This window comes from Vipera berus (genome assembly GCF_964194415.1).
Source record: "Vipera berus genome assembly, chromosome: 1".
NCBI classification, from domain to species: domain Eukaryota; kingdom Metazoa; phylum Chordata; class Lepidosauria; order Squamata; family Viperidae; genus Vipera; species Vipera berus.
Window position 1 is genome coordinate 254,152,538 of NC_138202.1, and position 144,179 is coordinate 254,296,716.

At 38.2% G+C, this 144,179-nt stretch overlaps 3 protein-coding genes across 10 annotated transcripts; 2 read left to right on the forward strand and 1 right to left on the reverse strand.

Moving 5' to 3' along the window:
- The first annotated feature begins 8,500 nt into the window (after positions 1 to 8,500).
- ARMC2 (armadillo repeat containing 2) lies at positions 8,501 to 54,371 on the forward strand. 2 transcript variants are annotated; one of them, XM_081343599.1, is made up of 18 exons: positions 8,501 to 8,530; positions 18,677 to 18,898; positions 19,513 to 19,585; positions 20,736 to 20,907; positions 22,252 to 22,447; positions 25,562 to 25,638; positions 34,411 to 34,503; positions 35,529 to 35,704; positions 37,450 to 37,552; positions 39,099 to 39,319; positions 42,151 to 42,296; positions 44,477 to 44,576; positions 47,155 to 47,464; positions 48,508 to 48,630; positions 50,278 to 50,391; positions 51,583 to 51,715; positions 51,899 to 52,059; positions 54,135 to 54,371. In XM_081343599.1, the coding sequence occupies exons 2-18, from the start codon at positions 18,681 to 18,683 to the stop codon at positions 54,251 to 54,253; spliced, it is 2,535 nt and encodes an 844-aa protein (XP_081199725.1). In that variant the 5' UTR covers positions 8,501 to 8,530; positions 18,677 to 18,680; the 3' UTR covers positions 54,254 to 54,371. The 2 variants fall into 2 exon arrangements, with proteins under 2 accessions (XP_081199725.1, XP_081199726.1); XM_081343600.1 differs by lacking the exons at positions 8,501 to 8,530; positions 18,677 to 18,898; positions 19,513 to 19,585 and adding an exon at positions 19,610 to 19,759.
- Positions 54,173 to 108,343, reverse strand: SESN1 (sestrin 1). 3 transcript variants are annotated; one of them, XM_081343629.1, is made up of 10 exons: positions 107,044 to 108,343; positions 70,263 to 70,328; positions 68,750 to 68,950; positions 65,547 to 65,729; positions 64,414 to 64,653; positions 62,569 to 62,716; positions 59,124 to 59,236; positions 58,191 to 58,381; positions 57,385 to 57,529; positions 54,173 to 55,137 (listed from the first exon to the last, which is right to left on the reverse strand). In XM_081343629.1, exons 1-10 carry the CDS (start codon positions 107,329 to 107,331, stop codon positions 55,099 to 55,101), a joined length of 1,614 nt encoding a protein of 537 aa, XP_081199755.1. In that variant the 5' UTR covers positions 107,332 to 108,343; the 3' UTR covers positions 54,173 to 55,098. The 3 variants fall into 3 exon arrangements, with proteins under 3 accessions (XP_081199755.1, XP_081199754.1, XP_081199756.1); XM_081343628.1 differs by having other exon boundaries at positions 54,173 to 56,169; positions 107,044 to 108,340; XM_081343630.1 differs by lacking the exon at positions 107,044 to 108,343 and adding an exon at positions 75,831 to 76,041 and having other exon boundaries at positions 54,173 to 56,169.
- A 12,820-nt stretch (positions 108,344 to 121,163) lies between these two features.
- CEP57L1 (centrosomal protein 57 like 1) lies at positions 121,164 to 135,910 on the forward strand. 5 transcript variants are annotated; one of them, XM_081326405.1, is made up of 12 exons: positions 121,164 to 121,261; positions 121,755 to 121,786; positions 123,497 to 123,623; positions 124,895 to 125,074; positions 125,374 to 125,495; positions 129,638 to 129,754; positions 130,055 to 130,132; positions 131,206 to 131,298; positions 132,922 to 132,990; positions 133,079 to 133,305; positions 134,907 to 135,051; positions 135,533 to 135,910. In XM_081326405.1, exons 1-12 carry the CDS (start codon positions 121,228 to 121,230, stop codon positions 135,740 to 135,742), a joined length of 1,434 nt encoding a protein of 477 aa, XP_081182531.1. In that variant the 5' UTR covers positions 121,164 to 121,227; the 3' UTR covers positions 135,743 to 135,910. The 5 variants fall into 5 exon arrangements, with proteins under 5 accessions (XP_081182531.1, XP_081182532.1, XP_081182533.1 ...); XM_081326406.1 differs by having other exon boundaries at positions 121,165 to 121,261; positions 121,760 to 121,786; positions 123,500 to 123,623; XM_081326407.1 differs by lacking the exon at positions 121,164 to 121,261 and adding an exon at positions 121,277 to 121,320 and having other exon boundaries at positions 123,500 to 123,623.
- The last annotated feature ends 8,269 nt before the right edge of the window (positions 135,911 to 144,179 follow it).

Genomic DNA, 144,179 nt, shown 5'->3' on the forward strand with positions numbered 1-144,179 from the left:
CTGAGTGGACCTCTCTCCTGATATTTTTGTCATGTCTTACAGGGAAAAGCTTTTATTTCTTCAGCTGTTTTCAAGACAAAAACATAATTCAAATAATAACCTCTGCATCTCATTTTGAACTAAAAGCATTTTTATAGCACCATATAAATATGGTTTGGTTAAGAAGTGGCATAACAGGCAAGGATAAAAAAATTGAGATACACCTTTGACTTCAGCATTAAAAACTATTTTTATTGTTTGCAAATTAAGCTGCATTTAGAAATTACGTTTTTAACATTTAATTAGAAAAATACTTTATTTTTCACAGACACTAGTTTTTCATGTTAAATGAAATATGGCATTTAGGTTACTTTTCCATGAAAGAAGATACCATTTTTAGAAATGATGCAAACTGTAGAGGCATAATGCGCAAGCTTTAAATTTTTTGCTTCTTTCGTTACTACATTGTAATAGCAGTGGCACTTCTAACTGCTTTGCAACTATGTCATAAGGCAAAGAGTGTGCAATCATGCTTTTATTGTAACTGTTTTTAAATGGCATGTAATTAAGACTACCATTTGAACTTGTGGTAGCTAGCACAATTGGCAAGCACCAGGAGATAAAAGTCCCTTTGGGTGCCCTTTGGCAGTGTTGGATTATAGTTTGATCAACCTCAGCAAGCAAATCTAACAATAAATAAAAGGGAAGATGCCATTTAAGATGACAGAAAGAACATCCGGGGGCACAGAATCTGATTCTTATGTTTATTATGAACATTTTCTCATGCAGTATTAGCTTAGTTTAATGTGCCATGTTGCATGCTGCAGAGAAAAGGACATTTGCTGCTGACACTGGTTTGCAGATACTTCCCGTCCTTTGGATTGTTGCCTTTTGAGATGATTGGCTGTTACTTGTGGGGTCCTTGGCGCTCTCCAAGCTTGATGGTTTTCTTGCCGACATTTCATTACCAAATTTGGTAATATCATAAGTGCATCATAACATCATGAGCACTGATGAAGTTAATCTAGTTTGATAATGAAAGATCTACAAGAAAACCACCAAGTTCAGAGAACACAAGGATCCCTCATTTCAACCCTGAGCTACAAATATTCTCTTCCATTGATAACTGTTACTTCCTGCTTGTCTTCAACTGGAGCTTGATGTAGATCATTCTGAATAGGTTGGGGCTGGGTTTAGCTTCTCCCAGTCTCTTTTTGAAACAAACAACCTTCACATCTTTGCAGGAAATGAAAACGATCTTCAGTAAAGAAGACTGTCATAGGGGTATTTCCAGTTATGTGATGACAATGCTATGCTCTTCTGTTCTGGATTCTCCTCCTGGCACCCTCCTGTCTCAACTTTCAAGCATAGTTAACAGCCCTGGAATTTTCTGGTGGTCTCCCATCCAAGTACTAAAGTGGTCCCCTTTTCAACATTAGTCAAAGCTGAATTACTGTGGAGAACACATGCAACAATGAGCAAACCTGATAAATACCACATCGTATGGCAGGGTTGGTTTGGGTGGTTTTTCCCCCAACTGTATTTATTTTCTTTGAACAAGTTGAGAGGGGCCATTTCCCAAAATGGAAGTCATAGCTCTGCACACATCTCAAGGCACAATTTGGGGGAGATTGCCTAAACTATTGCCTGGAAATCTATGCTACATATCAGCAATTTGGTTCTTAGCAAGCAAGAGCAAGATTTTGAAATCAAACTTCTTTCTTCATCTTCATTTTTTTTAGCTTATTTAGTACTCCTGATGTTTTCCTTCCTCGTATGTCCTTAAAATTTCTCATTTAGATTTCTGGAGCTTAATTAAGGTTATCCTTGCTGGTGATGTATGCTCTTCCTCTAAATTGGTGGCAACCAGAAGATCTTGTTTAGAAGATTCATTTTCTTCATATGTGCATAGGCACACCCAAACCTTACCTAAGGGTTAGATTCAGACCCACTTCAGTGGCTGACTATTTTCTAATTATGACTAAGATTGTATTTTAATAAGTAAGTGAAAAAGTTCTAGAAATAGAGGTTTCTACCTAACCAGTTCTTGACTTTTTTTTAATTCACCATAAATCTCAGGGCCAAACTGCATGTGAAATAATTATACTTTTTCAACCAAAGAGCTGAACCAGATAAGTAGATTTAATTTTCTCTTACTATGGCTTCAGGTTTGGTGGTATTTGCATTCTATCCGTGCTGTTTATTTTGGAAGGAAATGTCTTTTCATTGTCAATTTTTGAACTGGAACTAACCAGGACAGAGGGATGGCTCAAATTCATATCAGGTAGCCTTTGATTGCTATCTTATATGACTATCTTGTTGCCTGCATAGAAGGCTATGTCTGAATCTATGGAGTTCCATCTGTGTTTCATCAATATACTGCATGTATTGCACATATATTGCATCAATTGCATGTCTTTTCTACCTTTCCTACTATGATATAGTTACTTTCTTTGTCTGTGTAATCCGGATGGAGGAATATACAAGTCATTATCCAGGCTATGGGCTATTCACATAAACATAGTTCCTTAGAAGAGAACCGGATTGTGTGGTGAAATTTATGCAACATGACTAGGTGTGACACAAAACTGTGGGAAGAGACCATTTCTATTACGGGCTTGGGATAAAAATAGGGAGTGTATATTGTGAACAAACTATAAAATTAGCATAACCATAGTCTTTCAAGTGTTGCTAAAAATCACTAGTGACAAAAAAACCAAATCTCAATTTTTACATTATTTTATAGCTATTCCATATTATTTTCTGTAGATTGTCATGAAAATATTTACAGGTAGTCCTCAATTTACAACTCTTTGTTTGGTGACCGTTCAAAGTTACAACGGCACTAAAAAGTGACTTATGGCTATTTTTCACAGTTACGACCTTTGTAGCATTCCCCATGGTCACATGATCAAAATTCAGATGCTTGGCAACTGGTTCATATTTTTGACCGTTGCTGTGTCCCGGGTCCTTTTGCAACCTTCTGACAAGCAAAGTCAATAGGGAAGCCAGATTTGCTTAATAATTGGGTTATTAACTTATGACCTGCAATAATTCACTTAACAACTGTGACAAGAAAGGTCATAACAAATGTCTCACTTAATATAAATTTTGGGGTCAACTGTGATCGTAAGTCAAGGACTACTGGGTTTATCTATTTAAGAGGCTGTCCAACTCCATGAGACTCTGGGCAATTTACAATTTATTGAAAACAATGAAACAGTGGTATCATAAAAACAAATCATGAGAGTCTGAAAAAAAACAATTAAAACAAAAATCCTACAGGGTCCGGGCATCAGTCCTAACCCAAAGCTTTAGGAAACAGCCACTTTTCAAGATTACTGGAACACTGTCAGAGAGAAAGCATACAAATCACTCTAGGAGTGCTGTTCCAGAGAGCAGGCACCATGAGAGAGACCTATTTCCTTGGTCCCACTATATGACAGTAGGAGGGACTAGCATATACTCAGTCTGCCTGGTTGTACGGGATAGGCTGAAACTATTGGAGATAGGTGGTCCCTCAAAAAGTCAGGCCTTAGGCCAGGGGTGTCAAACTGCCAGCCTGCAGGCCAGATGCATCATAGTGAAACCGCGCCCACCCCATTGGCGGCAATGGCAAAAAAGTCGAGATACGTCGCGACACATCATGTGACGTTGTGAGTTTGACACCCCTGCCTTAAGCCATGAAGGGCTTTATAGTTAGTAACCAAAACTTTAAATTCCACTAGACAGCCAACTGGCAACATCATGGAGCAGTGGTGTCACATGAGCAAACTGAATCATGCCCATTATTACCTGCACATTCTGGAGCAGCTGTAGCTTCTGCATGGTCTTCAAGAGCAACCTCAGGTAACCTCTATTGCGTGTTGCAATAATCCATGAATGACGTAGGTCTCTCAATCTTGGAATGAGTGTAATGGGTGCATAAGGGGAATCTCTGCAAAACCTTTCTTGGCCATAACTGCCACTCGCTCTTTAAGCAGGAACTGCAGGTTCAAGAAAGGCCCAGATCAAGCACTAATCTCAAATGGGGAAGTGTGATGCCACCCACAGTTAAAGTCCAACAATTCCCAAGATTAGGGAGAAAAAGCACCCTATCTGGTTTTGTCAGGATTGAGCTGAAGACTGGGAGATTGTTCCAGACTCTCAACTTCCAGATACTGGAACACGTTACTGTGCTCAGGTTGCACAGGATAAAGTACCAGATTCTGAGTTGACAGTTGACTTCAGTCTGTGGTTTGAGGTTATTTTAAGCAGGAGGGGTGAGAGCACTGGGTAATCCCACAAATGAGGGCTCAATCCTGATTTAATTTTCATCATTACTTAATTTGCATAAGTTGGCATCACTTGTGTAAGCGTATAAGTTTGAAATTTTGCAAATGATATAAACACAAATGAAGTAAATTATGTCAATTAAGTATTCAGGCAAATGATGTAAATTGATGCAAGTGATCTAAATATGTTAATTATGACAATTTGGATTTAACAGGCATACTGTTTTTGTGGACATCCCTTGCCCAGAGTTGGTCTGTAAAATTGAGCTAAATATTCTTTTATCATCTGCCTTCCGTTTCTTTAAGCTTATTACTTCCTATTCTTTTTCTGTGCTCTGCATAGTGTTGCTTATTCTTGACAGCGAATAGTGTGGTGACTTAATATTAATAATAGAAAAAGCTGAATAATAGAAAAGATAAAAGGCTTCCCTACCTGTAATTTAAACTGCTGGAGCAAAGAAAGCTGAAGAGAAATCCAGTAGTGAAGCTTTTGCAGAAAGCATTGGGCATTCAACATTAAATATATACTGCACCACGGGGTGCTGCAGGCCATGTCCCTGCCCTTCCTGCTGTTTATGAAGCTGCTAAGAGAAGTCAGTTTTGGGTGAGGTCACAGCAGAATGCTGATGATCCCCACATCCTCCTCAGACCATGCTGAAAATACTGTGGGAGTTCTAAGCTGGTGTCTTCAAGGCTGGAGGCTGTGAAGTCTAGATCAGGGGGCTCCAAACTTGGCAACTAAGATTTGTGGACTTCAACCCCCAGAATTCCCCAGCCTGGTTTACAATTTTAGGTTTACCTGGACCATGCATCATTGGTGACTGTGATTCACATTCTTGTTACTATAAGGTGAATGGGACTGCTTTTGAAAACAGCCCAGAAACTTCAAACTAGTTCAAACTGCAGTAAAGATGCTTGTGGGTACTAACCACTATTTGTGGTCCTTGTTTAACAATCAGCCATTCAGGAGCCATTTGAATTTATGATGATGCTGAACAAGTTGTAGGTACAACCGGTCCTTATATTTACAGCCTCGCAGCATCCCATAGTCATGCGATTGTGAGTCACTACTTTCCTTGCTGGCTTCTGACAAGCAGTCAATGGGGAAGTCAGCAGGAAGTCAAAAGCTTAATGACCTGTGTAGTCCTCAATAATGGCAACTGCTGGAACTGCTATGTGTTCGCAACTGCAGTGTGTTGACATGGTTCTTGTTTTTTACTAAGAAGTGGATTGGAGTTTCCAGTCTAATTAGTGAAGACTACCTATACTGCAATATAAGACCTACAGATAGTCCTTGTTTAATAACCACTCTTTCAGTGACCACTTCAAGTTACAATGTCCTTGAATGAGTGGTACTTATGGATGACCTTCAAAGTTCCAGTAGCCCTTGCACCTTCCCCCACCCACCATGCCTCTTCCCCATCTGGCAGCAGCCACATACCTGCCTGCTGCTTTCCCTTTTGAGCCACCTAGGTCTTCTTTAACAATACACAATCCTTGTTTAATGATGGCAACAGGGAATGCCAGGATTGCTATCCCTAAGCAGTGTGGTTATTAATATCATGCTTTATGACTTGCTCAGTTAATGATGGAAATTCTGCTCCTAGTTACTGTCGTTAAGTGAGGACTACTTTGCTGATTACTTCATTTGCTCGTTACACAGCATCAGGGGTAGAGAAACAAATGTCATTGCTCATTAGGGTGAGAATCCTTAGTGAAATTCTCATGGATTAGTTCCCAAAGTTCTCATTTGCTTTGTTCAAAGACTTGAGAATATTGAACTGCAATCAGTTTCTGAATCCAAAGAACTGTTTTTGTCTACAAAATTCTATACAACTTGGCTTTAAAATACAGTACATGAAGGATCAAATATCCTGGAAGAAAACAATGGAAAATCAGTTCTGTATCATTGCCAGGAAAACTATGTAGATGTGTCTATGAAGCCATCAGGATACTCAAAAGGAGTTACCTATTTATTTGCAGATGAGGGGTGGAAAGGATTGGAACTTCCTTTTAATTAAACAGTATATGTAAGGAATTGTGACTGCTAAGTGAGAAAATTATAAAGGAAAGCTAAGCACAAAAGTTAAAATTAACTCTTGAGTTTGACAGTTTAGAGAATGGGGAAAAGAGAAATAATGTGCCTATGAAATAGGTTAGAGAAACAGCCAAGAAAGCTTGGTGACTCTTACACAAAAGTGGCTCAATTAAATGTTACATTATTATAATCACAGGGAAAAGGTTCATGTTCATTATTTTGGCAGCATCATGGCATTAGATCCTAAGGTTTTGTCTGCGGACCTGATAAGTAAGGGAATGATTCTGGGGAGGATGCCAGAGAAAATAATGAATTGTTCATTCATGTTTAAAATGACTTTTGGGAAAAAAAATCCTTTTGGTTCCTAATCCAGTTATTAAAAAGGAAAGAAAATAATCTTCACTTTGTGACATTAGGCTTGGCTTGATTCCAGATTTTAATGCTTTGTGTTGACTGGTGAAATCCAGTGAGATAAGTTAGTCATGAATAATTTATACTTTGCTGATTTTAGTGTGTCTGTTGTCCAGGTAGATGAATAAACCTGAATCCAGCCTATGTAATTTGCATTTACTCTTGATTTCAATACTAATATTGTATAACTGATATCCGATATGAAATACTAATGGTGTATAAAAGGGACTTAACAGTGTATATCAACTTTAAATTCTACTATTTTTTTGGAAAACAATCCTAACGTAAATAATGTTTATTTACAAGCCAATAAACTTGTTTTAGGGTAAAGCATTTTCACTTAGAACACAGCCAACTGAATTATTTTGCAAACTAGTGGTTAGCATGAACCAGTCAGGCTTTAGATGTGATTAATATTAAAAGGGAAAGCTGCAGATTCATATTTAGGATAAATGAATTTGCAGAGGTTTGGGCTGTGAAATACTGGCTACAATATTCTATGATCGCAGTTATAGCAATGTCCCGTTGCCTGGAAGCGGTACAGATTTGGATGGGAAAGAACAGGCTTCGGCTCAACCCGGCCAAGACTGAGTGGCTTTACGTACCGTCATCTCGTTTAGTCCAAGAGGTTCCATCTTTGATTATAGGAGGAGAGATGTTACCTCCCATTGATAGAGCACACAATCTGGGCGTCCTCCTAGATTCACAACTAAGTTTTGAAGATCATATTGGAGTCGTAGCTAGGGGGGCATTTGCCCAGATTCGCCTAGTATACCAATTGCGCCCCTTTCTGGACCGAGATGCCCTACGTACAGTCACCCACGCACTCGTTACCTCCCGTATAGACTACTGCAATGCTCTCTACATGGGGCTGCCCTTGAAAACCACTTGGAGGCTTCAGCTGGTGCAGAATGCGGCTGCACGGGTAGTGATGGGAGCACCCCGATACTCCCATATAACACCTCTGCTCCATGAGCTGCATTGGTTACCGGTCGCCCTCCGGGTGAGATTTAAGGTGCTGGTACTTACCTTTAAAGCCCTACATGGCTTAGGCCCGGGATACTTGCAGGACCATCTGCTACCGGGAACGAATTCCCATCGCCCAGTACGCTCACACAGAGAAGGCCTCCTCAGGGTACCATCGGCTAGACAATGTCGGCTGGCGAACCCCAGGGGAAGGGCCTTCTCTGTGGGAGCGCCAGTCCTATGGAATCAGCTTCCCCCTGAGCTTCGGATGGCCCAAGATCTCCAGTCCTTTCGCCGCGGCCTCAAAACACTCCTTTTCCACCTGGCTGACCTGGACTGACAGGCATTTTAATTATGTTTACAATTTTTAATTTATTTTTAATTTAAATTTATTGCACAGATGACTTTAATTTTAATTTTATCTTAATTTCTGTACTTATTATATGTTATTGTTGTTAGCCGCCCTGAGTCCTTCGGGAGATAGGGCGGGATATAAGTCCCATTAATAAATAAATAAATAAATAAATTAAAAGAGAAACCTTTATGGAAAAAAACAGAGACCAGATGATGCTACTAAAGTAACGATACAGAGTTATATAAGGGATATACAGTAGTCGCCCTTATTTCGGGGGCGCACCACAAAACGAAGAGGACAAACTCCGGGTACAATAGATTTCACTTAATGCCATTGAGCGTGCTCAGTCTCGGCTCGCTAGTTACCAATAGGCGAAGGGCAAAGGCGTCAATCGACGCTATTGGGCATGCTCAGCTTTTCTGAGCTTGCGCAGTATTTAATGAAGGAAAAGGCCAATTTTTGTGCTGCACCGGCTACGGCGGGAGAAGGAAAGCCGCTCTGGTTTGTGTACGTGATGACCGCTCGTTTCTCGTAGCTTTCTCGATCAAAATTCCTCCCACCCCGCAGTAACTAAGCTAAGCAGCGAAGAATCGAGGGAAGGCTTGTAATGAAGGAAGGCCCGTGCGTGTACGGTTGCTATGGTAACGGGTCGCAGGGCTACTGTGCCGGGAGCTTGCCGGGCGGAAGCCTGACGATTTGCATTCGGTTTGCCGCGTGTGGGTTGAGCGTGCCCGGGCATAAGTTGTGTCACTTGCCATGGCCAGCGCGCCTTAGGAATCTGCCCGATATACTATGGCAGGTGCCTGTTCGCGCTCTCTCGCCTGTGAAACTTTGATGGGAATTACTGCTGTTGGTGAGATGCCGTAATTGTATACAGTAACTATTGGCTACCAGGAGGCGTCGTTTCCTAGAAGATAACGAAAATCAAACAGATAGTTTAAGGGGCAGTCTCTGAAAAGTAGGAAAGGAAGGTCCCTGTTTATTTCACCTTTCTTCTCTTTTAGAGAAATGCTGGAATCAACTTGCACTTCATCGTAATGCTTGTCAATAACAGCTAATAGCGAGGGGTGAATGTGCAAATGGTGAATGTGCTTTCTTATATCAGAAGTTAATCAAGTATGTACAAGAGATGTGCTGCCAGGTTAGCATGACAATGTTCACATAACATGCAGAAACACATTTAACCAACCACATTTTAGTCTCGCGTCTTGCATGATTCAGTCCATGAGGTTGTTTATGTTGCAGTTTACTGTCTTACGTAAGTTCAGAAAACAGAGTAAATATTGATTTAGTTAATCATGGGCTGATATGTTGTGGAAACGATGGCCAAGATAGAGTAATTTTGGAATAATTCTGAGCCCATCTATTGGACTTTATGATATTTCCTTATCAAAACTGCACTGAAGTCCCAAGCTGTTTAGGAAGTATATATGAGACAGTTGCTTCAGGAGTAAGAATTTAATAGGCTGAGAGGAACATATATGTAAGAAAAAGGCTTAAATAGAAAATTAATTTAGAACTATGAGCTGAATCTCATATTGATTCTTTTAACCACATGTGTCTCATTCAACCTGTTCTCCATATGCGCCAGTGTCTTACAGATGTGTGCAGAATCAGAATTCTCAGTTCCCATGGCTATTGTTCAGATGTTTGCAGATTCTGAAGGTGTAAGATGGGGAACTGCCATATGATCTGAGTGTTTGCCGTCTTCCTAAATCACGAAGTATGATTTATAAAACACAAAAGCCAGAGTCAAACCAAATAATCCACATTGTCTTTTGATGAAAACAGTTCACCATAACAGCATATAATCCCTCCCCAAAACCACACCCACAAACTCTAAGACAGCACAGCAAGCATCTGTCTGCTTGTAAGTATCAATTGAGGGACAAGAGGAAATTGAACTTGAGAGAATAGAAGGACTGCTGACCTTTTGGTGCTGAACTTACATATTAAATTTCTTGCAAGGAAGGATAAGAATTTGTGTGATGTATGTCATCAGTTTTAAAATCCTCTCACAAGATGAATGAAAGGTATGAACACAATTCTTCTCCTTACAGTATACTCAAGATGCTTTTGTTCCTTACTGTATAACCTGTGTCAATTGAAGGGCATGAGAGGTAACTTACTATGCTATTTAACAAAGAGAGACTAAAGAGGATGGGACAGGAAAAAGGTAATCTACCATTTTGTTTCTGTAATTCTTGCATTACAAAAAAATGGTTATGGCTCAGAAATAAATTTCACCACTTCCTTGGCTTATCTGAATTTGAAAACTAAACAAGGCTGGTAGCGTTTAAATGAAACCAACAAGGAATTTGGGGCTATAAGTCAAATTGGGAATTTGAAAAACTTTGCAAAGAAAGGGATGCTTCTGTAACTGTTGCCAATGAAACTGTATTTAAGTATCCTATAGTTAATAAGTATGGAGTTTGGCTCAAAGACATCTTTACTGTTGGCACCACTTATTTCTACCTAACATAGAAATGTCTTTATTTGCTGAATTATATATCTGATGAGGAAAGCAACACTTTATATATCTTAGTTTACTAAGAATCTTTTACCATAATTTTGAACTGTATACAAGGAAAATATTTAGAGCAAGGACTGTGTTCTAATTTCTGTTAGATCGTTGATCTTTAAATGGGGCTTAGATGGTCAGTAGTTAGGGATGGCTTAGTTAATGTGAGCATGGGATTGGACTAAATAGTCTATGAGGAGTTCTCCATTATATTCTTTCTGTGTTTTGTGTTAACATGTATGATAGTGAAAAACATACAGTAGTACAATATAACTTTAGAAGATGGGCTTAAAATCCAGAAGGATCTTGACAGAACTGAACTTGGTGAGAAAAGTAAGGTTTTACACTTAGGCCAGAAAAACTAAATGCACAGGTATAGAATAGGTGGTACCCGGCTCAACAGCAGTAATTGTGAGAGGAAGCTAGGAATCCTAGTGGACAACCACTTAAATATGAGCTAGCAGTATGCTGCAGTATACAGATTTATACTGCTTTGGGAAGACCACACTTGGAATACTATATTCAGTTTTGGTCACCATGATACAAAAACAAACGTTGAGACTCTAGAAGGAGTGCAGAGAAGAGCAACAATGATGATTAGGGGCCTGGGGGCAAAAACATGATGAATGGTTGCAGGAAGTGTCTATGTCTAGTCTAACAAAGAGAAGGACTAGGTGACATTAAAGCAGTCTTCCAATATTTGAGGGGCTGCCACAAAGGAAAGAGCCCAAACAACAATAGGAATCAGAAGTATTTTGATTTAATCTTCCAGATAGAAAAATTGGTTTAGTTATAAATCTTACCAAAGGCTTAAATAAATTTTCTACTAATTTAAATGTCAGGACTTTTTAAAAGAATTCTGGGAATTAATGATCTTTGATAGAAACTATGGATAGTTGCTCATGGGAGAATAAATACTTCCACGTATCTTTTGGAAAATGTGCTCCAAGAAATTAATGTATGTGTTTGAGGTGATTGTGCAATTTCTGTAGAATGTGCCATTTCTGTTTCACTATTACTGAAGAACAGTTAGAATTATTTTTATCATGGGCCTTTTAAATTCTGGATATAGAATTAAGTGAATTCTTAGTACATGAGACTGCTCTCGAAGAACATCCAGAAATTCCAAGTGGTGCACATTGTAATTGTCTGTCTAATGCAGGATGGATAATGATGATTTTTTTAAAAAAATAATCAGATTTTTAAAATTTAAATTGGATTTTTTTTCATTTTTATCAAATTTATTTCAATAAAATGCTTTTGGAGTAAAAATCTATCTAAATATAGTTTTCTATTTAAGATACATTAATAATTTAGTTTATTCAGCATGAAATGGAGCTGGCTCCAAAATGACGGAGAGGGACCAGGCCTATCCCACCCATTCTCCGTAGCATGGTAGTCCAGCTCGGGAGGGGAGTGAAAGGGAAGGTTGCCGAGCAAGAAATGGCCTGGATGGGGGTGTGTGTGAGGCTGAAGTAAGCAGCTGCGGGGTATATATGGCAGCTCCATCCCCTCCCCCACCTGCCTTACCTCGTAGTGGCAGTGGCACAACACGTGCTCTCCTGCCCCATTGCAGCAGCGAGGTGGAACAGAGTGGCAGGGTCCTAACTAGGGCTTATTTTGGGGGTAGGGCTTATATTAGGCCCACCCCAAAAAATCAGGGTAAGTCTAATTTTTGGGGAAACACGGTGTGTGCGATTAACCTATTAACCTAAAATCCGTTCTGATGTCGCTGTTTTACTAACCCGACAGCTTATTATTCTAAATAGGAAACCTTCATTTTGTTTTCAAATAATAGTATTAAAGATTCTAACCACCAGCAAGAATGAGTCCTTACATTTAAAGAGCACCTGTCATTTCAGATCCATCATGGCAGTGCCTGTTAGCGGGCATCCCCTCACCTGCTGCCAGCCATGTTCCTCACCTTGTGTCGCTGCCGTATCACCAGCCATCCCATTAAAGTGGATGGGACTGTCGGTGAGTCAACAGCCGGTCAGAAGGAGCCGCTGTGGGATAGAGATGACAGTTGCTCTTTAAAAATTATGATTTAAATTGAGTTGATTTAAATCAAGCCTTTTTTACTAGTGATTAAAATCATGATTTAAATCGTGATTTAAATAATGTGTGATAAGGGCCAGACCAATCAATGTAGTATATACACTTAATATGGGAGCTGCAGTGACTATCACTATCTTTCTGAGTGCAGTTTAAGATGCTGATTATCACTTTCATAGCTTTGTATGGTTTTGAAAACACCTATCCTAAATAGAATTTGCTCATTCGGTATGTGCAAGCAGAGTGTGTCTCTTGAGGGCGGTCTTCTTCTAAGATATTTGGAAGAAGAAGGCACCATTCCTATTGGAGTTCCCCTCCTTGGAACAGTTTGGCTCCAGAGAGAGGAGCGAGTGGTCTCTTCTATCAAGATCTTTCAGAAACTTATCAAATGCACCTGTTCCTATGACAAACGATGTGAATCAGTTATTTTTTTTAAAAAAAAAACCCTCTATGTTGTAGCTTTTGTACTGATGTGTCTTTAAAAGCAATAAAGAAATAATAGGTGCATGGTGCGACTTAAGAACTTTAATTTTTCTTATGTTTAGTTTCATACATTATGATTATATCAGTGGTTATAACTTGTCCTATGATCCTTATTAAAAATTTAGTAGGAAGTCACTTTGTGCACAATGGAGCTTCTACCCAGTTGTTCTTTGGTATATAGTATCGAATGTGGCAAAGCTGTCTCAGAATGGCTGAGGAGGATGGGGAATGGTGACAAAACATTCTGGTTTCTTATCTGTGCAGAGGAGAACACACAGAGATGCATAGTAGGACAAAGTGGAAGTTCTTGCCAATTTTCCCCTGCTCCACAGCTCTAGAGGAAACACTCCAAAGTTACCATCATTCTTTATGATATTCATCCAAGACAGCTACATTAATATAAATTGCAGGCAACAATTATTTATTGATAATATTTTATCATTCTTCCCTTTTTATTCAGAAATTCAAAGCAACACACTTGTTTATAGTGTTTCCTCTTCTCATAATTCCCAATCTTGTGAGGTAAGATGAGAAAAAGAGAGACAGTGCAGGAGTGAGCTTCCGTAGCTGAGGGTGGACTTAAATCTGGATTTCTGGGTGTCAGTCCAGTATTTTAATCAATATACCACACTGGCTTTCTAACATTCTGTGGGCATGGTGTGTGTGTTGCCAATTTGACCTGGGTGTAGCCTTTGTATATGGACAAGATCAGAGTTAAACTCTTCCATTTTTCTAGCTAGATATTCTTTAGGGATATCAAATGCCTAATAAGATCTAGTCAGAATTCTGTTTAAATGAAATATATACTGCTTTCGATGCCAATTTATAAGGTGCTTCTAAAAATCTGTTGAGCATAAAATATAGTCTTCTGTGATGAATGAAGAATTACTATTTAAAATTCCTAGCTAAAGCCCTCTTGGGTTTCTGACTACTGAATGCAGCTGGACAAGTTTTTCCAGGGCGGCTTGCTTTAATTCTGTGTTTCTTATTCATTATTTAAATGGTTGCCTTATTAAGGTGCAAGTTAATTAATTTAGAAGCTAAAAACAGGCGTAATGGGCAAAATCAAAGTAAATGGAATAGCTATGTGAGTGGAGCTAAAAAGAAGGAAAGAAATAGAGCTGTGTGAATAGGATGATCTGCTTTATTCTAGGAAAGTTATCTGAATCCTCAACAAAAACCATAGAATAAGATTTTTCATAAATTAATTAGCAAGTAAACATAGGAATGGATACAATATTACAATTAGATTTTAATATTTCTTTGTTACTGAAACATAATGCATCCCAGTGGAACCAATTCACACACACTTAGCTCAGGTGTAATCAAGTATGGATGTAAAACAAGCTAGTTACTCTATGATGAGACTATATATTTCTGCTCTCTGATTTGAAATGAAAGCTGCAGAAATTACACTGAAAATGAAATTGATGTGTTTTTTATGCCTTGCAAGTAACAAATCAAATATTCCAACCATTTGCTGACTAACACAGAAAGTAACTGATTTGGTGTGCTTTTTAAAAATTATAAATGCATTTAAACAGGTTTCATTGATATGCGTGTGTGTGTGTGTGTGTGTGTGTGTGTCTCGAGTATTTTCTGATGCACCCTGTCGACCCAAATATGGGGAGAAGAAATCTTTTGCCTTTATCAGCCCAAACTAGGGCCATCCACAGGCAGCAGTCGCTTATTGTGACAATCATTTTATATTAAATTTGGATTGCTAACAAAGAATTAAAGGGAGACTGGTATAGCTATTTCAAGCTGCTTTGCTCTCATCAGCCAGCCACATGCTTCTGAGATTTAAACCTGGGCTGCTTGCACATTAGGCAGCTGTGTTGACCTCTAGGCTACGGCTTTTCAACCTTTTCACCCATTGTACCACTTTTAGGATATGGCAACATCCGAGTACCACCAGTCGCCTAGCAAGGTGTCAAAAACTTGATGACCAAAAAAGGAAAAAGGAAAAAAGTGATGAAGTACAGGTAGTCCTCGACTTACAACAGTTCGCTTAGTGACTGTTCGAAGTTACAGTGGCACTGAAAAAGTGCCCCCCAAGCCACAGCCGAGCAAGACACCTGCCTGTGCGCCCGGCGGCGCTCTTCCTCCTGTCCGAGGTTTTCATTGTGAGCATTTCTGTTGAGGATTGGCAGCGGGGGTGGAGTGGGGGGGGTGTTTGGTTTTTATTCCCCCCGTCTGCTGGGTGGTTGCAGCAGGTTTTGGTCACTTCACATGACCCTGGGACACTGTGACCGTCATAAATATGAATCAGTTGCCAAGCATCTGAATGTAAATCACAAGACCCTGGAGATGCGGCAACATTCCAGCTGATCGGCGCTTCTGGGCTCAGCAGAAGCACCAGGATCAGCTCTGAGCTCCAGCTGGAGCCTGGTGCTGGTCCTGGCACTTCCACTGAGCCCTGACAGCCCTGCAGCTCCAGCCATCTCTCGCTCAGGCTTGTGCGGTGCTGCCACCGGTTCAGCTCATTCCCCTCCCCCGTTACTTCTCTAGGATAGCCGCGTACCACCTGCCAGGTGCCAATGTACCACAGGTGGTACCCGTACTACTGGTTGAAAAGGCCTGCTCTAGGCCACAGGCTGTTTCTCACTTTGTCAGCTGTATGGGGAGGGAAGAGACCAGGGCAGGAGATAAGTCTTGAGTTTCTTCTCCCAATATTTGAGTCGACAGGGTGCATCAGAAAATACTTGAGACGTATCTCTTCCCCTGGTCTCTTCCCTCCCTGTACAGCTGACATAGTGAGAAAGAGCCTGTGGCCTAGAGGTCAACACAGCTGCCTAATGTGCAAGCAGCCCAGGTTCGAATGTGAGAAGGGTGTGGCTGGCTGATGAGAGCAAAGCAGCTTGAATGAACTATACCAGTCTCCTTTTAATTCTTTGTTAGCAATCCAAATTTTATATATAACAGAAAATAAGCATTGCTGATTAGTATTTAAATACGGTATATATATATTGAAAGGGAACATAGTTATTTTTTAAATTGATTGTTTTTTCTAATATATTAGAATATTAATATTTAAATACTAATCAGCAATGCTTATTTTCTGTTTAATAGCACATATAGGGCTGCCTTCTTTCTTCTGAAACTAGGTTGTTCTCTATCGTTCAAATCCTGCTAAAATAGCATTATTGCATCACTCACTAAAATATAAACTTAATAGGTGAGTGCTTTCATAAAGGATATCAGTGCGGTTTTCTTTCAGCTTGGAGAATTATCACGTTTGGCTGTGAGAGCATGTGACAGAGATGCTTTCAGTGAGTGGCTTTTGTGTATCTTTCATCTTTGTAAAAAGATTTTCGGTGCTTCTTATACTTCTGCGTGGGGTTTTTTTGTCATTAAGTAGGGCAAGAATAATTGTAGCTCCAGTAACAGAAGAAGCTTTGTGTTAGCTGGAACAATTTCTGTACTTTATGCAGGTTGAAAAACTGTGTCTTTGAACAGTTCAGATAGTCTGTAAACTTTGGATAATAACATGGAGAGAAAGTGGACATGCTGGTTTGATTGCACCTTCTGGTACTGTAGGTTTGTGATCTATAGCATTTATTTTGGGGGTATTACGTATTCAGAAGATTTAAGACAGCGTTTCCCAACCTTAGGAACTTGAAGATGCGTGGACTTCAACTCCCAGAATTCCCCAGCCAGCTATGCTGGCTGGGGAATTCTGGGAGTTGAAGTCCACGCATCTTCAAGTTCCTAAGGTTGGAAAACGCTGATTTAAGATGACATTCTGCTTTGCTATTCGTAAAACATTTATCAAACTTTAGATGTACAGTCATTATTTCTTACTTCGACTTCTAAGGCATATCTTTCTGTTGTGTTTCTGTCTTATTAACTCTGTCCTGCTTGGCCCAGTTCTTCCACTGATAAGTGCAAAACAGCAAAAATCAAGATATTTTTTCCCCCCGCGTAAAGCATTAATATAAGAGAACAAAAATGAAAGCCTAGAATTTTTCAGAAACAAGACCCGAAGTTAGGCAACATAAAGATATTTAAATGAGACCTTAAAAATCCTTAATGCTGTAATTAGCATTAGTGGGGAGCCTTGGAATCTGATCTGACAAGTTTTCCATATTTCGACTAGATCATATTTAAGACTATTTAAATTAGCTCTACTATTTTTTTTAATTAAAAAGTTTTACGATACATTTTATCTTTAACAAAAGAAACCCCTCCCAACCCCCTCCCCTCCCACCCTCTTCCCCCTCCCCAACCCTCCCCAACCCCTCCCTCCCTTTCCCCTCCCCCCCACTTCCCAGAGCTGAATACAGGGTATAAAAATACAAACAATCATAATCTAACTTACGCAAACAATCCTAAACTATTTAAACTATCGCACTTTAACTCATATAGATAAACTCCAAACATATATATATCATATCAATAATTATTCAAATACAAAATAATACTTTTTAATCTAATATCCAATAAAAACAATCACAGATAAAACAATTTATATCAATTTTCTAAAACTATTCTTCTTTCCAACTGGGCTTTAAATTCATACTAAAACCAAGTTTATACAACCTTTCCTTCTCCTAATATATTATACAACTTAAAATACCATACATTACTTTCCAAACTTAAAATTTTTTATATAATCACATCATTCTTATATTTTCTATTACCTATTTCATTATTACCCATAAAAATATTACAAGTTAACTTCAATCACAGATAAAACAATTTATATCAATTTTTTAAAACTATTCTTCTATCCAACTAGGCTTTAAATTCATACTAAAACCAAGTTTATACAACCTTTCCTTCTCCTAATATATTATACAACTTAAAATACCATACATTACTTTCCAAACTTAAAATTTTTTATATAATCACATCATTCTTATATTTTCTATTACCTGTTTCATTATTACCCATAAAAATATTACAAGTTAACTTTCATCTATAATTTTTCCCAAAGTTGCACCAAAGCATATAGCTCTACTATTGAATAGGTTCCAGAGATTGGAACAAAATTCCATAGGTTGCTGCAAAATGCAAGTTATGCTTGTTAATTAATAAATATTATGATGTTTTCAATTCCAGTATGGAATCTTCACTGATTCCATTTGCTTGTTGTTTTCCAGACTTAATTCTAAATGCTGGTCTTAAGCTTTAAAGCTTTGAATAGCTTAGGGCTCTAGTTAACTAATAGGCTGACTGTCTTGATGTTCAGCTGTGAACCTGCCATGGTCCATTTTTGTTTTATAAGCTCTACGTGCTTAGAATTTGTCAGAAATGACTATGTGTTTATTGTGGTGTATATGTCTTATGTGTGCTTGTTAATTTCTTGCTGAAGGATATTCATTACAGTTGGAAGCTATGTTATATATCATAAAAGTATATAGATCAGACTACTGTACTGGAGAATCCTGTCGTGCTATGGTTTTTGCTTATGTGTAGACTAGACTGATTATGCTAATCTGCAGCACAGACAGATGGCTAAGCAGCATGGACGAATGTCCAGTATATTGGGAACTGCAAGGATTAGATGTACATTACCATGTAATCTGAATTCTAAAAACTTACATAGGATATAATCCTGTCTTAAATATTTTATTTCTTTTTCTGTACAGCAATATGCAGTCTTCAAGGAACAAAAATCTAGACTATTCAGAAGCATCCTATAAATCTTTATTACCTGTCCAGAAGACTAGTGCTGAGATCATAAATGAAGCACGAAGTACACTAAGGACTTTAAGAACTCAAAGGCCATTTACACCAAGAGATGAGCGAAGGAAACTTTTTGGTTCCACCTCTTCAAGGACACCTGAAAATAGACCACCTTCTGCTTTTAGGTATGAAAAAAAAAGGGGCAGGGGACGCCTTTGTTCATACTGAATATGTAGGCTTGAAACCTACTTGAATACTTCTCGTCATTCTCAATTCAAGAAATAAAAAAAACAGTTATGCAGTTGTCCATATCTTATTATGACATAGGTCCTCCAGAAATATTTAAAGTTACTCACTTCTAAAATGAAAAACCGTTACTAGGTTTTGTGTATAGGAAGCTAAAGCTGCTGAAATATACTGGCTAAAACTCTCTTTTTTCTGTTGGTTTTGTGATTCCAGAAACAATTGCTTATATAGGAGAAGCTTTGTCACTGAATGGCTAACCACTGTAATTTATTTATCACCACATACTGGAGGGCACAAAACAATAACAGCGTTAATTCTTCCACTGAATTTACTAACTAGGAGTCTATGAGATAAAACAAAAAACTTTTGTTTTTCTTTATAACAAAGCATTTTTATCCTTTACATATTATTCCAAGAAAGAAGTTTGAGGTAAATTAAGCAACTTGGCAGTAAAAATATTTTCATTGCATTAGTGACACACAGAAGGAAATCTTGTGGTGAAAAACAAACAGCTGTGTACACATTGATTATTATGATTTGTTTTTCTTTCTAGTCTCCACTCTTCTAGCTTTGAGTCAGTTGAGTCAAGACCTGCCTCTTGTGCACGCCTCAGCCCACTGGACCATGTGCGTATTTATTTTTGGCAATACTTGTATACTCTGTGCCCAATTAAATCTTGACACTAAGAAAACCTGCAATTTGTAGGGATTATGCAGCTTAAACCTACTTCCATTTTCCACTGGGGATTTTGTCATCTGCTCAAAATTGTGACCTGGCTGGGGGTATGCATCAAGAGGAAGGTACTCAGGTCACAGGAGGGGCAAAGATACATTGCAACTTCAGAACAGGAGAGTGAATTTGCAATTTGAGAGCCGAAAAATGTATTCTAGCATTAGCCTATAGCAGGGGTGTCAAACTGCTGGCCTGCGGGCCGGATGCGTCATGAAGAAACCGCACCCACCCCATTGCCAGCAATGGCGAAAAAGCTCTGATATGTCGCGCAATGTCACGTGACGTCACGAGTCTGACATGTCTGGCCCATAGCAACCAGATAGTTCATATCTAGGACAAAATAGAGCCCTTAGCTGTCACTCACTATAAAAGATGTAGCATACTTTTTCTGTGGCCATTGGCTTCCCCAGTGATGATAGGCTAAAGAATGCTCTTGTTCAGGATAAAAAAACATGAGCTCTATTCTTTTGATTCAAAGAGCGACTGCACCTTTTGTTAATTATATGATTCAGGCATGAGGGTCAAAAAGATAGCTCCAGCTCAGAAGGACTAAATGTTGGTTCTTGCATTTTTGTAGGTTGCAATCAGTAGAAGGCTTAGTTATAGAGCACTTAAGTCTTGAGTTGTGATCCCACCTTCTGCTGGAAATCAGTTGCTATTTTTCTGGTTTTGAGATTTTTTTTTTACAAGCATTTCCCCTATCATTTGCATTCATAAACGCTAGGATTTTGTTTTACAAACTGAAATGCTTGAAAAAGTGAATTAATTTTACCCAATGTAATGGGGCTGCGGCATATATCATGCAGGTGATTTAAGAAATGCTTGCAAAAAATCTCAAAACTGGAGAAATAGCTCTGCCTGTTGGGAATTAATAACGTGACTAACGTTTTTACAAAATTTACGCAATACAATCTTTTTTAGTTTTGTTTCAAATTCTGTCATATTCAGTGTAAACCTTTGGGAGAATATCTTCTAAGGAATTAGGAATTTGTACTCTTGTGGTTGAATTGTTTGTATGCTAAATTAAATTTTGTTTTATAACAGAAGCCAAAATTATTGTCATCAGCCTCTAATTATGAAGACTATTGCGTTTCCTCACCTTTACCACTAGTGGATTCAGCGGAGATCAGAAAAGTCAGCAATGCTCGCGCAAGGTTGTCTAAAACTGTTTCCTGTGGAAATCTACTTCCAGATAAACTATTTCTTCCCAATGACTGTAAGAATACTAATCCATAGTTTTTTCTATAACAGTATTTTAACCCTTTTTTAAAATAATGAAGGTAGCCTTTGAATATGAATCTAAATGTCATCCTTCCATCAATAAACCTATTGCAGATTTAATCAATGCAACCCTATATGTATTTCCACCTTAGAAGTAAGAACGGGAGCACCTACTGCCAGCGTCAACATCCCTCCGTCCTGTGCGCTCCCACAGAGAGGGCCTCCTCAGGGTGCCACCGGTCAGAGAATGTCGGCTGGTGACCCCCAGGGGGAGAGCATTTTCGGTGGGTGCGCCAATCCTTTGGAACCGCTTACCAGCTGAAATCTGGATGGCCCCCGACCTTCGCTCCTTCCGGCGTGATCTAAAAACTTATCTATTCCAACAAGCCGGCCTGGCCTGATGGATTTGGGTTTTAAAATTTTCTCACTTTATTGCTTTATTGTATTCTTACTTTATTGCTCTGTACACCGCCCTGAGTCCTCCAGGAGAAGGGCGGTATATAAAACAAACAAACAAATAAATAAATAAATAAACCTTTCAGTTTAGTGAGATTCACTCTTAGGTAATGCTGTATGTATGATATTACAACCTCTATATATCAGTTTGAGCTTTAAATTAGCCATCAGTCCATTATGCTTTCAGTCTAGTAAATGATCTTGCTGGAAAGGGATAAAGACAAGCTTCTTCAAGAGGTTTTTGCACAGTTGAAATTTTGTTAAAGAACTTTTACAAACATTTTAAACATTTATATTTCTTTAGAAAAATATTTGATGCAGGGCAAACCAATCACCTGTATTTTTTATAATGGTACAGTATACAGGTAGTCCTGGACGTATGACTGTTCAAAGTTATGACAGACTTTCCTGGAGGTTTTTACAACCCAGTTTCAATGTTCTGATGGCATCTCTTTCCCCCCCCCCCGGTCATATGACCACATTTTGGGTTCCCTGTCCACGTTTACAGCCATTTGGAGCTTGCCATGGTCATGTGACTGTGTTTTATAATGTACTTTTGCTGAGAACAAGGATTTTTCTTGTTTTTTTGTCAAAAGCAGCCTATGGTGAATCATTGGTTTGCTTAACAATGGCAGCGTACATTTAATGACCACCACCAAAAGGTCTTAAAATTGGGTCAGTCACGTGGATTTCATGATTTATGAACATGACGGGCCGACTCCATTATGGTTGTCAGGTTGAAGACTACCAGTAGTTATTCAGCTGCAGTTAGCAAAAATACAAAAAATTGTATTTCTGAATAGATGTTTTTTGTTTCAATCTTAAAAGCTATCTTTCTGCATGTTTACCTAGTGAGAATGTTTCCTGTTTTGTTTAATTACAGGTAAGAGGCTGTATTTTGAACAGCAATTTATCCCAAGGAGTGATCATGAAAGTTTTTCACAAAAGCCGCCTATCCAGTTGAGCGCCAGGGATGTCTGTCTTCCACTAACTTATATAGATCATCATAATAAGATAGTAGAAGAATTTTTTCCACAAATGAGAAACATATCATTTCCAGCACAGTTCAGCAGGCAAGGGTCAGTATTGTTTTTCACTTTACCATTTTCTCCAGCTATATTGTCCTGGAACCGCATTTCTCCAAAGATTTGCATGACTCCCAACTTGCCAGCTTTAAAAGTGCATTAAAAACATATTTCCATAGGACTTAGGTTAGGGTAAAGCAGGATTGGGGTGGGGTGTTACCTATTTTTATCTTTGTGAGTGGGGTTGAGAGTTACTCCTGGATAACATGTACTTTGGAGTTTTATTTGAAATTTTAATGTTTTTCTGTATTAAGTGGTCCAGAGTTGAAGTTGGCCTAGAATTTGAAATATAAACAAATAACAAATAGATAGATAAATAATTTTATATACAGCTTCCTATGCAAAAACATCTCTAAGTTACTCTCAAAATATACAATAAGAATTAAAAGCAATAAATTAACAATAAGAATTAAAAGCAATAAATAAATAAATTAACAATAAGAATTAAAAGCAATAAATTAAGAACAGTATTTTTTAAAAAAATAAAAATAAACCCAACATACAGAAAAAACCAAACAGGAAGAAAACTTCCTCCATATGGAAGAGGCCAAGATCAAGGGAAGATGTAATTATAGGCAGGTCAGGAATATAAACAAACAATTAGAAGTTAGTTTCTAGACCAGAGTTCCCCAAACTTTTGGGCACCAGGGATCGGTTCTGTGGAGAGAGGTTTTTCCGCGGTTATCCATTGTAGCTGCAGCTTTAGCTTTTGCCCCAATTACAAGACTAACCATATACGGAACAGGTTATAGCTGTTTAAATTTGAAATTATCAGAACATGGACATCATTAGTAGCTTTGTGTCCAGGAAAGGACAAATTAGTTGATATACCAACTAATAGCTGCTGCTGCTGCCTCCTGCTCCCCAGCCTACACTGAGGTTATTTCAGAGTGTACAATTATAGTGTTGATTCTAGGACCACTCTTATCTCTGTTCTTTCTGAGTGAATGCATAGTATTGAGGCCTGAGTTGGATCTGTATCATTTCATTATATGTGTTAAAAATTTTTTGAATGCCATAGTGTGCAAAAAAGTCTAGAATATTCCAAAATTTGTTTTTATTCTTTGTATATAGAACCTTAACTGAGAATTAGTTTAACTACTCAAGTGAATATTTGATTGCAAGAGGATTGGTATATATTCTTCTTTATAATTGCTAAGACTAAACCTCCTGCAGACTGATAAGTTAAATTTACTCATTTGTTCTATACTTTTGTATTTTACATTGTAGAATTATTAATGTCAGTTTGTTGCAGTTACCTATAACTAACTTAATCTCTGACAATGTATTTTCACCTTTCCTTATTCTTTTTAAGCTGCTTGTTTAAATGCCACAATTGGTTTAGTTTAATTCACAGACAATATTAATTGTACCACTAATGCACGAAATGTTAGGTGTGTGTCCTTTTAAATGTAGAATTTACACTGGTAGGTAGACTAGGTTAAATGATACAAGACATCTCTAATTTTAAATGCGTCTATTTCAGATAATATACTTAGGATATAGCTAAAATAATTCATATAATGTTAGTGCCTTCTCCACACATGTTAGTTTTCTCCCCTATTGCTCCATTCTCTAGAATACAATAATATTTGAGGCATTAATATTTAACTGACTTTAAGAACCATTTTATAATTTCATAGGTGTGTAGGTGGTGAATGTTGCTTATTTAAGCAGTTCCCATGAAATAGTAACATAGTTCCTAATGAATAGTTTTAAATAGATTTAGAAATAAAAATTTTAAAATTAAGAATTTTTTTTCTATAACAGGTATAAATTATTCTAATTTCCAAGCTTCCTGAGATAAATCAGATGCCTTTTTAATGAAAATGTTAAGCTTAAGACTGAAAAGTAGAATTGGAACCCCGTATAGTTTTTTCACTTTTCTATACATTTCAAAGTAAAACTGGAACATATCTTATTTGTGGGGAAAAACAAAAAAACAAAGTTTAAAACTTAAAGGTTAATGTTAATGCCTAAATGTTGCATTAATATCGACTGTTGAGCAATTATTGTTTATGGAATTTAAGGTTTCCATGCTTTGTTCCTTATCCCGTGGCTTACATTTTGTCTTTACATGATTCTATCTGTTCAGGCTCAGAAGCTCATCGTTTTTTAATCTTCAGTAACGATGACCTCTTGTGGTGTGATTCTTTTACTGCAACACGCAGAGATTAAATTTAAAACGCTGTATAAAATTGTGTTAAATTAAATACATTACGTAAATAAATGAAACCAATACATTTCATACTAAATCATTTATTAAAAAAGAAGCATTCATTTCTGATATAAGGAAAGAAGTAGAAGTCTAAGAGAAGGTAAAATACTTTGTCTTTTATCCCATTTATATTCCTTGTTAATTAAAAAAAATTACATGTGGCATATAGGATTGGGTATTGCTTTCAAGACTTGGACCAGAGGATATAAATAGGTGCTCAATTTCCTTTCCTCAGCTTATCCAGGGAGAGAGCAAACAGATCTGCTCCTTCCCAGTTGATGAAATCCCCAAACTGGTTGTGGTGAGACAATTTAGCTTGAGAAACAGGTGGTTTGCCGCCCACTCATTCTCAGTGCTGTATCAACTCTTGGTAGAGTGTGCTAAAAACAAACCTCTTGGGAGCACTGATCATCTAATTGTGAGTTGCAGTTAGCTGTAATGAGTGTTGCCATCCTCTGACCAAATTAGATTACAGGAGATTTCTTTGGTTTGCAAGAGAAGTGTGAACTCCTGAATCTATCGGAAAGTTAGTGAGTTACTTGCGGCAGTTGGTCACAACAGTCGATTAAAAGTTATGATAAATAATTGGCGCAAATGGAATAAGAGATATTGATGAATATCCCTGCTCAGTTTGTTTAGCAATTGGTATATGAGAGAGAAGAAGAGAGAGCTCCTGTGTAATTTCGGTTCCTGAGGAAATCCAAAGTGTTTGGATGCAGACAGAACTGGTAGCATAGTTTGGCAAGGTGTTAAAAAGTGCTCTCTACTTACTAAAATGCATTCCCAGTTTAGTGGGTGGAAGGTCAGAGTAAATATTATATATGTATTCATAATTTTGATGACTTTTTGGCATTTTTAAAAATTACTGCTAATTTTACCCTCCTTTTTAGTGACCAGTTTAATACACAAGAGTCTCCTTTGTCATATCCAGACTATACTGAAATGATTAAATCTGCAACTAAATCAGGTACATGTTACAGACTTAGCCCATATATAATTTTTAATTGTAATTTAATGATAAATGAATGAGCCTTGGCAAGCCGGATTAAAGCTTCAGCCTTAAGTACTCTTCCCATGAGTCCAAAAGGAAGAATAAACTTTGACTTAACCTAATCGTCCACAAGACCTTGTTTGTCATAACATATAAAGCAGGAATTATGTTGTCAAAACATTTGATAAAATAAAACTAAATGATAATTTATATCTTCTCCTGATCTTTGGCTTGCTCAAGCTCATTTGTACAGTTGTTGGATATCATTGAGTTAGGCCTGACTCCTGGAGATTCTATGGACAATTACACTCCATCTTGATTTGTTCCTGTGATGCTCCACAGTTTTTCTATGGACATTCCAGGGTCTATCCATTTTGCCTTCCTATCCATTTTGCCTTCCTATCTTCTACATTTCTCAACTTTACCAATCTAGTTAATTTATCTAGTTTCATCCTCATTTCATCCTCACCTCTCATAGATTGAGTTTCTACCTGGTAATTATTGCCTCAATGGAATAGTCTATCAGTCTTTCTTCCAGCATGGATTAATTGGGGTTTTTTGTAGTCTGTGGTATTCTTCATATCTTTGATTCAGATGTCTACTTTTTCATTCTTTTTTCAGTTCCTAGATGACTATTGCTTTAATTATTCTGCTATGTATTGGCATAAAAATAGACCTAGTCTTCATGATATTTTATAAAAGTGTCATTGCCTTTTCCTAGAAATAGTCTCTTCTTTATTTCTTTAGCATATTGTTCAGCTCAGGAAAACAATTATATACTATGTTCAATATTTATGCTCAGTTATGATAGCTAAGCATACTGGTTAATATTGCTTTTGTTAATATCTCACATTAATACGGATTTTTAACTATCAGTGTATACTTTCCTAGTTAACTTTTGAAAATCTTTATTTTTAGCTTTGTGGGTGTCATTCAGAAAAATCAAACGGCTAGTGTTTTAACGTCCAGTTTGAATTTAGTGGTTAAGAAGCTGGCCTAGAAACAAGAGACTGTAAGTTCTAGTTCAGGGGTCTTCAAACTTGGCCCTTTTCTGACTTGTGGACTTCAACTCCCAGAATTCCTCAGCCAGGCATGCTGGCTGAGGAATTCTGGGAGTTGAAGTCCACAAGTCAGAAAAGGGCCAAGTTTGAAGACCCCTGTTATAGTTCTACCTTAGGCATGAAAGCCAGCTGGGTTACTTTGGGCTAGTCATTCTTTATTAACCCAATCTACTTCTCAGGTTTGTTGTTGTGGGAAAAATAAGAGGAGAAAGGAGTATTACAGTTGCAAGAAAAAGTATGTGAACCCTTTGGGATTACGTGGAGTTTTGCATGAATTGGCCATAAAATGCGCTCTAAACGTCATGTAAGTCACAACAATAGAAAAACACAGTCTGCTTAAAATAATACTACACAAACATTAGCTGTTGTCATGTTTTAATTGAACATAAGATGGAAACATTCACAGTGCAGGGTGGAAAAAGTATGTGAACCTTTGGACTTAATAACTGGTTGGCCCTCCTTTGGCAGCAATAACCTCAACCAAACGTTTCCTGTAGTTGCAGATCAGTCCTGCACAACGATCTGGAGTAATTTTGGACCACTCCTCTGCACAAAACTGTTTCAGTGTAGCAATATTCTTGGGATGTCTGGTGTGAATCGCTCTCTTAAGGTCATGCCACAGCATTTCAATCGGGTTGAGGTCAGGACTCTGACTGGGCCACTCCAGAAGGTGTATTCTGTTCTGTTGAAGCCATTGTTTTGTTGAATTACCTGTATGCTTTGGGTCATTGTCCTGTTGCATCACCCATCCTCTGCGGAGCTTCAGTTGGCAGACAGATGGTCGTACGTTTTCCTGCAAAATGTCCTGATAAACTCTGGAATTCATTTTCCCATCAATGACAACAATCCGTCCAGGCCCTGAGGCAGCAAAGCAGCCCCAAACCATGATGCTCCCTCCGCCATGTTTTACAGTGGGGATGAGGTTTTGATGTTGGTGTGCTGTGCCTTTTTTTCTCCACACATAGTGTTGTGTGTTTTTCCCAAACAACTCAATTTTGGTTTCATCTGTCCACAGTATATTTTGCCAGTAGTGCTGTGGAACATCCAGGTGCTCTTTTGCAAACTTCAAACGTGCTGCATTATTTTTTTTTGGACAGCAATGGCTTCCTCCTTGGTGTCCTCCCATGTACTCCATTCTTGTTTAATGTTTTCCTTATTGTAGATGTGTCAACAAAAATGTTAGCATGTGCCAGAGATTTCTGTAGGTCTTTAGCTGACACTCTAGGATTCTTCTTTACCTCATTAAGCATTATGCGCTGTGCTCTTGCAGTCATTTTTACAGGACGACCACGCCTAGGGAGAGTAGTAACAGTGCTAAACTTTCTCCATTTGTAGACAGTCTGTCTTACCGTGGACACATGAACATCAAGGCTTTTGGAGATACTTTTCTAACCCTTTCCAGCTTCATGCAAGTCAACAATTCTTGATCGTAGGTCTTCTGAGAGCTCTTTTCTGCAAGGCATGGTTCACATCAGACAGTGCTTCTTGAGACCAGTAAACCCAAAACAGGTGTGTGTTTTTAAAGGGCAGGACAGCTGTCAGCAACACATCCAATATCATCACACTGGTTGGAGTCAAGGTTGGCTCACTCTTGGCTCCAATTAGCTCTTGGAGAAGTCATTAGGCTAGGGGTTCACATACTTTTTCCACCCTGCACTGTGAATGTTTCCATCTTATGTTCAATTAAAACATGACAACAGCTAATGTTTGTGTAGTATTATTTTAAGCAGACTGTGTTTTTCTATTGTTGTGACTTACATGACGTTTAGAGCGCATTTTATGGCCAATTCATGCAAAACTCCACGTAATCCCAAAGGGTTCACATATTTTTCTTGCAACTGTAGGTATGTTTGCAGGTGTGAATTACTTATAATAACAATTTAATAAAAAAACATCCCAAACATTTTTCCCAGTCATAGAATGATGTTGGCTCTTTGATATTTTGGACTGTTGAAAATGCTGGATGAATGCTCCACATGTAATAAAGACTAACACATGTAATAAAGACTAAGATTTTCTCTTTGATCATACTTTTTCAAGTGAAGTTTTTTTCATGCAGTTAAAAGCTTATGGTTGACTAGACATTTTTTGTATAAGGTTTATATTTAATTTTAATTTAATTTTTAATTTAATAATATTTCTATACCGCCCTTCTCCCTGAGGACTCAGGGCGGTTCACAGGGCAAGAATAAAATACAAAGTTACAAATATTAAAAGGAAATTAAATAATTGCCCGATTTTAAAACAGTTGATATGTTACAATTATAAAACCCCAAAGATACAATATTAAGAATACAAGAATAAAAAACTCCACCAATCCCCCATCAGGCTAGGCCGGCTTGTACAAACAAAAACGTCTTCAGATCGCGACGAAAGGAGCGAAGATCGGGCGCCATCCGGAGCTCTACCGGTAACTGATTCCATAGTTCCGGAGCGCCCACAGAGAAGGATCTCCCCCTGGAGAGATCCTTCTCTGAGAGATCTGCTGGTTTTGATAACTTTGTTTTGTAAGAGTCCAAGATAAGCAAAAATTTAATATATGATGGTAAGTCATGTATAAATTATTGGAAGGTTGATCCTTAGATTTTTATTTGCTTCATGAAATTGGCAGAGATGAGATGAAAGACAATGAGATCCTTGAGACTTGGAGACAGCGACAGAATGTTTAATTAAAAAGATGATTTAATTCTGCTAATTGATTGCATAATTTTGGGGCAAAGTGTTGGAATTAATCTAACTGCTAGATTATATTGATTAGAATGAATAATCTTGTTTTAAATTTATTACAGAATAGAATCAATCTTGTTACATTGTAATATGATGAGAATTATAGAACAGGAATATCTGTGGACGACTTAGAAACCGTAGTATTATAAAAATCCTAGTCATTAGCTGAGAAATTATATCAAAGTGATATTGGGGACTTGTATTCCATTCCACATCATTAAACAATATAATATCATGAAGTTCCATTGTATCCTTCATGTTTGTTAACATTTATCTGAAATTCTTGAGATTAGTCACCCAGAAATTTGGATGTACAAAGTATCATTAGTTATCGTCCCTAGTGTCTAGAGATTTTAAGGTGGAGAAGGTGGCTAGAATGAGACTTAATCTGGCTCCAGATGCGGCTATATACAGAATCTGAGATCCCAATGCTAGTATCGTCAAGGAAATTTTTGAGTATGGCTTATATGTCACTTCTAAGAAATGCTACCGATTATAATGTTAATATGACTTAAGGAAAAAATTATTAAATGCACAAAGACTGCTATACATCAGCCTGCTTTTATAGTTCATAAATTTCACTTGGTCAGATGAGATGATCAAGTGTAGAAAATTAAGCTATCAGTGCTGACTACTGATGCCTTTCTAAACCCCATTAAAACCAATAGTTCAAATTTGAAGCAATAAACGATTTAGACCAAGTAGCTTATTCTACTGCTTTCCAAGTTCCTGTTATTCCATGAGGAGCTTGTATATTTGTACATGGCAATTTTTGTCCTTAGGGGATGTATTAGGGTGAGAAAACCCAACAGTTTAAAAAGTCACGAAGTGTTTCCATGGCAGAAGTAGACTTGAAGTGTTTCCATGGCGGAAGTAGATTTGAACCATAGTCCATTGGTTCTGCTCCAAAATTGAAATCATTGCTCTGGAGTTTTTCAAAAGTTTTTCAGGACATACACCCCGTTAGTTAAAAAAACGGAATTCCCAGAAGCCCTCCTGCCTACCTCTTAAACAGACACAAAGGAATAAGACATCTTGAGCACAAACGTGCGGGAGGGAGGGGCTTTTTAATATAGCTGGTCCTTTCTGTTATATCAGAAAAAGGACACCCTTTTTTATTTGTCTTTAGTCTTTTGTGGAACCCTAAGGTTTGAAGAAACATGCATTACACCATCATGATTCTGTTCTTTTATTAGCAACAATTAAATTTATCCTGTAGAATCTGCAGGGTTGTACTTTATTATTAATTTCATTAATTTTTGTTTTTCACTGAATTGGATTTAAGTACCTAAGAGTGTTCCCCTGTCCCCATGAGCTTTTACTCTTAAATTGTTTACTTCTGGGTTATGGGCAACCCACAGTATTTACACGAGCATTTTAGTACCTTCCCTCTTATGTTCCTCATCAGTTAGCATTCATTGATTTTTAGTAAACTCTTTCCCATCTGTACATGGTGTGATCACATTGTATTATCAAATTTGGACTGTCTTCTAACTCTAAAAACACTGGTTGGAAGAAGCCGGGTAGGAGCCATTTATTTTTTCCGTCTTGGACTGAAACGTCTTATAGGTCAAGGAAGAGAAGCAATAAAGCACCTCCTCCAGCAGAGCCTGCTTGTCTTTCCAAAAAATCATGCTGAACCCCACTTGACAGAATTCTCATTGGGCTGGCCGTGGGGGCTGAGATAATGGCTTTGCCCATAGTTGTAGATGGCCCAGTTGGTAGAACGAAGCATTCATAGAGAACAGCACGAGCACCAACAATAAGGAGGAAAGAAAGGGGAAAGACACAGTACTTATGGGTGAAGTGTAGGTCATATTGTTTTTCTTTGTCTCAAGGTAGACATCCATGGTTTGTTTCCCTCCTCAGTTTGTCTGTTATCTCCCCAGCTTGACTTACAAGGGCATCCGTGAAATCTCTCCTGCCCGGTGATTTCAGAGTGTATTGCTATTTCTCTAAAGCAGAGCTCCTCTACTCTTTTAAAGGTTATTTATTTATTTATTTCTATGGCACTCCTTGGCATAATTGGAGGTGGTGAGGATCTTGCTTATGTAACCTTCCCTAGATTCAACCCATTTAAGCTGAGAGAGAGAGCGGGGAGGGAGGGAGAGAGAGAGAGAGAGAGAGAGAGAGCACTTGAGGGAGTTGGGAATGGAAGACATCTCTGTTACTTTTCTATATTCTTTCAGAAGGTGGAAACTCTTTGAAAGTGAAAGTTGGTATTGTTTTCCATATTATCTGATATCCATTTTGTGGAGTACCGGATCAAGTGGGAAATGTGCTATCAGTTGATATTTTAGTTAGACTGTTATCAGGGGAATCACAATCTGGCTCTAACCAATGGCATTGTGTTTTCCCATTTTCACTCTCCCTGGAACATGCCCAGAACTTACTGTGCATATTCTGAGGATGTCTCTGGACTAAACTTGTGTGGAACGGACGAGTTGGTACAGCCTATTCCATGCACAGGAATGCGCAGGGAATATTTTGCACATCCATATCGTTTTGTTTCCTGTGTAATTTTTATTATTTATTATATGTGACTTTCAAGAAGATTGATACTGGCATTCTGCTGTATTTCTTACCAACTTGGAAAGAAGGAGAGGAAAAGATTTTAAGCCATACAGAGCCACATACAGGTGAAACTTGAAAAATTAGAATATCGTGCAAAAGTTCATTTATTTCAGTAATGCAACTTAAAAGGGGAAACTAATATATGAGATAGACTCATTACATGCAAAGCAAGATAGTTCAAGCTGTGATTTGTCATAATTGTGATGATTATGGCTTACAGCTCATGAAAACCCCAAATCCACAATCTCAGAAAATTAGAATATTACATGCAATCAATAAAACAAGGAGTGTACATACAACAATATCGGACCTCTGAAAAGTATAAGCATGCATATGTACTCAGTACTTGGTTTGGGCCCCTTTTGCAGCAATTACTGCCTCAATGCGGCATGGCATGGAAGCTATCAGCCTGTGGCACTGCTGAGGTGTTATGGAAGTCCAGGATGCTTCAATAGCGGCCTTCAGCTCTTCTGCATTGTTCGGTCTCATGTGTCTCATCTTTCTCTTGGCAATGCCCCATAGATTATGGGGTTCAGGTCAGGCGAGTTTGCTGGCCAATCAAGCACAGTAATCCCAAGGTCATTGAACCAGGTTTTGGTGCTTTTGGCAGTGTGGGCAGGTGCCAAGTCCTGCTGGAAAATGAAGTCAGCATCCCCATAAAGCTCGTCTGCGGAAGGAAGCATGAAGTGCTCCAAAATCTCCTGGTAGACGGCTGCGTTGACCCTGAACTTAATGAAGCACAGTGGACCAACACCAGCAGATGACGTGGCTCCCCAAATCAACACAGACTGTGGAAACTTCACACTGGACTTCAAGCATCTTGCAGTGTGTGCCCCTCCATTCTTCCTCCAGACTCTGGGTCCTTGGTTTCCAAATGAGATGCAAAAGTTGCTCTCATCAGAAAAGAGGACTTTGGACCACTGAGCAACAGACCAGGTCTGTTTTTCTTTAGCCCAGGTAAGACGCTTCTGACGTTGTTTGTTGTTCAGGAGCGGCTTGACAAGAGGAATACGACATTTGAAGCACATGTCCAGGATCCGTCTGTGTGTGGTGGCTCTTGATGCACTGACTCCAGCCTCAGTCCACTGCTTGTGAAAGTCCCCAACACTTTTGAATGGCCTTTTCCTGACAATCCTCTCCAGGCTGCGGTCATCCCTGCTGCTTGTGCACCTTTTTCTTCCACACTTCTCCCTTCCACATAACTTTCTATTAATGTGCTTTGATACAGCACTTTGGGAACATCCAACTTCTTTTGCAATTACCTTTTGAGGCTTTCCCTCCTTATGGAAGGTGTCAATGATGGTTTTCTGCACAACTGTCAGGTCAGCAGTCTTCCCCATGATTGTGATTCCCACTGAACCAGACTGAGAGACCATTTAAAGGCTCAGGAACGCTTTGCAGGTGTTATGGCTTAATTAGCTGATTAGAGTGGGACACTTTGAGCCTAGAATATTGCACCTTTTCACAATATTCTAATTTTCTGAGATTGTTGATTTGGAGTTTTCATGAGCTGTAAGCCATAATCATCACAATTATGACAAATCACGGCTTGAACTATCTTGCTTTGCATGTAATGAGTCTATCTCATATATTAGTTTCCCCTTTTAAGTTGCATTACTGAAATAAATGAACTTTTGCACGATATTCTAATTTTTCGAGTTTCACCTATAGCACATGATTTTGTAAATAAAAATGAGTGCCATTTGTGTGTTTGTGTACGTGCACACATGCATACCTGTGTAATTTTATTACAGGAAAGAAAATAGGTATTGGTTTTGTGACATGAGAGCCCAGATCATGTTTGGCAAAGCTAAACTCTCCAGATTGATGTATTGTGTATTCACAGGCAAGTTGCAGTGCCTCAGCTTTTTTATGCTTTTATTAAAGAAAGATTTCTGTGAACCAAAAGAAAATGTTAATTTATTCAAGTGAAAAACTAGCAAGTTACTACTTATTAGAATTGTAATAATTCTCTTCTGTAACAGTAGGTAGATTTTTAAGATAACTTAACATTCACTTCTCTGAAGCTCAGTGTTGCTAAGGCTCTTGGATTTTACATGCTAAAAACAGCAGCCAATAAATGTAGACCAGTGTCATTTTTGTGACCAGCATACAAAGCTGTGGTTATATACCAATAAACCACCGAGAGAAGGAACTTCTGAACTTGTCTGCCTTTGCTTAAGTTTCCTGTTTTTCTTCTTTTTATTACAGAGACTGTTGAAGTTAGATTACTAAGAAATTTCTCTTGAAATATTTATTTTTTTACCTGATTGGTACATACTGTTATAGAACAAATTATAGTCTATTAAATGTTTTGCCATACGTTTTGTTGTGTGATTATTTGAAAATCATTGTTAATATATCTCTTTAAAAATATATGTTTCAGAAAATAATTTGGAAACAAGTGAAATGGAAGAAGAAGAAGAAGAAAGCTATTGGAAAACAAAAGTTTTACCAATTTTACATATATTAGAGATTGGTAAATAATATAGTTCTGCAATATTTGTTTGGGTTTCATAAACTAGACACTTCAAGTCTTCATTCTGTTCATTATTTTTAATAATATTTTTCCTAATACCAATTTTAAACAGTCCCGTTGCTGGCAAGATAGCCTATATTCTTGGTGGCAAAGCGGGATGGAGATATACTGTATATACATATATAGATGTATTTCCAAGGTTTAAAAGTCCTTTGAGAATGCATACAACAAGCTTTCAAAGAATCTGTAAATATTAATAACATGTACTAAAAGAGGGCTGCCTGGTACATTTTAGATGTTTTGAATGACAAATCCCATATTAGAAGTTAAAAGACGAAAACATTGAGACCACCATATTTGTGGGCATTTTTTCCTAATCATAACAAATACAAGCCATTGCTAAATACAACACTAATTCTGTGTTCCAGTTTTTATGTCTTGGCATTGTACAGGGTGCTTGCTTAGATTAGTGTTTTAAGAATCAGGGAGGGGAGCCCAAGATCTGCAGTAGGCTTTCAGTGGCATATTTGAGGCCACGTTTCAAAAATAAGTGGAGCCATGACATGTTTTGGAAATGGTTTTAGGAATTTTAAGGGGTGAAATGAATGCCCTAAGCATCTGTCAGGTGTAATATATTCATTTCATTCCTTCAGTTCCCTCAGCTTAACATCAGTCCAAAGAACTCCCATATTTTTGATCCCATATTTCTGGGAAAACATTATTGGCTATGAAAAGGATGTTAGCAGGGTACACATGACCCTAGTCTGGTGCCTAGTTACCTCTAGTTGAAGACAAATGCATGCTATTTCTGGGAAAGGTAGGGATGGTCACATAAACATCTGTTAGAATGACACTGACCAAAAACTATTTGTTTAGTTTTTAGCTCCTTCAGTTGAGTCCATAAAATTTACAATAGCTGTGTTTGTTGATAGTGCAGGTTTTGTGGTATTTGTTAAAAAAAATCCTTTCTCTTTAAAATATTGGATCATTAATTTTACCTTCTGCTTTTTTTCCCAATCAAACAGAAAACAATGTAGAAAGACTTTGTGATGCCTGTGCTATTCTTTATCAAACATTGAAAGAAGGAAATATGCTTGGCAAGCGATTCAAGAGGCGAAATTTACTATTGAAAGTGTTATATAAATTAGTTGATGTTACTTCAGATCCTCTTGGCTTGAAATTGGCAAAAATCATTCTGGGTGTAAGTTAAATATGTCATACCTGTTACAGAATGTGATTATATTATACTTGTGTGAAAGTGCTAGTTATATCCTGAGAAATGCGACTTATCTCCTGGTTTTACACTCTTTAAAATTACATTAAATTTTCATTTGTTCTGTTGTTAGATTTACTGGAAATCTAGGAGATTAACAGTGCAGCTCTTCCTTTGGCTACTTAGAACTGAGTTTTCTTCCAAGTAAATAAATATAAAATTTCAGCCTAAGTGATAGCACACAATAGTAGATAAAAATAGCATGTGCTTAATTTAGTCAATTTTTTTGAATTAAATTGTATGTCAAAAACCAGCTGCACTTTGTGAGAACTTTTGCTTTCAAGGTATAACAACAAATGCATTCATTTGAATACATTTACTTGAATCCTAGAATAAGTCATAAACCACGTTCTCTGGCTTCTTACTTGATTGATTGAATACCAAGATAGCAGAAGAAGTTCAAGAGGAAAACAAATATTCATTATAATAGTGTATGTTATCTCTCCTAAACCATTCAAAAATTTATATAACATTTTTACAAAGTGGTGGCAACAGTTACTATCATATCATGGTCATGTAATTGGTGATACACTATTTAATTTATTTGAACATATGTTTGTTATAATGGTAATTGAGACATTTGTCAGGATCCTCTAATCATTACCTAGTAGCTATGCAATAATTTATAAGAACTTGTTGCTAGGTTTTTAACAATTTCCTACTTTCAACAACTTCCCCATTCATATATTCAGAATGGTATGCTGGATTCAAGTGAATGGAAAATCTATTCATCAAGGAAATTCAGATTCTCTATATGTATATGGATGTACAATATATCTGTCTGGATAATGATAATAATTACATTTTTCTTCCTGTAATGTAGTGTCTAAAGCAGGACTATTTCAGTTAGAATTACCCAAAGGCATATAACATGGAAAACTGGTTTAATGTCATTATATTAACCAGCACCTTGCAGATAGTTTTAAAATCACATTCCATTATGTTGGATGTTACAGGAAGCTTTATTTTATATGATTTAGTATTGAATGCTGGTTTATAAATGGAGGACCCTAAAATAATATTTAATGTTTTTTGACTTTCTTTCATGTAGATTTTTCTGTCTCCAGTAATCTTGGATCAGATAAATGGCTGTCACATGTTGATAATTTGATATAGGAGCTCTTATTTGAGTACTTGTTTTGGAATGTGTAAGAAAGCTATGATAAAGCGGCCAATGTTTCTAGTTTCAGTTAAGTACAGCATGTACATACAGGTAGTCCTTGACTTACAACCACAATTGAGGCCACAATTTCTGTTGCTGAGCAAGACAGTGAAGTGAATTTTGCTCCATTTTACGACCTTTCTTACCACAGTTATTAAGTGAATCACTGCAGTTATTAAGTTAGTAACATGGTTGTTAAGCGAATCTGGCTTCCCCATTGTCTTTGCTTGTGAAAAGATCACAAAAGACCTTGGGACACTATAGAAATAGGAAGCAGTTGCCAAGCATCCACATTTTTATCACATGACCATGGGGGCATTGCAGTGGTAAATGTGAAAAAGGGTACTAAGTCACTTTCTCCAGTGCAGTTGTAACTGGTCACGAAACGAATGGTGGTTAAGTCAAGGGCTAACTGTAATGCGAGAGCTGTGTTGCATGCTTTTAAAAGAACAGCTAAAACATAAGGTACAGCTATTTCATGTATATTCTCTTTTTCCATTCTTCCTTATAGCTGAAAGTGAGTGGGAAGAATCTGCTTAATGTTTGCAAATTAGTATTTAAAATCAGCAGAAGTGAAAAAAATGATTCCCTTATGGAGAATGACCAAATCCTGGGTAGGTAAATATGCTATTCTATGACTCAGTAGAATGTCTTTTATAATGTGGAAAAGATAATATACTGCTATTATGCGTGGGTAAATATGAAACTGCCAAATATTCAGTATAAATATGATTTCAATCTGCATTTTGGTGTTAATTTTTTTCCTGTTTCTGATTTTGCCTATCCTAAACATTTTAATGTTTTTGAAGCTAATGAAGATAATATTAGCTAATCAGAAATACAAATATTATTACTGGGTAGGAACTAGACATAAAAATTGCAGCTGGAATTCAAGAAAAATATGTATACATATAGAAATGAAAACTAAGCACCAGGCTTATTCTTTGATCTCTGTTTCATCATGGAATCTAAGTAACGTATTCCAAAAACCAATTAGAAAGATATTGCTTGACTCCTTCTCCCTTCCCACCTGATTTGACTAAATCATATTATTCTTCCTGCATCAAAGGATAAAAGACATATTTAAATGGTGAATGGGAGGGAACTTGAGTTTTTATCCTAATTTCCATGACGAATTAATACTTTGCTTACATATTGCTCACAATTCTTTCATCTGGAATTTTGGGACAAGAAAATGGTAACACTTTGGATCAGATTATTGTTAATCAGACATTTAAATGATCTTTTAGTTAAGATTTTTTACTTGTCTTTATTTCTATTTATGTGCCTTTTATTTTTCATGTACTATATTATGTTACATCTTCTGTTTGTTTTTAAATTAAAGTAAGGCAGTTAAATCAAAAAGTAAAACTGTGTAGCTGGTTATTACTATCAGAAAGACAAGATACTTTTTAGCTGAAATAAGACACATATGATTAGTACATACTAATAATCAAAAATAATTAGCCTCCAATCATTTTCGTTATTGTGACCAAGACTTTTCATTATATGCAACTTCCATTTAAACAAAACAAATTGTGTGCTGATTTCTTGCAATCACAGGGCTATATTTGGAAAAGAAAAACTTCCATTGCTTTGTCCTCATCAAAAACTTTCCTGGACCTGGGAAAGCTTTCAATGGAGGCCTTGGATTTTGGATATGTTCACGTAGTTGCAGGAGAAAAAAATAGCCAGAGATAGTTTGTATAAATGGAAGTTCCACTGTTGTAACTTCCTTCCCTTCAATAAATTTCCTCAGCTATTTCTCATCCATTATCTGAATTATTGGGATGGCAGCTAGTAAATTAATCTTGAGCAACTGTCTTTGCAGTCACACTGAATGCCTTTATAGCAAAGTACTGCAAATAAATAACAATGCAGAATTACTTATTTATTTGATCAGCTTTATATTGATTACTATATCACAAATGCTAAGAGTAATTTTGTGTGCAATAATCAGTAGATTATTAATTAATTAATTTGGAAAATGTATATGGCTGCCCAACTCATTCATGATGACTCTGGGGCAGCTTAGTTAGAGAAGTTATTATTACTTTATTTGACAGTTCCTTTAAAAAAAAAGCCCTGAAGTAAATCTCATTCTGCAAAAAAAAAAAAATGCGCCAGAGAGAAAATTCACATGTTAATTTTTTTCCATAGACTCTCTGCTTGAGATTCTGAGAAGTGAAGACTTGCAAACAAACACTGAAGCTTTTCTTTATTGCACTGGTGCTATAAAATTTATTTCTGGCAATGCAAGGCTCATTAATGAAATGGTCAGTAAGGGAGCTATTGAAATCCTGCTGCAAGTAATGAGAATGATTAATGAAATTAATGAAGATAATACTCGATTTTCCAGCTCAGGACATCTCTTGGTCCAGGTCAGAATGACATTTTTTATTTCAATTATTCAATTATTTCGATTTATTTCAACAAAAAAGTTTCAAACTTCCTAATGGTGTTCTCTTGCTAGGTTTGACTCTTGGTGGACCGTCCAAGTTTTTTTTTCCTTAACAGTATTGTGCAAGTGGTTTGTTAACTACTTTTATTCTGAGATGTCTTCCAAGTTTTCAGTCTACTCAACTATATTATTCCAGTTCTAACCTTGTGCTACCCTGGTGAGCTTTTCTGAATTAGCTAAAGCAATCTTAGATGCAGCAGGCAAGCTGTAACTTAATAGTTCCAGAATGATCCATAGCAGGGGTGTCAGACTGCCGGCCTGTGGGGCCGTTTGCATCCTGCGGAGGCCGTGCCCACCCCAGCTCCGGCAATGCAAAAAAATTTGCGATACGTCGCATCACGTAAGGCGGCGAGTTTGACACCTGTGATTTATAGTGACCGTTATTGGAGACTGATAAATTATCACTAGAAGTTATTGGAGAATTCTTTACTGCATACCAAAGGAATAGTGAATAAGGCAATCGTATCTTCCTGTGGCTTCCTCCGAGTTTCTGTCCTGTGCCGTAGCTCTAGGTGTTTACTTGCTGAATGTGGGCCTTGTATTCGTCTGTTTTATTTTACTTTAGATGTAAAATATTTGTATAGTGCCTCTTGTCTAAGATTAAGACGGCATGGTTACTTCTTGCTGATAAAAGTTGCAACAACCCCAGTAGCTCATGGCATTGTGTCAGTGTAACATTCCTTGGAACAAAAGATAGGACATAAAATTAAGAAAGAAATAGTTGAAGGAGAGAGATGCAAGGTGTATGTTCCATTTATGACTAATGGGGGGTGGGAATGCTCTTATTCTAATAAGGCTGATCATAAAATATTGAAATTGATTCCCGATTCCTGTAAATGCTTGTTTATTTAATACTATTTTTAGAAACTGCCCATCCCCTTCGTGTAAGACAATATCACCTTTTAAAGCTCTTTAGCTTTACATGAGACTTGAAAAGAGTCCCAAGTTCTGATCTGTTTTGTGAAAAGTTCCATATTGTTTGAAATATATATTTTTTCTAAATAAAAGGTTAATGTTACAATTATTGCTATTCAGGAGTGGATGTAACGCCAAAACAGCAAAATTTGTAATTAATATCTTGTAGTGGTGGAGAAGGAGAATTCCCTTGCAGTTATTGGAAAGATTTACTGAATTTTAATAACAGTTAAATGTAAGTTTAAAATAATTTAAAAAAACCTCTCATTTGAGCGATCTTGAATGTTATTATTCAGGTTCTCATATTAGAAGGGCCAGTTCAAACAAAAGGATTTATGCTTTAAGAAATAAGCAGGGCCTTCAGTGATTTACAATAAGTACCTCATGTAACCTGAAACCTCAAGTTTAAAATCACGTTGAAAGATTTGTTACTATCTTTACTAATTAAATGGTAATTGTTTGTAAACGTATATAAAGAAATAACTATGTCTTGCCATCTGTCAATAGCTCTGACTTAAAAATTGTGCATCAAAATACATGTGACAGCACATGCAAAATAAATAATTGAAATTCCAATGTTATGTTTTTAGAGAAAAATATATCTGCTCGCTTTTCAATAAATTCATAATACAAAGAAGTTCTAGGTTCATTAAAAATGGCTCAGTATTTATTTTATTTTTTTTATTTTAATCCCATTTATATCCCGCCCTTCTCCGAAGACTCAGGGTGTCTTACAATCTAAGAAGCACAAATCAATGTGCTTAGCAATAGCCTTCATTCTATGTATGTGCCTGCTTATTAGGGCTTTTGCCCCCCCCCCCAAGCGGCATTATTACAAAGTCAGCTTATTGCCCCCAACAATCTGGGTCCTCATTTTACCTACCTCGGAAGGATGGAAGGTTGAGTCAACCTTGAGCCTGGTGGGACACGAACCTGCACTAATTGCAGGCAGCTGGTGTTACTTAAGGAGGCATTAGCCCACTGCTCCACCATGGCTCCAGTATGAACAGACAACCAATTTATCCTGGTGATTTCACCTCAAGAGATATGGAAACTGATGGGATTTACAGGAACATTTTGATTTGTTTGGGGTCAGTTGGCTCAAAGAAAGATGAACTGAAGCCTAGTCGGTCTCTGTTCAGTTGTGAAGCAAGAGTAAAACATAAGTCAAAGATAGAGGGCATGGTGTGGGATCCGTCATTTAGGGAGCTACATTTGATGGGTCCTAGGCAGTGGGCCTTCTTGGCAAAGGCAGCTGCATTGTGAAATGTCCCTTCTTCTGAGTTAGGTTGATCCCATCACTCTTGACTTTTAAAGGCCTCTCAAGAAGTGGTTTGCGTCATCTGGCTGGGAACTAGTAAACTAGTCAGATGGCTTTCTCCTTGTAATCCCTTCACCCGTGATTTGTTTTAGCTGTGTTTTATCATTGTTAATGTTATCAATACTAATCATAATTGTTGCTGTTATTTGTGAACTATTGTTTTTTAAATTTCTTCTACTCCACCAAGAGTCCCTTGTACTGCAAGGTGGACAACTATATAAATTGGATAAAATAGAGTAAGCGTCTCCAAACAATGAATTATCTGAACACTTTCAGATAAAAAGTGACTTACAAGTAGGTCTGTTTTTAATAATCAAGCCTGTATCATTGTTTCACATTTTGGAGTTTAAATAATCTATATTATTTTAAATTTTCCATACCACTGAGTTTCATCCTACTGCCATCAGAGAAAGGCTATGCAACATTTTGTTATATTTTCTCAAACTGTCCGGTACTCCTAATAAAATTATGCTTACCGTGTTCGTTTAATTCATATTTAAATGTATTTTCTCCAGCTCACTGCCACTTTACGAAACTTGGTAGACTTACTTCAGTCAAGGTGCAAATTCCTTGAGTATGGAGCAATTCCAGAGCTCTGCCTCACATTGGAGAAACGCATGAGTGACAAGGATGTATGTACCAATGTGGCCAGAATATTCAGGTAACCCCACTATTTTTTTCTTTAAATACGATGTAGAATCTTTTTTTCCTCTTCAGCAACCACCTCGTTATGTATTAAAGTTGTTGCTTCCATGGAGATACTGTTATGTTTCTGTTGAAATACTTTGGATCAGTATATTGTTTAATTCCTAAACGATTGTATTGGCTTACTTTTTGAATAAGAAAACACAAATCTTCTGCAATCTAAACACAAGTAGGCCACCCACAATCTGCTGGGTGTCCTTGGGTATGTTTTCTTTTTTGACTTGTGGTTTCTGTAAGAGTGTAAGTACTTCTGCCCCTCACCCAGCCAGCAGATAGTGTGGTGGGGAAAGGATTGCTTGTTCCTTGCTTCTAATGCTGTAACCTGCCTTAGGTTTGCTATAAGATGGGAGGAAGAAACTTCATTGCTTCCTCCTCCTTTATAGCAACCGTGCTCAAGATTGCAGATTTCTTTATGACTTTAGCATAAGAAAAGCAGAAATTTGGCCTCAACATCATTAGGCATGAAGAGCATGAGATCTCTTCTAGTGTCTTTTTTAAAGATTGTTTTGCCTTTCACTATTAGATATGGGGTAGTATTAATTTTGAGTTGATTTATTGGGAAGGGACGAAGGGATTAAGTTCCGCCTATTCCCCAAAAGATCTTATGCTGAATACTAGTGTCTGTACGTGAGGATGCATTTGAATGGATGTATATGTATGTACATATACATGGGTTGCCAACTTATTCACCCCTGCTCTAAGGCAGAGGTCATCAAAAACATCCCCATAGGAATGAAATAGGGGCATTGCTTGTTTAACACAGAGAACTTCTTACACTACATCCTTTGTGTGATTCCTTTAGAAAAAGAATGCCAGTATATTAAAAGAAGAAGGGACGCGGTGGCTCAGTGGGTTAGGATGCTGAGCTTGTCGATCAGAAGGTTGGCAGTTTGGCGGGTCGAATCCCGAGTGCCGCGTAACAGAGTGAGCACCTGTTACTCGTCCCAGCTTCTGCCAACCTAGCAGTTCGAAAGCACGTAAAAATGCAAGTAGAAAAATAGGGACCACTACGGTGGGAAGGTAACAGCGTTCCGTGCGCCTTCGGCGTCTAGTCATGCCAGCCACATGACCACGGAGACATCCTCGGACAAGCGCTGGCTCTTCGGCTTTGAAACGGAGATGAGCACCGGCCCCTAGAGTTGGAAACGACTAGCATGCATGTGCGGGGTAACCTTTATCTTTACCTTTAGAGATACTATTGATTTTCACTTTCTGACTGTTCCAAGTGTGCGTTAAGATCTGTTTCTGCCCCTAGAGTCGGAAATGACTAGCACGCATGTGCGGGGGAACCTTTACCTTTACCTATATTAAAAGAGGAAATCTGTAAATCTGTAGCAGTGGCCAATGGCAACAGGCAGCATCTAAGACTGGATACAATCATAGGTTGACTTTTTCTCCCTTCTGTTCAGTAGACCATAGTTAAATGGTCTAATCAGACTCCGGGTTTTTTTTTGCCATCAGCTGAGGGCCTCAGGGCTTGCCATCTTTGTTTCTCCCTCCACTGCTGCTGCTATCTCTTTTCTTCCTTCCCATAAAAATACCACTTTGCTTCTACAGCAGCCACTTCCTCAGGTGGAGTCCTTGATGCAACCTGAACTTGATTGTTTTCTTGCAGAGATTTCATTACCCAAACTAGGTAACATCACCAGTGCACTGATGCTGTTGCCTAGTTTTGGTAATGACACGTCTGCAAAAGAACAACCAAATTAAGGTTGCACGAAGGACCTTTATTTCAACCCTGAGCTGTAAATATTCTCTTTTATTGGTGCTGCCTCATGTTTTTTTGCTGCTGCATTATCCTTGGTCTTTCTTGTTGAAATGCTTGAAGATGTTTGCGTTGTCTGCAAGAAATCATAGTGGGACTCAAAGAAGCAGTAGAGAGGTTGGGGGTCATTTTCTACTAATAACTGAAATTAAGCTTTGGGTTATCATTATTCCTTGTGATGGAATTGATTTTATTTTTAGTCATTAAAGTCACTGCCGCTTGTTCCTCCTATTGAACTGCATAAAAATAGAGAATGCTGGCCTTTTTTATTTTGTACTATGACTAATGTTTAAAAACAGAACAAAATACTTGGATTTTAGTTGGAAATAGTAAAAGAAAACCTCATCTATATTATTGCTTCAAACATGCAGCAAACTTTCTTCCTTCAACGACTGCTGTACAGCTTTGGCGGATTGCTCCAGATGTTATGCCTTATTTTTAGCCCTGCTAAACAAATACCCAACAAAGCAGGTCAGTTTTTTAATCTCCTGGGTTTTTTTATATTTTAATCCTTTGATTCGCCTACGTTGTATGTATGTTAGTCCATTTTTAGAGATAAATTTCATGTGTAATTTTACCATATAGAAATGAATGCCTTCAGCCATTTAGGCACTTAAAACTAGCTCCCTGGTTCAATACAGTCCTTTACTTGTAACCACAGTGAGGACCAGAATTTCTGTTGCTAAGCGAGATGGTTATTAAGTGAGTTGCACTTTATTTTATGACCTATTTTGTCATGCTTGTTAAGTGATCGCCGCAGTTGTTAAATGAATCACACAGTCATTAAGTGAATCTAGCTTCCTCCATTGACTTTGCTTGTTGGAAGCCAGTTGGGAAAGTCACAGATGGCGATCACATGAACCCAGGATGCAGTGACCTTTGTAAATACATGCCAGTTGCCAAGCACCTGAACGTGTCACCATGGGGATACTGTGGCTGTTTCACGTGCGAGAACTGGTTGCAAGTCCCTTTTTTTTAGTGTCGTAACTTTGAACGGTTACTAAACTAAGCTATTGGTTGTAAGTCAAAGACTGCCTGTAGATGTAGATCAGGGGTCTACAAACTTGGCCCTTTTATGACTTGTGGACTTCAACTCCCAGAATTCCTCAGTGCCTGGCTGAAGTATTCTGGGAGTTGAAGTCCACAAGTCATAAAAAGGCCACTTTTGAAGACCCCTGATGTTGATAGTACAAGGCTTCTACTTACTGAGATGTAATAATAGAGGGGAATCTATGGATTTAAGGGGTTGGGAGTTTCTTGGTCCTGAAACATCTATTTAACCTTTTAGCCAAAAAATGGAATGAAAGAACAACCAATAAAAGGAAGAAAAAATATTTTTAGAATAGTAAGATTGCATTAAAGCAAATTTTCTAAAATAATAAGAGCAGACCAAACGTTTCCGTTGACTGCGTTGCTGTGTGAAAATCCCAATTCATTAAGAAATTCACATAGCTATATATTTTTTAACCGTGTCCATTTTTAAGGTGCTAATTTATATTGAAAGAGCCAGTTTGGTGCAATGGTTAATGCATCAGGTTAGAAACAAGGAGGACATGAGTTCTAGTCCCGCTTTAGGCATGAAGCAGTGGGTGACTTTAGACCAGTCATGCTCTCTCAGCCCCTGGGAAGGAGGCAATGTCAAAACACTTCTGGAAAACCTTGCCAAGAAATCTGCAGGGACCAAGGCAGGAAGCAAACTGATGCAAAAATACACACACTTCTCTCTTAATGCTAAATCCTTTATTTTTTATTATTATTATTATTATTATTAATAATAATAATAATAATAATAATAATAATAATAATAATAATAATTTATTATTGTTGTTGTTATTGTTATTGTTGTTGTTTTGGATGCCCATGCCGTAACAGTGCAATCTTTCCCCCTCTTTTACTATGAATTACTGCAGAGGAGTATTGATGCACACAAGGCAGAGTATGGATTATTCCAGGGTATATCAGTACACTTTATTAAATGGTCATGTGACAGTATGTGCTCAATTCAACTGAGTAGTGATATTTATTCAGGTATATGGAGTCCTATTCCAATTCTATGGTTTCTCTTCATATCTGTCCTGAGAACTGAATAACAGGACTCTGTTGACCAGCAAGTCCTAATTCTCCTTCTCTTATGTGGAAAATGAAGGAGTTTTAGTTTGTCAGTAATAAGTTCTCAGTTTTTTGTTTGGACCAAATACAGATATAAAACTTCTGAGATGAAAATAAGATTAATAATAAGCCTTGCTAATCATTGGTCAATACTCCCTAATTCTCATTAGGTAGCCAGTAAGTTTTAACAGTATTAGAAAATGAGCATCTTGAAGTTCATTTTTCTGATACATTGGTTGGTTGATGCATCTATTATATTCTTCCTTGCAGAAAGGGATTGCTCAAAAATTATATCTTTATTTTAATATTACATATTATAATAGAAGAGGATTATGTCTTAAAGATAAAAGTGAATCAGTTTTACAGTAAGTTTTTCTTTGCTAAGTATTTGTTTAGAAGAAGAAGGAATGGATATTCTAAAAGCAAATTAATTCCCATCTCCTATCTGTTTTCCACATTTTCAGCAGCGCCATCCTCAATAATACACAATAAAACAACTCATCGAGTTATTGAATCTGTGTTGCTTTTACACAAATGAATGACTATACATTATTACTGGGTTATATAAATATTGTAGTTTGTAGTTGGGTAGTGTGGTGTTGAGATTTGATTTAGATCTCTTATTGAAATCAGCATTATGAATGTGTGCTTAGAATTGTGAAAAGTTATGTTTTGAAAATATTGCTAGAGACTATATGCTCCTGTAAGGAATGTCTAATGCCATGTGTATATGTAAATGTGATAGATAAATAAGATCATGCTAGGTTGCATTATGTATTTTTTCACTTTTGTACTTTTAAATATGAACTGTTTATTGAATATTCTGTTCATTATGAACAGAAGTGAATTAGATTTTTTCCCCAAACATTATTGAATTATTTATTGTAATGGAAATTATCTATTTGCAGCAAATTATTTCCTTTCTTATGTTCCGTTTCAGGATTTAGTTATCCGTATCATTTTCATTCTTGGCAATTTAACAGCAAAGAACAATCGAGCCCGGGAACAATTTTTTGAGGAGCAAGGAAGCATTGATACACTCATAGCACTTTTCCAAACTTACTGTGAAAATGTTCCTAATCATAAACTGTGGAAAGATGGCGAAATAAAGAATCTCAGACACCCTTCTGAAGCAGAAGACATTCTCATCAAGCTGATAAGAGTGATTGCCAATCTGTCCATTCATCCAAATGTAGGTGCATGTTTGGCAACTAATCATCACATTGTGGCATTACTTATTACAGTGCTTGGTAAGAATTGCTTTTGAATATATAATCTGTAGAAGACAAATCATCAATGTCAAAATCATTTGGCTGATATTAATGTACATTTTCTGAAAACACTAGACACGCTTAGAATTGTTGTCTCCCCCTTCCCGAACTATAAGTATATATTTGCATTATATTAGGGAATTTCTGGAGCAATTTTTTTAAAGGTTCTTGGGGACTCAGAGCCAGTGGATAATCCAGATGTGGCCATGTCAGTTGGAGTTAAAATCTAACATAACTTGAGGACACCAAGTTGGGAAAGGCTGGAAGGTCCAGAGATGCAGAACTAGATGCATAGTTAAAAGTTCACCATCATCTATCTATCTTTTATCTGTAAACTCCTTGGCTGTTTCAGTGTCCTGTTGTTTAATCCACATCCTGCAAAACATGTGTTAGTTGTATATTGTATAAACTGGCCATTTTAAATGATTGATTTCAATTCACCTTGCTGCATTGTAATTTTGTAGCCCACAAAGGCCATTATAATTGGGACAGCATTCCTGTAGTTCTTTCAGTTTTAATTCCGTGCATTTTAAAATCTGTGGTGATTGTCATTGACAGGGTATCAATTTTATTAGCTGATATCAGAAATTAGAAAAAGAGAATTGGCAGGAATTTTATCTTCAAAATTTTTTCTTTGCTTTTTTCAAAACTTTCCAAGATCTTGTTGGGCATATCATGTATTCAGATGTCAGTATGATGGGTTTCTCCTGGGAAAAAAAATCTATGCGGTACTGTCAACACTGGCTTGATGGCGCATACTCACTCTATCAATGAAGGGTCTCATAAAATGTATGTGTACATCTGTATACACACATGGTTTCACACTTTGAAATGGCCTCAGACAAAAAGACTGAATTCAGCATCAGAATTGTATTGAAATGTTGCCAGTTCCTTATTACAGCAGTTGATTGTTTGGCTTCATTGTATGACAGTGTAACATTTTATACTAGAATCACTGAAGTTATGAACTTCATAATCAGTATCATGACAAAATACTAAAGTCTTCTCTTCTAAATCACTAGAGTGCAAGTCGGTTGAGGAATGTGAGGAACTGGTTGTTAATGCCATTGCAACAATCAACAATTTATCCTTTTATCAAGTGAAGAATTCCGTAATCCAAGAGAAAAAATTACATATTGCGGAATGTAAGAATATTTTAAAAGTTAATTCTCTCATCTTGCTATTGCATTATAATGCTCAGTATTGCTTTATGAATATTAGAGATTTGAATGAAAAATCATAAAAAGGAGCTGATCTAATTTAATGATTTTTCAGACAATTTTGTCATGATAAAGCTGGTCCAATTTATTGATTCACCTTATAAAGAAGAACAGGTTGATTTTGTAAACTGGTTGATTAGCATATTACCCCTTTTACTAGTTTTGTCTTTTGTTTTTGTTCCTAACTCATTTCAAAGACTTGACTAGTGTAAAACATTATTCTTTGACTCTATAGATAAAAAAAAAAATAACATAATAAAGCTGAACTGCATGTCACTCAAAGACGTTAGATGAGAACTCACTGAACAAAATTTTCAGACACACAATATGTTAATAGGGATTTTCTGCCTTTGTAGATATTGCTGAATTACTCTTTTAGCCTCTCTCGCAATTGGCTGTGCTGGCTGGGTTTGACAGAACTTGCAGTTCAGCATCTTTTGAAAGGGTGCAAGCACCATATGTCCGATATGCTTGGTATTTTTTAAAAGTTGGAGTCTTGTTTACAAGAGATTTAGCAATTAGAGGAAAGATGAACTTCCTGATTAAGTAAGAAAAATGCCAGGATTGTCTGGATATTCAGTAAGATGAATGGAGGTTTGTCAGCAGATAAGGAAGAAAGGCAAGAGAAATGTCAAGTTTTACGAGGGTGAGATTAAAAGTGAGAAAGTAACTGTTGTGAGGACAGTTTCAGCAGAATGTAGAAAATAAAGGGAAATATTATATAGCTTTTTTCCTGGTTCTTCCACTAACTAGGCTTCCTAAACAGTATATAGTTATATCAAAATGTATACAGTCCTGGTCTAATTGTATGTTTCATTGAATCCCTAAATAAAAATAAACTGGCATAACCTCTGTACGGGGTGCAAAGTTAAACACATCTTTCTGCAAATTTAAGTTCACACTTACTGTGTGCGTCAGTGTACAGGTTTGAAGTTTTAAAAAGAGCCAGTAAATATTGCAGATTCAAAAGTTTGGCTACCTTTTCAGTGGATATTTTGAAATACCTCCTTTGGCAGAAAAAAACAGCTTTCAAACATTTCTGCTAATGTGCTAAGAAACACTTTTTGAACTCTTCCATGGGGAACTTTTCTAAATCAGAAATATTTTAGGTTCTCCTTGCATGAACTACACATTTGAGTTCTCCCTATAGATTTTCAATAATACTCATTTGTGGGGACTGTGAAGGATTGCAAAAATCTTTATTTTCTGTAAATAGGGTTGATTTGAACATTGCCTTGCTGAAGCATCTATTTTAAACTTCAGTTTCTGCATTAACTATGGATATTACTTCTACACTATGTTAATATCCTGTTGTTAGTGTTAAGATTTGACCAAGGTAACTTGATTTATGCATACCATTGTATAAATTGTATTTATATGTAGGTGTCGGGGCACTTTTAGCCTGAGGTACAACATGCAACAACTTTTTCCTCTCCTCTGAGAACTTAAAATAAAGATGTACACTTATTGCTTAATCTGCTCTTCTAGGAGACATGTTTATCTGCCCTGCTTTTGGAATAAGATACTTATTCCTTAAAAGTATATCAAGTGCAGTGTATTTTCCACTTACAGTGCTTTTAAAGATGTTAATGAGCAGTCATATGGATGGAATTCTGGAGGCTATTCGTGTCTTTGGTAATCTTTCTCAAAACCATGAAATCTGCAATTTTATTATACAGCGAAAGGGTGAGTTCCTATCCCATTAGAAATGCCCATGTTACATAAAGTAACACAAATTATATATTACATAAACGTTGCCTATTAGATTTTGCTTAAAAGAAATGGCTGTTAAAATGATCTGCATAGAGACTTCTATTTGAGAATGCTTGGACAAGGGTCATAAAAGGAGAGTTAAACTTAAGCAGAATTTGCAAAGGCAGGTATATCATTTCATACAACACTTTGATTTCTTCCCAATTAAAATACAGTAGTAGCCAAAATTGTGGAAACCTTTTGGGAAAAGTGTACAGTAGAAATGCCACCTTTGGTTAAGTTTTAACCCATTTTTCTTCTAATTTCTTTATAACAGTAGCCTTGTTCACTTAATAATACTATTTTACATCGCTTTCTGGGCAACCAGTCAACCATTACATTAATTTTATTACGTTTTACAAGCTCACTAAATGAAAGAACACAAAAAAACCAAACCAACATGATAGCGATCACATAACACACTGACAAATGTCCTCCTCTCAGCTTCAATACATGACATCAATAACTGAATCCTACTGTGATCTGATTGGCTCATTGCCAAAACAAGATGACACCTGATTGGCTCTCTAAACATTCATGCTCATTGGCTGCAATCAGATGAAGGAAAGCTACCTGATATCAACCTAAGCAAGTTATGCTTCCTTTTTCTATAACTTTTCATAGAATACAGTACAGATAATTGAACAAACTTTGTTGCATTATATTCTTGATTAAATTATCTTTCCATTAATATATAATTTTATGGTACTATTCCAAAAAAAGTGGTGTTATTAGCCATCAAAACCTCAAAAATACACTTTTCCCAAAAGGTTTCCACAATTTTGGCCACTACTGTACATCCTTTTTACTTTAAAAAAAATTGAAAAGCCAAAAATGAATGAGACATCAATGCATGAGTTCAAGCTTTGTATCAGGGGACTTTTTAAAAAGACATCTAATGAAATTCTGCTGAAGATAGTCATGCCAAGTCTTCACGTTGAGATTATTGGGATAAGCGTGTGAAAAATGTGTCAGTTTCATTAATGCATAGAGAGTTGATAATTGCTACAGAAATCAATATTTCAGTCCTTTAGAAGTGGCATAGCAGTATTGTAATGGTGCAGCTGATACAGTTATCTGTTCTTAAAAGCAAGTTTGTTCTCTTTTTTTCCTTCTGTGATCTAGTGTACAAGTTCATGATTGCTTTGCTTGATGCCCGGCACCAAGATGTCTGCTTTTCAGCCTGTGGAGTTCTCCTCAATCTTACTATAGATAAAAGCAGGCGGAGTATTTTGAATGAAGGAGGAGGAATTAAAAAGTAAGTCCTAGAAAGTAGTCCAGTCAGAAAAGATATTGCTGAAATTCACACTGGGGTGGTGGTGGTATATCTAGTATATTGTTGTTTCTATTTTCCTACAAGGCTTCTGCAAAGACTCTAGGTTTGCAAGGGTTTAATAACAGCTATTTAAAATCAAACATTGTTTTTTACCTATTATAACAGATTAATCGATTGCTTGAGAGATTTTGGGCCCACAGACTGGCAACTGGCTGGTTTGATATGCAAAACTTTGTGGAACTACAGTGAGAATGTTACAAGTAATGAACCCTGCTTTGAAGACGATGACTCAAACAGTCTTCTAGTTCTTCTTATGACATTTCTTGGTAAGCTGTAAAAACAGTCTGTGTTTCTTTAATGAATGGAAATAAGACATATAGAAAGTTGCTTTTACAGGACTTTTTTCTGTGTAGCCCATTATTTTATTTAGAGTCTTTCCAGTGTCTTAGCAAGAAATTATTATTAGCAGTATACTGCTTCATAGTGCTTTAGAGCCCTGTCTTAAGCAGTTTACAGTCAGCATATTGCCTCCAACACTCTGGGTCCTCATTTTACTGACCTTCCAAATCGTAACCACCAGCCCAGGGCAACCGCATTCCTTCACTAAGCTCCTTTCCAGCTCTGTTTTCCGCTTGCAAGGCAACAAAAAGAAGTTTGTGGGACTACGGTAAAAAAAAAAAAAGATCAATCCAACCTTCCAACTTCTCCTGAAAAAAAGATCTCGCATTGGAAGGTCTCTTTGATTTTATTTTATTTTTACTGGTAGTCTCACAGGCTTCTTTTGTTGCCCTGCACATGGCGGTGGCGGAGGAGCTGGAAAGCAGGTTAGTCAAGGGATTCTTTGGGGAAGTGAAGGGTGATGGGGAAGGGGCTGCTGCGGCCACCGCCGCCTCACTCCGCCAGCATCAGGGCTCTGCAGGCCAGGCAGCCAAGGATATCCTTGGGGCTTCGTCCTTCACCCCAACCACCGCCTCACTTAGTGGCCGCGGCCAGGGTGCATTGCTTAGTCTCCTGCTTCGTTGCAGTGGAAAGTAAGGAGAAGCTTCATCCTCCATCCTGCCTCACTTCGTTCTCAACCACCCCCAGCCTCATTCAGTGGCCGCAGCACTGGTGCATCGCTCAGTCTCCTGCTTCATTGCAGTGGCGAGTAAGGAGGAGAAGCTTCGTCCTCCACCCCACTGCCTCACTTCATCCTCTACCCCCCCGCACCTCGCTTAGTGGCCGTGGCACCGGTGCATCTCTCAGCCTCCTGCTTTGTTGTGGCAGTGAGTAAGAAGCAGGCTGGGCGATCCTGCATGGGGCTGCTGGAGCCGCAGCGGCGAGGCCAGTTGTTGGCACGCTGGTGGCCTTGCTGCAATGCCCTCTGTCAGCCCATGCGGGGCTCGTGGAGCAGCTCTGCACCCCCCACGCCTCACTTCATCCTCAAACCGTCCCCCACCGCCTTTGCTTATTGGCTGCAGCACCTCTGGACCATCTCATTTTGTCTTCCACCCCACCCACCCCCACCTTGCCTCCTGCTCCATTGTGGCCGCAAAAATAAAATACCTACCCCAAAAATAAGCCCTGGTGCTTACTTTCAGGGGAAAAATTATAAGACCAGGTCTTACATTCAGAGAAACATGGTACCAACCACCTGGTTTTGTTTTAAAGAAGCTATGAGTTATTTGAGAGCCAGTTTGATCTAATAGTTAAATTATTGGACTAGGTAGGACAGACATGTCAAACACAAGGCCCGGGGGCCAGATCCGGGCCGCAAAGTGGTTTCATGTGGCCCCCGAAGCCATCCTGGAAACAGTGAGGGAACGGCCCCCACTGCCTTGGCCCTGGCCCAGAGACCCTCCTCCTGCCAGAGACCCTCAGATCTGTCCCACTCCTGCCCAGGCCCCCATAGGCACCCTTGATGTGAACGATGTAGAGCTGGCCATGCCCACCCAGTAGGCCATACGCACTTTAGCCACGCCCACCCAGGCCACACCCACCCGGCCCCCTGAGGGCAACCGCAATGCTGATGCGGCCCTCAATGAAATTGAGTTTGACACCCCTGAGGTAGGAGCACAGAAAACTGAGTTCTATTCCTGCATGAAAGCTAGCTGGATAATCTCTGGCCAGTCACTCCCTCTCAGCCTCAAGAAGGCGGCAGTGGCAAAACCACCTCTAAAAATGCTGCCTAGAAAACTCATTTAAGTAATTAGGAGTCACATCTGACTCAAAGGCAGGGGAAAAAAACCACAACCACCAAAACCCCTCAGGAAATTTTAAGATTTTTGTGTGCATTCTTTTTTTTAAATATTCTTCTCCGTGTTGGTAGCAGATACATCCGAATACATGCGTGAATAACTCTTTAAATTGTTTTAAGTTTATTTAATGCTGATCGGTAGGTTTTTTTCTTTTCTTGCTGTAGATGAAGAACTGGCACTGGCTTACAGTTTTGACAGTGACTTAAGAGAATATCACAAACTTTATTGGGAAACAGAGTTCAAACCTGTGGCACAGAAACTTCTCCAGAGAATTCAAAATTGAAAATCGTTACTCGAGTTCCTAATACTTCATTTCAAGATGGGTGTTGATTCGATTCAATCAGTGTGCAAATCACTTCTGCTGCTGCTTTTGCAAATCATTTGATATTAAAACATTTCAGTATGTTGTTTCCATGAAAAATGCCTTGGTTTTTTTTTAGTTTTTCTACATAGCATGTACATTCATTGTAGAATACCTTTTTCTTAAATTTACAGTGGCATTTAAGAAACAAAAATAAACTAATTACAACATCTGAATTAAGTGTCTTTTTGATTTCACTTTATAATAATGTTATGGTTTATACAAGATTTTATAAAAGATTGCAAGAATTAGTACTATGGTTATCAAGTATAGATAAAGGAATTCAGACAGCATTCGTTGTTAAATAATTTTGTTAGGTTTTAATGTATAGAACTAATATTGCATTTGGTCAAGAATTTCAACATTTATTTTTAGATGATTCAGACTAACATTCTCCACCCAATATTTTAAATATATATTGAAAAATCACAGTATAAAGGCAGATTTTTATTTTTAAACATTTGTAAATGTATTTATGTGATAAGATTATGATCCTTGTCCATTTATTGATAAGCTAATTTGGTAAGTGAGATAGTTTCTTGATTTCACAAATGAAATACATATAGAGGGAATGAAATTGGTATTTTTAGCCAAAGCCAACTTAAAATTGCACATTTGGCTTATATGTTTTGGATCAGCATTTGCCTTGTATTTTTGAATAAAGGAAATAGCAGATGCTTCCTGTTGAACTGTCAAGAACTGCAGTTTAACTTTTGTCGTTTTTCTCTCAAACACAAATTAGAAATACACACCAGGCACAGCATTCATTAGTCTATTTTGTAATGAATGATACTAGTGTAAGAAGTCTGAAAAAAGAGGAAAATGTTTTTTTTATTTAAACAACCCAGTAATACCGGTACTAACAGACTTCATACAAAAAGTGTCCATATATTTTACACATGCACGCACTCACACGTATATGTCAAAGTCACTTACAGGGTTTTTGTTCTTGCTGTTTTTATGTTAAATTTCTTGTTTAACTACATAAGCTGCTGCTTAAGGGGCAGGCTGTAGCAATGAGTGTTTTTAATAAAAAGCTATTTGATACCCGAATGGATGTTTCTACACCTTTGATAGCTTCTAGGAATACTGAAGAAGTAGATTATCTATCCTTGCTCTCAACTATTTAGCTTTTCACAAAGTTGCAGATTTCTAAGCAGCTTTGAAAGTCTCACACTGCTTCAGTCTGATATAATAAGCCCAACCCAGACAGCAAAAGATTCTCTTAACAATCAAAACTCTTAATGTAACATCCTGTTCAGCTCTGCATTATCAGCAAGGATCACATACAATGTAGGCTCAGACAATAGCATTGCTTGCATTTGTTTATAGCTTAATAACTGGAATTGCTAGTCTCTTCATTTAACCAGCAAGTTCAGCAGCATCAGGACTTTTATAAAAACATTATTCACCCTTGTATCAAAAGCAAAATTCTTATCTTCCAGATTATTTGTAACAATACATAAAGATTTCGGTAATTAGTTGTCTGCCAGAAGTCATTGCCTCCTATGCTAACTAGAGCAGGCTGGAATCCATTTGATTCCGTTTCTGAACAACCGTCCTACCACTAAGTTCAACATCAGCAGTGATATCCCATTAAGGAAAGAGCTGCAATAATACTAGTAGTAGCAGTAGTAATAATAATAAACATTATGGCACAAATAATTTCATGGCTTTTAGCCCCTGCTGGTTGAGAAGCCCCTTAACAAGCCCTGGTAAGTTGCCCCTTTGATTACTACTGCCCAAAGTTTTCACGTCATGTAACGAGTAATGGCTCTCAGAGCGTAAAGCAGTTCAGCTTGCATCCGTGCTTCTATGAGAAGCAAATTGACGTGAACCTTAAAGAAAACAAAAAAAGTTGGGTTTAGTATCTTTTGTGCTTTACAGCAGGGATCCCCAACCCCCAGTCCGTGGACTGGTACTGGGCCACGGCATGCCAGCAACTGGTCTGCACAAACAAGCAAAGCCCCATCTCTGGGATGCAGGCAGCACACAAAGCCGCACTCTCTCCAGTCTGTGGAAAAACCTTTCTCCATGGAACTAGTCCCTGGTGCCCAAGAGGTTGGGGACCTCTGCTTCACAGTATTCTAAGCTCAGTGGGTTGGGATGCTGAGTTTGGCGGGTCGAATCCCGAGTGCCGTGTAACAGAGCGAGCGCCTGTTGCTCGTCCCAGCTTCTGCCAACCTAGCAGTTTGAAAGCACGTAAAAATGCAAGTAGAAAAATAGGGACCACTATGGTGGGAAGGTAATAGCGTTCCGTGCGCCTTTGGTGTCCAGTCATGCCAGTCACATGACCATGGAGACGTCCTCGGACAAGCGCTGGCTCTTCGGCTTTGAAATGGAGATGAGCACCGGCCCCTAGAGTCGGAAACGACTAGCACGCATGTGCGGTGGGAACCTTTACCTTTACCTTTTTAAGGCATGTAGAAATGCTGCTAATATTTGAATTGAAGCCAGACAGAAATCCATGAACATACTAGTGGCTGATGCTGGCAGGAATCTTATGCAACAGCCAATTAGGTTGACTACAGCTTCCATACGGTTGCTATATGTGCAATACTCATTCGCCTGTGATCCTGGCTTTAGGCCTGGCATGACTAAGTCTTTATCAGGAGAGACAAGATACCTCTAGTCATACAGAATTTTCTTCAATACAGTATATTCATTAATGCTGTGATTTCCACTAACAGCAATAATGTAAAGACAAAAAAACTTTACAGACTGGTGAAAGTGTAAAGAGCTATTTAAGTCAATATAAGCAAAATGAATGCCTTAGTTAGTAGATGCAACTGTCAAGCATTATTATTCAACCTACTAAGTCACAAGACACAGGGGTTTTTTATTTTTTGTATTCTTAATTTTATCTTTGGGGTTTTATAATTGTATATCAATTGTTTTAAAATTGGGCAATCATTTAATTTCTTTTTAATATTTGTATTTTGTATCTTACTCTTGCCCTGTGAACCGCCCTGAGTCCTCAGGGAGAAGGGCGGTATAGAAATATTATTAAATTAAATTAAATTAAAATATATAACAATGCATATACAACATACCTTCTCAGAATGTTTGAATTGCCTCCAAAAGCTATCATACATTCTATTTGTGGTCCTCTCAGGAGCACACACTACGGTTTTGATATAAATTTTAAAGCTGCGGTCCAACAACTGATTAATTTCACCGTAGTCATAATCATCATATCTATAATCAGACGAATAAATATGTTCAGATTTTGCATCACACTGTTGCCATTTATAATTACTGTGCTATTGCTTGCTGTATCATAGCCATGTTTTCTGACACATCTTAAACTCTTGCTAAAATCCCAGTTACAGTAGTACCTTGAGTATTTTTGTCAATTCTCAATATACTGGAAATAGCACCTATCCCCACTTTTTTTGGGGTGTGTGTGTGCTTTGCCTGTTTCCATCTTCTAATCTAGGCGGTCCTGTCCAGGTATTGACTTTCAGAGTACTGCAGCTGTCTTTTGCCTTTTCCGATCTGCGGCTTTCCCTGACAAATTACAGCTTCCAGCCATAGATTTGGGAGCAACACAAGACCTTTGTTCTAGAATCACTTTTACTTTTAAAATTATGGTTAGCTTTCTCAGGGTACAAGGCTCTTACCTCAAGCAGAATTGTTATCATGAATTTGCCTTTAAAAGCATCTGATAATAAGGAGTTACCAGTGCAATTATTTTTTTTATCGAGTTTATTGATTCTATGCTCGTGCCTTTTGATGTAGGTTCTTTATATAAACTCAGTCTGATAATAAGTGTTTAAGCCTACTGCATATGTACAGAGCTCATATGGGGAGCAAAATTCCCAAAATTAATAGATAACTAAAGCTGATCTGGACCAACCTTATTCCAAACATACAGTGGATGTAATTCCAGATTGCACGTCTAAGCATTGATGTATCCACATCTTTATGCATAGCCATTGTATTGTAAGTCAAGTTGTAGGCAATTTGAAACTTCTCATCTATCAGTTGTCCTACATCTGGATAGAGACGATTTACCAGTGAATACCCATGGTCTTCCCACGAATAGTCCTTAAAAGCAAAACGGGTACATGGAACCAAGTTCTCAAGAACTTTTTGATAAAGTAGAAAAATATATTTTTCACTTCATTTTCAAAACCCAAATTAAGTAAATAATCGCTATGTATGCCAACAGCATGGATACTCTGTTGCCCTCCACTGGTTTCAACTAGAAGTAGTCCTCCAACTTATAACCAAGAATTTCCATTCCTAAGCAAGGCGTTCTTTTTAAAGTGAGTTGCACCTCATTTTATGAACATTTTTTGCCAGGTTTGTTAACTGAGTAACTGCAGTTAAGTGAATCATGCAGTCATTTGGCTTTCCCCTTTGACTTTGCTTGTCAGAAGCTGGCTGGAACGCTGACTCCCCCATATGATCCCTGGATGGTACAACTATCTAAATACATGCCCATCATTGTCAAGTGCCTGGATTTTGATCCCTTGACAGTGGGGATGGTGTGACAGTTGTAAGTATGAGGACTAGTCGCAGGTCATTTTGTTTCAGTGCCGTTGTCACTTTGAAAGGTTGCTAAATGAATGGTTATCTGCATAGCTTTCACAATAATCCCCCTTTATATTGCCTGAGAACAATGTAAATGTTCAGAACTGCAGGGCACCAAATTGCCTACACTTGCTTTAAAGTTATATAAAAAAACATACAGTGTGTAATTTATATACCTAATATTCTGTGTAATTTATACACCTAATATTCTGGAGAACACTTTACATTTCTATACTGAAAATGTATTACTTACCTGTACACGGAAGGTAGGTACATGCATCCCATGTCTTGAGAAATCTTTGTAACCATAGCTAGTGTCCTCAAAGTGACGAGATACATCTCTTGTTGGTGCTATTTCTTCATCTTCTGTTAAATGTATAACAAGGTAATTTCACAAAAACAGCTTAAAGCACATTGCAAAATTATAATAAATAATTTCTGTAATCAATACATGTTTGAGCAACATGGTGGAACTAAGGTAACATACGACATACGACCGACAATCTTTGCTGGCCTGGCGAGTTTCTAGTTGTTTTGGAACTGTTGGTGAGACCGTTAAAAGTCGTTGGCGCTGTTTGAATTTGTTCTACCAGCAGCAAGATCTGACTGCTGGCCCAGTGATGGATTCTATTGCAAATCAGGGCTGTTTCCAGAGGAGACAGAGGAGGAGAGGACCTGGAGCTTATGGAGCGAAGGAACTGGATGAGGCTGTCGGCAGGCCCAGAGGAAGAGAGAGGGGCTTTTGGAGGAGTTGGTGGCGGCGGCAGCAGCGTGCTCCAGGGGCGAAAAGGCGAGGTTGTCAGAATACAAGCGAATTTGAGGGCTAATCCACATGGAGCCCCATTTCCATCTGTCCTGTTTGCCATCGTTCACTCCCTAGAGACTAAAATGGACAATGTGAAATTTGAGTGGGCCCCGAACAAGGAGTATATATCGGAGGTGGTGACCCTTTGAGAGCTGTATGCAACGAAATTTCATTTTGATGTATGCCGATTGGTGTACATTCAAAGTGACAATAAAGTTATCATCATCAAAAGCATTTTGCAGATAAAATATAGCTTCTTCAAAAATGTGGTACTGGAATTCCCCCCACATAATCTTCGCTTTTAATAAAAATAAGGGTCAATACATGTTCACCTTATGTGTTATGTAATGGAGAGCTGCAACTTATTTGAACAACATTTATGTGGTAGCAAATGAAAAATGGACACACTTTTCTTTATTTCCAAATATGAGAAAACTAGCCCTTGAGAATGAACTCCTGCTTAATTACTGTGAAAAGGGTTAATAATGTATACAGGACTAGGAATTAGCATCAAAGATCCTTGCTTATGATCTTATTGCCTCTCCATAAGCAGATTGATAGGGTAGTTACAATTACCATCCATCTACAAAGTTCACAGCTTTAGTGGTAATGAACCAACTACACAAGCTTAGCTGTACAGTAATTGCTGCCACTGCAATTTTTGGGCTACAAGTTCCATACTGTAAATACGTCAGTTTTTCCACTATCAAATAGTATACATAAAAGACTTAGTTGATCTACAGGCAGGTTGTGAGCACCCTGTCTTGTGCTGCTTCTGATAACTGACAGGCAGTGCGAATGAGCCAACTGAACAGAAAGAAGCCTTGGCTTGGGCATGCTGCAACATATAAATTGCTCGCAACACACACTCTTCCTATTTGTTCTTAGGCAATTATGTATTTTTACAGTACATACACGCGCAGGGGCACCTGTGGCTAGGAAGATATTTGCACAACTTTTATCTGGTACACCCATTGCATTTTTCCTAGATTGGAGGGCTCTGGCAGACAGTCACTCATTCCCTAGTCATCTCACAGCTTGATTACTATAACACATTCTATTTGGGCTGCCCTTGAAGACACCCCAGAAGCTTCAACTGATCCAGAAGGTAGTCGTGGGAGCAGTGACGGGCATGCATCAATAAGACTCATGTAACATCTCCACTTCACGAGTTGCACCGATTGCCAATTTTGCTTCTAGGTGTAATTCAAAATGCTGGTTGATACCTATAAAGCCCTACATGAAATAGATCCCGGCTGATGGGTCAGCCAAATATTTAGATTTGATTTGGTGTTTTTATCCACCTATCCAGTCCATCCCAAGAACCTGGGATAAGCAGATGTTGTTTCCTGGAGTTAAAAGATAGCATCGCAGGATGTAAGCTGTTCCAAGTAAAGCTGCCTTTTACAATTGACTAATGGCGATTTTGTCAATGCCACTTTTATTCAAGTGGTGTTCCAGATGTTTTGGGATCTATCACTATCGGTACTACTTTCTTTTACCACAGTCATTTAACCTCTATTTGTAAGTCTTTTGTATTTTGTTATTTTCCCCAGTTCTTCCTTATTCTTGCTATCTTCATTTTCTGTAACATTCACTCTCCAGATTTTTTTTATTGTTCTTATCGACAATTGTTAAGTCATTATGGTTATTATACCTACACACATGGAATTGTTATTAGGGATTTGTAAATGACGTAAAAATTATGGAGCAGATTTTTTGGTTTGAATGTAACATTTCAGTATTTCCTAGTGCTGTTGAAAACTTACTATGGTATGGAACACAAAACCGTTTTTATCATTTGAGAGAGATATTTTAAGCCCATACAGATCTTTCAGTTTAAAATGAAGTGACTGAATAGAGAGAGCCAAACTTGCTGCCTGCTCCACTGAGCTAATGAATTCACATTTATTTATAAAAAAATCTGCTTTGTCCTATTAGTGATTATGCAGCTTTCCATTTTTTAAACTTCTTAAATTTTAACAGATTAATTTTAAGGATGATTGTTATAAATGAATGTCTGTTAAACTGGCAAGTGCTAATGTGACAATTTGCATCATCTGCTTGATACCATTACACTAATTATACCTCTTGTATTAATTTATGTCATTTGCATAATGGTGCTGTTTCACAAATGACAAATTATACTATTTACTTTGTGTGTGTAGTATTATGCAAACAATATCAATCTGTACAGAAAATTGGTCTGATCCTTATAAAATCTTTTTCATCAAGATAAATCACGATTTCACTGTATTTACTCAATCTGGACTTCTTTAGGCTCCCTGAATTGTGAGTCACACAACCAACAGATACATTAAGTTGGGAATTTTGTGGCTGGAAATTTTTGGAAGGCAGCAGTTCACACCGTCTGGCTTAGGGTCTGCAAGTTTTCCATTTGTACCAACCTGAATTATATTTTCTCAGCAGATCTGAAGACCCCATTTAATTAAGATGTTATTTTTTTTTATTTTGACCAACACATGGACAATCTCTGAGACCTGGCACTTATTTTCTGCATTATTGTTCATCTTGCTTAGGAAATCTGACAGGTCTATACTGAGCTGTGAAATAGTTAACAACTTTTTGAACAATAGTTGGATTCTTGATCTCTTAAAGGAAGCAATGTCAGGCCTACACTGAGGGGTGGTAGTTTAGGTACAAACTTTCTAAAAATTACTGCCTTATGGTCAGAACATTTTAGAGTGTGCATTGTTGAATGTAGGTTTGGATGATGACGGTGGTGACGGTGATAATTGTGGCCCATTTTTACCCCTGGTTAAGAAGAGAGCAATTATGGTTGCCCTGATGAATTATTTATGTTACATGATAATGAGGAAGTACACTCTAAATATCAGAATTTTAAAGAAATAAATATTAAATACGTTCTGACCTGAGCAACCCACCAACATGCTTTCTCTTTTCTCCTTCTCAAATCGTGTGGCCTTTTCCTCTTGACTAGCTTCAACGTCGTCTCTGCATTCCTGTATTTGCTTCATTTTTTCCATGAGTGCTTCTACTTCACAGGAGGGCTCGGGAATCTTTAATAGCAACATTTTTAAAATTGCAATGTAGCACCGATACTCTTATTATGATAAAAACCAGATTTTCCATTTTATACCTAACATAGTACTTGGAACTTTTTTTTAGAATGTCTATGTATAGAATTAAGAAGGAAGCAAATATAATTTTTCTGATGCTTAATTAAAGGAACATTTTTTCTTTTGCATAGCAAATACATAGTAATTGTTTTACCGCCTGAAGTAATTTTAAATGTCCCAAAATGAGAATATGTAAAGTTGATGCATAAATATACTTGCGGGCAGGAATTGCTAGCAGTGGTTCCTTACTGTGGCACTATATCACAGGATAGTAACATTAAATATCCTATAATTGTGATTGCTATAATATAGCTAATTCTTTATTTTAAACTTGTTAGAACAAATTTCAAAAAGGCTGAAGTCTTGCATTATTATTAATAAAATCTTAAATGAGCGGCAAATCATGTTTCTAACTGGTAACACTTCATAGTCCCAGTACTTCTTACAATTAAGAACTGAATGTTTGTTTGTTTTAATGAAACTAACATGATGCAAACTGTTTGTGAGAAGACTATCCATTCCTCAAGAACTTTATAATTACCTTCAATAATATAATCTTGAAAATAAAAACAATCTTATAACCTAACCATTCTTTGTCTTGCGGGAGATATATATCAGATAATTCCAAGTGCTAATTTAGAAAGGTCAGACCAACTCTTAGAAGAAAAACATTTCTTGAAAATTGATGTTTCTTCTAGCTCATACTGAGAGGAATCCAAGTCTGTGAATCTTAATCCAATTGGGTTTCCTGGCATGCAATTACATCTAACAGTGTATTTGCTGCAGGAAATACTGTTAACATATATTAACAGATATACAGCATTAGTAACAGTACAAAAGATGCAGCTCAAATGAAAAGCCATGTTCTAGACCAGGGGTCCTCAACCCCTGGTCCGTGGACCGGCACCTGGCTACAGCATGCCAGAAACCGTGCCACGCAAGCAAGCAAAGCCCCATCTGCAGGATGCAGGCAGCACACAAAACCACACCTCCCCCAGTCTGTGGAAAAACCTCTCTCCACGGAACCGATCCCTGGTGCCTCAGAGGTTGGGGGCCCCACTGTTCCAGACTACATCCAAGTTAAATTGCCTTCAGTCTAATATGGCAGCCTCTTCCCACACCTCTGACTTCCAAAAATTTTCTCTGAATTTCTTTCGGTGTCCTAGGGTCTATGTGTTCAAACACTATTACCAAGGCATACAGAAGTCTCCTCCAATGGTTAACTAACAGATATACTCCATTTCAGTGTGCCCCTTTGCAGCAGCCATCTTGCATTACTAAAGAGATTTATTTGATAGTTTAAAGCAGTGCCCCCCCCAACCTTTTGGGCACCAGAGACCGGTTCTCCTTGGAAAAAAGTTTTTTTTGTGGACTGGAGGGGGTATGGTTTTGCATGCTGCCTGCATCCCGCAGATGGGGCTTCACTTGTTTACACAGCCCGGTTTCTGGCATGCTATGGCCTGGTGCCAGTCCATGGACTGGGGATTGGGGGCCTCTGGTTTAAAGTATTCATTCTCTCCATTAAAAAAAAAGGAGAAGGGAGAGACGAAGGGAAGGACAACTGTGCAAATATACACAACAAGCAGATGTCTTTAAAAAAGGTAAACACGCTCAACCTTTCAGAACATAATACTCACTGTAATATCTGTATCAGGGGTGTGCATCTTATATTCATCGTGATTGCCATTTGCTATATCACAAATGCAATAGCCATCAACGGAGAGCAGCCTGAAAGTGTGACCACCATCACAGTGGATCTCTGGATTGATTCCACAGCCAAAAGTGAATGAAGCAAGCGAGTGATAGTGTGTGAGGAGTACTACAGCATGGACCAATTCTGCCAGGGACCAGCTGTGTTCTTCAGTTTTTAGAAGTTGCTTTAAAACAAAAAGCAAGGAGAAGGAATGTAATCATTACATCAAATTCCGTCAGGCTCCAAGAACTAACAACGACATGTGGAGCTACCTCTGAGAAGTTTCTTTATTGTTGTTCGCCTACAGGCTCTTGCCGGTTTAAAGCAACTATCTGCATAACTATAATATCCTTTGTAAACTACTAGCAGACCTTTCAAACTCCTTTTTGCCCTCTGTGAAACAGTCCCTCCCTTCTGGGACTGCATCCCACCACTAACTTATAATCATCACACCACAAGTAATATCACAAACGTAAGTCCACAGTGGATCAAAAATACTAGGCAAGAGACTAATGTTAAGTGTGTTCTAAAGGGTTCTTTTAAAATGCACAAAACCATGTTAACTACAGCCCTTTTTTATTTGGCAACTATGAGAACTACACCGTTTATTGTTCATTCTATGGATCAGTAATGAAATTTAGAAATAAAAGCAGGCAGTGGTTAAAGATGACTAAGCACAAAGTCTACGCAGGAAATGAATTTTGAAACAATATATTTTAACTACTTTCAATATTGTAAAAGTCAAACATCCAGAAACAATTCAGTCGTCAGTGCTATAGGACTCAAAAAAATTGGAGAGAAAAAGTATCAAAACAGGTACAATTTTGCACTTCTGTAGAGAATGGATGATCTATTCTTGTTTCATTTGGAGCTGGTAAAAACAAAAAGTTGTTTTTTTTAAAAAAAGATATTGCAACAAATGACGGGGTGGGGAACCCTGAATTCATTAAAGTGATCTGGAGACAGATTCTGCAATAACTTAAATTTGAATAACAAACATTAAGAATTACGGACCATCAAATAATGACAACCATTTCAAAAATATAAGATCATAATAGATTCAAGAAGCACTCTTACTTCAATATGCTCCTTTGTAATGAGCCAGGGTCTGTGTGCCAAGATTTTATTCAAATCACCCAACTTCTGCAACTTTTGAGGTGCATTTTCCAGACCATTCAGCCATTTAGGATCTCCTCCAACTTGTAGAAAATAATTGACATGAAGGTTCACCAAGTAAGAGCATCGATGTCTTGCTGCAGCCTAGAGAACAATGTGCAAACAAGAATTATGCAACAGAGATGTTCCATAATCATCTAAAAATGTAACTACAGAGAACACTGCATAAGCAAAATAATGCATGTAACCCAATACTGCACACTACTGGAAAAAAATCATGTATTCTCTTTTAGTTTTTTTCATTTTTTTGATATGCCTTATGTGCAAGATCAAAACTGAAAAGTAACATAGTGAAATGGATTAAATTTGAAAGCAACTTGGAGAGGCAAATCCTATTATTTACAGGAATGAGTTAGATGTAGGATAACTCCCTCATCTCTCAGAATGATCACACTGGTGAGGATCGATGGAGAATGGAGCTCATTTCCATCTGGAGGGCTGTACATAGATCATCCCTGATTTAAGGACTGTATTTCTAGACAGAAATTTCATTGACTGAAATGATATCCAATTTTTCCCCTAAAAAGCATTTGCATACGGTGGCTTATAAAACGGAATCTTCATTAGAATGATTTTTCAACAAGCTGAAAACAGCAAGAACAAAAACACAAAGTCGAATCAGCTCCTAAGTGAGTCAAATAAATTGCTTAATCTTCTGGGGCAAGGACTATTCTGCATTTATTGCCTAGCCAATCCTAGGCAATAAAAATTTACTATGTATCTTCAAGTGATCTCTGTTAACAGTTTTCCATAAATGCCAACAAACAGGATGAAAAACATCCCCACCATGGGATCCAGGCCAAAGGGTTACATGAGCCTCTTAGTATTACCTTCTAAAGTATTCTATCAAAATTAAACTAGATCAATAAAATATTCTTCCTTTGCAAACTCCTCGCAACATGGTAACCCAGAGGATACCATGTTTGATATTACTGAAAGTTGTTGGTAGATTAAAAACAAAAACAAAACTAACCAGGATGGAATTTTTCTCCAATGAGGCATAGATCCATGCAATCATCCAGGATTTTTGGAAATTAGATCATTACTATGTATTAATGCATTTAATAAAAATAATGAAACCAAATCTTTATAGCATTTAAATATATAGTTACCTTCTTAATCACTGTTAAGCAGAATAGACTAGATATGCACCACTGAATAGCTGGCTACTTTTAAATTCCTTTTAAATGTAACAAGCATGCATGTAGACAACCTCAATGAGTCAAGAATCCTGTTCATATTCTCAGGATGCAAAAATTGTAGGAAACCTTTAATCCCTGTACTAATAAATGTAAAAGATGCATATCTTATCTTAATATACACTGTAAGAAAGGAATTGAAATGACTTAATACAAAAATGTCTTGCAAATTGGTGATAGAACTGGAAGACAATGTATGAATGCAATGATGCAAAATAATTGTTCTTTCCTATTATCACTATCATACAATAGTGACATCATTACTGAGACATAATAGTTTAGTTCTAATTTCTGTTTGAATTCATTCAAAACTGTACTCTCTTTGTTTTATATAGCCATTTCGCTGTTAAAAAGTTTCCAGACGGAAAATGTTTTATAAGTTTTATGGAGATAGAGAAAAGGTGAACAATCCCTTACCAAAGTTACAACCCAACGTCCTACAAGAGGAGCTGTGTAAGAACATTATTCAGACAAGCACACACTGCAGCAAGCTTATACATCAGAAGAAGAAAATTGTCTATGCAACTTCTTCCAACAAAATGGATATCCATGCAGCTTTATCAAAAAGTTTGACTACTACCAACGCAAGCTATGAAAAGAATAACACTACAACAACAAAATCTCAGAAACAATCAGCAGGACTATTTCAACCACACAGCATTAGCATAGCACGCAAACTAAATTAAATTAAAGCCCTCCAAAACCTCTTAAGTAAATCAAAACAACCAGTAGCCCATGAAGAAGAAAAAATGGAAGTCATCTACTACATACAGTATAAGGACTGTAGCAGCCACTATGTCAGACAAGCAGGCTGAAGACTAGAAGAACAGATCCATGAACAGTCAGAAGGACACAATGAAAACTCCATAATCTCATGCAGCCAAAAATGGACAGATTCAAAAAACTATAGTTTCAACTGGAAAATTGTGAGCATCGTAGAGGAAGTTAATTCCTAAAATGCTAGAGAATTCCTGGAAACTTGGTATTCAGACAAATCAGCTATTGTAAGAAATAAAGCATACCGTATTTACCTGCCATTCAAAAGAGACAAAAGCTAAAAGGGAAACAAAGACCAGAATAATCTGCTCCAGCAGTCAACACCCAAATAACCATGAATTAACACCGACAAACAAGCAGAAAACAATACCCTCATCGCGGAACTACCGAGTAGAAATCCACACCCTCATCAAAACCAGGAGGACAAGCCACTGTACATAAACAGGGAGCACATCCACATTCACTAGCACTGATGATGTTACCTAATTGAGTAATGACAACCAAGCTCAGAGAACATACCAAGGAATCTACAGTTTAGCTACATCGACTCTTCTACTGAAATCATCATAGAACCCTTGGCATGGTTATTAAAAGTATAGGAAGTTTCCAAATTTACAGCTGAGCTTGCCCAAGCCAGTTCAGATTATCAGATTGTGGAACAACATTTTTGATTTAAATGCAGCCATAAAACATCAGTGTTATCATTTTAAATCCATTTCCCTAAAAGTCCACTTAATCTTAAATCAGCTTTGCTTTGGTATTTTAGAGCTGTATTGAAAGACTGAAGGGAGGATGATTGATGGGGGGAATAAGAAAACCACTTTACTCAGCATCAGTGATACTAAATTGACTGTTTTTATGGAAATGACAGTGCAAACAAAAGTCAACTTGTTCGTTGCTCATTTTGATAAAGTTATATCTATGATAATGTATAATTTTGTGTATAATATTTAGTGCAGATAGAAAATCGTTAGGATATCTTAAAATATTCCAGAGATAGAACACTGTTCTTTTTACAAATTAATACAATTCACAGAAATACTGAGATTCTCTAAGCACAGTCACAAACTTTAAAGAGAAACACTAATGCTGTAAAAAAAATGTTTCATGGGTCATAATTCAACATACCATTATACCTATATAGTGTCGATAGCAAAGAGGCAGTGGACCATCCATCTGCAATAGATAATGCTGTGTTTTCAAAAAGCTCTCCAGATACCGGGGATGAAAAACCATCACCAATGTAATATTATCCAAATGTCCTAAAGTTGTGAAAGGCTCAGCAAACAAAGAAGACATCTGAGGATCCTCAGCGCTCACTTGAAGTATCTGTGTGAATCAGAGGAGAGAAAAAAATCACAATAATATTTTCTAGCAGCAAAAGTAAAATATTTTAAATAATTGTAATCTACAAAGTCAGTGTTTCTCAACCTCAGCAACTTTAAGATGTATGGGTTTCAATTGCCAGAATTCTCCAGCCACAAATGCTGGCTGAAGAATGCTGGGAGTTGAAGTCCATATATCTTCAAGCCGTAGAGGATGAGAAAAACTGTCCAGATGAGTTGTTAAGTCTCTATAGCAGGCATGTCAAACTGCCGGCCCATGGGCCGGATGCATCATACTGAAACCACACCCACCCCATTGCCGGCAATGGGAGAAAAGTCACGTGACGTCGTGAGCCTGATATGCCTGCTCTATACTATACTATACTATTCTAGAAATTAACCATTGCCCAAACATGTCAAACAGTATGTGAACCACAAATTAATAATGTGACTGATTAATTATCTGGAGGCACATTTTAACTGAGAAATAAACAGAAAGCATATATTTACTTATCAGCAATGTGACAGTCAATAAAGTATTACAGCACCTTCCAAATTGCTAAGTAGTGAAAAATAAATCCGTTTCCGAAGCCACTTGGGAATCTTAATTTGGAATTAAAGTTCACAAGCTAATTATATTTATTTAACATGCAGGTCTGTTACACCTATGGGTCAGGTCAAACAATATTTGAAGCCCAATCGAATTGGGCAGTATAAAATGGCCAATTAAATACAGGTATACCTTGACTTATGACTACAATTGAGCCCAAAATATTGGTTGTTAAGTGAGACATTTGTTAAGTGAGTTTTGCTCCATTTTACGACTTCTCGCCATAGTTGTTAAGTGAATCGCTGCAGCTGATAAATTAGTAACCTGATTATTAAGTGAATCTGGCTTCCCCATTGACTCTGCTTGTCAGGAGGTTGCAAAAGGTGATCATCACATGACCTTGGGACGCAGCAACGGTCACAAGTATGAACCAGTTGCCAAGCATCTGAATTTTGATTACATGATCACATGGGGATGCTCCAAAGGTTGTGACTGTGAAAAAATGGTCCTAAGTCACTTTTTTCAGCGCCGTTGTAACTTTGAATGGTTACTAAGTGAAATGTAAGTTGAGGACCACCTGTATTAAAGTTACATGGACATCTTTTTCAGTTGCCAAACGCTACTAATGATTTGTTGCACTAATAGCAATTTGCATATTAACAGCTGTTCCTCAGTTAACATTAAACTTTGAGAATCCCCTCCCAACACTGGCAAAACTGTCACAAATTCGTTGTTTTTGTGCAAAACGGAAAGCCTTACTACATACCTCCATTTCTGGGATGAATCTGCTTGGTCCGTGTCCCACTGGTCTGGGGATCCTAATTCCAAGTTCCTAGAAAAGAATGTTACACTGCAGTACCTGGAGTTTTTAGTTATAAACATTTCAGCTGTGGCTTTGAGAGCAATTAATGCTTTGCCACTGAAACAGAACTGTCCTTGTCTTTCAGAAGTGCAATCAGTGGAAATGTTCTGCCCATGCTTCATAACAAGCCACACTTGTTTACAGTGCACCATTCGGCTGCCATTAAAAACAATGAAACCTGGTTCAGTTAAAAAACCTAGTTTTGCATAAAGTACTTGGCAAAGGGTCAAGAACAAGGAGTTCAGTACACAGCTGCTAGCAGGGTAATGTCAGCGATACTGGAGGCTTTTGAAGTACATCTGCATATCCGCAAAACAGAATATGTATGAAATCTCTCAGTATCTTTCAGGAAGTAACAGGGCTGTAATTTTATCAGGGCTTGAGGGGGAAGCCACAAAAGTACATGCAACAGGATTTTTAAAAAATGTCTATTTAAAAATGACAAAAGAACAAACAGTAATTTCTCAGACTGAATTTATAGTCAACTTGAAACTCTTTATCTACCACAAAACTTTCGCTGAATTAATTGTCAAGCCCCATTGCACAACTAAAATGTTTTCGGCTATGATCTTTTTTAAACACATTACAAAAACAGTGAATTCAGATTACCCAAGTGGCATTTAAAAAAAATAAATCTTTATACAGACACTGCATGAACCAATTCTGCAACCGTATGGTTATGCAATTAAAAAGATGACCTTATGGAATTCACAAAACCAAAGCCGGTTGCTTTTGTTATTGTGAACAAACCCTACGTCACGTAATCATTTTTTTTGTGCCAAATCACTTTATCCAAAAAAGAAGTTCTGTGTCGGAAGAAAATATTTTACCTCTGCATTGGGAAAAATATATCAAGTTGTGTGATATATAAGTATTTTCACCCATTAAAAAATAATTAGTAGAGACCAGCAATTTAAAAAGGCAAGACTTGGCCTTTGAGAAGAACTGCTGGAGTTTTTGGCTGCCCACTGAAAAAGCAAACTGACTATGTGGGCAAAGTGATTATCTTACAACAGGTTCTGGAAAACAGGAGCCAAGCCCCTCTCCTGGTCAATTACTAAATAATCAAAAGAAGGACTGAACCAAGAGCCAGTTGTGGTTAAGTTACTAGGCCAGAAACCAGAAGACTGTGAATTGTAATCCTGCTTTAGGCATAAAAGCCAGCTGGGTGACTTTGGGCCAGTCACTCTCTCTAAGTCCAACCCACCACACAAGGTTGTTGTGGGGAAAATAAGAGGAGAAAGGAAAATTAGATATATTTGCTGACTTGAGTTATTTATAAAAAATTTTTTAAAAGGATGGATGGTTAAATAAGTTATACATTTTCTCTCTCACACACACAAACTCCAATTATTTTAGAAATTTACAGTACATGAAAACGTGGCATTTGTGATGTAGCTATAAGCATCCCGATTGGTTACAATCACAGCTGCCACCATCACTGCTCATTCACCCTGGCAAACCCACGTAGTAGCAGCAGCTCTCTTTTTATGGGGAATATAACAACTTCCTTGCTCCAAAAAGTCCCAGTCTGTGCAATATATGTGGGTTTTCTAAATAGTCAGCAGCAGCTTTTTGAACTTTGATGGCACCACTAAATTCCTGGAGGACTAGAGAATGGTCATCATTCTATCTACCAGCTGTACCAATCCAGGACACCAGCAGCAATGGCTACCACCACTGCAAGTGTCCATATTGGAAAGCATCATGCAGTTAGATTCCTACTGTGAAAGACAGAGTCAGCTTAAGCTTGGTGCAGGTCCATTAACAGAATCATTGGTATCCACATTATTTTTGTGTAGGTTTTCTGAACTGGGGACAAAAAACAGGCATACGTTCTTTATCTTTTAAAGGCATGTAATTATCTACTTGATAAAAATACCTCACTATTTTTTCCCCTCTTATCAGTTTGAATAAATGTAACAGGCAGGCAAGACAATATGCAGTGCTAATATAAACAACATGAGACAACCAATCTTTTCGGCAGCCTTTCTCAAGCCAGTATGGGCAAAAATTGAAATGTCCCATCTTCCTTATTCTACTTTTAGGTTCTATCAGTTCGTACAAGAATAGCAGTTCTTCACCATAGACAAAAGGCTGCCAAAAACCAGAAACATTAGAGAATCAGTGCATACGTTTTGGGCCCCACCTTGATTCTTCAGCCAAAAATAGTTATGCTTTAAACTTTCTTCAGGGTATATTATCAGTACAGTATCTCTTCAATCAGTTCCTCAAATCCAATTTATTTTATTTCATAGTTGTCATAATCTAACTATTAAAGTGCCATATCCCAGGATTAAAATGTCTTCTTATGCCTTTTATCGCAGGTTCCCTATTTTTAACCTCTAAACGTACCGAGAACAAGACAAAAAAGCTTAGTTCCGTCTTTGACTTCTTTGTTCTCTATTCCACTCTTCCTTTGGGAAAACTCTTTATCAAGTTCTGCCTGTCTCTCATCTACACCAGGGGTACCCAACCCCTGGTCTGTGGACCAGTACCGGGCTGCGGCATGTCAGCAACCGGGCCGCACAAACAAGCGAAGCCCATCCGCGGGATGCAGGCAGCACACAAAACCACGTACTCTCCGGTCTGCGGAAAAATCTCTCTCCACAGAACTGGTGCCCAAAAGGCTGGGGACCTATGATCTACATTTCTTGAAGCCTTTTTTTGTTTTCTATTGCTAAACCTTTATCCAGAATTGTTTCATTAATTCACACAACACAGTTCTTTTAGTCCATGCACTGATCTTCTAACTAGTTCAGAAATTATTGTCTTTACAATCAAAACTATAAAAGGTTTGCTCTACCACAGGGGTATCAAACTCAATTTCACTGAGGGCCGCATCAGCATTGCGGTTGCCCTCAGGGGGCCTGGTGGGTATGGCCAGGGTGGGCGTGGCCTACTGGGTGGGCGTGGCTAGAGTGCGTATGGCCTGCTGGGTGGGCGTGGCCAGCTCTACATTGTTCGCATCAAGGGTGCCTATGGGGGCCTGGGCAGGAGTGGGACAGATCTGAGGGTCTCTGGCAGAAGGAGGGTCTCTGGGCCAGGGCCAAGGCAGTGGGGGCCGTTCCCTCACTGTTTCCAGGATGGCTTCGTGGGCCACACGAAACCACTTCGTGGGCCGGATCTGGCCCCCGGGCCTTGTGTTTGACATGTCTGCTCTACCATCTCTCAGTCTTCATTTCCTCTACTACCATCCTCACTAAGTGTTGGTTTCCTCATACAACTTTGCCCTTTCCCTCTCCGAAAGATCTTCCAGTTTTTAAAATTCTTCCCTCAAAACTATCTTTCCCAGGAGGCTTTTAATAACCCTTTAATTCATTTGCTGCTGTTGTCTGCAGGACCCAGATTGAGGACCCAGATTGTTGGGGGCAATAAGCTGACTTTGTAATAATGCCGCTTGGGGGTTGTGTGAAAGCCCTAATAAGCAGGCATATACATAGAATGAAGGCTACTGCTAAGCTTGTAAGCTGCCCTGAGTCTTCGGAGAAGGGCGGGATATAAATGGAATTAAAATAAAATAAATAAATAAAAATTCAATGTATGATTTTCTTTTATTTATACTTGCATACTCACCCTTTTTAAATGGTTATCCACTTGGGACAAGGATCCATTCTTATTCTCCCCGCCCTTTCCCTCTCTCTCAGAAACATTATTTTCTGGTCAATTTAGATATTAAAATTTGCATGCAACAACAAGCATCTTTAAATCTCTGTGGTTCTTTTCAGTTTCTAATAAATGATTTCATATGTTTTCATGTGGTAAGATTTGTGTTGGTGCTTTGTACATTTCCCTTTAAATACTATGAATGGCTAAAACAATTAGATTTTCCTCAACTCTTATTACTGAAGTGGACAAGACAGGCAAGTTAGATCTCTGGAGCTAAGCAATATTTTTATGGGTGGGAACATTCACAGAAACCATTTCCACCCACATACTGTTCTCTATTTTATAAGTTGAAAACAACAACACAACTGGAGATTTTCCTTGAGTCAGCCTCCAAACAACCAATTGAGGAAGTTAGCTGATGCCAAGTTGTGTAAGAGATTAAATACAAAACTGATATTGTCTATGTTTTTATGAGGTACACCACTGACTTCATATAACTGATGCAAGTTAAATTTCCTAGAAAAAGTTCTTCATAAGTAGAGTTCTCCAGCTCCATTATTCTTTCATTTCACTCCAAAATTAATATAGAATACCTTTAATCTTATTTCTAGGCTTTTTTGATTAAATTATAGCACAACCTACACTATTCATAGAGATACCTTGAAAACCATAAGCATCGTTCATAATTTCATGCAACTGGCAACTGATTCAGATTGCAAAAGTGATGTCCATGAAAAAGCATACTAAGCATTTCAATTACAGAATACAAGACTATAAAGTATAAAATGCTGAAGTTTAAGTTTATCAAAGAATAAGAACATTTAGAGCCCCTGGATAAGTTTACAGTATTCTTGCCAGATGAAAAGCATTTAACTGCTGCTTGCATAGCTCCTGCACAAACAACCCACCATCTTTTACAGCAGTCTGATCTGCTGCCAAGAAGCTCTACCCACAAATAAGTTATTTGCATGGCTTAACTGCATTTTATTTCTCTGCAGTTTCCAATCACTCGTTTTAGGATTTCAAATGGCAAAAAAGCATTAACTCAGTCTGTTCTCCTTAGTTAGTAGGTATTTAATGGGTCAAATGTGGTATTGAATAGGAACAGCATAAACTAGAAAAAAAATCTGATTTTCAAAATTATCTTCAAAGCAAATTTGAGTAGCATTACACTTCCAACGGTACCATTATGATATTTCATGTATAGGAACGAGTAGTGTTCAGACCACACTTTTTCTATTTTTCTGTAGTTTAAGCTAAAAGCAAACTAGATGGCAAAACAAGTAACAGTATGGAAAACCTTCCTGTAAACCACCAGGGAAAGAGGAACGCACTACTAAATAAGTCAGGCTACCCATTCCCATCGTCACCCCATTATTTATGATTGACAACCCATTTAAGGGTATATTTTTTACCTTGTGATAAAAAAATATTAAAATCCTAATATTTCAAATACTTGAGAAAGACCCTAAGAGACTGCACATTTTTACCTTAGGGGCCGATTCCACTCTCTCCTATATCCATTTTTGGAATTTACACCTGTATTGATTCCACACAGAGTCCCAACCTGTCAACAGTCATTCTTGAACCTTTTCATTTCCGACAAACTTTCTAATTGGTCTCATTCTTTCCCAATAATACATTCGATGCTTGCCTTCGCACCCTGCAGCTCGATATTGCAGCTCAGTATTTGTCGTCTCCATTAAGTTTCTCTAGCGGGCACGGAGAAACCCAAAGATCATCCATCCCACCCCCCTCCCCCGTCTCCATTAACCATACAAGACTCCCTGCTTGATCCTTGCCAAGTGCTCAAACGATACGCGGCGCTTCCCCGCGCTCTCTGCCCACGCTCGGGTCCTTTACCTTGTCCCCACAGCTAGCGCAGCGAAACGGCTGCCCTGCTTCGCGGTCCCGAGTGGCGTTGGGGCCACTCGCCAGCTTCATGCCTAAAAGCGAGTCGGGAACGCCGCCGCTTTGCTGCCACGGCCGCCGCTTCCGCGTTCAGGGCTCCTCGCCGCTCCCTTCCCCACCGGCCAGCACCGGAGCGCTCGACTCCCTCAGAAGCCGGCAGAGACTTTTTAAAAACAGCTGGCGGGTGGGGCGTCCCAAGCCCGGTACAAAACAAGACAAACAGAGCCCCTCCTTTTGGCCCGCCGCCCACCAATGATTGGACCCAGAGGCCTTTGGGGCGGGGCCCAACGGGCTACCTGGCGGTGAGGGGAGCGAATGATTAGAAGGCTCCGGGATGAGGGCGGAGAAATTTGTGGTTGCCTTCAGCAGCTTCACAACCAGGCCAGCGAAAAGCTGCAGAAATAAGGCAGGTCAGGCCTCTCGGTCCTTTAGTCGTCGTCGTCGTCCTCCTCCTCTCCTCTCCACTCCTGTTTCTATGCAACATTAAGAGCAGGCTATTTTTAAACGGCCTCTTGCAGTACAGTACGAGGAAGCCCGACTCTGATGAGAACCATTTGCCCCTCTGCAAATAAATGGAAGAACTGTTTGCAACAACGGAAGAACAGCCCTTGAGTAAAAAAAGACTCTGTCCCAGCCTTCCAACAGTGTCCAGATCTGTTAAATTATCCCAGGGGCTTCGGCATTCTCAAGTACAGGAGTGCTGTGTTTTATACACAATATAGTTTGCATATTGTCTTTAAAAAAATACTGTTAGCAATATTTGAAGTATTTGATTTCGATCCCAAAAATGTGTTGGGAGATCATAACAATTTTCTGTCAGTCTAGTAAGAAAAAATATGGAAAATATTTTCAGTTTTATCCAGGGCAAATGTTTGTTGCAGGACAAAACACACTTAAAATAAGTGCTGAATGCATAGTGAAAATGATCTTGTTACCCAAACAAGGCCCACATATACCTAGCACACCCTTTTCAAGAGACTTCCAGGCACCAGTTTCTTCCAGCTACACCTGATGAAGAATGAAGAGCATTTTCTGGGAATTCCCATAGCAGCACTCTGCCCAAAGGCCGTCCATAACTTTCTGTATTCCAGCCATATAAGTGTTTCTCCTCATAAAAAAAATGTCACCTGCATTATATGGTGCAACTGAAATCAGTAACAACTTTTATAGCAAATTGTCCAATTAGCAGTACCTTTCCAGCATTTTAGATAAGAATCTTCCCCAGCCTGACCTAGAGATTGCCAAAGGATGTTTTATATGCAAAATATATATTCTGTTACTAGAACATTATGCTTTTGTCAGCCATAGCAAAAATTTTCTACAAGCAACCTAATGGGATTTCCTATATATCTTTAGACTATCATTACATGCCGTGTTGTGGACCAAACTGTTAAGCTTTTTTCCTTCCTTAAACTAAACTAAAAACATATTTGGTGCACATACTAATGGGTCTCGTCATATTATCTTATTTAACCTATTCAGAGAAATGATCTAAACTTCTTGACAATCTGTTTAATAATTCTTGGGCAAGTTAACTGACTCATGTCTCTTCACACTTAAAGAATACATGAGAGTTACAGAAATTAAAATTTCAGTTTACATAACACATATTTGCTGTTCTCACAAAAACTCTTGTGTGAGGATTTGTGTATAGTAAGTAGACAATATTAATAACACCTCTCCGAGGGAAGGGAACTATTTAAACTGCAAAACTGAAATATTCTTCATCTTTTACATGTACACTTTAAAAACATATAGAAATAACCATATATTCTGGAAAATGGCGGATTTAGTGTAAAATGAGAACAGAACTTTGCTATTATTATTGTTTCAACAGAGCAATGTGGCTACTTATCAGGGCTGCCCCAGACAACAACACTGTGGATGAGTTGGGAAAGCATCTATTTGATTGCAGCTATATACTTTGTATTTAAGTATTCTAAGAACAGATAATTATGAGGCAGTTATTGACCACATCCACAATTACCCTTTGAATTTTATTTCCATTTGCTTTAATTCTGGGAACATATAGTAATCTTTTTGGGGGGGGAGGAGAAACCCTAATCCCCTCCATTAGTTGATTTGGAGATGTACAGAGAGAGTGGGCATGGAAACTAGAGTTGCACATTCTTCAAAAAGGATTCAAATAAATGTTTTGGTTCTCTCCCAAATATAGAACCTCTGTACTAATTGCTGAACCAGCATGACTCTTTCCATGTTTTTGAGTTTGAAAAATATGTAGCACCTTTAAGGAATCTATTTGTTAAAGTTAAGAAAACTTTTTAGTAGCCCATTTTCCAGGCTTCCATGAAAGCCTGGAAAAAGCCAGGCTCCATTAATCAACAACAGACTGATAATTTCTTTTTTTTTATTGAAAAGTTTTACAGTAGATTTTAAACATAAATTGCCCCCGCCTCCCCATAAAACCCACCCTTCCCTCCCTCTCCCCCCAACTTCCCCCCCTCCCCATAAAACCCACCCTTCCCTCCCCCTCTACCCCCCCCCCCCCGACTTCCCAGAGCTGAATACAGGGTATTGCATCTAACAAACTTGAGCTAGAATATGCTAACTATCTATAAATACACTTTAAATCCTATCGCACTTTAACTCCCGTTAAGCATAACTAAACAATAATACATCTTATTAAATTCTAATACTCATTCATATGCTAAATAAAACTTTTTAGTCCCATATTTATTCAGAATGTAATCAATCCATCTTCTCCATTCCGAAATGTATCTTTGCTGCAGTAAACCTTTCAAATATACTGAAATTTTTACCATTTCTATTAAGTTTGAAACTTTTAAAGTCCACTCTTCTATAATAGGCAGATCCTCCTTCTTCCAATATTACAATACCCAAAGTCTTGCTACCGCTATTAAATTCAACATAAATTTAATTTCTATAACAATACAATCTGTAATAATGTCCAACAAAAATAACTGCAAAGAAAACCTTATCTTTTTCTTAAATATCTTCTACGTATTCCACCAAATTTTAATCCAAAAATCCCTTTGCTCTTATAGGTACATATATTCCAATTAAAAGTATATTCTTCCCTTCTATTAAGCTTTGTTGCCATCTTTTGCAGCTTGAAGCTTTCGGAACATATCTTGCAGATCCATAAACACCTGCCTCTTTGGTCTCACTCCTTCCACTGGTTCGGTATTAGTAGATTCTTGAGCTGTGATTTTAGAATACTGTTTCTGTTGTTCCTGTTGTCGTTCCTTTCGTCTGGTTGCAGCCCGTGTCATTATTTGATCCTTTGGCTCTTCTAATAGTACCAGGGGCTGCGCAGTTTCCAAAGTTTGCTGTGCTTCTTTTACAATCAGCGAGGTTATTTCTTCACCATACTGTATTCCTTCCATTTGAGGCTATCACGCTCCTTCTTCCTTTCCTCTTTGAATTCTGCGAGTGGCGGTGAATCTACTTTCAGTACATTAAAATAAAAATCTCTTGCCTTCAGAACTGTATTAAGACGATATCTTGTACCTGCATAGTTCACCACCATCCCAGTTGGTATCTCCCATCTGAACTGGATCTGTCGTTTTTTTAATTCATCTACCAAGAAACCAAACTCTTTCCTTTTTCTTAAAATTCTTGATGAAATTTCTTTCAAAATTAGGACCTCTTGATCAGCCACTTTAAATCTGTTATTATAAAAAGCTTGAATAATCGCATTTCTAATCGTTTCCTTTGTAAAATAAACAACCACATCTCTTGGTAGTTTTCTTTGCCTGGCAATCCAAGAGTTGACACGAAATATTCTATCTATTTCCCTTATAAAATCTTCAGCTCGCCATCCCAATATGGTGCCAGGGCCTTCCAAATTTTCTTGTGGGTTTTCTTTCAGACCTCTTATCCTCAAAGCAAACTCCATGTCTATATATTGTATCATTACCACCTCATCATCAATCTTATCCATTTTATTCTCAACTTCACATATTTTAGCTTCCAATATCAAATTATTTTGGTTCATTTCTTCCACATGTTCATCCAAATGCTCAATACAAACTGCCAACCCCTGGCATGCCAGTAAAATATCCTTTCTTATTTCCTTATTATTCTCACTAATGAGCTCCACAATTTGCTCAGATTGAAGTTTTAACGCCTCTTGTAAGTCTTTTAATGTTAATGTTGATGAGGATGGTGCGGGGGATGGCATCAAGGTCTGAAATACAGATTGTTGTTCTGGTGATGCCCCCGCACTTCTGGAAACAGGAGCTCTAGGCGGTTTAGAAGCCATTTTAACACTCATTAACTTTCGTTTCTCACTTTCACTTTTTTACCCAGACTGATAATTTCTCAATCATAAGCCCTAAAGAAAATCCTCACCTTGAGGTAGACTTCTCTTTTTTGACAGCAGGTATAGCATCACTTTAAAAAATGCCCATGTACATTATTGGTTAACCTCTGATCCTGAAATGTTCTGTAGATAGACTAAAATGTTCGACAACTCACTACAAAAGAGATCACAGTATTTTAGAGGTACTAAATTATCAATTTCCTCTTATACTGTAGTTAATAGTATATATTTTTCAGAGGGCCGGTCTTGCTCTTGTACAGACGTAATTACATTAATCTGACAATTATAATGTTCTTTTTATAGCTGTTTTTATGGGCATGTCTTCATCTCCTATAGGCATTTCTAGTAATCCATGTTCGTGCAGTTACTACAGTTTAATGCAATGATTATTTAACACTTAACTAATTGTTGTTAAAGTAAGGAAAAGCCAAGACTATGTGTTGCGAAGACAAAAAGCTTAGTTCCTTCACTATTAATTTATGCAAATAAGAGAGGTCATTTTTTACAGGGATGATTTCTTTTTCTTCTTCTAAGAAAACAGTTACCCGTAATTTAGGAAGCAGAATTTAGAGAGCACATAACCTAAAAAGCAGAATTTAGAAAGCTTGTATCATTAATTAAATCTCATCTTCCTTTAGGAGTGAGTATAAGGCATATCCAAAATCATTTACCCGGCTTGTTCTTAATAATTCCAGAGAAAATTCTAAAGTTTTTCATCTTATATAAATAAGATGTAAATTTGGGGAAATTAGGAAAATATATTATTGTCAGAAAGTGTGAAGATTCATTCTGCAGCAAACAGCTTTGAGTTTACAGGCTTTTTATTAATTAAGATCTATAACTACCCTATTTATAGTTCCCTTTTAGTTTATTTCTTAAAATTCCTGTATTCCATTTCAATTTGGGATAGCTGCTTTCAGCAATAACGGTTCCTCCTTCACCGTAGTCCCTATAGAATACACTTTAATTGGAAAATTTAGAGCCACAATTATACCTAGTAACTTAACTATTTAATAATATTCATTAAATTGTTTGTATTTCTATGTCTTAAGAGACAGCCATGTTCTATGTATTCTAATAGCCTTAATTATATATACAATCTAATTTCATGGTTATAATTGTAATTATTGTTACCATGGCCTAGTGTTGGCATTTCTGAGCCATGTAAACCCACTCCATGTAATGGTTTACTTCCATAATAACCATCAGCTGCTTTTTTTAAGTCACTATATTTTTTTAGTGGCAGAAATGCTTTTCAGTAGTTTTCAAAGGGAGGATCAAAGTAACATTCTGCAACAGAAAGAACTCTTAAAAGTATAAAAAAAATACAATTGTGTAGTCTATTGTGGATCAAGGTCCACTTCATCAGATGTAGAAATCTCTGTTGAACCAGCTTATGCGATCATAATTTTATTCTTCTTTAAAGAGCCATACAATCCTATAAATATGCTATATTTTTTAACTTCAATAGCATCTTTGCCATCTTTTTTTCATTTTAATTTACAGCAGTAAAGCTTAATGTATTTAAAACACTAATGTTTTGGGCTTAGAGACTACTCAGCCTTTACTATATATGTTGCAACCTTAAAAAGATGTGAACAGATATCATTTACTGTGCCTTCTGGGAAAAGAACAAAGGCAAGAAAGAGAGGCAGACAACTGAGAAAAACAAGGCAGCCGTTCAAACAGGTCATGTTCAACTTTCTAATTTGCCCAGGAACTAAGAGCCTAGCAACACTTCTTATCCAATCAGAGATACAGGTACAAGGCTCAGCTCAAAACCTCACAAAGACCAGCCTCCTCCAGCAGCTGCTTAGCAGTGCCTTGCAACAAAAAAAAGAACTGCAGTTTTTATAAACTGAAATGGGACACAAACTAACCAATTGTCAGATATATCATCCTCTGCCTGCGAAATCAAGATTTTTAATCAAACTTTAAAAAAACTGCAGTCTGTTTCTTTAACCACCCTTTGGTTAAGACTCCCTATGTGTGTTTCTGTTGGACCTTAGCAAAAAAAAAAGTCACTGTTCCATTGTACTCATTTCATTCCTTCGAGTATTTCCTTTTTCAAACTCTTCGCTTTCAGGAGTTAACTCATTGCATGCCTACTTCATTCCTAGACACTTCAGTGTTTTTATTTTGGTAGTCCAGTTTCATATGCTCTTTAGGAAAGAAAAAGCTTTAGAATCAGTTATACAATATGAACTGAGTTCTCTCTCCAACCGGCTTCCACTGAAATTTAGCTTTTTGACACTTTGCAGTATAATTGTCCAGCCACTCTTGTTTAGCACTACAGCTATTTTAAGTCCGGAACACCCACTTTACTTTCTAGAAAACATGTGTATGTTTGCTTAAAAGTCATTCGTGATCAATATAAAACTTAAAACCCACAATTTTTAAAACTATTTTAAACAATCAGCCTAAGCATTTCACACAAACATCCAAACTGTTACTGAAAGCCAAATTCTAAAATATCTAATCTACCTACAATAATAGGCAGAGAAAAATGGTGTCCTAATTCTCTCTAGGCCAGGGGTGTGAAATTGCCAGCCCGCGGGCCGGATGTGTCATGCGGAAGCTGTGCCCACCCCATTGCCGGCAATGCATCCCGATACGTTGTGCGACGTCACATGACGTCATGAGTTTGACATGTCTGCTCTAGGCCATATTTATGGAATCAGATCCAAACAGAGGTTCAACTTCCTCCTCCATGGATGCCCATCTATCTGACTAAAGTGGCAATGGCAGTAAGGAGAAATCCTGCCCTCTCCCCAAATTCTCTTTCTGCTGCTTTCTAGCCATTTAGCCAAACAGAGGGTGGGAGCTCTAAAGAAGAAAGAAGAGGTTGGTGGAAACTGCCTCCTGTTCCAAGGGCTAGCTACCATGTTTCCCCAAAAATAAGACCTATCCTGAAAATAAGTCTTAGTTTAATTTTTACTCATACGCCCAGTATAAGCCCTACCTCCAAAATAAGCCCTACTAAAGACCCCGCCTACTCTGTCGCACCATCTGGTGGAATGTGGGGCGAGGCATACGTGTAAAAATCAAGCTGGGGTAGGGGCTGTGGAGCTGCAAATGTGTACCGCACTGGCTTACCTCAGGGCTGCCACAGCCAGCCCTCCCATGCCCGACACCTGCCTCGCCTGTCCTCATGGCGATGGCACCGACAGCCCCATCCAGCAGGAGCCTGCATGGCTGCCATCGGGCCACTTCTTCTGCGTCCACTTGCCACTGCTCATGTGCGTCGCCCCTGGCCTCCGTTTCACCAGCAGAGGCCTTCAAGAAAGGCCTCAGCAGCCGAGAACGGAGCTCCGAGTTGACGCACACATTGCCCCCCTGGCCTCAGTTTCACTGGCAGAGGCTTTCAGGAAAGGCCTTTGCAGCCCAAAACGGAGCCCTGGGATGACATGCTGGGCTCCATTTCGCTGGCAGAGGGGTTGAATGAGGGGTTCAAAAAATGTATATCATATTTGAAGCCAACACAACAATAGGGAATAAGTTGGAAAAATAGACAAAAACTAGCAAGCTGAACTTAAAGACAAGGCAAAGTCCTATATTTTGCTATGATAAATCAAAGGCATGTGTATAGGATGGTACAACAGTGGTATTTGTGGGAAAAAATGAGGTTCCTGCTGGCTCATCAGGTAGACATGAATCAACTGTGTGAGGCATCTTCAAAAAGAAGAAATTTAATCCTAGGTTGCATCCTTTTCAATATGGCATCAAAAATCCAAATGATGTCTACCTAAACAAGGAAGATTATTATTTAAATCTCATTAACCCGTCTTAAGATCCATAGTTGGTCTACTCTAAATATGATCAAACTCCAAACTAGCAATGGCTAAGCCAAGGGTAAGAACATAAATTATTTCTTAATTAGGATTTTTCAACAGTATTTATATGGTGATGAGAGTTTTAACAGTGTTAATTAGAATTTAAGTACTTTTTTAGACACTTTCTATTGAAATGAACAAGCCAACAATTTACAACAAACATGTCAAACTCGCAACGTCACGTGACATTGTGGGGCGTATCGGGACTTTTTTCTCCATTGCCGGCAATGGGATGGGCGCGGTTTTGGCGTGACGCATCCGGCCTGCGGGCCGGCAGTTTGACATGCCTGATTTACAATAAAGGTTATTTTAAAATTATATTGAAAATTCAAAATGAAACACATTTAGTTTGGAGAAGGCAAAATGTATTACTAGCAAACAACAAGCATTTTTCTAGTTCTCCATTCTATGCATATTCATCATTCATCAATCTGCAATAGTGTTTGTAGTTAAAAAAACTTTATAGTCTGTATGAGTAGCTTCTGGTGACAAATGAAAATTTCTTTTGTGCATATCAATGAGATTAGTTTTCATAAAGCTTCCAATTTTTTTCAAATGTGTTTTTTCTTCCTTAATAAAAAAGTTGCAATGCTTTTTCCTTCCATTTAAAAAAAATCTCCATCATATTCTTGGAAGTGATTTTATCTACAAAAGCATCTGAATAATCTGAAAAATCTACACATCATAATATGAAAACTCAGACATTAAAAATGTAGATATTTGCCAGCAAAACATCAATACAGACAGCAATATTTCAATAGCAAATACTAAAATCACTCATCCATTCCTACATGCAGCTTATTTTTCTTTTTATAGCCACTTAAATTGTTGATAGTAATGGTGGAAAATAGGTAGATGGGTATCAGATTTCTTTTAACCTTTTGTCAAAATATATAACATTTCCTTCTATTCTATCAAAAGCTCTAAGATGATATGCAAATCAAATTGAAATTACAGTAATAAATTCTGTTAAAAGAAAAGTACTTACATTAGAAAAACTACAAAATGAATTAGCATGACTATGTACTTTTCATATATGACCTATCTGAGTTGCAAATTATGTATTGATTTTATATCAATTCCTATTGATCTCTAGGCAACAAGATAGATATTACATACTAGCAGTAAATAGAGTGCAAAGGAATATGTAACCATGGCCAAAAGTCACTTGTTCTAAACAAACAGCAGATATATGAACTGCCAATATAGTTACATTTTAAACTCTTATAATTCTGGAGTAAAGATATAGCTGAAAATAATTAAGTATGTGCATAAAGAAGAAAATATTGCATGAGTAACATTTTAAAGATTTTATACCGACACTAGAAAGTGATTCCAAATACATACTTCAATAGATAAAAAAATAAGGGAACTTATGCAACATTAGAGCATTCTGTATGGGTTACAGGAGCAGCTTGCAGAGTTGCATTTATTATAATATTTGTTATATTTAAGTATTTATTTGTAATAGTATTTATTATATTTTATATTAGTATTTATTTTTAGGGCTAAGTATTTATATTAAATATATATTTATCAATACATTTCTTATTTATATTTTTAAATCCCAATAATTTTGTAAGTAAATAACAAAGTTATGTAAAACCTTATCTAAAAACCAACATCAGCAAAACAGCAAAATACAATTAATAAATAAGTGGCATGTAAAATATTTAAAAGTTAAAATCCATTCTTCCACTATAGTGAGTACTTCCAAGTCAAAATGCTTATAAATTGAAATGCCTGGGAAAAGGGTAATGTTTTTGCTCATGTGCCTCAGCTTGCTGGCTGGAGAATTTTGGGAGTTGAATTCACTTTCACCTCTGTATTAAAATACTTGAAGCCATTGGGTGATACCCGACTGTATAGTTTGACATCTGGCCAAATGTGAAGTGTACCAATGGATTTCCAGGTACAATTTATTGTGCTGGTTGCTATCTCTAAGACCCTACATGGCTTTAGACTCTGCTATCTAAATGAGGTTTGCCCATCCACTAAGATCTGGAAACTGTGGCTCTCTTTCTTTTGTTATGCTTTCAACTCTATGTGGAGGTTTATATGTTGCTTGGTGTTGCTTTTGGTTGGAAGAATTTATTAAGCCTTGGAGAGGAAGAAAGGAAGGGCGGGGAGAGAAAGGGAGGAGGCTATATTGATACGGATGGAAGAGAATTATCTGTAATGTGGCCAAAGTATCACTTGGTATCATATTGATATACAAATAATTTTTCTATAGACTTTAACTACAGCAATACGGTTTGCTGGAATAATTTCTCACTATCCTTGCAGGTAACAATTTCTTTCTGACAACCTTAAAAGACAAAGACACCATTATTTAAACCTTTCAGTTTGCATTTCTTCCCTTACCAGATTGCTAACCTCCAGACGTACCCATAGTTGTCATACACATTTTACCCCACAAGCCAACTTTTAGCAGTTTCTGACAGTCCAGTGAGAATGTGAATCTGAATTATTAAAAAGTCTTTGCCTTACACTTTTTAAATAAAATATTTAGATTCAGTTTCTATTTACGGGACTCCTCTCCTATAGCAAATAAACAGGAACAGAGATAAAGGACAGGCTTTACTGAGAACTCAGGCCATTCCTAAAGTATTTAAACAGAGCTGTTTTGACACTATTGCATCATATCTCTTAAGATAACACAGTCACTGAGAACAGAAGCACATTGCCCCAGAGTGATAATAGGGACTGGGAGAGTGATAATAGAGACAGAGAGCAAAGAACAATTTGGTTGAAAGGGGAAACGATCGCCTGTAGTTGCAGCGTGGCTATTTGAGAAGTGAGGTGTAAAATTTGATCAATTAAAAGCCTTTACTGGAGTTTTCTGATGTTTAATATTATTCTAAAATTCAGGGCTTTGATAAAAGGCAACTAAAACCTCAAAAAAGATGTGGCACAGCATACTGTTTAATGAGTTTTATTTATTTTCCTGAGACCACCAGCCTGGGAAGGTGTTAGTCTAAGAATGAAATCAGCTCCTCAGCCACTGAGGCCAGTCACTTTCTCCCAGCCAATAAAGCAGGGGTGTCAAACTCAATTTCATTGAGGGCCGCATCAGCATTGCAGTTGCCCTCAGGGGGCCGGGTGGGTATGGCCAGGGTGGGCGTGGCCTACTGGGTGGGCGTGGCTAGAGTGTGTATGGCCTACTGGGTGGGCGTGGTCAGCTCTACATCATTTGCATCAAGGGTGCCTATGGGGGCCTGGGCAGGAGTGGGACAGATCTGAGGGTCTCTGGCAGAAGGAGGGTCTCTGGGCCAGGGCCAAGGCAGTGGGGGCTGTTCCCTCACTGTTTCCAGGATGGCTTCGCGGGCCACATGAAACCACTTCACAGGCCGGATCTGGCCCCCGGGCCTTGTGTTTGATATGTCTGCAATAAAGTGACTGTTGCATAGAAACATAGGAGGGAGCATTATGTACACTGCTCTATGCTTCTAGATGAAAAGCAGAATAAAAATAAATAAATCAACAAACAGATAAAGGATTTGTTGCTGGCACACAAAGGCAAAACACAAAGGGACACTTCAGTTTTCAAATTGTAAAAACTTACTTTTTAAATTATGAAACTCCCTTTGGCTACAGTGCTATTTTCTATTATTATTATGCAATTCTTATACTATAGGTCCATGCTTAAATCACAAATTTAGTACAAGGCTAATTATTACTGTTAATCACTGTGTTAAGCCTTTTGGGCTTATCATCATCATCTACAACGAAAAGCCAACCAAGATAATTCTGAGCATATGTATTGGCGATCCACTTAGTCCACTAGACCTGATGATAAAACGAGGTTTTCAGAGACTTCCAGAAAATCAACGGGGATGGAGCAAGCCTCACTTCAGGAGGGAGGGAGGATGATCCAAAAGCAGGCACCTCACCAGAGACCAGTGGGTCTCTTGAGACCCACCATATATAGTTGCCTAGCAGATAGGACTCATGCCATGCCTCTTCTGCAGGATCTGATAGCTAGTCCCCTGCCATAAAGGGCTTTAAAGATTAAAAACAGCACTTTGAATTTAACCCGGAAGCAGACTATCAATCCATGCAACTCACGGAGCAGAGGTATAGTGGGTGCTGTTTTAGAGGTATTTTGCACCAGCTGAAGTTTTCCTATATGCTTAAAAGGCAGTCCCATGTAGACTACAGTAATCCAATTGGTAAGTGATTAGAGCATAAGTGACCATGAGCAGAGTCCCCAAACTAGGAACAGGTGCAACTGGTGCACAATATGAAGCTGTGCAAATGCCCTCCTAGCCACAACTGCCATCTATTCTTTGAGCAGGAATCGTGAGTCCAGAAGGACTCCCAAATTGTGTACCAGGTCTGGTTTGAGGCAGTGAAACCCCATCCAGCACCAAATATGGCAATGGTCATAGAACTGTCAGGTTCCCAAACCCAAAACCACTTTCTTGCCAGGGTTCAACTGAAGCCTGTTTTCTTCCAGATCCTCACAGTCTCCAGGCACCAGGATACATCATCTACGGCACTACTTAGGAGGCAGACGGAATCTTTGTTCACATACACATATAATCCTCCCGTGGCTGTGTGGGCAGAGCCACGAAGGGAGCCAGGTGATTGAAACAGAGAGTGGGTGCTGCCGCCGCAAGGTAAGGCAGGCGGTGGGGGACTGGTGGCGGCAGCACCCGGTCTCTGTATTGTCCCTGGGCTGGCCACCTGGCCCCTTCACGGCTCTGCCCACACAGCCAAAGGACAGTTATATATACATGTGGAGAAAAATTCGCCCCACCCTGCTCGCCACTACTTCCTACCACTGGCCTCCAGAGCTGCCTCCATTGAAACCATATAATACAGGTGGTGAATGGGGAGAAGGTAGTGTGAGGCAGCGCCCCAGGACCAAAGCAGCAGCAGGAGAAGGTGGCATCCATCGCTGGGCAGGTGATCTGCAGGGTGGGGCAGTGGGGACTGAAGAAAGGCCCTACAGGGTGGACTTCATTGATGCGCAGTGGTGGCGGAGGCCTTTCGCCATTACTCCCACTGGCTCTGAAATGGCAGAGAGGGACCAGGTAAGGGGACCAAGCCTCCCCCGCTATCCTCCATGGCAATCCGGCTTAAGAGGGGAGTAAAAGGGAAGAGGCGGGCAGGCAGCCAGGTCATTGAACAGGTGGGGGGAAGTCACCAAGTGGGCAGTGGCCTGGCTGCGGGGGCCCTGAGGTGCGCAGGTGCAGGGAGTGTGGGACAGCTCCACACCCCATCTGTCTCATCTCACCTCATGGTGGCATTGGCACACCATGCGGCTTCCTGCCTCATCGCAGCCACGAGCAACCAGACGGTGGGATGGAGTGGGCGGGTAGCTATGTGGCACATCTGGCAGGGGCCGGCCAGCTGGTAGCAGTGCTCCCACTCACCTGTACTGTGAGGGCTTCTCAGCCCCAGAGTGCACCAGCCAAAAGGCCGGTGAGCTGTGGCTGCTGCCAGACATCTTTGGTGCCCACACGCTCACCGCCTCCCGTACATGGAAAAATAAGAGAGCCCCCCAAAATAAGCCCCAACTGGTCTTTTGAACTAAAAATAAATATAGGACCCGGTCTTATTTTTGGGGAAACGTAGTAGGAGCCAAGGACAAAATCTCTCCCCTACATCACCACTGACTGGAATTAAATCTGGAGAAAGGAGGGGAATCAGCATAACACAGTGCCCCTATCATTTGAGCTGATTCAGAAGGATACCATAATGATGGAATAAAAAATTGCAGAGAGGTCAAGTACAGCAAGCATGGATACACAAGCCTCATCCCATCCTTGCAGAGATCACCCAAAAGCCCGAGCAATGCCATTCCTGTCCCATAACCCAAGTCTGAATCCTGACTGAAAGGAATCCAGATGATCTAGTTTGTCCAAGGTCCTCTGAAGCTGTTCTCCAATCATCTTCTCAACTCCTTCCCCTAAAAGATGGGGCTAGACACTGGAGGAAAATTGTCTACTATATGGAGTCCAGAGATGGCTTCTTGAGGAGGAAGTGAACCAAGGCCTTCTTGAAGGTAAAGGAAATACCTGCTCAAAGAATTCACCACTGTTAAACTCCATTCACATGACATCCCCCAGGGCCACCAGGAGGGGCATGGCTCTAAACAGCAGATGACTGACCTCACGATCCTTAGGACTCTGTCCACTTCCTCAGGCCAACAAGTGCAAATCATTCCCATATAGCTAGGTAAGATTCCCCTGACCTGCAACAAGGCAGCTTCAACTGCAAAGTGAATCCAACTTAGTTAAGCTGTTCCTGAACACAGATTTAAGGGTCTTTTGAAAGAGTGTTACACCTGTACAGTACAGTCAACAGGTCACAGGCCTGAAGAAGATTCCTGCTTAGTGATATGTAACAGTGGACTTGTTACATTTTTAAAATAGTAATGAAAATGTTTTTATAGTGCAATGTATTCCATTCCCCGCCCCAAATAAAGATAACTTGTTTGGAAATATAGGCAGATTATAATAAAAAAAAACAGTATTTATTGCTTGCTGCCAAAATTCGAAGCATTTTAAAAAGCTACATTTTAATCCAGTAGGATCACAACAGAAAATGGGAATAAATCCCTTAATCAAATGAGTCAAGTACATTTATATTTGAACAGTATGAAGTAAGAAACAAGAAAGCATTATTTACAGGAAATGGGGAGGGGATAATACTTTTAGAATAAAGAATTTTTGAAACTGGAAATGAAATGAATTCAATTATTAGATATGCAAGTAACTAAACCCCCAAATTCTTAGTTATAGCCCTAATTCTTCCTCTATAAATTCCCTCAGAACAATTTCCTTCAGCAGAGGTCCACAAATTCAGTATACCAATCAAAAAATAGCTGAGGGGTTTTTTTTAATGGTATCAGTAAAACAGAATCTTTTACAAAATGGCATCTGATTTTCTGTAACAGAACACTGCACCAGTGTTTGCTACAACAACACTTAAATGGGACAAACTTATTTTGCTTCTCTAAAGCAGAAAATGAAAAAGAAAATAGAAAAGTAGTGTTTTCACTTTCTTCTTTTTTTCTATATTTCAAAGCCTTTAATCCAGTTTTTTTTTTAATATGGCAGCAAATGAAGTCTGGTTTTGAAATTTGGGAATAATAGTTCAGGATTCTGTAAAATTAATTACCAAAGAGACTTCACAGAAAAGAATGTGCAACCTTCTGAATCCTAGACCACTGTCACTATGCACAAAATGTACATGCATTATTCTCAGAAACAATTTGGAAACTTGGAGTGAGAACAATTTAAATAAAATTTAGTGGAAAAATAATATGCGCCCATTGGCAGTTATTTTTCCCTAGACAGCTATTATCCCCAAATTGTTTTTCTTTTTAAATGCAAGAGAAATTTAAGAAGCGGTGTCCCTAAGAACAACTACAGAATTGTAATTCTTACCACTTATGCATACAGAACATGGATCACAACCAAAGCCTCCTTCTGGGCTATCTAAACAATTCCATATTATTAAAGAGAGGCCAGTTTGTAAAAACCTAACACTGTTCACCCACACTTTAGCATTTTATAAAAGCACTAGTTTTAAAATCTAGTATAGTAAGGGATATTTGAGAAACTGTAGCCTACACTAGCTAACCATTTGGAGCATTGTTTTACAATCAGAAAATTTCATAGAATTTCAAATTAAGAATTTTAATAAAATGTATTATTTGCTTGCAAATGCACTATTTGCAATTAAATAGCAGAGGCTTAAACTTTGTGCATGAATAGATATAACAAAAATGTAACCAACTATGTTCCGTTTGTAAATTATTATACTATCTCATTTGAGAAATAATCTTAAATTCTTTTTTAAAAGTTCACATATTGTTTAGCATGCTTACACCACCACCCCCTACCCAAAACGTGAAGCTGCAATCCTATATATGTGATAGTCAAGAAGCAAATCATCCTGAAATGAATAGATTCTACTTTCAAGTAGACGCATATACAAGTGTGCTGTCAGACAACAAGTCAAAGGACATACTGTTCTCAAAAGAAACACTTATTCATTCCCCCTATTCATTACTAACCCACCCAAATAATTTGCAAATACTGTAATCATGTTTGTTTGAATATGAAGCATTGCATAAATGGTTCTCTGAAATTCAGAGAAGATCCTATCTTGCTTTTAGGGATAAACAGATTCCAAGGGTGTGATCTCCTTCAGCCAATCACAAATGTAAGCCACAATGCTGCCATTCGTTCATGTCCTATTACAGCAGAGAGAGGCTTGTTTTTCTGCTTTTGTCTGAAATCTTAATGATGAATGGCTGCTTCAGGGAAAAGATCAAGCAGTGTGGTTAAGGTTTATTATGAAAGGCAGATGAAACAAACAAACAAACAGCAACAGTTAATAGAATAATATCTCTAAAGCACATCCGAATTTCAGAAAGAGAACATACTTTTGCCCCAGGTTCTGTAATATTCCAACATGAACTTTTGTGACCATACTAGACATGACAACAGCAAAATTGGATCTGTGGCTAAATCTCTAGGAGGATGGGGGAAAGGGACAATTTGAAGTACAATATGGCCAAATGTGAAGAGCTGAATTTCCTGTTCACCCTTCCTCCACAAAACTACTTTAAGTAGGCACACTTTTTTTTGTAAGAACAGGGTTGTTTTTCATGCCCAGACATAATTCTCTCTAGAGAAAAGGTTTTGAAAGCAAGTAATTATGGGTAAAAAGGCAAATACAGGGAAAAACTGAGCTCTCACTTCCACTGATACTCTTCTTGACAAAGTCTGCATACACACTTTGCAGAGGATGTGGCTTGTGCATTACTTTTGCCAGCCCTCACTTGCCAAGGAAAACAATCGGAGTATGAATTTTTACAAACATAATTTAGGATACTAAAAGCTGGTCATCATTTGAACTGAAAATGGTGTCTACTGTCTATACATTAATTTACATAATATAGGGGCACTTTTGGCTGCCCTGAATGAATCTGTAAGATGAAGGGGAAGGGTCCTCAGAGTCTAGCTTGACTCCTGGTGAACTGGAGTAAACAAATACATTACAGTAGTCTTCAACTTACAACCATTTGTTAAATGACTGTTGAAAGTTACAACACCTTGGAAAAAGTGACTTAAGACCTGTACTCAGATTTATGACTGTCATACCACACACACACACACACACCCTGGATTTGGATCCTTGGCAATTAGCTTAATGAACTTGTTGATTTGCTTAACAACCACAGTAAAAACTGTTGTAAAATCAGGTCTGACTCAACCTATGGCCACAACTACTTCCAATGGAAATTCTGGTCCCAATTGTGGTTGTTCAGTCGAAGACCACTGTAGCTTTGTTGATAACCATACCAATGACCAGCCACCGCCGCCTTCTGGGATTTTTGTTGTTTTGATTTCACTATCTAGCCTTTGACCCTGGATTTCCTTGATATCTCCCATCCATCTAACAATTTGCTAGCTAAAAATAGTTTACTTACTTCATCACCCCAAATCCTGCCTCAATCTATTTTCATATTTTTTTCTTGCTATCAATTCATACATCACAACATTTCTCTGTTAAATTACCTTCTCCTGGGATTGTGAAATTTTTGCATGCCCTTAGGATATATAACTTAATGCATTTGTTCAGTTTCAGGCCACCTGACTCCTGAGCAGCTTTGTGCAGCTTACATTAAAAATTTAAAATAAATTTGAATGAAAACAACCAGTGAAAAAGAATACAGCCAACCAAAATAGGGGACATAAAACCCAAAAAGGTTCAACTATCATTCCAGCCCAAGGCCTGGGAGAACAACCAGGTCTTTAACAATTTACAAAGAGTTGAAACACTGGGGTAATAATATATTAATAGAAGAAAGTGTGGATAATTGATGTGACAATACCAGGGGAGAATAGAATACAACACAAAAAAATGGGGAAGATCACAGAGGATCAAGATTTGAAAATGTATGTTGAAATTGTATAGTATAAATTGGCAGTGGTGCTCCCAGTGGTCATCAGCATATTGGATGTCCTATCAAAAAACCTTGGACAGCACTTAAAAAAATCTGCACATTGACAAAATTTCCATCTGTCAAATACAAAGGGCCATGATGTTTGAATTGGCACATACAGGTAGTCCTGCACTAGTCCTGTTGCCATTCATTTATGGCAGTGAAAAAAATGTGACTTATGACCAGTCTTTGCATTTATGACCATTACAGCATCCTTACCATCATGTGATCAAAATTTAGGCCCTTGGCAACCAGCAGACATGTACAAAGATTGCAGCATCCCGGGATCATGTGTCTGCCATTTGCTTGATTCACTAAACTGCAGTGATGCTCTTAATAATCATGGCAAGAAAGGTGGCAAAATCAATGCAACTCACTTAACAATCACCTTACTTAGGCAACGGAATTTCTGGTTCCAACTGTGATCAGAAGTCAAGGACTACCTGTCATTGACTTACAATCATAATTAGGACTGAAATTTTGGTTGCTAAGCAAGGTGGTTGTAAAAAAAAAAAAGATGTCATGTGACTGCAATCGCTTAGTAACTGCAATCCCAGCAATCCCTGTTACCTTTAAGATAATTTTACCAGTTGTTAGCTGATGATCCACCTCAATCAAAGCCATTCCTGCCTTGGTCCCTCCCAGCCCTGAGCCTAATAAGGTAAGGAATTGCCTCCTAACCAACCTATCTCTCCCACACCGCTGCCCCTTTGGTTCTGGGGCTGCACGCCACATCTTGGGAATCTGCAGCTACCCCCTCACCCAGTCAAAGTCATCCTTGCTACCCTGCACCTCAAGACCCCTGCCACCCCTGCTAACCTTCCCCACCATCTTTTTCTTCCTGCTGATGAGGCATCTCTGGCCTGGCCATTGGGGTGTATGGGATTGGTTTCATGCAGCAAATAAAGGGGGGGGGAACACAAAGCAGCATAAAGGGAAGCAGCACACTAAAATTCCGCTTTGCACCACATTCCTGAGCTATATGGGGGCTGGCTTCACACTGCAAAAAAATTGAGAAAAAAACGACTACTTTTGGCCGCCCCCATTTTCACAAAGCCAACCCCAGCCCCACCCAGCTCTTTGCCAAAAAAAAAGCCCTTTTAACTATTGCAGTAAATCAGTGAAAATGATTTTATTTTCTAGATACTAAAATGTAAAACCACACTTTTAAAATAGAGATTAAGCTTCATTCTAAGTAACCTCAAGGTCAACCGTAAAATGTTATTCAACTGGATTCTTTTCACTAAGGAAGCTTTCCAGTTGTCACAGAACCTGTGCCCTTTTTGGTGATCCTTTTTTGTTGACCTTCAGAAGAATTCAGCTCAGATAATACTTGCCATATGATAAAGCTGAAAGTATTTTGTTAAGTAGTGTTAAGCAGGATTCATATAGATGAGGAATTGATGCAAAATCTATTGTAGCTGTCTCTTTAATTAGCAAAATACAAATTTTCAGCATGAGAATCAATGCAGTACTTGTAAAAGATGTCCCATTCCCCCCCTCCTCCCTCTGACTATTAAGAGTTAGAAAAATTAAGTAAGACTTAGGGCAATATTGTTACCTAGCAGCATCAATTACAATAACATTGGCACAGAAGGAAGGGGAAAAAGGGGGGAGGGGGGAGAGTTTATTCCATTGGTTCTGGTGGGAAACCTAATTGTTTATTTTTTTCCCCTCATCTGTTGCTTATTAGTAGTCATTCCCACCTGGACAACTAAAATGTTTCAAGTTAGTTGTAAGTTTTATACATTTAAAAATAAGTACCTATATTTGACTATTATTATTCCCTATTCCTTTCCCAAGGGACGCGGTGGCTCAGTGGGTTAGGACGCTGAGCTTGTCGATCAGAAGGTCGGCAGTTTGGCGGGTCGAATCCCGAGTGCAGCGTAACAGAGTGAGCACCTGTTACTCGTCCCAGCTTCTGCCAACCTAGCAGTTCGAAAGCACATAAAAATGCAAGTAGAAAAATAGGGACCACTACGGTGGGAAGGTAACAGCGTTCCGTGCGCCTTTGGCGTCTAGTCATGCTGGCCACATGACCACGGAGACGTCCTCGGACAAGCGCTGGCTCTTCGGCTTTGAAACGGAGATGAGCACCGGCCCCTAGAGTCGGAAACGACTAGCACGCATGTGCGGGGGAACCTTTACCTTACCTTATTCCTTTCCCCTTGTTCATATCTTATTTATGTATTTATATAAGCAAATTATATAGCCTCCTATCTCACAATAATGACTCTCTCGTCTTTTACAATGTCAGTATCCATATTTTTAATTGCTTTAGGGATGGATTATTATTTGTACAGGTCCATAATGCTCTCCATATTGTTAAACAATGCAAGTATACAGATCATTTAATAAGATGCTTCATTTGGGGTCCATTCTTAACATTACGTCTTGGTTTTCATGTCTTTTATACAAACACCTAAGGAAGCCTTCATGCATCAAGCCTTTGAGTAACTAGATCTACTTTGCTTGGATGATTGTCAGAGACCTATTAAACTAACTAACTCACATATCAGCTAATAGAAAGAGATACACATACACACCATCTTTTATTTTGTACAACTCAAGATAGCATGCATAGTGCTCTTGCCTCCCATTTCCCACACAATAACACTGCGAGGCAATAGGCTGGACTGAGAAAGAGTGACAGACCCAAAGTTACCCAGTCAGTTTTCAAGCTTAAGAGATGTAAGGTAAGGTCAGTTCAAATGCTTTGAATCAAGCTGGACACTTTGTTACTTCGTGGACTCATCCATGTACTGTACTGTAATTACTTTCCAAAAATACGGAAGTTGCTTGTCAATGCATTATTCTGCAATGTTTTTTTAAACTTCCCAGTCCAGCCTACAGTCCTTATATTTCCTTCTAGTCTCCAATTCAAGTATTAACCAAAGCTGACCTGCTTTACATTCAAAATTAACCAAGATGTCTAGATGCTACCAAGGAAAAAAGAAAAAGTGAATAAACTCAAATATTTTCTTTTCATGATAGTGACAGGTTTTACCTATAAAGCAGATGATACATACATCAGATTGCAAAAAGACTAAGCAGAGAAAGTCTTTTCAGTATAAGAACATTTATCCAGATCTACCCAAGGGTGGTTTTTAGTCCAGATTTTTGACTCTCTATTTTTGTTATTTTGGTTTTGGCCTCTTCTTCAACTTCTGAAGTATTAGATCAGACATGTCAAACACAAGGCCCGGGGGCCGGATCCGGTCCGCGAAGTGGTTTCATGTGGCCCGCGAAGCCATCCTGGAAACAGTGAGGGAACGGCCCCCACTGTCTTGGCCCTGGCCCAGAGACCCTCCTTCTGCCAGAGACCCTCAGATCTGTCCCACTCCTGCCCAGGCCCTCAAAGGCACCCTTGATGCGAACGTAGAGCTGGCCACGCCCACCCAGTAGGCCATACGCACTCTAGCCATGCCCACCCAGTAGGCCACGCCCACTCTGGCCATACCCACCTGGCCCCTTGAGGGCAACCGCAATGCTGATGCGGCCCTCAATGAAATTGAGTTTGACACCCCTGTATTAGATTACCGGTATATCTTTTAGTTATTTACACCCAATTGCCCTGTTCCTACAATTACCAATGGCTGTACCAATGATTGCAAGCTAAATTGTAGGGGTGTACAAACCATTCTGAACTTTGAAGTTTTCTAATTTTAGTGGAAATGTTCCAATGTTCCTCTGATGATAACAGCAATGTTCCAAGTAGCCTAAAACAGTTTTGATATAGTAGGAACATTTCTGCTAAGGTTGGAACTCATCTATTTTGAGTCCAACCTCAAAATGTTCAGACTTTTAAACAGTCCACAAGCTAAATAGAGACTATGAACAAAGTGACTTAATGCTACTACGTAACAAACTAATTTTATATTAGAGTTGGATATAGGTGAATATTCTTTCAAAACTTCCATTCAGTTGCCATGGATTTGGCTTTTCTTATCAAGAATAAAAACCCCAAATTCCCATTCATCATTCCATATATGCATATTTTATATTGTTTCAAAGGAATCAAATCCTTCAAGCTCGTCTCTCCACAATTTTGACCTTATTTCTTTCTCAAATGATTCACAGACTAAATATTCAGTATTGCACAACAGTGGCAATGTAGCTTATGGTAGCTCTTTGCATGGTAGTGCATATTAAAATTTTACAACTTCAATACAATGGGCATTCACACTGTTAAATATTTATAAGAAAACCAAGGGCAGGCCACATCTTAGAAACACAGAAAGAACACTTCATTAAAAAGAAAGAATCAGTGAAGTCAAGTTAAAGAACAAATGAAGTATCCATTGCCTATACAGGACAATTCTTTACCTGAAGTACATATTTAAACATGTGCAGCACTTAAACAGGTTTTAGCATGATAAACATAAATAACAGTTTGGATTCCCAAATAGCACTAATTATTTAAGTGGAAGTTGGAGCTACAATAGTTTTTAGTCCAACTTAGTAAGTAGTTAACTCTTAATATTCCATGCTAGGGTCCATAGTCAAAGAATGTTTTTATTTATTCATTTTAAATCAAGACAGTAAACATAATAATACTCCTTTCTTCTCACAATAATAATCTTGTGAAGTAGGTTGGGCTGAGAGACTGGCCCAAGTTATACAGCCAGCTTTCATGCCTAAAACAGGACTAGAACTCACAGTCTCCTGGTTTCTAGGCCATCATCTTAACTACTACTACAACAAACAAATTCCTTTGTTCCCATGCCGCTTGCTTGAGGATAATCCCTGGCTCTAACACTGTTTTATTTAGAATAAGAAGTATTCTTAGCATATCTTAACAATCATTACAGTCTGAATAGGAAAGGACAACTTAAAGCTTGAGAAGGAAGTTGTGGTACTTCTATTGTGTTGTAAAATGGCCTTGGCTTCCTTTCATCCTTGCCATATCAGATTAGAGGCTTATATTATACCCTGGCAGCTCATATGCCACTTTCAAAGAACATCCATAAGTCTTATCAGAGACCAGGAAAAAAAACTGGACTATCTATCCAGTTCTATCTATCTAACTGTAGTTCTCACTAGTAGTGCTTAATGCATCTGCTTCACTATCTAATGTTCAGAGACTATTCAATGAACAGGCATATTTACTTTGAACTGTATTATACAATGGAAGATTCTAAGATAAGATGTTCATATCTTTTCAAAACTTCTCTTTCAATTTTAGCAGTTTATAAGGAAAACTTAAATTCACCCTCTATGCCTGTCTTAGAAACCTCTATTCAGTGGAATTAAGAAGGAATCTAGGCAGAAATAATTTTTGGTTTGAAGTTAAAATCATATATTAGTTCAGATAACAGCATTTACTTCACAAGCAGCCAACAAACTATTGTATTTGTAAGCTCATTTATACATATTTCAGACTAATGGCATAAATAGGAAACCAAACTATCTCAAATGTGACTACCCAACATGTTCTTCTTTTATGGAATAGTGGAAATCCTTTTGCTCTTCCTTTGAGCAGGAACAGGAAGAGAATTGGAGCTGACAAAATCTTTTTGAACAAGATAGCCAACTGCTGCGTAAGCACGTTTCATTATTTGGCAGCTCAACCAGCAGATGGTAAAATAAGACAACATAAACTCTATGAACTAGTAATGACTATGAACTAGTAATTAGAGATGCAATGCATTCTTTTCTTAAGTAAACCCTTTAACTGTCAATGATTTAGTCAATTGGCATTCTTTTTACCCTTGAGCTTGACAATAGCTGTAGGAGGCAATGAACAGTGGTTGGCCTCAAAGTACATGTTCTTAGTGTATATGTGTGTGTATGTATATATATATATATATATATATATATATATATATATATATATATATGTGTGTGTGTGTGTGTGTGTGTGTGTGTGTGAAATGCTTAACTATTTAGATTACCTTGCTAGGCCCCAAACATGGGACAAATCTTTATTTCCTGTTTCAGCCTATATATATACACACACAGTATATCTAACCGAAGGCCATCGACAGGCAGTAGTCACAACAGTGACAGCTCATATTTGTGTAATTTTTTTTAGATTGCTAACAAAGAATTAAAGGGAGACTGATATGCATTTCAAACTTATTTGTTTTCATCAGTCAGCCATACCCTTCTGAGATTCGAACCTGGTCTGATTGCACATTAGGCAGTTGTTTTTTTAAAAAAAAATTATTTTTTTTAAAAAAATTTCTATATATATATATATATATATATATATATATATATATATATATATATATATATATATATAGAGAGAGAGAGAGAGAGAGAGAGAGAGAGAGAGAGAGAGAATTGCCATCTGCATATAGTCATATATGTATATATATATATATATATGTGTGTGTGTGTGTGTGTGTGTGTGTGTGTGAAACGCTTGTTAACTATTTGGATTACCTTGCTAGGCCCCAAACATGGGACAAATCTTTATTTCCTGTTTCAGCCTATACACACACAGTATATGTAGCTGACTATATGCAGATAGCAATTCTCTCATTGTTCTTTCATGTATACTCTTCCATGTACACGGAGAAAGTTTAAAGTATCTTTCCCTTTGTGGTGACATCACTCTGCACCACTTTATTGACAGGCAAAAAGCACATGATTCCGTCAAGCTTATGTGTAGGCTTTTTTGTCTGTCTCCATGCATTTTCCCGATTTAATTATTCTTCACAAAACGCAACTATTTGACTGCATGGAAAACATTTTTTTTCAAATGATATCATGGAAACAGTGGAGATCTGTAATCAGATATGAACACTTTCGATATTTTTACTCTATGTATGCACAGAATGGCAGCTTTAAACATCCATATATCCATTCAGTAAATTGCATTGCTTTAACCCATGTCCTAGATAATATATCTGATTTATGCTCTGGGTTGTGAAAAAATGTAAGGAATACATGCTATAGGGCAGGCTAACATACCAACCATTTAATAGTTGGAAAAATTAAAGTTGTATAGAATAACTAAAAGATGGGTGCTTTTTCTAGTGACTATTATATTCCTGCAAATATTTTATTTTGAATGAAAACATTTCTTTAGCCAGGACTAGATAGCCAAGAATTAAAACAGAATCCAGGGTACTGAAAGAAACCTCTCATAAAAATACACTTCAAGATACTGTTGACTGTTCTTTCATATTCTTGAATGTTTCATTTGGAAAGTTAATGTACCACATTAAACAAAATGCTTTGAGTTGGCAGAATGCTTGGAAAATTCTGCTCTCAATTTAGATTTACACATACCCTTTTCTTTAGCACTTCCTGCCTGTGGCATCCTAACAATAAGTGCCACTTGAACATACTTTCCCCAGTAATCCTCTGTGCATCACAGTAACAGGAATATTTGCAAGATTTAAACCTTTTCACCTGACACTTGTCAAAAACTCTAAAGAGTAGAATAAAGTAGAAAAGAAATTTGGGCAGACAGAAGATCACAATTCACTGATAGGCCCAGGCTTTATTTACCAGAAAATATCTGAATTTTTTTAGAGGACAGAAATCATTCTGATAATTACCAGAATTTCCATCATCTTCCCAAATCTCAAAAAGCATGTACCGGTATCTTTTTTCCTAAGTAAGCTGGACTAGTCAGCTCCTAGTTTTTATCCAGCAAAACATTCCGCCATGTTCTCAAGTGAGAAAGCAGGTTTAGCTTCTTTACTATAAAAGGCCCTAATCAACCTATACTTCATCTTTCACTTTCCCCTACATACAAAAGCAAAACTGCACTTGTATGTAGGCAAATCCTTCAGTTTCAACTGAGGTAGCATCAGCATTCTGATAATAGGCAGTTTATCATAACGATTCCAGGCCAAACTAGAAGACCTGTCATGGAAATCCTAACTCAGTGACAGAGCTGAGGGTTGGATGGGTAGGAACAAATTCAAAATTAATCTCAGCAAGACAGAGTTGCTCTTTGCCCAAACATATCTCAGCTCAGACCTTACCCCAGGTCTATCTGGACCATTTCCATTACAGTGGGGTGAATGGAATGAGGTAGTAGAGATTTCTAAAGATCCTTCAGTAAAAATGCCTGAAAAAGTTAGCAGTTTTTTCATGGACTTGTATTCAGCTGAAGAAGAGGAAACAAAGATCAGGACGATGGACCTATAGAGTGGATCCCACAGTGGATCCATATTAAAACCAGTGTTTGTTAGTTTCCTCACAGATAAGTTACAAATCAGCAGTGAGGTCAGTAAGACAAAATCCATACATATAGGTTATTTCCCTAATAGTGATTTATAGCATCTCCATATTATCACTGGATCATTGCTTAAGTGATATAAATCCTGTTGTTGTCATTGTTAGTATTTTGGCATAAACATGATTGACTGACTGTAGAAGATAGTCTAATGGGGAAATGACCAGTGTCTTCTAAATTTCACCAAGTCATTGCTGTGATAATATAAAACACATCTGCATTATTATTTAAACCTCACCATTTATTTCTATTTGTTGCTAATGTTCTAATGCTAATGACTCCAATAAGATTCATTTCATAATAAAAAGGGATGAAGAGCTTTAAAAAGAAGAAGAAAACAAGAGTTAAAATAACAAGGTATGTTCAAAGTAATCCAATTGTAAATCCAGTTATGCATCACTAGCCTACTGTTGAAAGTAGTATTAAGTGTTGCAGTGTAATAGAAGCATTTCTTCTTTATCTCAACATAAAATCTCCAATGTGGACAATCTAGAACATATTATGGAAGATCAGAGACCTCTTCAGCTTCAACTGCTCTGATTTCTCTGTTATGGGAACATAAATATTCTCCTGGATAAGGGAGACTACAACAGGAATACTAACCAATCACTTTCTTACACTGATAATGCATATACTTGTGAATGCCCCACAGTTCAACACTTCTATATTTCTTTCACACACACAAGCCATTTACTGAAACTCCAGCTCTTCAAGAATATACGATTTTCTTGTCTCCCAATTATTTTTTCTGTTAAATAGTACTATACCTTATATCTCTACAAATTATTTAGAGTCAGCTTTGTATATGACAGTGGCTATCAGGATACTTCATGCCATTTAGTGAAAATTACATGTTAATTCCTTCTTTAGAAAAATGGCAAACTAAATTGTGGGAGTATACATCAATGCCAAAAATAACTTATCTGAAAAGCAAGCCTGACACAGAATGTCATTCAACATGGAAGCCACTTACATAGAAACATTCTACACAATAAAGAGACTATGTGGAAATGTCACCACAGGGAACTCCCACAATATAACTATGGAAACCTGGAAAGCAGATCACCTGGTATTTTCCTCAAGAACACTCTTAAATAAGTAATAGCTCAGTTTTACACACTGTAACTCAGGGGTGTCAAACTCGCAACATCACATGATGTATTGTGACCGATCACGACTTTTTCGTCATTGCCAGCAATGGGGTGAGCGCAGTTTCGCCATGACGCATCCAGCCTGCGGGCCGGCAGTTTGACACCCCTGCTGTAACTGGACTTGCATCTCCTCAGTTGGCTAATATGCCTACTACACCTTTTACTCTTGCAAAACCAGGTACTTTTTTCCTTTCTAATAAAAATGGTGCAGGATCAGTGGAGGAGGAGGATGAATTTCCAGAACAGTGTGATATATCAGACATGCATGCTCTGAAGGTGCCAGAAGGCACTGCTGAAGGTGAGAGTATAATGCAAAATGCAATGCTTCAGATTGCCCAATGAGGGTAGCACTGCTAGGGTAGACTGCTTACTGAGGCTCTCCTTCCATAATACAGGAATAGAGGAACTCTGTGAAGAAGCTCTACAAAGAGGAAGGCAGAAAGAGAACAAACCCAGTAGTAGTGTGAGATAGTTCTGATCCAGATAGCGGGGGAAAAAACAGACAAACAGCAGATCAGATTGTTGCAAAAATGGAGGATAGATGGAAACAGACCAGCCAACAAAGTAGAATGAGCTAGGCGGCTTGTTATGCAGAATGGGAACGAAAGCTGCAAAAGGGATTTATTATTATTTCTATAGAGAGAGCTTGTTCTTTGAACAAAGCAGTTGCTTAGGACGGGGTGTCGGTTTGGTTGTGTTTTTTTTTTTTTGCTATAGTTTAACTTTCCTCAAAAAATTACTTATTAGAAATACTGAAATGAATATATCAGTTTGCATATGTTTTTTCAGTGCTGCTTGTTGGGTTAAAGTTGACAATAGCACCCCACATTCTAAATGGGGCATTACCTACCTACAATTACCTACTTACTATGCTAACCTCTAACTTGTATAGCCTGAGGCACTATAGTGGACATAAAGGCTTGCTGCAGACGTACTTTGCTCTGCAATTTGACTGGCTAAAGCATTTTTATTGGCAGAAGCATTTTAAACTATAGTCTTTGTTTTCCTTCCATGTATGGCGACACAGAAACACAACTTTGGCTTATGGAGGAAGGCTAATTTCAGGAAGAACAGTTACCCATATCAGAGAGTCAGCCACCTCCTTTTTTCAGTACTGAATAATTTCTGAAGAGCTAGACACAGAATTGTTATGTTTGATTCCTTAATTCCAAGTATATCTCTGCTAGAGCTATGCAGCACTTTGAATCCCCAAAGGTGTTCTAGAACACATCAGGGTGCAAACATAGCATCTCTCTGCAGTTTCCAAAATCAAACAGATTTTTGCCAGCTCCTGTGATGGGTTGAAAGGGCAGCCACTCAGTACTGGAAAAAAAACTGCTTTAAATAGCTATGGAGAAGTGCAACGTTTGTGCCTCCACATGCTCCAAAGTACTGCACAGAATATATATCCCTTTTAATCCATTATTTGTTCTTCAGTTATATCTCAATATTCTAGGAAATAGAACCTGCAGAACTAAAGTCCTTCCACACTTGCTATCTTACCCAGGTGCTATTAACAGATTTCCCATGTGAGAATGGAATGATGAATTAGGTAAATCTCTCATCCAAAAGACTTCTAAACCTCAAACCCACTAGGAAAAACAAGTAGACAAGTCTTAATACATTTTTGTTGTAAATCTTCAACAAGCTAATCATCAGCCAGAAATGTTCAGGCATTCTACAGTGGGATACAGTGCACCTCTAATAATTATTCAATGAAATATATACCGAAAGCAGTTCAGAATTTGAACGTGTTGCAAGTTTAATCATATAACTTACATTCTGATACAACCTATGTTGTGCTTACAATGCTAGTTATCCTTTTCATACCCCTTTAATGGGACAGAAAATGAGATAAAAGCTTTATATGCCTCATCTTACAATCCCATTTGATGCTAAATAATGAAGAAACAGCTTTATGTCTCAGATTTTCACAAGTTATATTTCTATATGCTGACTTTCCATATTAATGAGCATGTGTGCACCATCACTTTCCATTTGCTATCCCATCATCTACTGCAATTCAATTAAGAGTTGAATAGGCTTACCTACTCAAGCCCAATTGAAAACATTTTGGGCTTCTGCAACCCAGGCCTTATCACCTTACAAGCCATTGTTTAAAACCTAAGTGGTGCAAACACAAACTGATGCCCATGTCAGGTGATAAAGCTCATACCTTACTTTAAAAACAATGTGAGATGGCAGTAATGTACACATACCTATTAGCCAAATTTTTCAGCAAAATATGATGTATAAATCCAGGTGGTGATTATATGAATGGCAAGCTAAGTTATTTTTAGGCAGTTGGTATATAGTAGCAAACTAATAACATTAAAGGGAGCATCACTTATATATTTAAAAAAGTACGAACTTGGTTTCAGTATGGTCAGGTACAAGCTAGATGGAAAGAAGATCAGAAAATTGGTATTACAATAACAGATGAAAATTTGGTAAAACAAATTAGAGATCAAAGTCAAGCGCATATAAGAAGGATATATAATGCATTGATAGAAATAGATTCAGAAACAGAACTTGTCAAAGATTGTCAAAGATTGTATGATAAAATGGGCCCAGAATATTCAAGAGCCAATAACGATGGATGTTTGGGGAAAACTTTGGGTCAGAAATGTAAAATTTACTCAGGCTCAAAATTTAAGAGAGAATTTTTATAAAATGTTTTATAGGTTGCACTTAGATCCTAAAAAATTAGCATGTATGTATCCAAATTATCAGCCTAAATGCTGGAGGTGTGGTTGTGAGGATGCAACCTATTACCACATGTGGTGGACTTGTAAAAAAGTTAAAAGTTTTTTGGATTAAAATTTGGTGGAATACGCAGAAGATATTTAAGAAAAAGATAAGGTTTACCCCACAGTTATTTTTATTGGGTATTATTACTGATTGTACTGTTATAGAAACTAAATTGATGTTGAATTTAATAACGGCAGCAAGACTTTGGGTTTTGCAATATTGGAAGAAGGAGGAACTGCCTACTATAGAAGAGTGGATTTAAAAGTTTCAAACTTGGCAGAAATGGCAAAAATTTCAGCATACCTGAAAGAACAATCGCAACAGAGATATATTTCAGAATGGAGAAGATGGATTGAATATATTCAGAATAAATATGGGACTAAAAATTTCACCTAGTATATATATGAATGAATATTAGAATTATAAGATGTACTATTATTTACTTATGTATAAGGGGAGTTAAAGTGCGATAGGATTTAAAGTGTATTCACAGTTGGTTAGCATATTAGTTTAAGCTTGTTAGAGGCAATACCCTGCTTTCAGCTCTGAGAAGTTGGGGGGAAGGGGGTATGTGGGGGGGAGGGATGGAGTATACTTAAAATGTACTGTAAAACTTTTCAATAAAAAAACTATCCTAAAATATTTGTAATATTAAGAATGATAGGCAGGGCAATATATCGTACTTACACAATCAACTCTGATACTTCCATATTTCATGCCCAAGCGTCCCATTTTTGTACGATTTCAAAAATGGATTCTGCCCTTTCAGAATAGTTGCCCTCTGGGGTGACACCATTATTCTCTGATTCCGTGAGATTTTCCACCAGGTCATTGTTCTGTTTGATCCCTGCCACCCCAAATCCCATTAAGGCGTGCATGTTTTTGTGCCAAAAGTCAGAAAGGCAAGACAACCAAGAGTCATCCAGAACAGAAGGGATAAAACCATCCTTTTACCTGAACGTGCTTCAGAATGGCTTCAGTCTTCTCTCTCACGTCTCTGAAGGGACACCTCTTGGAAAGCGTGAGCAGCCGAGCAAGCATTTGGTTCAGCTCACCTGGCGCACTGTTCCCAGAGGGCAGGAGCCTTTCAGCAGCGGGAGGAGAGGCACTGCCTTGGTCCAGAGCCATTGCCTCACTTTTCTTCAGGACCAGCTGCTTTATGTTTTCCAAGGCGCCGCCTCTCGCGCTGGCATCCCTGCTGCACAGCCCATCCCACCTCACCTCTCCATCTCCCTCGGCCATTCTTTGAGAAAGAAAACGACCCCCCCCCCCCCAGTCTCAGTTCGTGGGCTCTGTCCTCATGGTGAAGCCTTCTCTGGAAAAATCACAGAAGCCTTAAAAAGGAGAATGGCTAAAGGACAGGTGAGACCGGCACCACCACCACCACCACCACCACCGGGTTACCTGGTTAACCCCTCGATATATTCGTCCGTTTGCATCGCGAGCAACGCCCAGCGGTGCTGTCGGCCAAGTAGGCGGCGGAGCAAAAGCGCCGAGTTTTCTGCCGCCGTCAGGCAGCAGCGGATGCTTCGACTTCCATCATCCCGGGGCCAACTACCAACTTTTCAGGGGGAATGACTGGGAAATCTGGTTTCGTCGCGGAAACTGAACCAGGAAGGGGGGAGGGGGAGAGATGAAAACGCGGCTGGCTTCCACAACTCCAGATGCGGCAGAGTTAGGTCTTTCCTTCCTTCCTTCTTCCTTCCTTCTTTCTTCCTTCCTTCCTTCCTTCCTTCCTTCCTTCCTTCCTTCCTTCCTTCCTTCCTTCCTATGTCTGCGAGCCACCCTCACCCTCTGGGGAAGTGGGGGTGGGGGGGGGAATGAAAAAGCGGCTGGCTTCCACAACTCCAGATGCGGCAGAGTTAGGTCTTTCCTTCCTTCCTTCCTTCCTTCCTTCCTATGTCTGCGAGCCACCCTCACCCTCTGGGGAAGTGGGGGTGGGGGGGAATGAAAACGCGGCTGGCTTCCACAACTCCAGATGCGGCAGTTAGGTCTTTCCTTCCTTCCTTCCTTCCTTCCTTCCTATGTCTGCGAGCCACCCTCACCCTCTGGGGAAGTGGGGGTGGGGGGGAATGAAAACGCGGCTGGCTTCCACAACTCCAGATGCGGCAGTTAGGTCTTTCCTTCCTTCCTTCCTTCCTTCCTTCCTTCCTTCCTTCCTTCCTTCCTTCCTTCCTTCGTCTGCGAGCCACCCTCACCCTCTGGGGAAGTGGGGGCGGGAAATAAAACTCCGAACTTGCCTTTTTAACTCTCTTCCTTCCACTTCTCGTCTTTGGCAGCACAGCCAAAGAGACGAGTCGGGACGTGGGTGGGGGAGCCGAGCATGCAAAGTCGAGTGAGTAAGTAAGTGGAGGTGGCGGGGTAGAGAAGGAAAGGCTGGGGAACCCGTTACGAGATTTTTTACCCGAAGAGACGCGCAAGTATGGGAGCAGGCGAAGCTTTAGACGCCCCACACCCGATTCCGGGACACCCCGCTTCTCTTCCCCAGCCCCGACCCAGAAGGCGGCCGCCAAAGAGCCCGACGCCGCCTTCCCTCCTCAAGTTACGCAAACCACGCGCCCTCTGGGGGAACCACGACTGGGATATCCAGCCCAGCCAATCCCGCTTTAGAAGCAACCAATCAAACGTGAAGGATCCCCGAGGGTATCTGGGATTTGTAGTGCCAATCAGGAGGAACCAGGACGTTCCTAAAACTGAGAACGAGATTCCTAAAAAAATAATAATAATAAAAGAGGAAAAGGGGGCGGGGAAGATAAGAGTTCATGATTCAATCACGTGGACCTATAAAATGAAATTTGGGACGGGTTTTTTGCTGTTGTTTGTTTGGTGGCGTCAGCGTTTTTGTATCTAGGTCAGGGGTAGGCAACCTCGGCTCTTTTATGACTCGTGGACTTCAACTCCCAGAATTCCTGAGTCAGCATAGCTGACTCGGGAATTCTGGGAGTTGAAGTCCACGAGTCATAAAAGAGCCTAGGTTGCCTACCCCTGATCTAGGTGAAATGCAAGTGACGAAGTGGACGAGTTCATTCAAGTTTTTCTCAAAACTTTCACGTTCATTTTAAACTTTTCTTTAATAATGTATTAGCCTTAAAGTACCAGAAATAACAGTACCCTCTGCTGATTTTTATAAGAGACTTTTATATAATAAGCTTAGCAGGACATGTACTCTTTACATTCTTTAATTCTCTGTTTCTAAGAGGTTTAAAAGAAACGTTTAGATAATCAAGATTATAAAGACTATATATTACTTTAACACAAAGAACCGGTTTGAACGCATAGAAGTTCACCCGGTTAAACTTTTACTGTGGGTCTGAATTTAAAAGTACTATATAAATAAAACAGTAATAATTGCTCTTGAAGAGTACTTCAATAAAATTGACAGGCCTTTCCAGTCTTTTTTCTATACAGGGATTGTTAATCAAAAAGTGAAAAATGCAAAGAATTAAGTAGCCTCTCATTTTCTAATACAATCTGGCTGACGCTGAACTGGCTTGAATAATTTCAACTTTATTATTGTGGATCTCACCTAAACATTGCAGTCATGTCTAGCTGTAAATGGGTGATATCGTCAAATGCTGCTTCTCTTCTAATATATCACCATGACTCTGGAGTGTGTGCTTGTCCAACTTAACAGCTGAGTAGCAAGATTATTTTTGTATCAGCATAACATTACACAGTATACTATTAGTTTATCTATTACAAATAAATTTCTAGGAAGCCTCTTGCAGCACATCTGGTGGTAAGAACCATGGGTTGGGGATATGGGTGCAAGAATGATCAACAGGTATATGCACATTACTATTTTTTAAAAAAACAACAACAGAGTATGTAGAAAGGGACAGGACAGGAAATAGCTTCTGATGGGCTGGATGTCAAAACAAAGCAAGATTATGGCATACACCTGAAAGGAGAATTGGGGAGTTTGTCTGGCAAGAACAAAGAATGCTTGTTCACAGGGAATATGCACGTGTAAAGCTTGTAACAATTCTGGGTGGTTAGAAAGCTGGTAAAAGTAATGAAGTTAAGCACCGGCTCAAGTTGACTCAGCCTTCCATCCTCCCAAAGTCAGTAAAATGAGGACTCAGATTGTTCAGGGCAATATGCTAATTCTGTGAATTGCTTAGAGAGGGCTGTAAAGCACTATGAAGCTGTATATAGTCTAAGGGCTATTGCTATTGCTATTAAATGTGACAATCTTCCTCCAAACAGTTAAAAATAGAATATGTTATTTCCCCATTCACTTTAAATCTAAGCCTCTGATAATTAAATTATACAGACAAAATCTTCTATATTGCATGGGACTAACGAGAGGGGATAAATTCATAACAGAGATAAAGGAAGCCGGTTTATTTTGATATTTTTGATATTTGTATGCTGGTCAGGCTTGCATTCATGCTATTCCATATGATTTGTCTGTTAACTTTTAGCCCCTCCAGAACTTATGGCTTAAATAGCAAAACAGTTTACCATCCTAGTACTTAAACCTGCCATACCACATGAAAACATTTCTGATAGGACAAGGTGGCTACATTGTGAAAAAATATTTTTAAAGTCAAGTGTGAGCAACATATAATCTTCTACGTATGATTAAACCTTAAAGCATTATGCTGGCTAGGGGCTGATCTGAAGTGAAGTTCAGCAACATCTTAAGGACCACACTGTCATGGTTCCGATATATCACTAACCTAAAAGGACACTAAGTAATATGGCTAACAACTAGCAAACAAAATATATTCAATATCCTTCTGGTTATACAATTTAACTACAGAAAGAAAAATATAATAGATGTATTATGAACTATATATAAACCTTTTGTCCCCTCAAGAGAAGAAAAGTAATGGACAAAAAAAAGTATAGGATAAGATTTGGGACAGTTGACAAATACTGCAACAACTATTGTCTTCTAATAAAGATAACTCCTGACACTAAGAACCTAGAGTTTGTGTAATGCGGGGTTATATTGAACAAATTGGATTTTCCATAAAGAACAGAATTAAAGAACACGAAAGCAACATTAGACTTAAGAAACATACAGCAATTACCATTCATTGAATACCAATCATGAATACCAAAGCAAAAAATTAACCTCTAGACTGGAATGTCAAACTCGCAATGGGGTGGGCGTCATTTCGCCATGATGCATCTGGCCCACGGGCTGGCAGTTTGACACCCCTGCTCTAGAGAATGTCAACATCATGGCACTGTGTATGAGATATTTCTGTAGAAACATTACAAATTTACAAACATTCCAATAATTGAAAGAGGTAGAATGATTATATGGTGGCTGTTGATTAATTGTGGACATTCTGCTCCATCAAATACAGGCATCATGACATTGATTGCCTTGGGCCTCGATATCCGTTGATTATAATGGTTTTCTCTAGCCTGAGAATGACTGGCTCCTTCTTTGACATTTTCATTTCTTATACCAAGAAACTGCTGTGTAGATTCTTTTAAATTTAAAGACAACTTTTTAATTAGTAAATATTTGGAATTAGGCATATTTAAACCCATTATTTTCAATTGATATAGGCATTTCTAATGCTGTTACAGAATTATAGTGCAATCCTAAACTTATATGCTAAGATTTTGTTGTTAGCTTCGAAGTCATGTCCGACCCATCGTGACCCCATGGACAATGTTCCTCCAGGCCTTCCTGTCCTCTACCATCTTCTGGAGTCCATTTAAGCTCATGCCTACTGCTTCAGTGACTCCATCCAGCCACCTCATTCTCTGTTGTCCCCTTCTTCTCTTGCCCTCAATCTTTCCCAGCATTAGGCTCTTCTCCAGTGAGTCCTTCCTTCTCATTAGGTGGCCAAAGTATTTTAGTTTCAACTTCAGGATCTGGCCTTCTAAAGAGCAGTCAGGGCTGATCTCCTCTAGGACTGACCGGTTTGATCGCCTTGCAGTCCAAGAGACTCACAGGAGTCTTCTCCAGCACCAGAGTTCAAAGGCCTCAATTCTTTGGCGCTCAGCCTTTCTTATGGTCCAGCTTTCACAGCCATACATTGCAATTGGGAAGACCATAGCCTTGACTATATGCACTTTTGTTGACAGGGTGATGTCTCTGCTTTTTAGTGTGCTGTCTAGATTTGCCATTGCTTTCCTCCCCAGGAGCAAGCGTCTTTTAATTTCTTGGCTACAGTCCCCATTTGCAGTGATCTTGGAGCCCAGGAAAATAAAATCTGTCACTACCTCCATTTCTTCCCCACCTATTTACCAGGAATTGAGAGGGCCGGATGCCATGATCTTGGTTTTCTTAATGTTAAGTTTCAACCCAACTTTTGCACTCTCCTTCTTCACCAGCAACAAAAGGCTCTTCAGTTCTTCTTCACTTTCTGCCATTAGAGTGGTATCATCTGCATATCTTAGGTTGTTGATATTTCTTCTGGCAATCTTAATTCCAACTTTTGATTCATATAGCGTTGCCTTTCTCATGATGTGCTCTGCATATAAGTTAAAATAGGCAGGGCAACAGTATACAGCCTTGCCGGATTCCTTTCCCAATTTTGAACCAATCAGTGGTTCCGTGTCCAGTTCTCACTGTTGCTTCTTGACCCGCATATAGGTTTCTCAAGAGACAAATAAGATGCTCTGGTATTCCCATCTCTTTAAGAACTTGCTATAGTTTGTTGTGATCCACACGATCAAAGGCTTTAGCATAGTCAATGAAGCAGAAGTAGATGTTTTTCTGGAACTCCCTAGCTTTCTCCATGATGAAGCGTATGTTGGCAATTTGATCTCTAGTTGCTCTGCCTCTTCAAAATCCTGCCTGTACTTCTGGTAGTTCTCGATCCACATACTGCTGGAGTATAGCTTGTATGATTTTAAGCATACCTTTACTAGCATGTGAAATGAGTGCAATGGTCCAATAGTTTGAACATTCTTTGGCACTGCCTTTCTTTGGAATTGGAATGTAAACTGATCTTTTCCAATCCTGTGGCCACTGTTGAGTTTTCCAAATTTGCTGGCAAATTGAGTGTAGCACTTTTACTGCATCGTCTTTTAAGATTTTGAATAGCTCAGCTGGAATACTGTCACCTCCACTAGCTTTGTTGTTGCTCAGCTTTTCTAAGGCCCACTTCACTTCACTTCATATTCTAGGATGTCTGGCTTGAGGTCAGTGACCACCTCATCGTGGTTATCAGGGATGTTAAGTTCATTCTTGTATAATTATTCTGTGTAATTTTGCCACCTCTTCTTAATCTCTTCTGCTTGTTAGGTCCCTGCCATTTTGGTCCTTTATTATGCCCATTTTTGCATGAAATGTTCCCTTCATCTCTCCAATTTTCTTGAACAGATCTCTGGTCCTCCCTATTCTATTGTTTTCTTCTATTTCTTTGCACTGTTCATTTAAGAAGGCATTCTTATCTCTTCTAGCTATTCTCTGGAATTCTGCATTCAATTGGGCGTATCTTTCTTTTTCTCCCTTGCCTTTCGCTTCCCTACATTCCTCAGCTATTTGCAAAGCTTCCTCAGACAGCCATTTTGCTTTCTTGCATTTCTTTTTCTTTGGGATGGTTTTAGTTGCTACCTCTTGTACAATGTTGCGAACCTCCGTCCATAGTTCTTCAGGCACTCTGTCTATCAGATCTAATTCCTTAAATCTATTTGTCACCTCTACTGTATATTCAACAGGGATATGATTTAATTCATACCTGACTGGCCTAGTGCTTTTCCCTACTTTTTTCAGTTTAAGCCTAAACTTTGGAAAGAGAAGCTCATGGTCTGAGCCACAGTCAGCTCCTGGTCTTGTTTTTACTGACTGTATAGAGCTTCTCCATCTTTGGCTGCAGAGCACATAGTCAATCTGATTTCTGTGTTGACCGTCTGGTGATGTCCATGTGTAGAGCCGTCTCTTGGGTTGTTGGAAAAAAGTGTTTGCTCTATCAGGCTGTGCCCTGCTTCATTTTGTACTCCAAGGCCAAACTTACTTGTTATTCCGGTTATCTTTTGGCTTCCTACTTTAGCATTCCAATCCCCCATGATGATAAGGACATCATTTTTTGGTGTTAGTTCTATAAGGTGCTGTAGGGCTTCATAGAACCAGTCAATTTCATCCTCTTCAGCACTGGTGATTGGGGCATAGACTTGGACTACTGTGATATTGAATGGTTTGCCTTGGATTCGAACTGAGATCATTCTGTCATTTTGAGGATAGTATTCCAGTATTGCTTTTCCTACTCTTTTATTGACTATGAAGGCTACTCCATTTCTTCTGAGGGATTCTTGCTCGCAGTAGTATACCTGATGGTCATCTGAATTAAATTCACCCATTCCTGTCCATTTTAGTTCGCTGATTCCTAAGATGTCGATGTTCAGTCTTGTCATCTCTTGTTTGACCATGTCCAGCTTGCCTTGATTCATGGATCTTACATTCCAGGTTCCTATGGAGAAAAAATCTTTACAGCATCGGACTTTCCTTTCACCACCAGATACATCCACAGCTGAGTGTCCTTTTGGCTTTGGCCCAGTCGCTTCATTCTTTCTGGCGCTACTAGTATTAGCCCTCTGCTCTTCCCCAGTAGCATATTGGACGCCTTCCAACCTGAGGGGCTCATCTTCCAGCGTCATATCTTTTTTCCTTTTGGTACTGTTCATGGGGTTTTCATGGCAAAGATACTGGAGTGGGTTGCCATTTCCTTCTCCAGTGGATCACGTTTTGTCAGAACTCTCTGCTATGACTTGTCCATCTTGGGTAGCCCTGCATGGCATAGCTCATAGCTTCATTGAATTACGCAAGCCCCTTTGCCACGACAAGGCAGTAATCCATGAAGGGGATTTGCTAAGATACAAGAGTCAATAAGTTGCATGTGGTTGTTGTTGTTGTTGTTAGTTGCGAAGTCGTGTCCGACCCATCGCGACCCCATGGACAATGTTCCTCCAGGCCCTCCTGTCCTCCACCATCCTCTGGAGTCCATCTAAGCTCACGCCTACCGCTTCAGTGACTCCATCCAGCCACCTCATTCTCTGTCGTCCCCTTCTTCTATTGCCCTCAATCTTTCCCAGCATTAGGCTCTTCTCCAGTGAGTCCTTCCTTCTCATTAGGTGGCCAAAGTATTTGAGTTTTAGCTTCAGGATCTGGCCTTCTAAAGAGCAGTCAGGGTTGATCTCCTCTAGGACTGACCGGTTTGATCGCCTTGCAGTCCAAGGAACTCGCAGGAGTCTTCTCCAGCACCATAGTTCAAAGGCTTCAATTCTTTGGCGCTCAGCCTTTCTTATGGTCCAGCTTTCACTGCCATACATTGCAACTGGGAAGACCATAGCCTTGACTATACGCACTTTTGTTGACAGGGTGATGTCTCTGCTTTTTAGTGTGCTGTCTAGATTTGCCATGGCTTTCCTCCCAAGGAGCAAGCGTCTTTTAATTTCTTGGCTACAGTCCCCATCTGCAGTGATCTTGGAGCCCAGGAAAATAAAATCTGTCACTACCTCCATTTCTTCCCCATCTATATGCCAGGAATTGAGAGGGCCAGATGCCATGATCTTGGTTTTCTTTATGTTTAGTTTCAACCCAAGTTTTGCACTCTCCTTCTTCACCCGCAACAAGAGGCTCTTTAGTTCTTCTTCACTTTCTGCCATTAGAGTGGTATCATCTGCATATCTTAGGTTGTTGATGTTTCTTCCGGCAATCTTAATTCCAACTTTTGATTCATCTAGCCCTGCCTTTCTCATGATGTGCTCTTCATATAAGTTAAATAGGCAAGGCGACAGTATACAGCCTTGCCGGACTCCTTTCCCAATTTTGAACCAATCAGTGGTTCCGTGTCCAGTTCTCACTGTTGCTTCTTGGCCCGCATATAGATTTCTCAAGAGACAAATAAGATGGTCTGGTATGCCCATCTCTTTAAGGACTTGCCAGAGTTTGTTATGATCCACACAATCAAAGGCTTTAGCATAGTCAATGAAGCAGAAGTAGATGTTTTTCTGGAACTCTCTAGCTTTCTCCATGATCCAACGTATGTTGGCAATTTGATCTCTGGTTCCTCTGCCTCTTCGAAATCCTGCCTGTACTTCTGGTAGTTCTCGATCCACATACTGCTGAAGTCTAGCTTGTAGGATTTTAAGCATAACTTTACTAGCATGAGAAATGAGTGCAATGGTGCGATAGTTTGAACATTCTTTGGCACTGCCTTTCTTTGAAATTGGAATGTAAACTGATCTTTTCCAATCCTGTGGCCACTGTTGAGTTTTCCAAATTTGCTGGCAAATTGAGTGTAGCACTTTTACTGCATCGTCTTTTAAGATTTTGAATAGCTCAGCTGGGATACTGTCACCTCCACTAGCTTTGTTGTTGCTCAGCTTTTCTAAGGCCCACTTCACTTCACATTCTAGGATGTCTGGCTCGAGGTCAGTGACCACCTCATTGTGATTATCAGGGACGTTAAGCTCATTCTTATATAGTTCTTCTGTGTAATTTTGCCACCTCTTCTTAATCTCTTCTGCCTGTTAGGTCCCTGCCATTTTGGTCCTTTATCATGCCCATTTTTGCATGAAACATTCCTTTCATCTCTCCAATTTTCTTGAAAAGATCTCTGGTCCTCCCTATTCTATTGTTTTCTTCTATTTCTTTGCATTGTTCATTTAAGAAGGCATTCTTATCTCTTCTAGCTATTCTTTGGAATTCTGCATTTAATTGGGCATATCTTTCTTTTTCTCCCTTGCCTTTCGCTTCCCTCCTTTCCTCAGCTATTTGCAAAGCATCCTCAGACAGCCATTTTGCTTTCTTGCATTTCTTTTTCTTTGGGATGGTTTTGGTTGCTACCTGTTGTACAATGTTGCGAACCTCTGTCCATAGTTCTTCAGGCACTCTGTCTATCAGATCTAATTCCTTAAATCTATTTGTCACCTCTACTGTATATTCAACAGGGATATGATTTAATTCATACCTGACTGGCCTAGCGCTTTTCCCTACTTTCTTTAATTTAAGCCTAAACTTTGCAACAAGAAGCTCATGGTCTGAGTCACAGTCAGCTCCTGGTCTTGTTTTTACTGACTGTATAGAGCTTCTCCATCTTTGGCTGCAGAGCATATAGTCAATCTGATTTCTGTGTTGACTGTCTGGTGATGTCCATGTGTAAAGCCGTCTCTTGGGTTGTTGGAAAAGAGTGTTTGTTATGACCATCGTATTCTCTTGACAAAATTCTATCAGGCTGTGCCCTGCTTCATTTTGTACTCCAAGGCCAAACTTGCCTGTTATTCCAGTTATCTTTTGGCTTCCTACTTTAGCATTCCAATCCCCCATGATGATAAGGACATCATTTCTGGGTGTTAGTTCTATAAGGTGCTGTAGGGCTTCATAGAACCGGTCAATTTCATCCTCTTCAGCACCGGTGGTTGGGGCATAGACTTGGACTACTGTGATATTGAATGGTTTGCCTTGGATTCGAACTGAGATCATTCTGTCATTTTGAGGATTGTATCCCAGTACTGCTTTTCCTATTTTTTTATTGACTATGAAGGCTACTCCATTTCTTCTGAGGGATTCTTTCCCGCAGTAGTATACCTGATGGTCATCTGAATTAAATTCACCCATTCCTGTCCATTTTAGTTCGCTGATACCTAAGATGTCAATGTTTAGTCTTGTCATCTCTTGTTTGACCACGTCTAGCTTTCCTTGATTCATGGATCTTACATTCCAGGTTCCTATGGAGAAAAAATCTTTACAGCATTGGACTTTCCTTTCACCACCAGACATATCCACAGCTGAGCGTCCTTTCGGCTTTGGCCCAGTCGCTTCATTCTTTCTGGCGCTACTAGTACTAGCCCTCTGCTCTTCCCCAGTAGCATATTGGACGCCTTCCAACCTGAGGGGCTCATCTTCCAGCGTCATATCGTTTTGCCTTTTGGTACTGTCCATAGGGTTTTCATGGCAAAGATACTGGAGTGGGTTGCCATTTCCTTCTCCAGTGGATCACGTTTTGTCAGAATTCTCTGCTATGACCTGTCCGTCTTGGGTGGCCCTGCACGGCATAGCTCATAGCTTCATTGAATTACGCAAGCCCCTTCGCCACGACAAGGCAGTAATCCATGAAGGGGAATAAGTTGCATAACTTCAGGTAATTACTGTAGATTCAGGCTTGCTGCTTTGGTTTATTTTTTATTTTTTTAAGGGTTAGTATTAAATATACAAAACACCCTTCCTTCTAGAGCTGTAATTAAGAAAAAAAAGAATCTATTTGTAGAGGCGTACAAGATGGGAAGACAAATTTTGTCTTCACCTCATCCATGTCTTCAACTTCAGTTCTTTTATTTTCTTTCACAGAATTCCAATAGACTGATTTGACTACAGCACAGCATTCCCTAGCCTGGTGTTTTTGATTCCAAGACAACATGGCTGATATGCTACATTTGGAAGGAACTAAATGTGCAGACCAACCCATCTTAAGGATACCAGTGGGAGAAAAGCTGCTTTAAAATAAGAACATTTCAATAAAACCTCAAGTTCTTGGAAAAAGTTTTGTGCTTCCTCCACACTAGTGTTTTCGCTGCTATATTCTGTCTTCCCATGGAATTAGTCAGCAGAAAAATGGCTGTCAGCCAGTACAGTACCCTGCCTATTCTTGTTCTTCCTTTGCTGCAAAGGAAAAATGAAATTCAATGCTTGGAGTGGTTGCAGGACAGGTTGGCAAGTTGCCTTCAAAGGAATTGATGAGAAGATGTAATGGCAAGGTGTCCAAGTTCCTTGGCTACAGATCCGCCAGTGGGAACCTGCCTATAACATAACTTTAAAGGAAATGCTATAAAAATATATCCTATGAAAGCAGAAGCTAGACTGAGTTAACTGCTTTAGCTTCCCAAGTTCTATGGCATCACTGGATGCATGAAAGGAGCTTAAACAACAAAAAGTATTTTGGGTAGCACTAATAGTAGTTTTGTGTTATTAAATGCATATTGCAAACATGTAATTTATCTTCCTTATCAGAAGCCCCCAAAACAATCTGTTGAGAACATATTCCCAGAAAACTGGACTGTTTATAAAGACATTTCAGTCTTGCTTCAGAAAATAAGGGGATGCCAAAAGTCCAATACTCTACTTTTTACAGTTATTTACTAATACTTTGCATTGTAATAAAACAATTGTTTTCTCACACTGATGTTAAGAGTCCTAAATGTTCATAACTGTTCTCAGAACTGATGAATTCTCAGTATAGTTGTGATTATATAAAATGTTTACATTATATAAATGGCCTTTTAAAGTCACTGAATGATTATCTGAAGATTTAATATGGTATAGTGGAAGTAGCGGGGGTGGTTTGGGAAATGTTGGCAAACAGGAAAAGAAGAAGAAAACATAATTTTACACTATTTGTTTCCTCAAGCTAACAAGTAATTATCCTATCAGGAGGAATTCCTAAAGTATCCACTGAAATAATATGTACAAATGTTCAGCCAACTATTCTGGATAGAAAACAAGTTTTAAAAGTTCACATTCCAAGCTGGTCTTTCTAAACAGTCCATTGCCAGTTGTACTGGATCCTGAGAACAAGAGCCAAAAGAGAAGGGAGTTTCCTCATATTGCTGCTCATATTGCAACTATTAACATGAATTTTGTTTGGAATGCGGTCAGGAACTGTGAATGATTCAGAATGCTGAAGGTCGAAATATGATCATATTTTGTGTATAATTCAATAAACCATCTCAAAAGTTTTGATACAATGGTTTTCTTGAAAGGCAAAGCATAATAGCATTTTCAAACTTTTTTAAAGTAATAACAGAAAGTCTAAAAGGAAATTTGAATAATAAAGCATATTTATTGGGTTCAGCATTTTCTGAAAGTTTGATTTATCCTCTATTTTGAGATTAGATTTTACATGTAAAAATAATACATTTGAGCCCTCAATTAAGGTTTAGTGAAAAGCTGTAATATTGTTTCCATATGCTTCATTCAGACACCAGGAATGTTTTCCTGTATGTTGATATACTTTTAAACTGAGAATACGATCCTCCCAATAGGTGTTTTGCATTTTGCTCTATTCAGAAAAATATCAGGATCAAAGTCCTACATACACCTACTTGGGAGTAAATCACATCAAACTGTGTAAACAAGCAGTTTTATTCTGATTCACTACTAGTGGTTAGCGCAGAGAACTAGTCATTTTTATTTCTGTTCAGAGTGGTAATGGACTTGGGTGAAGGCCTGCGATCTTAAAAGCAGCGTACAATACACTCCTATAATTTACTGTAACACGTGAAAAGAACCCTTCAAAAGTAATATAAAGATGGAAACAGAGCTTGAATCACAGAAAAGCGGCAAACGCTGGTTTGCCTTCATGTGACATATTAAAACATGGTAAGTTTGGGAGCAGTTAGTCAAACCAGAATTTAAGCACAATGGTTTAGCATTGGGTGCAAATAGGAGAAAGTAGAAAAGTCCCCTTCCCCTTTTTAACCCTTTCTTAGTAGCTCTGCCGTTGCATCATCTAGATTTATTTATTTATTTTAATTCCATTTATATCCCGCCCTTCTCCGAAGATTCAGGGCGGCTTACAAGCTTAGCATTAGCCTTCATTCTATGCATATGCCTGCTTATTAGGGCTTTCATACACCCCCCCAAGCGGCATTATTACAAAGTCAGCTTAATTGCCCCCAACAATCTGTGTCCTCATTTTACCTACCTCGGAAGGATGGAAGGCTGAGTCAACCTTGAGCCTGGTGGGATGCGAACCTGCACTAATTGCAGGCAGCTGGTGTTAAGGAGGCATTAGCCCACTGCTCCACCATGTTTAACAAGCGCTGTTCCTTGGGGGGGGGGCGGGTTAATACAGAAAAAGTGCATCTCTGCATAGCAAAGCACTCAATTAATTACGTTTTGCGGGGTGGCAAAGACACTTTGACTACATTTTTCCTTGTGCAAGACGCTCGCCGTGGGATCAAGTCGAGCTGCCAGCAAACCTTGCACGCGAGCCAACAATCAACAGGCGTTTGAGTAAACAGGAGAATAACACCCGCCTCTCGCACGCACGCGCGCACTCTCTCTCTCTCTCCTCTGATTGGTGCAGTAACAACGGGCAGAAAAGTCTGGCCGGAGGCGGGTCTCATCCGGGCAGAGAGGAAGATACATTTGAGCGGGAGGGGACGCGGTCTATTTAAAAAAACGGCCCTGGCGAGGGTGCTCTAGGAAACAGGCTGTTTTCTATGGTTGGTGCAGGATATCGAGTTCCGAGATACCGTAAGAGCCCAGGGAAGGTCGCCCGCGCCTTTGGCTACGGCGTGGCTTTTGCACCCTCTGTGAGGAGGCGAGGGTGGTCCTCTGTTGAAGTTTTGCTCGAACTTTCTCCTAGGTTTTTTTTGTGGGGGGGGGGGGAAACTGGCCTAACCGTTTGGAGGGGGCCGACTATATGGCCTTAGTCAGAGGGGGAGGTACTGTAATCGTGTATTGGCTTCCTTCTGGGCAATTCTGAACGGGAAAAAGTTCTCCTATTCCGCTTTTCTGATTTCCGTGTCCCGCAGAAATGGCCGGCTCAATCGATCGTCTTGCTTAAGCTCACAGACCGTCACTTGGGGCTTCCTCAGGGAAGAAGGAGGAATGGTGTATTGATGGTGGTGATGAAAATAAAATGTGTTTTAATTGGACAGACATAAAGAAATATAAATATTAGTCGCAAATATTCCAGCTGAAATGTGGAACAAGTACCTGATGTTTTTGTTTCCTTTTGTTTTAGTTGAGTGCTGTCCTAGATCCTACATGATGGAGGTGGGTAATGCAACTTGTAACAATCCATAAGTGCTCAGTTTTAAAGGGATAAAACTTAGGAATAGGAAATGCCTGAGCCTTTTTATGTAAAGTGAAACGATCTTGCTTTTTATGTTCAATCTGTCAGATTCTATTGTTTTAAAGAAAATCGGTGAAAATCTAAAACTATCTTGCCACATTTGATCCAAATGACAAGGTAAAAATCTAAAAAAGAAAACATTGAGGGACGCAGTATTTGAGTTTTAATATGGATCTGAGGCACTTTTCAAAGGTAGAATTCTGAGATTTGCTAAGTGAAACCTGATGGAAAAAGTCCTTATGATTAGAATTGTTGAAAATTATTTTGAGTAGCTGAACGAAAGTTATTAGAGGACATTCCACTTCAAATATGTTTCGAATTACTGTACTTGATATGTGCTTCATTTCAGTCACCTAATACAATATGTCAAGGTAGTTATGTTTATGCTGTAATTGTCAAAGTTAAGTATTAAGAATTAAGATGGACAGTATTTAATATTTATTTGTTATGTATACAGTATGTATCTATATAGTATATTTAGGTATGTGTCATGTATGTGTTTCACTTTGAGAGCGGGCAACTAAATTTCATTTTTGATGTGTGCCATTGCGCCCTCAGTAAAAAAATGACAATAAAGCTTATCTTATTATGAATCCCTCAACATCTACGTTTCAAATTTGTACATATATTCATAGATACTCCATTCTGTTTTCCTGCAATTTACTTGCAACTAATTTTATTGTTTTTTGGGAAAGAGGATAGATTTCCTGACACCTGTGCTTTATTTAGCCCAAGGTGACAAAGTAACCATTGGTGATCAGTAAACAGAGACTCCAAAATTAATTCCATTCATAAGCAGTATTTGCTCTTTTGTACCAGCAAATAGATCCAAACAATTCAAAGGGATCTGAACAAGGCCTTACACAAGTGGATACACATCATTTTCTTTGCTGATTATGCAATCTCATTGGGCACCAGCAGAAATTGCAAAAAGTACTTCAAGAAAATTAGTTGGGAAAGAAATGAGTGCTATACTATTGTCTCTAAAAGATAGGATAGGGAAGAGTTGTCGGTAATTGATAAAAATACTCAATAGCTTGCCTTTACCATTTTGCAACCATCCTCAGCATTATTATAAGAAAATTGTATTTAGTGAGATCATTGAGTGTTTTATCCTACATATTTTATTAGATATAGGTCTCATAGAGTTTCTCCTAAAATAGTTTATATATCTGAAATAAATATAAGTCCATGTAACTTAGTTATTCTTAGGGCCCTTGATCTATAATTTCTCCATCAATAGAATTACAGGTCTTTCGTTGATCTAAATTAGATACTGTAAACCGATCATAAGTGTGCTATATGCAGCTTGCATTCAAACATTTTTCACTACTCTTGTGAGCCCAGAGCTCCCCTGAACCTTTTTTATTTAGTCATTTTTACACATTTGGGCAAATTTAAAGGGATAACTGGTGCCTGAAGCTTTGCAGGGGCTTTAGAACACTAGTTCATCCCTTAAGTGTCAACTTTAAGAATTTGAAATTCTTTTTCAAATGTGATGGGCAGTTAAAGCTCTGTGTAATTGTCAAACTAATGGAAATTTTGTGTATTCCTAATCTTAATTTTGTAAAAGAAAATGGCTGAATAAATGTATCCAAGGAATTATAAATGCTACTGTATGTATCTTTCAGCAGTCTGTGGATAGTGAATCAAAGCATAGCTATATTGGAAGTTTTCTTCAGCCTCCAGATAAAATAAAATCTACTTTTGCTGATCTCAAGCCAAAAAGTGTGATCAGCTGCCCACCAAACAACCAAGGTAAAGTACAAAACAGTAGTATGACATACTCTTAATGCGAAGCATAGTCAATTTGTCTTCTTGGCCCATGTTTAATGTATTTCAGAACATACCGGTAGTACCGATACTTAACAACCATTCATTTATCAACAGTTTGAAGTTGCTAAAAACTCTTGACCCTGCGGCAGCTGTCAAGATCCTATCTCAGTATCTTGAGACTGCAGATCTGGATGGGGAAAAACAGACTCTGAATTAATCCTACCAGGACTGAATATGGACATGAAGGCCTGATATCCATACTCAGCTGCTCTGGTTGCCAATATCTTTGCTGGTGCAATTAAAGCTATTTGACAAATTGTCTACCTTCCATAATTTCTGTCCATCTAGTAATAGCTGGCAGGGTTTATGCACTCTGGGCCCCCTTGATTAAACAGTGACCTTCTCTGAGGGCACCTGCTTTGTGGAATGAGATCCCCAAAGATTTGTATAGCTCTCATCCTGATGCCATTCTGGAAGGACTTGAAAATGTGGTTGTTCTTCTGGCCAGGCCTTGAGATAGGATAGATGAGATTCCTTTTTTCTAGGGGCATTCCTGTGTAAATAGTATGCTGTTGAGACAGATGATGGTCTTGTATACGTCATACTGTATTTTATATATTGTTGTTTTATTTTAAATTGTGGGCTGTCCAGAGTTGTCTGAGTGGCAGGCAATACCTAGATCTAATTAGTTAATTAAAGGTCTTGTTGTGTTTATGAAATCCAAAATGCAAGAAATGCTTCCAAAATCTTCTGGGCCATTAAAATGCGTAGTCATTTCCTTTCTTTCATAATTATTGATTTTGTGTTTGTGCATCAGATCATGTCTAAGATATTGAACATATTAAATTTATTTAGTCTGCTTACCACACCATCTTAATCCTGTAAGTCAGGATTGAATTCTTGATGCTGTCTGAGCCTGGTAATATCCTTGCATCAGATAAACAATAAAGGAGGAAATAATAATCAATCAAGGAACCATCAAGGAGGAAACCATATCCCCACCAAGACTGGCAAGGCAAGCTATTATGCATAAATAGCTAGCAAACTCTACTGTCTCTTACCCTGAAGATGTCATGTAGCCTGGTAACAAAACACCTGCAAGAAAATACTAAACCCCCAATATTTTTAATATCTGGTTACATACTAGAAGTGTAGTATCACACTGTTAACACTGTGACGTGTAATAATGCATACTGCTTTTTCTTTTAATTATCAAAACTGAAAAATTAAACTTTAGTTGACTTGTTTACCAGCTTTAGTGGCAGCCCTAAAAACTCTTCAAGAGAAGATACATCGTCTTGAGACAGAGAGGATACAGGCTGAAAATGACCTGAACTGCTTATCCAGAGAGGCTGCACAATATAGAAAAGCTTTGCAGCAGGAATCAATTGAAAAGAACATAGTTCACCCAGAGCTGATGGAAGAAAGGAAAGGTAACTTGCCAGTAATATTGGCTTTTCCAGACTGTATCTTTTCTATCTTAATAAGAAAAAGCTGTCGTTACATTGTGTTCTTTTTTGCATTCCATCTTAATATATGTGTACGGTTATAATATGGTTAAAGGTAGCTTATTAATTGCTTAATTAAGTTTACACACCCTTTTAAGAAATTGTACGAAGTATGTAGCAACTATATATACTCTGTCTCTGTCTATCCAATTTGATTTTTTAAATCCCCAATGAAACATACTATTATAATTAAATTTCCCTCCCCTGTTTTTCCCCCCTCTCAGATGTGAGTGCACAATTAAGGGCAGCACAATCACGCTGCTCTTTGCTAGAAAAGCAACTCGATTACATGAGAAAAATGGTGCTCAAAGCAGAGCTGGAAAAAAAACTGGTTCTGGAGCAGCAGGTACAGAAATTTAATAAATCATTCTTAACATTTGTTTCTCCATGTGTTGTTTTATGTTAGTTTTCTTGATGTGGATTTCTTCATAATCATGCATATTCAGATCACTAGCACATGAATCATGGACCTACTGTTGCTTGTAGTTTTTACAGATTCTTGAGCTTTTTCTAATAAACTACCTGCTGATTAAACTGAACTCATGACAAGCTCACAGATGACAAGTGTTAATTTTTTTCTCTCTTGAACAGATGGATATCTAGAAATAAAAATGAAAAAAAATTAGGCTTTTTACCCAGATTTCTTAACTTTAAACTTTTCAGCATTATCACATTTTCAGCATTATAGGCTTTTTGAACATATTTTAAATAAGTTTTAAAATATAAAATATTCTTTTCTATGAAATTTGTTGCTTAATTCTTAACTGCAAGCATGAAGAATGATTCCAATGCTGAAGAAATGCACACATACCTTGCTTAAAGATAAATGAGGTTTGATTGGATGTTTGCTGAAAGAGATGTAGTGAAAATTGGCATTTTGGATTGTGATCCAAAAATTCTTGGTTATAGCTAGATGTTACTTATCACAAGTAATTGGTAGCAGTTAACAGTAAATCTAGATCAGGGGTCTCCAAACTTGGCCCTTTTATGACTTGTGGCACGCTGGCTGAGGGATTCTGGGAGCTGAAGTCCACAAGTCAAAAGGGCCAAGTTTTTGGAGAACTGGCAGGTTTGAAAATAAATACAGATAAGACTAAAGTATTAACAAAAAACCTAACAGACAAACAGAAAACTCACAAAAAAGACAAACCTACAAATAACTAAAAAAGTTAAGTATCTAGGAATCCACCTAACAGCAAGATGTATAACATTAAAAGAAGATAACTGAAAGATCGTTGAAACAAATAAAACTCGACTTGGAAAAGTGGAAAAATCTTCCAACTGTTGCTGTTAGGAAGAATAGCTACAGTTAAAATGAATATTTTACCGAAAGTACTCTTCCTATTTCAAACGATACCTGTAAAATTGGGAAAGGTTTTCTTCAATGACCTAAATCAGACATGTCAAACACAAGGCTTGGGGGCCGGATTCGGCCCGTGAAGTGGTTTCATGTGGCCCACGAAGCCATCCTGGAAACAGTGAGGGAACGGCCCCCACTGCCTTGGCCCTGGCCCAGAGACCCTCCTTCTGCCAGAGACCCTCAGATCTGTCCCACTCCTGCCCAGGCCCCCATAGGCAGCCTTTTTTTTATTGAAAAGTTTTACAATACATTTTATTTATAACAAAGCAAAACAAAACCCCTCCCAACCCCCTCCCCTCTTCCCAACCCTTCCCAACCCCTCCCTCCCTCCCCCTCCCCAGCCCCTCCCCTCTTCCCAACCCTCCCCAACAGTAGGCCACACCCACCCTGGCCATACCCACAAGGCCCCCTGAGGGCAACCGCAATGCTGATGCGGCCCTCAATGAAATTGAGTTTGACACCCCTGACCTAAATGCAACAATATTGAGATTTATCTGGCAAGGGAAGAAAGCACAAGTTAAAGTGAAAATGTTACAAGAAACTAAAAATAGTGGAGGATTTGGACTCCCGGACTGGAGACTTTGATCAAGCAGCCATTTTACCACAGCTTAAAGAATGGATTATGTTGAGAAATAAAATACTATTGTACCTAGAGGGGCATGACCTACAAATTGGTTGGCATGCCTTTCTGTGGTACGAGAAAAGTAAAATACATAGATACTTCCAAAATCGCTTTATAAGGAATGTACTTCTTTTAGAATGGGAAAGAATAAAGCAGAAAATCTAAATTAAACTACCTGAGTGGCTCTCAACAATGGAAGCTTTTGCTTACCCAAACTTAATTAACTATGACAAAGTCGTTACCTACAAATATATTCCAGATAAAGAGAGAAAATTGAAAGACAGACAAGACTTACATCGACAAAGTATTGACTTAGCATGGTGGCCATATTTGCAAATTCAAACAAGATATAGAAAAGATGCAAAGTCAATGGGATTTTATATAGAACAGACAAAATTTGATCAAATATTATTAAAAACAGACGAAAACCTGATTAAGAAACTTTACAGATTTCTGCTAAACTTGAAGATGGAAGAAGGACAAGTAAAAGATACAATGATAACACGAGCAAAAAAACTTTGGATATTCTATAGATTTGGAAGACTGGCAAAAATTATGGGATAGAAATATTAAATTGACTAAAGCAGTTTCATATAAAGAAAATTTGTATAAAATGTTTTATAGATGGCATATGACACCAGTAAGATTAGCTAAAATGTTTAAAAATACTTGGAATAATTGCTGGAAATGTAAACAAAGGCCAGGTACCTACTACCATATCTGGTGGGTATGCCCTAAAGTGAAAAAGTTCTGGCTTAACATACATACATGGTTGGAAAAGATGACAAATACAGGTTGAATTTAAACCAGAACTGTTTCTGTTAGGAATATTAGGAGCTAAGTATGAGAAGGAGAATGAGTATCTAATATTGCATGTATTGACAGCAGTGAGAATAGCATTTCCCCAATACTGGGAAAATGAAAACCTACCAACTGAGGAGATTTTAATCAAGAAAATTTTAGAGTGTGCCGAAATGGACAGATTAACTTTAGAGATTAAAGAGAAAGAGGATTCAATTTATCTTAAAACATTGGATAAATTTTACCAATGGTTAGGAAAATGAACTAGTGAGAAATGAATGTGATAAGTTATTTTGAATATATATTACTAAGGAGAATGATATGTATTGACTAATTGATACCATTTATGATTATCATTTAGCATATATATTATAGCTATTTACTGTTATATTAATTAGTGTTAATTGAACATATGTACCCAGACAATAGTCTGTTTGCTAAAGCTTGAAAATCTTATTCGGGGGCAACCCTGTTCTACCCCAATCCCGATCCTGCTTATATCCTTTTCCTAATCCTATAAAATTCAATAACAACTCTTATAAAAAAAATAAAAGGGCCAAGTTTGAAGACCCCTGATCTAGATTGTAGATAAGAGAGATTTCCATATATGTATGCCCCTACCCATATTGTAAGGGATGCGGTGGCTCAGTGGGTTAGGACACTGAGCTTGTCGATCAGAAGATCGGCAGTTTGGCGGGTCAAATCCCGAGTGCCGCGTAGCAGAGTGAGTGCCTCTTACTCGTCCCAGCTTCTGCCAACCTAGCAGTTCGAAAGCATGTAAAAATGCAAGTAGAAAAATAGGGACCACTACGGTGGGAAGGTAACAGCGTTCCGTGCGCCTTTGGCGTCTAGTCATGCCAGCCACATGACCACGGAGACGTCCTTGGACAAGTGCTGGCTCTTCGGCTTTGAAACAGAGATGAGCACCGGCCCCTAGAGTCGGAAACGACTAGCACGCATGTGCGGGGGAACCTTTACCTTTACCCATATTGTAAATTGTTGTTAGGGTAGGCATTTCCTTTGACTACTATACCGCTGTAACATAAGTCATATATATGTCCATTGTCAACTTGCCGTTCAACATCCAATTATATCCAGAAATCTTTCCTTGGGCAACATTTTATTGTGAGGAACTGCCGACTATAGAAGAATGGACTTTAAAGGTTTCTGACCTGGCAGAGATGGCAAAGATATCGGCCTATTTGAAAGATCATTCGCAAGAACGCTATATTATGGAGTGGAGAAAATGGATTGAGTATATCCAGAACAAATATGGGACTAAAAAGTTTCATGTAGCATTTGAATAAGTCTTCCCTTCTTTTCTCTTTTTTTTTCTCTTTTTTTGTATATTTTATATTAATAGTGTTTGTAGTTATCCTATATGAGCTAGAGAGTGATAGATTTTAGAGTTTACGGTTGTTAGCATATGATTGTTTATGATTCTTTTTTTTTGTTTTTTATACCTTGTACTTAGCTCTGGGAAGTCGGGGGGGGGAGGGGGGGAGGGGTAAGGAGGGAGGGATAGGGGAGGGGTAGGGGGGGTTTGTTAAAGATAAAATGTATGATAAAACTTTTCAATAAAAAAACATTTTATTGTGCTTGCTTTATCCATATTTGCCATTGTTTATAGGGCTATTGATTCATCTTAAAATATTTGTTTAAATATGGTTTGCTATCAGTTGCATGTTTTGTGGATATTTTACAGACGCATCTTCAGAAGGAAGATGACCAAAATCAGATGGAACTTTGTGCAAAACTTGAAAAACTTGAAGTTCTAGAAAAGCAGTGTTGGACTCTTATTAGCACTCAGAAAACTGCAGAAGTAAGAAAATATCAATAGCATCATCCATACAGACCCAGAACATGCCTTTGGTTATCTCTATCTAAGTGACATAAGAGGATGATAATGCTTTTCAGCCTCCTTCATCTCTCCTAGCTTCTTCTCTATCAACAGCAATTTGGCTTGGGAAAATTAACTAAAAGCATTTTTTTTCCAGCTTGATTGCAGCATAAAAGCTTTTGTTGTAATTCATCCTTTTCGGGACCCCCTAGAACTATAAAAGGTGAACTATTTGTAGCCTACAAGCATCCTATCTAATTTTTTGTATTTTTATTTTTTCAGGAAAAGATAAAACATTTGGAACAGAAACTTCTGGAAGAACAGCATCAGCGCAAGCTAATACAAGATAAAGCTGCACAGGTAGGGAAAACCAATATTGACATTGCTGTAGTGAATAAAAACAAAAGGACCTGTGGATAAAAACTGTTAAATCAACTTTTGTTGAAGAATATTGTCGTATTTAGAAACTCGGCTGCTTCAAAATTCTTTTTCTGAGCTACTATCAGTAGGAGGAGGAGAACAACAGTTTCATAACAAAGCCGTGTTCCAGTCCAGCTGCCAGGACTTTATGTTTTTTAAAAAATATTTTCTGGTGGCAAACATACCTAATACTCCCCCCATCTCCTATATTCCCCACAAACAATCCTATGAGGTGAGCTGGGCTTAGAAAGAGTGACTGGCCCAAAGTCACCCAGCTCGCTTTTATGCTTAAGGCAGACTGAAACTCAGTTTGATGGTTTCTAGCCTGGTGCCTTAACTTCTAGATCAAACTGGCTCTTCAGTTGATCTGATGTGTTAATTTCACGGTCAGCAGTATTTCATATTTAAGAATAGTTTATAATACGACTTTCATGTTATTGTACTTGGGGATGTTAGCTTGAACATTATTCTCAAAGATACATTGATTTTAAACAAGTGTAGCCATCACATATCATTTCTCTATTAAGACAGCTGGATATGAATCTCTGCTAATCAAGGTTGCTTGCTACAGATTTTGTCAGAAAGTTCAAAGGATATGGTTAGAATTCTCGGGAAGCTTTTCAAAATACACAGTTAAACGTCACCATTTAATTATGTGGTACAAATAATGCCGCCCATCAGATATCTCAGTTGGCATTGATTTGCAAAAAGGACAGGAGGGGGAGGGCCTGTCACACATTGCTTGATACTGTGAGTAAAACAATAGTGTTATACTAAGCAGATATTTTAAAAGTGTAGTTTTTAATGCATTTGGTAGTATTTACTGCAAGTTGTACAACTTCTATGATGGATCATGCAAAGCAAATTTTTAAAGTTATTTTTCCAGAGAGCTGTTATATCACACTATGACATTCCTGTCTGACTCTTATATAAAACTCCTGTACTCGTATTTTTCAACTTATCTGTACGTGTATTTATCTGACGGCTAACTCTTTAATATCTTTTTACTACAGCTTCAGACAGGTGTTGAAATGAACAGAATTCTCTTGTCCTCACTTCCACCTGAAAAAGAGGTGAAGAAGAAAAGCAGGAAGAAAGTCATCAAGGTAAAATGTTAGTTTTCAACCACATTATTAATAATATTGAGAAGTTAGGCAAGCGACAATTTATTTTGCAAAAGGCAGGTTTCCTAGGAGTGCCTCTTAAGATGTATGTTTAATCTCAGCAAAGAAATGTAAAATGACCCCAACCATTTCTACACTTAATAGATCCTAGCCTGTTCTGATTTTCAAATAAAGTCACCCGAATTCTGCTTTTCCTTATATAAGGCTAGTGTTTCTCAGGTTATGTTCTAGTAGTATTTCAGTTATTTAGAATCTAGAATTGGAAGTCTCGATAAGACATTCAGGATTTTCCTACAGGTAGAATTTAAAAAATGGTTAAGTTAAAGAAGTCCCAGTAATTTCAACATGCCTGAATTAATTGCAGAGTTCCATTTGTATCTGGATGCCATGCAATACAGGAAACCAATAACAAAAATGCAGATATCTGTATTTAGCACAGAAAATAAACTTACTCCGTTCTTAAAATAATAGAATTGCACAAAATGTATTTTGATGTTATCCTCTAAAAATATGCCTATATTACTTATTTGAAGGTCAAAGCAAGCTTAATAGTTAATTTTCTTTAACTTCACAAACACCTAAACTTTCAGAAACTAGCCTTTCATACATGCTTCCCTCAAAGGGTGTACGACCCACGGGCTCCACTGCAAGCTTTTTATGTTCCCAGGCCATAACCTGCTTGCACCACCAGCCCTTGCTTTCCTACACATCCAAGTTCGGAAGTGGCTGAAAACTAATTCACTGAAGCATTAAAGTGACAAAGCAGGTAGTAAGATGAGTACTAAAATTCAGATAACGAACAGAAATAAATTTAAAATGTTCTTGGATCCGTGTGAATTGAACTAAATGATATTGTTAAAAGTGCAAAGAGGAAATAGGATGAGTACTTAAAATGAGATTTTATTAGACTGGCCTCTAGTCTTTTAACTTTCATAGATTTTAGAAAGAGCATTCTTGACTGGGAAACAGTTGTATTAGCAGGCATGAAACAGATATAACAATTCATGTGGCCGATAAAAAGGCTTTAAACACAAAACAGATGGAAAGGTACTCACAAAAGCAAGTATAATCATTATCTTAGTTGCTAGTGAATGCCAACTCCTATACTCTTGCGTTTAAAAAAGCATTTTCAAGTGTTTTTACAGTTGTCCATTGTTGCGGAATTTTGAAAGAATCACTAATTTTAAAAAAATTAAAAGGAACATTTTTTGCTGGTCTTTCAATAAAGAAAACTTCCACGTAAACTGGGATTGCAAGAAATAAATCAAGACTATTAGGCTATTAAGCTTTCCAACTGATGACGTTGGCAGTTGGCCAATGAAAGCTAGGTACATTAAACTGTTTAGTTTTGACTCTATCCCGGTGTTCGAATATTCTTTTATAAGAATATAAACATATATAACTTAATGTTCTAAAGAGAAAGCTATAATCTTTCATATTTTGTCGAGTCTCAAACAAGTTTCAAGTCTTGAAACATTTGTCTTAAAAGTAATAAGGCATAGGATTAATCAAGATAGATCTCATTCATTTCCTTTCTTTAATTAAGTTTAGAGCCTCACCTCTTTTTTTCCAAATGAATGATAAATCCAGATTTTAATTTTTCAGAATAATTCTAGTATGAAGAGAACACAATCAAGCTTTCAAGGTGGAATGTTGCCTTTTGTTGCTGGCAAGGTAAGCACTGTGTCTTTGTTAATGAGAATTTTTAGTCAAATTATTATTTGCTTAACAAAATGTTATACTTTGCTACTTCTCCCCCAAGTCTGCCAGCTCAAGTCACTCTGTTGTTGCAAATGTACAAAGTGTCCTGCATATGATGAAATACCGTAGCCCTTGTATGACTTCACCATGTCCAGAAGGCACCGACAAGAGGACTTCAAGATGGACTGGCATTTGCAAACCAGTGTCTTGTTCCACGACTCCCTCTGCTACTGAAACTCTTTCTGATCTTCTCCTGGGTATGCAAGATGAGTTGGGACAAATGAGTTTGTAAGTATTTGTGTGTAGTTTCCATACAATCTCTCTGGTGTCAAATGGGTATTTTATCAACATATACTTTTTGATCTCCTGTCACCTACCAGATACTGGAGCAACATAAGAAGCAGCAGAACTTTCTTTTCCTTCCCTCCCCCCCCCCAAAAAAAACACAAAAAAACCCCACATATAGGCAGATGTGGAAAATGGCAAATTGCTTTTTAAAAGCAGGTGGTGATATGGGTTGATCCTATTCAAATATATATATATATATAAAAACCCAGATGCTATTTTTTTATCCACATTCACGATGTTAGTGCGAGCAGGACTGAACTTTAGAGGCATGTCACTGAAAGCAACAAAGTATCCTGAAGTTTTTAGTAGCACAACAGGCAGTTATGGGTCCCTGGGTTAATGCCCCAGCTATAGGAGCTGGCAGTTATGGACGCCTGTCATTTGGCACTTGCGACACCTCAACTCCATGAACTGCACTGGTTGCTAGTACATTTTGGGGTTCAGTTTAAGGTGCTTGTAATTATTTTTAAAGCTCTTGGGACGGGATTAATGGTGGGACCCTGTCTCTCCAGTTGTATCTACCCATTCTGCAAAATTCAGCAGGAAAAGCTTGCTCTGGGTTCTGTCCAGACACTTGCATTTTGGCTGTTTTAATTGCTTTGGTTGGTTGATTTTTGTCATCTGCTGTTATTTACGGTATACCTTATTAAGGTAAAATAACTGATATTTATGATAAATAAATATCAGTTATTTTACGCTAATAAGGTATACCGTACCCCACTAGGAATGCATGTAATTTACAATCTTGTAAGAAACATACATTCCTATTAGGGTGCTCAATTGCGTGCCCAAGTAACATCCGTCTAGTCTCAGCTGCAGATATTCATCTCTTTAATTCTGCTGCTTCTCCTGTAGCATCTGGAGTTTCATGTGGTAACACTTATTGGCTGCATTTATTCCTCATGCCCAATTAATCTGCACAAAACTTGAAATTTGGAGCTACTCTACTCAAGAAATATCCACATACAGATAGTCCTTGACTTACAACCATCTGTTTAGTGACCATTCAAAGTTACAACAGCACTGAAAATAATGATATGCAACCGGTCCTCTCACTTAACAACCATTACAGCATCGCCATGGTCACATGATCAAAATTAATGTGGTTGGCAACTGGCATGTATTTATAATGACTCCAGTGTCCCAGGGTCACGTGATTGCCATTTGCAACCTTCCCACCCAGCTTCTGTTAAGCAAAGTCAAAGGGGGAAGCTTAGTGATTAGTGATTCATTTAACAATTGCAGTGATTTGCTTAACCCAGGGGTAGGCAACCTCGGCTCTTTTATGACTCATGGACTTCAACTCCCAGAATTCCTGAGTCAGCTATATGACTCAGGAATTTTGGGAGTTGAAGTCCATGAGTCATAAAAGAGCCGAGGTTGCTTACCCCTGGCTTAACCTCATTATTTAGACCTCTGTATTTTATGACTTGATGTACAAATAATAAAGAAACCTACAAGGATGAACAAACAAAATGTAGATGTACAGTAGAAAAGCCCTAAATTGTGTTTAAACAACTGATAGAATTTGTCTTCAACAGTGAACATCAAGAACTATCAAAGCAGATAGAGGAAAGTCAGAACCAGGACATTCGGGAAGACCTAGAACGTGAATTGGATTGTCTTGTGAAGCAGATGGAAATTAAAGGAGAACAGATTTCAAAACTGAAAAAGCATCAGGATCATGTAAGAGACAATTCTGAAATCAGGAGATGTGACTAGTTAGAATGTGCCTTGTTAGACAGCCAGTGCTTAGCACTGTGATACTTGGAGAAAGGAAAAAAAATGAGAATAAACTGTATGAAATTTCACACAGTTGAGACAGTTATGAATGTGCCTGGAAGGACTAAAGAGAGACATCTCAAATGTTGACATGCATCATTGTTTTGCTGAATAATATGCACCATCATGCCACTAAGAAAGGTTGTTAAATCAATTGTTATGTATTATGTTAGTTTATTTATTCAAATTCAGCTCTAAAAATCCTATTTACCCATTTTAATCCTTGCACTTAAAACCAAACATCAATATCCTCATTCCAAAATTGTAATAAAAATATTTGATAATGCTTAGCTTTGGTATGAAAAGAGACTTGACACGGCTCACGGCAGCAAAGTGAGCCTATCTCTGCATATCAGAATTATTGTACAATTTTTCTTTTATTTAGGTTTATAAACTGAAGCAAAGAGCTCAAAAACTGAAGAGAGAGCCAGCATATTCAGCATCAAGGCCTAATGAATTAAAAGGAAGCAAAGAGACTGTAATCTCTCCAAGTATCTGTTCTACAAATAAAACCACAAATTCCCTTCGGCTATTAAAAAGTGCTCAGAAGATTCAATCAGTATTGAAGAAAGATGATATTGTGTGGGAATCATAGCTTCCACATCTGATTTCATACATCACTCTCTGCTGAGATTTGATTTGCCTTAGTGGTATACCCATTAATACTGAGAATAAATGTCGGGTAAATAAATTCTCTGTGATAAAAATTGATTATTTTAATGAAGCGTGTACACTGTTTTTAAGTAAAGGACCTATCATTCCGTGTACTCAGATTATTGTGTGCCTCGCCATACTTTCATAACAGACTTTGAACAAAAAGTATTCTTTTGCATCTGGGTGGATTTAAAAAATACCTAGTGGTTCATTGTTTTAACTTCCAAACAGAACTATCTATACAAATACTTTGGGGTCCTACAGCCTCACTCAGGCCTTACTAATCTTTCACTTGGCTTTATATTTATATTTATATTTATTAAATTTTTATACCGCCCTTCTCCCGAAGGACTCAGGGCAGTGTACAGGGCAATAAATATTAAAAAACAAAGTACAAAAGTTAAAAAACAATTAAATAATTATGCCCGATATATACAATAATTAAAACCATGTTAAAAACCCAACCCCAACCCCATCAAACCAGGCCGGATTGCTCAAATAAGTAAGTTTTTAGATCCCGCCGGAAGGAGCGAAGGTCGGGGGCCATCCGGAGCTCAACCGGCAAGCGGTTCCACAGGTCTGGCGCGCCCACAGAGAACGCCCTCCCCCTGGGGGCCACCAGTCGACATTCTCTGATCGAAGGCACCCTGAGGAGGCCCTCTGTGGGAGCGCACTGGACGGAGGGAAGTTGACGCCGGCCGCAGGTGCTGCCGTAGGTAATCCGGACCCATGCCATGTAGGGCTTTGTAGGTCATTACCAGCACCTTGAATCTCACCCGGAAGGCAACCGGCAGCCAATGCAGCTCGCGGAGCAAAGGTGTAACATGGGAGTATCGGGAGACTCCCAACACAACTCGTGCAGCTGCATTCTGCACCAGTTGGAGCCTCCGAGTGGTCTTCAAGGGCAGCCCCATGTAGAGAGCATTACAGTAGTCCAAACGAGAGGTCACGAGCGCATGAGTGACTGTACGCAAGGCATCCCGGTCCAGATAGGGCCGCAACTGGCACACCAGGCGGACCTGGGCAAAGGCCCCCCTAGTCAGCTCCAATATGATCTAAAGAGCTGTGAGTCTAGGAGGACCCCCAAGTTGCGCGCCCTTTAACCGTCTTTGCAAAATATTGTTTTCTCCCACTGGTGCAGAAGAGCCCTATTTATTTATTTGGTCACTTTTGGATTAAAATAGATCAACGGGCCATCTATTAATCTGGAGCCCAGGAAGTTATTTTTTCAGCCCTCAGTTTATGTGTACAGATGTTGTTACGGTTACCACTAAGCCTACCCAAGTACTCTGACAAGGCTCTTGATTGCACCTTTAGTTTTGATCGCACTAGCTATAGAAACCCGTGGGAGATGTTTGCTGCTACTGTTTCTAATAACGCAACTGAGCTCTTTGCTCTGCTAGAAGCTGTTTACCTTCTGTGCTTGTGAAGTTGTGACCTTTCTATTGATACCAGGTATCGTATTCTCTTAAACTATGTGTTCCAAGACAGGGCAAAAGTAAGAGCAAATGAGTTTTATTTGTCCCCAAAAGTGCATTTCCTTGTTAATTTATGCTAAAATAACTACATGAGAGACTCCAAGACGAAAAGTATGGGACCTCAATGATATAGCAGCAAGTCTTGCTGTGTTAAAGAAACAGTAATCAAAACTTAACAGTGACAGCGCTCTTAAGGAAGATAAAGAAAAAATAGTTTTCTGAAGGAGGTTAAATGCTATCTAGAATTATTTAAATGCTTCAACGATCAAGATAATTAGAGAAGAAATACCGACATTTTCTTTTTACTCTCTACCTCCCCTCTACTCCCTTTCTCTCCTCCTAATGAAGGCCATTTCAATGTTGTGTGCTTTTAGGGGAACAGGCGTGCTTTATACTATTAATCGTGTCTATTTTGAAATCTTATATATGCTTTGCTGGTATCATTCCTAATCTCATTACCTAAGTCAGCTAACTCAGTCATGCCTGTGGCTTTTTCAGGGGGAGAGATATCAACTGATCATGGATGATTTTTGAAATTGTGACCTAGCATTTGAAAATCCTGTAAGCATCACTTATACAATAGATTTGCTTAAAAAGCTTACAAGTTTCATAAGAAATTAGGGGAAATTATTTTGTTAAGGCATTTCTATATCTTGGCAGAAGCAGTTGCTGAGATTTAAGAGACATACTTAAGACAGATTTTAAATCCCTCACACAATCCCTTTTAATTTATATATTAATTAAATAGAGTCCTTTTTTAAAAGAAATTTTCCAAATTTGATATATTGTTGCTTTGTCAGGAAAAGGGATGTGCTTTCCCATAAATTGGTAGAAAATTATCTGGGTGGGTTCAGCTGCAGATTATTCAACTGGATATGATTTATTCTGATACAATTTGTGTTACCCAAATCACATTGAGAGCTAGTTCGTATATAAAAGCTACATTATTAAGAACTGGGACTATAGAGTCATGCTCGAGGAGAAATGCACAATTCTATGTAATTATCAAAATAAACATTTGACACAAGTGATACTGTTCTATAACCATAATAAAGATTTGATACTAGTGATTAGGTATGCTCACTGCCTTGAATTATATATCAAATGGCAGGATAAAATAATAAAAATTAAACATTTTAAAAGACTTATCTCTGAACCCACCAATATGAGCCAAAGATGTGAAGTAGCGTTAGAAAAATGCAGTCAGTTTTCTGTACTAATTGCAGTGTTGGACATGACTTGTTTCAAATTCCTTTTAGTGATTAACCTTATTACTCTGTCTTGCACCAATCACTATCTTTTTAGCTATCTCACAGTCTGATTTTGAGGGGCAAAATGGAGAGAAAGCAAATGATATATTACGCCCTGGGGGGGAAAAAGCTCACATATAAATTAAATAATTGCATGGAACTGACATTTGAGACAACAGATATAATAAGTCAATTTTTAACCTTTATAAAATATTCTGTACTAATGCTCAGCAAGGAATCTCTGATGTATTCCAGATAGGCAACATATAACAGGAACAGTCTCAGTACCTAACAAACTATCCTATATATAACTGCTAAAAAATAAATGTGGGCCTGCCAAAGCTTCTAATGGTTTGTGTAACTAGTCCAGGAATAGGTATATTTCTTTTCAAAGTTCTTTTGTGCTATAATGTTACAGCACTTTATAATGCTATAAAGTATGCTTATATGGATCCAATAATAATGAGGTCAAATATGGCTGTATTGAGAATAAGAGTCTAGATCATACATCATAATCGATTGCATTTGGTTTGGTCTGGTCTTACCATAATGTGTGAAATTGTAATTTATAATCCATATTTTATGGATTATAATTTGCACAATCTTGCTAAGACACAATCTATGCTTTAGTCAGTGAGTCATTGTAAAACCAATACAGTAATAATGATGTGTGAATCCAGTTAGTATATGATATGAAAATACTTTAGCCCTGTTTGTATAAACACCATCTAATGGATATATTTGTTCTCTGAATACTGTAGTTGTTTTTTATGGATATTGTTTGTCTCGTATTGTTTTTCATTCTGTGAAGCTGCCCAGAATTATTGGGAGGGATACAGCCTAGAAATTTAATGGAGGTAATAATTAACTTTCAGCTTGGTCAGAATAAATCGCAGTGATGTTTAGTTGTCAGTACTATCAAACAATAACCAATTTCTGGGTATTGGGGTGTACATGCTATCAACAAGTGAGCCAAGAAAAGACTATAAAGGATAATTTGTAGATTTGTAGATCATGTTCCCTTTCCTATTATATTGCTGACATAAAAGAAGCTTGATTTGCAGCTAGAAGATATGCAGAACTTGCTTTCAAGTTTAGACACAACTAATTCAGATGATCTTTTGGTCCTTCAAAATGCCAACTCAATTTCAAGTAATAGAATGTAACAGGCAATATCCATTTGCAGCTTGAAATTATTCTGTTGCAATTAACAATGAAAATACAAGCAATGTCACTAAACTCTATAAATAGCTGACCTTTTTTTACTTTTGTGGCATGTACCGTTTTAATACATAAAATGGGCAGTTAGCATGAAAAGGCAGTTACACTTCTACTGGTTCTTTTGTCCTCAAGCAAGAAGTGAAACAAATATCCATCATACATTATAACTTATTTCTTTTGTGTGCATTATATTTATGCACTCACTTCTAAAATGCTTAATCATGAAACTCTATTATTGAAAATTAAATATAATTTTATCTACACTTTCTCTTTATGCTACAAGACAAAATGGATGAAATATATAAGATCTCTTCAACTGAAAGAGTCCAACAGGTAGAGAAAGAATTAGCTGTGCAGCTGACTGAACTGAAGACAGAAATGGAAGGAAATGGAATCTTACAGGGAAGTCCACATTGGTAAAAACATCATTTCTTATTTAGGAACCCAGCTGTTTCATAACGGGCCACATAGCTTTGCTCCAATACAATTATTTCCCATTCTTGGGCAAGGTTGCTCAAAGTCATTGTGAGGAATGTATTGGGCATCTGTTGAATAAAGTCACTTCATTCTAGGTTGGACTTTAGCCTTGTAACAGGTCCTATGGAGTTCACTTGGGCTCAGTCTTGCTCAGTTATCGGGGAGGAGGTTGACTCTATTGATGAAATGAGCAGGATTCTAATGACTGTTAGCTTGGTCAGCTGTCCTCAAGAAGCCATGACTAGACCCAATCATACTGGACAAATTTCTTTAGGGAAGGTTATAAAAAAGGTGGTTGTGGACAGCAGCTCCAGAGAACTCTGGTGGAAAATGGATTATTTGGATCTCTTTCATTCAGGCCTGGGAATGGGACCATAAAGCATCTATTGTGCTTTTAGATGACCTAACTAAGAGCAGGATGGAGGCAATATATCCATCCTTGTTCTTTGCAGCTGTTATGATCTGCCCGAATGTCCTTGAGAGACAGGAGGAAAAGGAGGACTGCAGCCTAGGTGATAGTCAGATATGGGGTAGGTGAGCCCACAGAAGGAATGGGAACCTGGAAAATGTCTCAGAAGTGACCCACCTTGCTTGTTGGACTGTAAAGACAAGGGGGGAGAGATGTATTTTCAGACTTTAGAATATAGAATAACAGTGTTGGAAGGGACCTTGGAGGTCTTCTAGTCCAACTCCCTGTTTAGGCAGGAAACCCTATACCATTTCAGACAAATGGCTGTCCAATCTCTTCTTAAAAACTTCCAGTACTGGAGCATTCACAACTTCTGGAGGCAAGTTGTTCCACTGATTAATTGTTCTAACTGTCAGACAATCTGATTCTGTTACCTTAACTTTACAACAAAGGTAATGTTATTAGTCATAGTTTTGTCCTACTTGTCTGGACTACTTTGCAAGGTGGAAATCAACATCAATATCAACGTCAACTGGAACATGGAAGGAAGGAAGGAAGGAAGGAAGGAAGGAAGGAAGGAAGGAAGGAAGGAAGTAGCATAATACAGTACCGCCCACTCCCAACCTCCAGAGCTGATTTAGAAAGATACTGTGACTGGATGGTATTGAAAACCAAAGTCACTCCTTTAAGGAAGTCCATATCAGAAGCACCAATGAATGTCAATACTACCGTTTTTTTTTTACATTTTTAATACTGTTTTTAATTATTGTTAGCTTCCCAGAATGATGAATTTGAGATAGGTGGCCATATAAGTAAAATAAATGAATGAATGAATGAATGAATGAATAAATAAATAAATAAATAAATAAATAAATAAATAAATAAATAAATAAATAAATAAGTAAATGAATGAATGAATGAAAGAATAAAAATTCACATTATAAATATAGGCTTAATTTTAGAAGGAACAGCTGAACAATGATAGATGCCAATCAATCAGGGGTTTTTCTGCAGCACATTGGATTTTAATAATTCCAGCACATCTTATGTAACCTTAAAGCAATATTCTTTAGGCTGTTCAACCCAACTTTTATCTACTTGTAAAATACTATGTGAGGAGTGAGTTACTGTTGTGGTATCAGTGACTCACATGCTGATCACTGATTCATGAGATTACAGCAACTTGTTTAGGATGCTGCTTTTTAGAGATAACCTAGAAATTCCTGGCATAAAACAGGGTACGGAGATTACTAGCAGGGCAAAGTTGCTACACTAGTTGATTCACAGAACATCAAACAAAGATGGAAGGCGTATACTGTTGTTCAGTTAAGGTATCAATATCTATGTTATCTTAGATTATATTCTCTGTGTAGAAGAATTTCTACAATATAAGGTTTAACTAGATGCGCACATCTGGTCATTTCCAAATTAGAAAGTTACCAAATTGATGGAACGACTATAGGAATATGGGAAGCAATAGAAGAATCAGTAAAGGTTCTAAGCAAACTATGCCAGCAAATCTGAAGAATGACACACTGACCAATAGACTGTATACCAGTACTAAAGATAGGAGACATAACAATGTTTGCAAATGATGAAACCGTCTCCTTAAGTTTCTTGCCAGCAAGAAAATGCTTAGGATCATCAGCAAAGAGCAGATCCCTGCAGGGGAATTGAGATGCCAGTTTAATCCGTTCATTTCATTCTCGCAGTTCATGGAGGTATTTGCTACTGTGTGACCACCTTTAAAGAATGTTGTGGTGTCAGTCTAAAACCAGGGCCTTAACCTGCTCATCCATGGTTTTCATTGCATTGCACTGAAAGGGATGTTCTGTTCAAAATGTGCAGTCATACAGTGGCTGACTTTCTCAATTACTCAATTTCCCACATAAATTGCTACACATTTATTTCTCCAATTAATATTCTAATATTTGTTCTGCTTGTTATTAATGACTGAATTAATGAGCTGAACTGGCCTTTTAATTTCAGCAGGCAATTTCCCGTAGTCGGAACTAAAAATATATTTAACATAAGGGGGAATAAATATTGGCTTGAAAGTCTCAGTCTGTGGATATTGGAGGTACAAGCCGTATGAAATCCTTGAGTTTCCAAGTGATTATTGTTAAATTCATCCTATATATGTTGCAGCTGTTAAATAATTTCATATGTATATTTCACTGCTAATTCTGCTCTGGTGTGCAATAATGTTTCATCATGTTTCATAGTTCTGTGCCCCTTCCAAAAGATGTTGATTATTTCAGAAGAGAAAGGGAGTGGATACTGAAAAAATGTTTACAGGTAATAATAAATGCATCACTGTAAAAAAAATTACCACAACATAGTCCAAAAGCCATATCTCTTATGGCTTTTGCTTGTTATTAAACCTATTCAAACTGGAGAAGCTTATTTCTCATTTTTAGTAATTATTTTATTTAGCAAGAAAATTGACATTAAAATGTTTTGATCATTATTAAACATCATTTTCTACAATTTTAAAACATCCCACAATAGAACTATAAGCATGCTGTGTATTCAATACTGCTGAATAATTTTAAACGGTTGTTGATTTTTCTCAGGTTGCAGAGGCAAAGCCTCTTGTAATTCAGACTGATGTCCTGCAGAGGGAGCTAGATAGCTGTCTAAAAAGAGAATATACACCACAAAGCTTACCCTTGTTGCTGTATCAGGTAATATTTTCTTCTTTTCCCGTTTGCAGTTTTTTTTTCAGCTTAAATTTTCTACCCAAAACAACTGATATGTTATGGCTTCTCAGCCTCCAAATTACTCAAATTTGTGCTTCTAATTACACATATTTTCTATTGTAATTTTTTAGTTTGAGGCGGACAATGAGCCAACGTGTATGCGAATGATATTCCAAGGAACTTATTTATGATGCATAATTTTTCAGAAGTAATACTGTAATTTTAATCTGTGGCCTCTTATTTTTTTTATAAAGTTTTTTATTGACAGAATCCCACAGTTAGTCCAAAGCAAATACCTACATATGCTAAGATGGAAAAGATTTTGTCAGCACAGTAGTATCATTGAACAACTCTATCCTTTCTACCAGGTATGAAATCTCAAAGTTTGTACAGTTGTTAAATATAATGTAAAATGTTTATTTTCAAATGAGCTTAAATATGATTTGATGTTTGTTAAGTGCAGAGGCAAAGCTATTGAATTTTCCTTTCTGTGAGTTCAGTTTGGTTTGGGGAAAATGGTATTTTCCTACATAATGTCTTAAAAATCTGCTCATCTAAAATCATTGACATCTTATTAATGTCTATTTCTATATGCGGGGAGTATTAAAATCTACCAACAAAACTAATTTCTATAGAGTTATCTATATAACTCTACGGTTCCAGAGGGCGCTTGGGCCTATACCCATCACCCTTACCCACAGCCCAGTCGATGCTCTGGTGGATGCCTGGGAAAGGGCAGCCACCGGGGCACTTGACTGCGTTGTACCCTTGCGACCTCTGACCCGGCGCAGATCCCGCTGGGCTCCATGGTTCTCTGTGGAGCTCCGGGAGATGAAGCGTC

Excerpts from the sequence above, each read along its gene's own strand:
- ARMC2 (XM_081343599.1), top strand. The coding sequence starts at position 18,681 with ATGCAGTCTTCAAGGAACAAAAATCTAGACTATTCAGAAGCATCCTAT. Across the intron at positions 39,320-42,150 it reads CAGGACATCTCTTGGTCCAG|CTCACTGCCACTTTACGAAA; the intron begins GTCAGAATGACA and ends TATTTTCTCCAG. Across the intron at positions 52,060-54,134 it reads TCTTCTTATGACATTTCTTG|ATGAAGAACTGGCACTGGCT; the intron begins GTAAGCTGTAAA and ends TTCTTGCTGTAG.
- SESN1 (XM_081343628.1), bottom strand. The coding sequence starts at position 107,331 with ATGGCCGAGGGAGATGGAGAGGTGAGGTGGGATGGGCTGTGCAGCAGG. Across the intron at positions 64,654-65,546 it reads TTACAAAGGAGCATATTGAA|CAACTTCTAAAAACTGAAGA; the intron begins GTAAGAGTGCTT and ends TTTGTTTTAAAG. Across the intron at positions 62,717-64,413 it reads CCCCTGATACAGATATTACA|ATTCCCGAGCCCTCCTGTGA; the intron begins GTGAGTATTATG and ends TTGCTATTAAAG.
- CEP57L1 (XM_081326403.1), top strand. The coding sequence starts at position 121,712 with ATGTGGAACAAGTACCTGATGTTTTTGTTTCCTTTTGTTTTAGTTGAG. Across the intron at positions 131,299-132,921 it reads GCAGGAAGAAAGTCATCAAG|AATAATTCTAGTATGAAGAG; the intron begins GTAAAATGTTAG and ends TTAATTTTTCAG. Across the intron at positions 132,991-133,078 it reads TGCCTTTTGTTGCTGGCAAG|TCTGCCAGCTCAAGTCACTC; the intron begins GTAAGCACTGTG and ends TTCTCCCCCAAG.